The sequence below is a fragment of the Malania oleifera genome, chromosome 4 (genome assembly GCF_029873635.1).
Source record: "Malania oleifera isolate guangnan ecotype guangnan chromosome 4, ASM2987363v1, whole genome shotgun sequence".
Taxonomy (NCBI): domain Eukaryota; kingdom Viridiplantae; phylum Streptophyta; class Magnoliopsida; order Santalales; family Ximeniaceae; genus Malania; species Malania oleifera.
In genome coordinates, this window is record NC_080420.1 from 94582722 (window position 1) to 94726900 (window position 144179).

At 36.8% G+C, this 144179-nt stretch overlaps 1 protein-coding gene across 2 annotated transcripts; it reads right to left on the reverse strand.

Moving 5' to 3' along the window:
* Window positions 1-21902: 21902 nt before the first annotated feature.
* LOC131153454 (phosphoglycolate phosphatase 1A, chloroplastic-like) lies at window positions 21903-85411 on the reverse strand. Of its 2 annotated transcripts, XM_058105771.1 has the most exons (11): window positions 84893-85411; window positions 74542-74609; window positions 74252-74344; window positions 74101-74172; window positions 56242-56313; window positions 43246-43305; window positions 42995-43047; window positions 37219-37316; window positions 35913-36012; window positions 22334-22437; window positions 21903-22236 (listed from the first exon to the last, which is right to left on the reverse strand). In XM_058105771.1, exons 1-11 carry the CDS (start codon window positions 85158-85160, stop codon window positions 22130-22132), a joined length of 1095 nt encoding a protein of 364 aa, XP_057961754.1. In that variant the 5' UTR covers window positions 85161-85411; the 3' UTR covers window positions 21903-22129. The 2 variants fall into 2 exon arrangements, with proteins under 2 accessions (XP_057961754.1, XP_057961755.1); XM_058105772.1 differs by lacking the exon at window positions 56242-56313 and having other exon boundaries at window positions 84893-85378.
* Window positions 85412-144179: the final 58768 nt, after the last annotated feature.

Genomic DNA, 144179 nt, shown 5'->3' on the forward strand with positions numbered 1-144179 from the left:
ATGAATTATACTAAAAATGAATTTAATGGTCTTTTTGATTACTCCATGATAATTTGCTTGTAAATATGAATAATTTTTGTGTACTTGTGAACATTTTACCTGTGTATATAACTCTTATATATATGTTGTGGACGAATGGATAAGTGTATACAAGGTGTGATGATGTGTTGGAATGAAGGGATAAAATTTAAGATTTATGTGAGCACACACACTTTCACAAGTCATATACTTGGGCTTTACCCTTTTTAAGAATTGATAGCGGTGTAGTAGCATTAGCTTTTATGAGACAAAGGGCTTTGCGAGTGCGCAAATCACTTCACTTAGTTTGTACTTTATCCAAGCCTATTGGGTAAGGATATGAGACATTCTTGGAACCTATTGTTGACAAGAATAAAGCTTGAACCACATATATCTGATTCTAGTTTCCTCCCTTAGGATAGAGTCTGGGAGTAAACCTGTAAGCAATAAATCCACCTGGGTTGGCATAGGGGCTTCATCCTTTTTCATATACTTCGTTCATTCTTCTGTTGTGTATTATTTTGAGTCCCTTTTGCTGTAAATTTAGTATTGTTAAATATCTCGCAACATTCTATTGCATTCATTTAGGCATACACACTACTTTGCCAAAATTTTGGATTAATCCCAAATCGCCCCATGGATAGCTTAGTAGTGGTATATAATGAAGAATAAATAAAGGTTCAATAGTATTTTGGAGTCTGAAAAAGTCATCAAAAATGTAATTGGATTGAAAGAATTAATGTGATTAAAGGAGTTGATGGGCAATTAGGTTAGGTTGGTGTGTCAATCGAATTTATCCTCACTGATTTCCAACCATTGTGTCCTCAATTAGTTCCCACTCTTCAGATGTGACCTTTGGTTACTAGGTCTCACCTCAGTTTCAGACAAGAATGGAAGTTCAAAGAAATAGTATGACTATAGGAAAAGGTAGGGCTGTAAGAAAGATTTCTCTTAGCTGAGGAAAGATCCATCCAGAGCTGAATTAAGTGCTCAGTAGATGAAGTATATGGGATAATTCTTAGGTGCTAGTAGAAGAAAGAAATATACCTACAAGTTGAGAAGGACAGTTCGATTATGAAACTATGAAGATTATATATGATGTACATCAAGAGCTGGGTTGGTTTGGGCATTTTCATTAGGGATATGTGTTTGTTTCTTTTTTATTTTTTTTTGTTGTCATACAATTGGTTGGAAAAGATTAAAAAAAAGGAAAAAAAAGTGATCTTTCTTTTTGAATTTGTCTTTGCATTTTCTTTAGACATGATTTAAAAAAATAGAGTGATAGGATTTTTCTAAAGATTTTGGCACAGTGGTTGTTTTAGGTTACATTACATAAGTATTCATGCATTTCATGCATAGTCATTCATACATAAGCATTGTCAATGGGTCCTTGCTCATGTTCAAATTGCCTACAAAATCAGTGTGTCAGAGTAATATAACTGAGTTTGATCAAAATTATGCGGGTTCTAACATTGAGCAGAATAAGGCAATATCCCTACATCCTTATAACACCAAACAAAAGGTCAGATTCATGGGAAAGAATTTGAAAAACCACATGTTGGGACTCAAGCAAAGCCACGAGGAGGTCAGTCAAGATGTTTGTGAGATCAAGGATCAAATGAATAAGTTGATGGGGATGCTTATTACTATGAGTAAAGGGAAAACTGTGCAACCTCTAGAACTTGCAATTGAAGATGATCCTTTAGTTCCACTAGGGTTCACACCAGTTAGTGGACATCCTTCATCACAGCCGATGCATGTGACAGCTCGGGACCAAGCTCACACCCATTCATTCAAATGACATCAAACTCAGGGTTCCAACCAATTGGGTATATACAAGAATCCCTAATAATAATTCCTAAAACTGAAAAAAAGGGAATAGCCAGGGAAATAGCTAACGAACATGCCCCTAGCCTAGAGGTGAACTATAGATATGAGGTGTTAGAGGAGTGAATACGAGCTGTGGGGGGCACAAATGTGTTTGGATCAGTGGATGCTTTTGATTTGTGTTTGGTGCCCAATGTGGTTTTACTACCAAAATTTAAAGTTTCAGATTTTGAAAAGTTTAGTGGGTTCATATGTTCGGTCATTCATTTGAAAATGTACTGCCAAAAGATGACTGCTTATTCTAATAATGACAAGCTGCCTATCCATTATTTCTAGGACAGTTTGATTGGGGCAGCCATGAGATGGTATATCTAGTTAGACTATCTAAGGATTCACACTTGGAAGGAATTAGTTCATGCCTTTATGGCACAGTACATATATGTAATTGAAATGGATTTGGGCAGGTTGACTTTACAAAATATGGAAAAGAGGTTGAGAGAGTCATTTAAAGAATATGCTTATCAATGGAGAGAAATGACAGATGGGTAAATGATAATATAATATTCCAACCTTGTAGTAAATGGTATAGTTTAGCAACCACAAATGTTTTCTTTGAGTTTGCTATTAAGTCCTGGGTAGTAGAATGTTCAAGGCTTAGAAAGAAGATTTCCAAGGTAGACAAAGAGAATAGAAATTCAGCCTATCCTAATGACATATGCATAATTGTTCCCATAATTGATGAAAAGTTAGTTGGTTGCCCTAATACCAGGAGTGCTAGTATAACCCCCTTACCCAAAATGGTACGACCCAAATTCCTTATGTGAATATCATGTTGGGGGTGCTAGGCGCCACAGATTGAATTTTTCACACCTTTGTGAATGGACCGTGCGACGCTAACTAAAACCCTCTTGTTTAAGTAGCCAACCTAGCGTTTACCACAATTCACCAACAAAACACATTCATTGTCATTCAAGCAGATATAAGCGGAAACAATAAGCAAGTTATGAAAGTAGTGGAATTTAAGTAGTAAACATTGAAGCAACGCAATTCATTATCAACACCTCCATTAATAATATGTGTCTAGCGAGGGAGGCGAGTAGGGTAAACACATTGATAATAGCTAGTGAGTGTTATAAGTTGATGAACACTCACCCTCCCCTAAAGTGCTTTTTATGCTATTTTTACTTTGACACTAGGAGACATCAATATGACCAAGGAGTCATACTCCCCTTTTTAGCCCAAGAAAAAACTATCTTTGAAAAATAACCCTACACTAGTTTTTACATGATAAAAATCCATATCAAATGCAAGAGACAAGCAATCATAGGCAAGCATAATGCCCTAAACAAGTTTGGCTTGTGACGCTCCCCCACTTATGCTGTCAATGTCCTTATAGATTTTGTCGCTAGGTACACTTCAACTTTGTCAACGAATAGTTGCATATCTTCCAAAAAAACCCAACTAATTTCTTCATCGCCAAGGTCTTTCCACTTCACTAAGAACTCCCGCTACTTCTTCCTTGAGGATGTGAACTCTCTGTTTGCAAGGATGTCTTCAACTTCTCGTCTGTTGGATTGCGATGTCTTCGATTCTACTCTGCTTGGATTTGGGTAAGTGGGACAGATTCAGGTCAATGGGTCAGATTCGGGTCAATGGGTCGGATTCAGGTCAAAATCTTGATTTAAACTAAATTAGCTCCTTATTCAAACCACAAAATTTTGACTTTCTTAAATTTTGCAATTTGAAAAAAAATTAAAAAAATTGAAAAAAAAAAAAAACAACACGAACCTTTGTCTTCCAACGTAGCTTCAAGCTTGATGCCGAACCTTCAATGCTTCTTTAATTCTTGCTCTCCAAAATCTTCAAACCTCAGGCTTTGTAACTTTCTATGACTCTTGGACTCTAACCTTGTAATGTCTATCCAAATTCTTTGGAATTCTTCCCCTATCTTCACAAATTCTCTTCCAGCCTCACAATTCTTTCAAACTCTCTATTTTCTGTGGCTTATCTCGACTGCTTCTGTTTGTCTCCATGAATATATTTGTCTGTCTGTCTTTGTTTCACCTCCAAAAAACCTCTATTTATAGGCTTGGAATCCAATCAATTTAATACTGATTAGGTCAATTAGCACTAAATTTAATGAATCACTATTTATTTAAATTTTGCCATATTTCTCTCATGTCTAATTGCTAGTTTTTTCTTTTGCAGGTTTGAATTTGAAGCTGAAGATACTGGCCCACTTCTTTTATTTTTTTTCATTTTCTATTTTTTATTTTTAATTTCAATGTAAATTTATTTTTTCGTATATTTTAGAATTCTGTATTTTCTCATTTTATGGAATAAATCTTTTTCCTAATTTTGTTATATCCCTAGACAAAATGGGATGTCTACAATTATATTTAAGCATAACTGTCACATTCAAACACCAAAAACACATGCACAAAGGTAATTTTTATTATAGCCAAGACGATAACAGTGTGGCATTCATTGAAAGTTCTCTAAAAAGAAGCATAACATTATATCTGCTTACCATATTTTGTAGAAAAAATCAAATATTAAGTATATGTCAGTGCCCACAAAATGTATACATACTTCCTACCTTATTTTTAGTTATGTGGTGGAGGTTATGTTTAATTGATAAATACTATATAATCGCATGTATGGGCTTTCTTGACCATTATAGAAACCCTTTGAAATAAAAACATGCTCCACCTAAATTAGTTAATAGAAACAAAATCCCAATCCTAACACTATTATTGAGATTGACTAAGGAGATTAATTACCTAATAATTACACGAATGCATGTCCTGGATGGCACAATTTGAGAGTCTATAAAAACTTCATGTACACAAAAAATGCTTCATTGTATGACTTAATGGTATTATAAAGTGCCTCATATAATCAATGGGTTAATAAGACCAACACTCATTATGAATGGGTAGGGGCAAACAGTTATAAAAATAACATATTGCAAAATAGTATAGATGAATGAAAACAATTATGGATAAGAACACACTAAAAATATGCTAATAATGTGGGAAACTATTATTTCTTTAGTGATCTACTTGCAAAAAAATAATTTTCAAAGAATATCTCAAAGGGAAAAGAAGAGCCCAAAGTTCAAACAAGCCTACATGAAGAAATGTGATAGATAGGCATGTATAAAAGACCAAATAGGCCCATTTAAAGAAACTTTACGCTCCCGCATTCTGATTGATTATGCAATGTTGTAATCTTGTTGTTCCTTTATCCCACCCTCTGCACTTGTTGAGAACTTAGTCATATTTTGAACCTTTTGCGGTACTGATTGATGTTATGCAAAATTACTGCGGTTGGCTGACTCTGTTGATCTGATTAGTCATATCCCATTTTGATAATGACAAATACTTTGGTGCTGATGTTTGCTCTGAGCTTGCATGCAGGTTCACTTTACGCATGAATTTGAAAAGAACGTTATATCATGATGGTGTATGGTGACTCTAAGGAAGATTGAAGAATATTTTGCTTAAATTGTATTTTTATTTTCATATTCTTCATTCTGGATTGTAATTCAATATGGTCTGTAATAAATGCATCATGCATGATAGGACTGTATGCTTAGATGACCTTAGATTGACCTTTAGGTTCCCACACTTTAAGTTCAGAGGACCCCACTACGTTCACATGTCATCAAGGGTAAAATTTAATTAAATTATAGACCTTAGGCTTAAAATCATAAGGGCTTCGAGTGATCAAACTAGGCAAGTCAAATTGCCTCGGTCGACTGAACTGTTGACTGGTCAAAAAGTTGACCTGACTTCGGGCGATCGAACTTAAATGACCTGAGTGTCCACGGTCGACCGAATGCATACCCTTACTTTTTCCAACAACTCGGGTGCTCAAACTTAACATTTAAAATACCCTCGGGCGACCGAATGTACAAGTTCGACAGACCGAACTTGAGACCAGGCGATTGAACCTTGAACATATTGGAAAATTACATTAGTCAGCAAACTGAACCCTTGATCAGGCACCCAAAGTTCAAAATTTACTTTTTCTATTGTGTTTGTTCGAGCGACCGAACCTTTGGCTTAGTCGACCGAAACTTTTGGGTTGGCCAAATTTTTACCTCAGTTAAATAGGGTTAAACAAGGTTAATTTCTTAAACACATTTAAAATAATTTTAATAATTCCCTGAGTGTCCCCAATGGTTATAATTTTGGCCCCCTCTATCTATATGGGTTCATTTGGACAATTAATAGATGATTAGCATTATCATTAAGAGAAAATTTCTCTGAAATTTTGAGAGTTCATTTTTCATGCACAAACCCAAATACACTCTTCCTTTACTATTCCCTTGATAAATCAAGTTTCTAAAGAGTGTTCTTAAGTGATTTCATTTGCTTAAACTCTCTCTGCTTCAGTTGGTTGATTGTTTTTGATTAAGAGTTTTAGCTAAGGTTTTTCCACCGATTTAATAAGTAAATCTTTGTGTGGGAAAAACCTTTGTAGCTAGTGAGTCTTTGCATCATTGTTGCAAGACTCATCAAGCTTGTGTGTTTTTGATTGTGTAAAATCTTTTTCACAAGCTTACTGATTTTTCAAATGTCTCTTAAGCAAATATTTTGAGAAAATCATTTTTAAGATATTTTGAATACTCTAGTTGAAACTCTTTGAAACCTGCTGTGATTGATTAATATTGATTCTTTGTTTCAAAGATTATTTGAAAATACACTCTAGGACTTGATTGTATATTTACACCAGATTGAGTGTTAGAACACTTCATTTGCATTGAGCATAATCACTATCATTTGTGTGTGCATTTTTATCTGGACTATATTGTAGTACATATATGCTTATGTAGTAGCACTTAAATTGTAAGAAAAATTTCATATCTGATTGTATTCTAGGCATGGGCCTGAAGAGGGATACTAGTCCTGTGAAAAGTACGGGATTAGCTTCGACCCGGTTAGAAAAGTTAGGTGCGCTATCCTGGTAAAGTGTTATAAATGGTGCCGCTCCACTCGTGAAGTGAGCCTTAGTGGAATCTGTGTGCTTGTGAGTCAAGGCGGGGACGTAGGCAGTATTGGCCGAACCCCGATATCATATTCGGTGTCACTTTTACATTTCTTACATTATATTCTGCTTTGTACTTGATTTAATTTCCTTGTTGAATATACTGCATACCTGATTGACATAATAGTGTATCTGGTTGAGAAATATTGAAATTGTGGTGCATGTACTGAAAATTATTTAATATATCATATTTGCAATTTCATACATACTTAGACTGCCCCTAGGTTGTGTAATACTGTTGCTAGATTGGTTGACCTAGGAAGAAAAATTTAAATCTCCAATTCACCCCCCTCTTGAGATTGCACCAAAGTCAACAAACTCCTTTTTTTTTTTTTTTTTTCTGTGAAGGCCGCAGGATTGGAATGATGTTTTTGGTGTTATTGGACAAAATTGTTGTCATTTTTGAAAAATTGCCAAGTCTAACATGTGAAAACCATAAAAGATCAAGAAAGCTACCTCGGTTAGAGAATTTGAGATGATAATCTTGGCGAAAGGCTTTGATGAAGAGGTCATTGTCGTCATTAAGGTAGAAGGTGGAGGCCCAATAATATGCTTATTAAAAAGAAGACTGCCTTAGTTAAAGGTGATAACCTTGGGAATATTATTGATGAGCAGGTCCCACCATAGTTAAAACATAAGGGGATAACTTTGTAAAATACCTTTGAAAAAGGCTTAAATACACCCTTGGGGCAAGCATTCAAGATGCATAAAAGTGGCCCAAAGACTATATTTGTCCAAGGATCTAAGGAATTAAAAAAAAAAAAAGGCCTAATGGCTGCCACAACCTAAGCATTTGAGGTACAAAATAGTGGCACAAGATTGAAGAAAAAAATTTGAAGAGCACTTTGGTGCAACTATCCTAGGTGCAAGATTAAAGAATAGAAAGGTCCATGGCCACGCTTTGGTATAAGAATCCATGAACATTTCAATACAATAATATGAAAAGGCTCCATCTCGACCAATAAAGCCAAGGACCCACACCTTTATGAAATTTAGAGGAAGATTTTGGTATAAATATTTATAAAGGATTATCTTGGAAAAATTAATTATAAAAATTGCAAGAAATCAAATTGCAGAAACATACTCTTGAACCAAATGTACCATTCGAGGCTAGGAGAGTGATTAGGAATGGAGGACATTTGATAAGAGCAAGACACATTCTTTCTTAATCCTTATGAATATGGGAGCCTTTAAGTTACCTTAGAAGTAATGGGGGGCATATGTAACCCCAAGGGCATTAAGGAGGTGGAATTGAAGGATTATAACCCTTTAATAAGGGATAGCAATTGCCTACGAAGAGTGGCTTAGGTGGTAAATTCAAGGCTCTCCAAGTTAAAATGTTAGGGTTCAAGTCTTCAGGGCTTTGACTTTCTACTTGAGATAGTACCTTGGTATTTAAGTGGAAGGGTAGAGGGGTGTGTCCATTATGTTAGTGGATTAGTCAAGTGTCCAAAGGATCTTAGAGACCACTATTTCAAAATAAATAAACAAATAAATAAAGGATAGTAGTCAACTTACCATATAAAGAGGGATGTTCAAGCTTGGGGAGAAGGACCAAGCAAAGGGCCACCAAGAAAAGTTAAGGAACACTTCCAAATAGCCTATAAAATAATACTATGATTACAATTATTTCTACTTATATTCTATTTTTACCTTGGGTAACAAAGAAGACCCTTAGAGGCCACCATGGTCTCACAAGCTCTTTCTTTTTGTCTTGATTATAGGCGATTGTCATAATTTATTGATATAGAGATTGGAATTCTATATTTACTGTAAAAAATAACATAAACATTTAGTTAATAAAAATATAAATCAAATGTACATTAATCATTTGAACAATTAAAAAATTATAGCTATACATCCAGGATATTAGTGAAAAAGAGTTTTAATGCGTCATTTTTTGTTTTTTAATATATAACTTCAACAAGTTTAATATGAATAGATAACAAAAGTAGATGATTTCATATAATATTTTAAAGCAAATCTTGTTTGATGGCTAACAATTAGTTACTAGATTTTGTGATTCAGAACAACAATGTTGCATGCTTGCAAGTGGATGAAAGGAAATAAGTTCACTTGTGGATTCTTATCATGTAAAAAGTGGTGATTTCTGGTTAGCAATTTGAATAAATAATAAGAAATTATAAAATGAATTTGGATTTCGACTCCAAATGAAATCCTACCATGCTTAAATCCACCCCTAGGTCTGGATGTTACAAATTCAATTAGATTTCTTTTTAACCATTACCTGCTCCTTCAACCCCCTTCCCCTAACGCCTTGGAAAAATTGTTCATCTCCATTCCTCCACCATTTAAGACACCTCTACACGTCTGCACGGTTAGCCAGACCTCCACACCATCGGTGATAGCAAGAAACACCCAATATATCATTAGATCCTCTAAAGTTTAAGGCATTTAGAAGACCATACGAGGTAGGGCTTTTTGTTTTCTAATTCTTTACTCCTCTCCCCTTCCCAATCCTTCTTCTTATTGCTTGTTTTTTTTATAGTTAGTACTCTCTCTCTCTCTCTCTCTCTCTCTCTCTCTCTCTCTAAGGGCAGGTCTTGGATCAACGGTAAGGTTGCTCCTTTGTGATCGGTCGGTCATGGGTTTGAGTGCAAGGAAACAACCTCTCTACATAAAAGTAGGGGTAAGGTTGCATACACTGTGACGACCATCCCCTTATCCTCGTGAAGCGAGGAGCCTTATGGCTTAGGGACGCCCTTTTAGTACTCTTTCTCTCATATGATTTCATTTTGAACAAGATCCTATTAAAGAACATGATGTTTTTCCTTTTAGCAGTTTCTCGTTAATACCTATAAAACTGACGAATTTCTAGCTATCTTACAAGGATTAATGGAATTTTTGGGATATATAGTTAGTGATTAGCAGAATCGCAAAAGGTTGGGAGGCTTTTTAGGGATTTTTGCTTACACACAACACTGCATTTTTTAACCCCCTTAAATTTTTTAATTCTATTACTTTTAGAGCTGCATTGTTGAATTGTTGATCATTAAGGAAAATAGTACATGTATCATATTGGATTTTACAAAAATTTCTTCGACCATTATGTGTTGTGTTTGCTTCAGTTCCTTCAAGATCCTAGTAGATGAGGTGCATTTTCCACTTTAATTTTCTAGGGCATTTCTTGTTGATATATGATATATAATTACTATGTAAGTCATCTTTAGTTTTTAGTGAATATTCAACATTAACAAAGACATGATAAAATGGATGTAGGTTTTTATTGGGCAGATAGTCAAAAATCGTTTGGTTACTAAGGCTTCTCAATCTAAATTGGACAAATAATCATATGAGATTAGGAAACATAAACTTATTGGACAAATAATCAAAGTCTTTTGACAATCATGTGTTGCCTTGAGAGGCATTGATTAACTTAATTCTTTGTTTTTGTTACACCTAAACATAGTATTATTAACTCAAATTTCTAACTTTGATCATATTTATGTCTTGATTTGATTGAGCAACCTCAATTAGCTGTCAATTTTTGCTTTTGCTTCTTTACATTTTCATACATATTTTATTAATGTTCATTCTCTTTTGTCATGCCCATTTTGCTTAAAACAGAGTTAGAATAATTCAATAAAGTCATAAAATGACATTAATAGTAAAAGTCAATTTCATAGCATAATATTATGGGCAGTAGTTAGAACTAATCATAGGGAAATAATTTGCAATGATTAAATTTAAGGTAGAGCAATTGCTAATTATTATATAGGGTACCCTCCTATGTTGGTTTTTGTACTGGGTCTCCTCTCTTCCCCACTTTTTTATACATGTGAAATTTAAAAAGAACAAACTAAAAACCCTAAATAGTTGATTGGTAGGGCTAGATTGGATAAGAAATGTAAATAACTAGTAAAGGGTGGGTTAGAATAGGTAGAGATATGGTTGGAATTGAGTGGTTGATATGAGAATTCAAGTCTTTCTTTGCTTGTCTGCATAGCTTCTGCGTGATAATGTGGAACATGAAAGTTTGTTAAAGAGTGTTTTCTCTCCTTCAATATGAGTTCCCTATAAATAAAAAAGCCATCATGCTTATTTTTGAAACTTACTAGTTATTGTTTTTAGGATATATAAACTATCTTACATCATAGCGTGTGTGGAACACCCCATAAGATTTGAAACATTTGTAGCTTATCAATTGATGTCAATCATCCATTTGAAAGCATTTTTAGTAACTGGATTAGTTATTAAAAATTACTTTTTCATTTTTTTTTACAGAAGAATGAGTCTAATTGGAGTTGACAATCTAGAGTTATTTAGTTAAGAGAATGAAAGTAGAGCCAAGAGACTAAGGTTATAGTAACATACTATGTTTTCATTTGTACCATAGTAGTTGTGTGGTGGCATGAGAAGTATATTGCTAAATAGTATGCACATGATAATTTGGAAAATTTAAGAGTAGTGAGGGCAACCGAATTCTATTTAAGACATCTTTATGAAGAGAGTGACCATAGGTGCTTTAGCCAGCTATGTTTTAACAATAAGAACTTTGACAAGCTTTGGCAATCTTATAAGAAATTGGAGGGTTGGAAAGGGCAAGCAATGTTTCTATTGAAGATTAAGTTGCTAGGTTCTTATATACATTGGCACATGACTTGAAGCTCTATCAAAATGCAGTGAGGCAACATTTGAATGTTGTGTTATGAATTGTAATTCGTTAAGTAAGGAGTTTCTAGTCCAACCTAAAAGAGAAGATGAAGATTTTGAGGATGAGAAGTGGTTTGGTTCAAGGTAGTTAATAATTTTTAATTGTTAAGGTGTTAATATTTTCATAAATACACACACACACACAATATTAGTTATTAAGGTGTTAATATATTCCTTCTTTAACCTAGGACTATCATGGGACACCAAATGGGACATTTGTTCTCGTAACTATTTCACTTGATGAGATTTGAAGTTTGTCTATTAGGAAGGTTCTATAACTGATGATAGGATCTCGCGTGATGCATTAAAAAAACCTAATCCTTTGATTGTCCCAAGTGGTATGTGTAATTTTTCCTTCAAGAGTTAAATATTTAAAACTCTTAAATAAATATAGAATGTTAACATATCATTGGTGTATTGTAGGGAAGTATTGCCTTGTGGATGCAAGATACACAAATGTTCCATGTTCTTTTGCTTTATGTAAAGGCATTTGATATCATCTCAATAAATGGTAAGAGTAGTAATAGAGTAATAGTAATAACCCAGCAAACTCTTAAGGAATTATTTAATCTTCATCATGCATCAACAAGCAGTGTCATTGAAAGAGTAGTTGGTTTGTTCAAGAAGCATTGGGCCATTCTTAGAATGCCTTCGTTCTTTAAATTGAAAACTCAAGTGAGAATCTTTGTGTTTGTGCTATCCTTTATAATTTTCCATGCATCCACTTGTCTAATGATTCATTTTTAGCCGAAGTTGATCTCGATTTAGAGCATGAAGAATTTGAAGAAAATAATAAAGGTAAGAAGGAGCAAATTATCAGGATGTCCAACTATGAGAAGTTAATGAGTACATTATAACGTTGCAGACGACAAATGAGTAGGCAAGAAAAAGGAATGCTTTGGATCAAGTGATGTTTGCTAATTATCAAGCTAGACAAACATAGCTTTTTCCCTCTTATTTTAGATTGATATTTTCTTTTTGTCTTAAATCTTTTTTAAAAAAGGTAGGATGCCATATCCTCATTTGGTTATGTTTTTTCATGATTATTTTTTTCACTTCATAGAATTTTCAGCCTTTTTTGTTTTTTGTTTTCAATAGTAAGAATATTCATGTGTATGTCGTTAAATGAGGTGATTAGAAATTAAATTACACTTGCAAATCCACATCACACTAAAGTTGATCCAAACAACAAATATGGATTTGATTTTGGAATTCCATTTCACCTTTCAGTTCAGTCAAATCATGAATTTGTAATTCTATGAAATTTCAATACAAATCCATATACTTGTAATTTCAATTCAATTCCAAATCAATTCATCCAAACACTACCTTCAATCATAATAAAAATGGGTGTTTGAAGATCTTCTGTAAAATTTTCATTAATAGAAATTCATTTGAAACACTAATTGGTTAAAAATCCCTTGTTATTGATGTAGTTTTTTTTTTTTTTTTAAATCATAACAAAACTTTTTTTTTTGGTTGCACTTTTAGAGAAAAAAAAAAATGATAAATCAAAGTAATGATGAGTGATTGGTAGAAAAACATGAACTTTTTACTTTAAAAGGAAATCCTTTTAAAATTTAAGCATAATATTTTACTCATTCATTTGATTTAAAAACTTTATTGACTTAAATAGTGATAAATGATTTATAGAATCATGCGGTCATTTACATCTACATTTGGGAGTATGAATTTCGAATCTTAAATTTATATTTGGATGGATTCGAATAAATTTTAATAAAATTTTATATTACATCTTATCAAAATTCAAACACAAGATGTCTCCAAACATAAATTAAAATATTTTTTGAAATAAAAGCAGGGTATATGATTGATTGGCCACTAATTTTCTTTTATGGTGGGGGTACAAAGGGTTGTCATCTGGATACATATTCATAGCACACTAACCTACCCTGAATGATCCATGATAAATATTGATAGTGATTTAGAGACAATGGTGGTAGACATGTGCATACGGATGTGTAAAGGATAATTCTTAACACCCTTGAGAAAAATTATTAGGTTAGGCTGCTAAGAAGACAATTCTTAGCTAATTAACCTCACTAATAACATAATTAATGCAATAAAAATATTATTATAAAAATCAATAACATATTTTAAAAGCATTATTTAAGTTCTTAGATTCACATAGGTTTGAGGTAGCTTTGTTCTGACATGTGTCCGATCTTTATTTATATCCAAGTGAATTTGGGTCGGTTAATTTGAATGAACACAAAATGCGGATATTTTTCTTTTCTTCTAGTTTTCAATTAAGCACGAGCCTCTTGTGCACCTTACAATGATACATTTCAAAGTTCAATCAATTTAAGAGATTAGTTGCAAATTAAAATTCCAAAAAAAAAAATACAAAATAGTCTAGACCTTGACTCAATTAGATAATTTGATTTAATCAATATTGTTACATTTGTGTGTGACTCTTATATTTAGTGGGATCACAAACAAAGGAAGGAAAACATGTGAGAGAAGTCTTCTTGTGCTGGTACCAGAAGATTCATCGACGAGTGCCTTGTGCTTGTCGATGAGTAGATACCGAGAGCCTGAAAATCTCAGAGTTAAAGACTCGTCGACGAGAGGATAGAATCGTCGAAGAGTAGGTTTTTTTGACTAGTTGATGAATCCTCTGTTCTCTTCGACGAGTACGCTTGGGCTGCAAGAAGAAATTCAAATTTTGGATTTGAACGTTGGGGTGATTGGGTAATTGGGGGGAAACCTCTGAAGGAAGTCTATTTATCCCTATCTGAGGGTATTGTGAGATATGAGAGAGATTTTTGTAAAGTGTATTGAGTATTCTCAAATTTCTTAGTGAAATTTTTGTACCAATTGCTTCCGTGGATGTAGGCTTTGCCGAACCATGTACATCCTATTATTGTGCTTGTTATTTCATTTTTTCTGGTTGAGTTTGATTTGCTTGTTGCGTTTTTATTTCGCTGTGCATCCTATTTATCCTATCCATTATTACAACAAATTGGTATCAGAGCGATTGTTGATATGACTTCGGGATCATCTTCTGCAAGATTTGACTTCGTAAAATTTGATGGAACTGAGAACTTTGGTTTATGGTAGAGGAGAGTAAAAGATATACTTATGCAACAAGGAATGACTAAGGCTCTACTTGGGGTTCAACTGGTTGGAATGGATGAGGCAACATGAGGAGAATTGGAAGCAAAAGTCATTTCTACAATACACTTGTGTTTGGCCGATGAAGTTCTCTATCATGTGATGGAGGAAGGTTCTCCAGCGGTTGTGTGGCGAAAGTTAGAAAGCCGGTATATGTCTAAATCCTTGTCGAATAAAATTTTTCTTAAGCAAAAGTTGTATTGGCTTAAGATGGTTGAGGGTTCGAATTTGAACCAACATATCAACACTTTCAATCAAATTGTGAGTGATTTGGCACGTGTTGATGTAAAGTTCGAGAAGGAAGATAGAGCATTGATGCTATTAAATTCCCTACCTACGTCTCAAACTAATGAGAATTTGGTTACAACTCTTACATGGGGCATGGATCGCCTGAATTTAGAAAAGGTGACAAGTGCATTGCTTGGTTTTCATCAAATAAAAATGATTAGCGATGAAGCTTCACATGGTGAAGGACTTGTTGTGAAAAGTAATCAAGAATATAGGAGATGTAAGTCCCAAAGCAAATCTTGGTCGCAGTTCGGGAAGAAGAAGAAGGACGTGAAATGTTTTAAGCACAGTAAAATTGGACACATAAGATCGGAATGTCTGGAGTGGAAGAAAGGGAATTCTAAAATTTAGCAAGGTCTGTCAGAATCTGCAAATGTAGTGGAAGAAGATTCAAAGTGCAGTGATGGGGATATGCTATGTATTTCATCAGGTTCGGAGTGCCTCATGGATGATTCTTGGATCCTAGATATTGGATGCTTTTATTACATGACAGAAAATAGAAAATCGTTTGACACTTAGAGGTCAGTCAATACTGGTTGTGTTTTGATGGGAAATAATATTTCATGCAAAATACTCGGTATTGGAAATGTCAAAATCAAAATACATGATGGTGTTGTAAGAACCATATGTGATGTAAGGCATGTTGAGGGTCTAGAAAAGAATGTTATTTCATTGGCTATTTTAGACTGTAATGGATTTTGTTATAAGTTTGAAAAAGGAGAAATGATAGTATGTGAAGGCAACTCGATAGTGATGAAAGGAGAAAAGATAGTAGGAAATATCTATGTACTGCAGGGTGTTACTGTTGTAGATAGAGTAACAATTGTTTAATCTGAATTAGATACTTTGTGGCATATGCGATAGAAGCATATGGATGACTACATGTATTCAGATGTTTAGGGACTGATGATTATAACATCATAGGATAGACATATGTTTTTCATGAATGTATCACAGAAGGTCTTGGTTTATCTCATGTGGCACAAGCCTAATGTTGAGGTGTTATGGTTGAGGTGGAGTACCTGACCAGGAGAGAAATCCTTATGTCAACCATTGGGACTGAGTACGCTGGTTTTATTCAAGGAGTTTTATGAGCAGGGAAAATCATATGCAGGGCTTGCAAGGTATTTCTTGGTGAAGTCAGTGAGTATGACACATTCCTCGTGTGACTGATCGCCAAAGTTATCGCTAGATGGGAAAGTTGAAATTGAATTGTGGGCAGATTTTGCGGTAGACTACTTGATTGCGAGTGGATGTCCACTGGTGCACTATTCTAGTGATGGAGGATCTAGGCTTGGTGTTATGTCCGGATAGTACATCTTTCTGGGTTATAAGAAAAGTGGGTGCAAGTTAGGTGATCCTGTGGCAAATAAAGGGGTGATCGAAGATATGACTTTTGTTGTTAAAGTCATGTGGGAGCATACTCAGGTAAAGGAAGAGAAACAAATGCCAGAAAATTGTGGCAGCAACAATAATGTTATTTAGGTAGAGTTAGGGACTTAGGCAAAAATGCGGGGAGTTCTATCTTGGGTCAATAGTATCATGGTAAGAATGGGCATGTGATGCAGGTGGAGCAACAAACTTAGGGCAGAGATGACATAGTTCATATTTTAGGGACTTTTCAGTTCGGGAGACCAGCAGGATCACGGTTGGCTCATATGTACTATCAAACCACTACTCATGTTTTTGAGTTGGTGAGGCTTCCAGTTTGGAAGAGGGTAATAGGATGCCATGGAGTGATGTATATGTTATGTGTGAATAACATTTTATTGGCTGGAAAGACTTTGACTGAAGCTGATCAGTTGGGAACTCTGTTGAAATTTTTTGACATGAATGTGTTGAGTACAGCCAAGATGAGTCTTGGTTTGCTGAATTGCATGGACAGAGCCACAAAGAGATTGGTGTTATCTCAGGGTGGCTTTGTGGACGAAACTACAGCGAGACTTTGTTTGCCGTCTCAGGGAAGTTTTTTGGAGAATAGTTATGAAATGTCTATCGTTCGGTACCCAAGGACGGGCTATGATATCCGGGATATGTCAAGGGTCCTCCATGATTGTGTAATGGAGTGTTTCACAAGGCAACAAAGTGGACCGTTAGTTGTTAGTTTTGTTGAAGACTATGCAGGGGGCTTTGGTGATATAAGACTTGCAACAACTTTTGTGTTTACTGTTGTCGGAAGGTCTTATTGGAAGCCTAGGGCAAAGTCTTCGAGTGTTGAATTTACAACTGTATCGAGGTTGATGGTAGAAGTTGAAGCTGCCATCAGGAAGTTCAAGTAGCATTGTTTGGACTTGGTGCATGTCTCTAAGTACTAGAAGGAAGATGGTCCCAATCGAGCGTTTCAAGTTTAAGGTGGAGCAATCAGTCATGTTTTTCGGTTTCCCCTAAGGGGCGTATAATCACAAAAGTGGAGATTGTTATATTTGTGTGTGACTTTTATACTTAGTGGAATCACAAACAAAGGAAGGAAAACATGAGAGAAGTCTTCTTGTGCTGGCAGTAGAAGACTTGTCGACGAGTGCCTTGTGCTCGTCGACAAATAGATACCAAGAGCCTGAAAATCTCAGAGTTAAAGAATCGTAGACGAGAGGATAGAATCGTCTACGAGTGCCTCTTGTCGACGAGTGGTCTTCTTTGATTCGTCGACAAATCCCCTATTCTCGTTGATGAGTATGCCTAGGCTGCAAGAAGAAATTCAAATTTTGAATTTGAACGTTGGGGTGGTTGGGTAATTGGGGGGAAACCTCGGAAGGAAGTGTATTTATCCCTGTCTGATGGTATTGTGAGATATATAGTGAACTTTTTGTACCGAGTGCTTTTGTGGATTTAGGCTTTACTGAACCATGTACATTTTGTTGTTGTGCTTGTTATTTCATGCTTTCTAGTTGAGTTTGATTTGTTTGTTGCGTTTTTATTCCGCTGTGCATCCTATTTATCCTATCCATTATTATAACAAATATCAATAAAAATTTGGGCAATGCTCAATTTCATTACACAAAGTTATTGTTTGGTAATGTGAATTTTGAAACTTAGATTTGGATTTGTTTGAATTTGGGAGTTAAAACAATTTTGTATCATGTTTTACTCAAATTTACACAAATTCCAATCCAAATCCAATCTTCCAATCTCACCCCCCAAACACAGGAAAAGAATACATGGGGCAACTCATTTTTTAATTGGGTGCAATCTCATACCATGCCAAGTTTCACCAACTTCTCATAAATAGGCAGCTCATTCTTTAAATTTTGGTGCAACCTCAAGTGAAAAATAAATAAAATATGCCTTAATTATAAATCACTTGTTTGACAATATGAACTTTAAATTATTTGCAAACCCATATTCTAAAAATTATGTTGAACAAATAATTGAAACCAAACATTTTTACTAAATTGTTCACGTTGTCATGAAGCGATTCCTGCCTCTTAATTACAAACAAGAATTATGTCCAAATTTGATGAGTATTTTGGGTCTTTGGTTTATGGTAAATGCATTGCTAAAAACTAAAGTTTCTTAAGGGTTAGGGTAAATGCATTGTTAATAACTAAAGCCATTTAAGGGTTAAGGGTTTGCCCTTTGTTAGGTCTTATTAATTTGCAAAGTACAATAACAACAACAACAACAAAAAACCAAGTTTTAAGTCTGTGAGGTTGGCTACATGATTCTTTTCTCCCTAATTTATGTAATCAAGGGCAATTTCCTACGACAAATTCAAGGCTATTAAATCCTTACAATCTCATTCCAAGTTATTTTGGGTTCATCCTTACCTCTTTTGTTGCCCCTCACAGTAATTAATTCTCTCTTCCTCACCGACATACTATGTGGCTTATGTTGCAAGCGCTCAAACTATATGAGTTGTCCTTCCCTTATCTTAGCTTCTACAAGAGCTACGCCTAACTTATAGCAAATATGTTTGTTTCTTAATTTATCTTTTAACGTTATAACAGTCATCCATCTAAGCATTCCCATCTCTAACACTTTTTTTTTTTTTTTGGATATGTTGTTTATCAGTCACCTAACATTTTGATCTATATAACATAACTAGTCTTACAACCATCTTATAAAACTTTCCTTATAATTGTAAGGGTATTCTACAATCACGAAGCACACTCGAAACACTTCTCCATTTTACTCAACTTGCTTTAACTTTATGAATTACATCTTCTTCAATTTCTCTTTCAACTTGCATAATAGATCCAACGTATCAAAACCTACTAGTACTATTGATTTCTTCATTATCAAGTTTAACTTTGTCTTCAATATTCCTCTTGTTCTTACTAAAATATTACAATTCATATATTATGTCTTATTTCTACTTATCCTGAAAACTCTAGATTCTGAAACTTCTTTCCGTAGTTCCAACTTAGATTCTCCTCCATCCCTAGTTTCATCAATTAATAAAATATCATTTGCAAATAACATATACCATGGAACCTTATTTCAGATACTCCTGGTAAATTCATCCATCACCAAAGCAAAAAAATAAGGACTCAATATGGATCCTTGATGTAAGCCTATTGTAATGGAAAATTCTTTGGTCTCTCCACCTAATGTCCTAATGCTAGTCATAAATTAGTTTGCATAATGAGTTAATAATTTAGCTTGTAAAATGTTTTTTTCATTGTTTAGGATTGAACTATTGAGAACTACTAATTTCTTGGCTTACAAGCTTTGCCTATTTTTATCCTTGCTATTCCCTACTTTACTCTTTTTTATTTTATTTTATCTTTTATTATGTCGGGTTTCCTTGGTTCACTGGGTGCCAATCCTTGCCAAGACTAGTCCCACACCCGCGCTAGCCAAACCCACAGCCATCACGCAGGAGGTAAATCCGAATATGCAGCACAAGTAGCAAGAATCAAACTCAGTGTTATACCGACAAGTGACCCCCCTCCAAGCCAAGCCCAGGATACCTCTTGGCTTACCATCCATGGAAAATCCACTAGCTCCTCAAGGGCATCAACCAGTTTCGAACTTGGGGTAATACTTGATTGTGTATGACAACCTTTGTTCAATTTTGATGAAATATTATACACTTTGATCCATTGAATCTCATAATTTTGTCTCCATAAAAGGCATGTCACAAAGGTTAAAACCTAAACCATCCTTGGTAAAAATATCCTCATAATATGCCCAATGGAATATCATGACACCATGCATCTATATTCTACGTTGATTTTTTCTACTATATTAATCAATGCTTTAATAATAATATTATTATTATTAGTAATATATTCTTTTTCATTTGTAAACATATTTTTATCAAATAAAATTAATAAGATTGACAATATATATAAAGGAACATTGTATTAGGCGGGTGGTATTAGAAACGAATGAAGGTGAATCAGAGAGAGAACATAGGCTGCAACTACAATAGTGCATCGAGTAATTCGTCTACCCAGAAGCACATGTGAGACTAACTTGTGAATCTATGGAGGTCATATATCAGTACAACTTTGGCGCTGGCAAAGTATCAAATTTGAATAAGATGACTAACTTTGCTCCTCATACGTGCAACTCGGATGCTGCTAGACAGTAGGGTATAGTCGGGGTAACCGTGTTAAATTTTCACGAAACTGTAGAAATTTCCTGGTTCTGGTTCTCGTCACCCTCGAAATCGAAATGGCAGTTGATATCCATCTTGCATAATATCACAAATCATCCGAAATTTATCGAAATCTCAAAATTTTAGCGAAACTTGTCAAAATTTGAACTATGTAATGAAATTTTCCCGAAATGCAAATGAGAGATTTAGAAGTTAAGTGAAATTTCTCTAATTTATTTTATTTATTTTTATCGAAACAAAAAGATTATTATAAGTGCTTTTGAAATTTATGAAAAAGTAAATTTACAACAACATTTTATTTAACCATTCATATCTAAATTATCATTATTTATATAATAAATTATATTCAAATGGTATCACTAAATATATGATTAATGGACATTATCTTACGCACATATTATATTACAACATCTCCACCTCATACACAACATCGATGTATTTACTTGTAATATATTAGTCATAAAACTTACATTGTTGTCTATTAATCATTTATAAAGCTTTATAAAATAATTCCATGCTTATTACTTATTTCCATTATTCTTTCAAATCAAAATCAAAATTTCCGTACTTTTGGAGTTTCGAAATTTGAGTCAAAATCGAAATTTAAGACCTTAGGGGGTAACAGGGCTGCACAATTTGAGCCAAAAAAGAAGAGAAAGAAAGGAAGAAATAAAGAAAGAGAGAAGAAAGGCAATTGCCGGTGAAAAAAGCTCAATAAACACACCAATAACAACCATACAAGAAACTAATAACAAATTAAAATGCAAAGTGGACTATAGTAAACTTAAAAATCGCTTTAACTACATGTTTTGTTTGGTACGTAGGAATTTGATTTTGTATACCTTCCATTCAAATTATCATTCCATTCCTTTCCTACTCCTATTCCATCTGTAAACCAAACACGCTGCAAGTGTTTTCCTTTCCTGCTTGGTAATACAAAATCCCTTCACAACTTGGGATAGGATAGAATATTCATTTTGGGGCAAACAGGCAAGATGAAATTGAATAGCCCCATGTTTCGAAGCTTGGATATGGCCAGTTTAGACTTGAGTGGGTTGGTGCATAAACACAATTTTGCTTTTTTTTTTTTTCCAAATCCACACAAATTTCAAAATTCAAAGTTTGAACTCTACACTCTCAAACACTAGGTTAATGTTTTTCGCCCTTGAATCTGAATTTTGATTCTTCAGCTACGGACACCAGCATAACTTAACACTTGATTTGGATGCCAATAATATGGGTAAAAAGAGAGTTTCAAACACCTTATAGACCATACCGTGTCTTGGTCCTTCAGCACACCTCATATTTTTCTTCTTAATCGTTAATTAGAGATAACAACTGCAAGAAATATGAACTTATATTTGGGATAAATCAAATACAAAAATATATAATCTATGTTGTTGGCACCATGAATATTATGATGGTTCACCTAAACAATACAGCCCTGCAAATTTTATGTGCACTGATAATTTCGAGCAGAAAAAAGCAGAGGCACTTTATCCCTCTGCATTTTTGGCAAGATAATACTGTCGAGCCTGTGCATGATGCCGTGAAATGCTTGCACGATCACACAGTTGCAGTTTTGAGGGAAAGAAAATCAGAAATCTTACTGGTGTAGAAATCTGGCTGTATGGTGTTCTTGGGATTTTGAAGCATCGACAATGTAGTCACACCTTTCAGGAAAAATAAAAGAAAAAAAATCTCCATTATATTACATATAGGAGATATTGAAGTAAGAAAGCAGACAAATATAATACAGCAGTTAATTACCTGAGAGGACAAGAAGGGTTTTGCAACCACCATTTTGTCCAAACAGAATATCGGTATCCAGTCTGTCCCCAACCATGCATATCTGCGACTTGAGAATGTTGAACCTGTTATGACATCAGTTCATAAGACTATCAAGGCTTGCTAATTTCCAGTAGACTTGGTTTCTGGCATTTTAGGATTTCTGATGCTTGTCAGATGTAGAGTGCACAAATAAAATTAACCGTCAAGTTTGCAATAGTCTCTCCCTAGATTGGTCATTAGATAGTACTTTAGTAATGCTTGTGGAGGTTATAGTGGGGATTCGAGACTCTCTTATTGCCTCACCTAAATGAATTCACTGAAATCAGTTGAGATTGTCTCTAGTTTCTCCATAAGCTTGCATGCTCAATTCATCATATTTTTGAAATGCTTGTGGAAGTTATAGTTGGGAACTTGGGATTCTCTTCTTGCCTCACCTCAACGAGTTCTAATCAGTTGAGATTGTCTCTAGTTTCTTTGGAATCAATGTTTAGTTTCCATTATTTAAAAAACTATCTTAATAATCTATTATTTTAATATTGCCAAGGTAACTTCAATGAATGCAACTTTCTTACTAAGTTCCTCTGATTTTTTTTGTTACTTGAAAAAAATGTATGATAACCAATAGGAATGCAAACATAGCATGGCTTGTTATCTACTTCTACTTCAGTATCTGGTTTCAAAGGTCCCATATGGATTTTGGAGGTTGGACTTTTGATCTTCCAAGACTGCTTTGTGTCTTCCAGTGCACTTTTGTACTCTAGCGAAGAAAAATCAGCACCACTCCAAAAAGAGGGTCAGAAGTGTTGGAGAATGTTTTGTTCCTTAAAAAAAAAAAAGAAGACATATTAAGAGAGAAAAAGGAGATTACAATGTAAAAGAGGACGAGCAATCCTAAAAAATAATAATAAACAAAAACAAATAAATAAATAAGATCTAACTAACAAGTCAAATAAGAAAGCTCCTCTTTAAGCCCTTTCCCTCATAGTTTATGGAAAAACTTCGAATTTTCTAATTCATGCAGTCCCTTCTTCAATTTCCTTCTACCTCCATCCAACTGAACTTTGTTACCTCCATGACTGGAAAACAACAAACCCATCTCATCCATCAATCATTGAGCTTCTAAGCCCTTCCGATCAACCTTAAAACTGGAGTGGGCAAAATCCCTTCCTTACACTACTGCTCCTTACCCAAACCATCCTCTTCAATTATAGAAGTACCGTCCAAAGGAAAACTGCCCTCGTCCACTAATTCACTAACATCAGCACTATCATTACCTGAAACATTACCCCATTTCTCCTTAGCCTTGCCCCTGCTACTCCTCACACTTGTGTCCCCCTTCTAAATATTCTGGGAATTCAAAACAGTAAGTGCTTTCATAGTTCATTACATTTTTTCAGTTGTCCCAAAAAGAACAATCTCATCCATCCACCTGACAAAAATAAACATTCTCAAAATTCCTTCCCTTACCAGAAGAATTACTCCCCTCATTAGCAGCAAACCTTTATATATCACATATACCACCTTTGTGAACCTTACTGAAGGCACATCCCTCAGCTAACGCTGAGGACATCTTCTTCATCAAACCTAATCCTGGAAGCAATCCTCTTGAACCAGAATGGCAGAGTGCCAGTTGAATACCCAAGACGAACAGAGTAGCTATTGTCCTTGGTTGGAGGCTGCCCAGCTGGATTCACCCTACCTACCCCCTGTACTGTGCAGTGGTAGTCTTGAAATCCCTTTCTTTAATAAAGCATTAAACCTATTCTGCAAAGGGGGGAGGGCCATCTCCTTTCCTTCTTCTCCATATCAGAGTTGGCTGTACCAGGCTTAGCAGTCTGTTAGATTACAACTTCACCTAAAAGCTCAAGTTACTAGGTTATGGGCCAACAAATGTATATCAAGCCTTAACACTCCCCTGCACATGCAGCTCAACAGCACGTGGGAAAATAAACACATGATAAATAACACCCATTACAGGGAATACAATAATTTTTAAACACCACACAGTAAACATGGGCAATGAGATTAGAACCCAGGACCTCTTGGTAACTAGCTCTGATACCATGTTAGATTACAATCTTAACTAAAAGCGTAATGAATTAGGTTGTGGGCCAACAATGTATATCAAGCCTTAACACCGTCCATTTCTAAAACCTGAAATACGCCCATTGCCTTCTTTGTGATACTTAGAATCTTGGGCTTGGCAAGGAAGCCTGTTAGATCTTAAACTTCTACGAGCTCCAAGAAAATGCTCGCTTTTATTCAAGGTCCATTGGCTGGAAATCAGGCCAAGTCACCACTTAAGACATTTGGACTTTTCAGCCTGTTCACTCAGTTGGCCAAAGTCCTCAATCCGGTCCAAGTCCAAATTGATGGACAGGCACTCTGCCCCCCTGCATCCCATCTTCACCCCACTCCCATCCCACAATGAAACCCTAGCCACCACTGCCATTGGAGCCGAAGTCCCATATGGCGATGCTCTTCTGCAGATGATAGACAAACAGACTATTCCTGCACCTACTGCAGCTGCATCTGCTGCTTTGCCTGTGACTGTTGCTGCATCTGCTGCATTGCCTGTTGCTGCTGCATCTGCATCACACAACCACATATATCAGACTCCATTCTTCTCACTGACACTACCTGGCTCCAAGAACAACTGTCCCCTGCGAACCTTTGCCAACACCACCATTTCCCCTAGGGAAGAACCTAAGAACCACATGAATCCTTGCACAAAACTTTTGTCATCCATCCCCTTTTGGTTCACCAGGAACAAACACTGAATATCTTCCTTTCCATCCCTGCCTATCTCCAAGAACTTCCCAAGTTTTTTTGGTCAAATCACCAACCTATATCTTACACAACCAAATCTAACAGAATCAATCAAAGTATCCCTTTCCCAGTCAATCATTAGAGAAGCTAGCTCAGTCTTTTTCCACTCATTTGAATTTCTCGGAGGACTTCTTCTAATGGATCAGGCAAGCTGTTAAGATAGGCTTGCTTGAGGTTGATATCATCTGGTCTGCAGAGAGTGTAGTATCTTTCTGAGATAAGATTATAATGCTTCTCCAGATCTTTTCTTTTAAGTGAGCAACATTTAATCTTCTTGTGAATCTCTGGAATCAAAAGGGGCATTATGCAAAAAGGTGTCCCTAAAGATGAAAAAGAATTAAACTAATTCAGATGCTACACAAAGTATCAGATTGGGATTCAGATGACGACATCAAATCTGTATTCTCCATTAATGACCAATAAAATGAAGATTCCATCCTTGCTTTCTAGCAATGTGAGCAAATAGATCCTTTAGACTCTTCGGATGAAGAAGATGAAGAGTTCGAGAGTTATCATGCTGATCCAGATCTAGAATATTCTCACATCCAATCCATTAACAACGAATGCTACTCGATAGCATCAACAGAAGAAGAAGTTCACAACCTCTGTTCTATCCAAGAATCATTATCAACACAGTTTAAGAAAGAAGATTATGTTTGCACCCTCTGCTCCAGTCTAGGTACTAGTTGAAAAATACTCAAGGCCAATCAAAGTCATTGCATTTTTTGATACAGGAGCAGCGTGTGGCTTCCTAAAGCCAAGCATTCTCCTAGAAGATAAATGGAAGTCGTGTAATCAAGGTTTCAAAGCGGTAAATGGAGAACATTTTTAGGTCAAATTAAAGAGTGTGCCAATCTATATTAAGTTTCATCCACAATGCTTAATCAAGGCTACATTCTTTAGGTCAAACCTTCCAAACAAGGACTTTCTTATTGGATTCGACATCATTCAGCACCTGAACAAGGTCCAATGGACAAAACAAGGATTAAAGTTCAGGTCATATTTATTACAATGGACCAAGACCCCTAATCTCTTTCAAATCACCCAATCTTTGGAAGAAATTAAGGCTCGTTTAATTCAAGCAAACTGTGCGGACAGGCACAATGAATTTTTAAAGAAGTGTTCAAAACCATTGTGGAAAAATCTAGAGTTATTTGTTAGCCTTCCCATCAAGACGAATGAAGACATCAACCCAACTAAGGCAAGCCACAAGGGGATGAATCCATAACACTATTCCTTGGCTTAGAGTGAGCTAACCCAACTGCAAGAAGAAGGGCTCATCGAGCCAACAAAGTCACAATGGGCTTGCGAGGCCTTCTATGTCAACAAAAGGGCTGAACAATCTCGAGGAAAGCTTAGACTCGTCATCAACTACCAGCCCCTCAACCATTTCCTTGCTGATGATAAATTCCCATTACCAAATCGGGCCATCTTATTCTTGCAATTATTAGAGGCCCAAATCTTCTCAAATATTGACCTGAAAGCGGGATTTTGGCAATTAGGCATCCACCCAAATGATAGGCCCAAGATGGCTTTTTGCATACCCAATTTCAACTTTCAAAGGACTGTTATGCCATTTGGGCTTAAAGTGGCCCCGTCCATCTTCCGAAGGGAAATAATTAAAATCTTCCAGTCCATTCTCCATCATGCCCTGATCTACATTGATGATATTCTACTGTTTTCAAAAGATACAACATCCCACGCAAAGCTTTTGAATCAATTCATGGAAATTGAGGCACACTATGGAATCATGCTGCCAGAAAAGAAAATGGTAAGTGGTATTGAAGCGATTGACTTTCTTGGAATTAGCCAAGGAAAGAAGTATGAGTTGCAGCCACATATTGCTACACAACTCAACGCCTTTTCGGACAGCTAGATGATGATAAAGCACTTGCAACAATTCCTTGGCATAGTCAATTATATGGCAGAATTTGTCCCAAAGCTGGCAATCTACACAACTCCTCTCCATCAACTTTTGGAAGCCCCTTACCAGCCTGCCAAAACTCGAAGCCAGACCATTAGAGAACCATTTTGCTGCTTCCACAGAAAGTATCACCATTGTTTACGCATCAATTTATGCTTAAGAAAAAACAGAAAATCTGCCTTACTTTTTCCCTTCGATCTAAATGTATTGATAGCAATCCCCTCCTTTCATGTTCTATGGCAACCATATTGCCAACTGGAAGCACATTGCATTCTGGAATTGGTGGATCCTCCAAAGGAGGGATATTTGGTTGAGACTTGTAAACTTGAGAAGTTGTCACCAGTAGGCAGCCTAGGCACTTTATAACTATGTAAAAAACACATGTAGTCACATACCATATGCTCAATAAAGAGTGCACTTACATTGAAGCCAGCCAATAGCAAACGAGAAATAAGGCCTAATATTGCATCCAAGGATGGTCTTTACACTTACGCAAATTGACAAATTCCCTATCCTAGTAGAGTGGAAGGAGCATTTTCCCTAGGCTGCTCAAAAGCTACCCTGAAAGCCTGCATTGGACTGTTTGCCCATTGGCCTCAAACCCTAGATGTTGAGGGAGTTAAGATGGGAACCTAAACCTTTTTGTCTAGAGAACACGTGGTAGAGGCAGAAGGATTGGGCGATTTGGGAAAGGGATGGTGGGAGTTTTCTTATTGCAAAGAAAATGAAATTTCATAAACGATTAATCAAAAAATGGAATAGGGAAGCTTTTGGGGATTTGAAGAAAAAAAAGGAGATGATGTTTGGTAGGCAGGCATGCTAGGTGAGAAGGCGACTCAAGGAGGCCTCGTTGGAGAATGAAAGAAAGTACTGCTCAAAGAGGAGCTGTCCATTACTATTGGCTTGGAGGAATCTAGGATGTTGAGGTTAAAAAAGGGAATCGAAACATAAAATATTTTCAAAGTGGCCAATGCTCATAGAAGAAAAAATTTCTTTCACAAGATGGAAATAAATGTGAAGTTTGTGTGGTCAAGAAATGATGGCATTAGTTGAGTAATTGTGTAAAATGTAAGACCTAAACTCAATGATAGGTATCTCCCTCTATTTATAATACATGTACGTACAATAGGAATGACCATAATACCCTTACTACTAAACAACTAAATTTCCTTGCCATTCCCTCTCAAGCTAGAGCATATGTATCATATGCTCCTAGCTTGTTACAAATGAAATTCACACAAGCACTTTCTAAGGATTTAGTGAACAAATTAGCAAGCTGAAACTCAAACTTCACATAAGAGGTCGTAATAAGCTTCTGTACAAGTTTCTCTCAAATAAAATGTCAATCAACTTTAATATGCTTTGTCTGCTCATGGAAGGCAGGGTTGGAGGCAATATGAATAGCAGCTAGATTATCACACATCAACTCCATAGGTTGAGAATGTGGAAAACCTAGTTCTTTTAACATGTTCTTCAGCCAAAAAAGTTTATAGTGTGCACCATAGCCCTATACTTTGACTCAACACTCGACTTGGCAACCACAGTTTGTTTCTTACTTTTCCAAGACACCATATTACCATCGGCAAAGATACAATACCCGATTGTTGATCTTCAATCGGCTGGTAACCCGACCCAATCTGCATCTATATATCCCTAAATATGAGTGTGACCCCGATTCTGATATAAGAGAACTCTCCCTGGTGACATTTGAGATATCTCAAAATGCGAACTACTGCATCCCAATGACTTGTTCTTGGGGAATCGAGAAATTGACTCACAACACTTGTTGTGAAGGATATATCTAGTCGAGTGACTGTGAGATAATTCAACTTTCCAACAACTCTCCGATGCCAACCTGGGATCGACAACAAATCACCTCTTTCTGGCATTAACTTACTATTAGGGTCCATGGGTGTATTAACAGGTTTAGATCCCAATAGCCCTTTTTCTTCTTAAAGATCAATAACATACTTCCTTTGCAACAAGATAGTTCCTGTGTGAGATCTTGATACTTCTATACCCAAAAGGTACTTCAATTGTCCCAAGTCTTTGATCTGAAACTTACTCTGTAGAAAAAGCTTTAGGTCTTGGATGCCATGATCATCATCACCAGTGATCACAATCTCATTCACATATACAATAAGCAAAATACTGCTTGACGAAGTATGACGATAAAATAAAAAGTGATCTACTACACATCAATGAAGGAAAAACTCAAGTACTACAACACTAAAACGGCCAAACCATGCTCTTGGAGATTGTTTTAATCCATACAATGACTTCTTGAGCCAACATACTAAGCTTGACTCCCCCTGAGCAACAAACCCAAAGGGTTGCTCCATATATACCCCCTTATGGAGATCACTCTATATAGGAAAAACATCCTTCACATCTAACTGATGTAGAGGCCAATGACAATGGTGGCTAAAGAAATGAACAAACATACTGAGGCAAGTTTAGCAACCAAGGAAAATGTGTTTGAATAATCCAAATCATACACCTAAGTAAACGCCCTAGCAACAAGGCGGACCTTCAGACGAGCCACAAAACCATTAGGATTGACTTTCACATTGTACACCCACTGACAACCAACCATAGACTTATCAGGAAGAAGAGGCACCAAATCCCAAGTATCATTATCATGTAGTACACGCATCTCTTCAACCATTGCCATCCTCCACCCAAAATGGGATAGGGCTTCAGAATTAGATCTTGGAAGAGCAAAAGAAGACAGAGTACTAACAAAACAGTAATACGCAGATGACATGAAATCAAAACGAACAAAATTAGAGATCAGATGTTGGGTACAAGCATGGTCTTAAAATTCCACGAAATTATCGAAATTTTCGTCGAAATTCTCGGTTTCCATTACCATCAAAATCGAAATGGCAGTCGATTTCCGTCTTGTATAATATCCATCGAAATCTCAACGAATCATCCGAAATTTATCGAAATCTCAAAATTTTAGCAAAACTTGTCAAAATTTGAACTACGCAATGAAATTTCCCGAAATGCAAATGAGAGATTTTCGAGTTAAGTGAAATTTCTCTCTTAATTTGTTTTATTTATTTTTATCGAAACAAAATATTATTACAAGTGCTTTTGAAATTTATGAAAAAGTAAATTTACAACAACATTTTATTTAATTATTCATGTCTAAATTATCATTATTTGTATAATAAATAATATTTAAATGGTTTATGAATTTCATTTGTATAAACTAATCACTAAATATGTTTAATGGACATTATCTTACAAATATGTTTGATGCACATATTATATTACAACTTCTCCACCTCATAGACAGCATAGATGTATTTACTTGTAATGTATTAGTCCTAAAACTTAAATTGTTATGTCTATTAATCATTTCTAAAGCTTTATAAAATAATTCCATGCTTACTACTTATTTCCATTATTTTTTCAAATCGAAATTGAAATTGACATCGAAATTGAAATTTTCGTCGAAATTTCTGTACTTTTGGAGCTTCGAAATTTGAGTCGAAATCGAAATTTAAGACCTTGGGTACAAGTGTGTTTATCTTTTCGAACAACTATTGGAGGATCAACATCACGAGAAATAAGATTATCTGACGAGGGAACTAGAGGCACAGTAGTAAAAGATAAAGGAGACACTTCCCCCTTGAGTCGCTGTGTGTATACCTGCAAATTGGGATGATCTAAGCGACAAGAAGGACTCAAACTGGGTGAAGATGTAGGAAGATCGGCCACAGATACTAGGTTTGGATTTGGAAGGCAAGGCAAAGGAAGGGACTCATCAAGATCAACAGAAATCAAGGAATCAGAGTAGTGTGGTGTAGACTCAAAAAAGTGATATCGGCAGAGACAAAGAATTGATGTTAAGTATGACTATAACATCAATATCCCTTTTGAGTGTAGGAATAACTTAGAAAAATACATTTGATAGCACAAGGATCCAACTTATCCATTCCTAGAGATAAACTAATGGAAAAAAGACAACCAAATATACGACAAGGAAGGGAGAACAAAGGAGCCTTAGGAAATAATTGAATATGGAATTTTACCTCCAAGGATAGAGGATGACATTTTATTGATGAGGGAGCAAACTATGAGCACAACATCACTTCAAAAGACTTTAGGGACATTCATACAATAGGGTACAAGTGACTTCAAGAATATGTCTATTTTTCAGCTTTGCAACTCCGTTTTGTTGTGGACTGTGGGCACAAGAGAACTGATGGATCATACCAGAGTTAGTCATATAAACACTGAATTGGGTACTGAAGTACTCCTTAGCATTATCACTACGAGTATCCTGACTGGCATGTCAAATTGAGTCTTTATTTGGGAAAAAAAAAACACGAAAGATATCAAACAAGTCATAACAATTTTCATTAAATATAACCAAGTCATCCTAGAGTAGTCATCAACAAATGTAACAAAGTACCAAAACCCCAACTTTGATGTCACACAACTAGGACCCCAAATATCATAATAGACAAGGATGAAAGGACTAACCACCCGTTTGTCGACCCAAGGAGCAAAGGGAACACAATGATGCTTTCCCAATTGACAAGACTTGCGCAAGATTAGACATAGAACTTAATGTAGGAACTAGTTGTTTCAACTTGCCCAAGGACAGATGACAACGGATTTAAAGTGGTGTAGCTAAAACTGTGTAGGCAATGGGTGGAGAAGGCGAGTCAAAGTAGTAAAGTCCACTAATCTCATGTCCTGTGCCAATTGTATATCTTGTCTTTTGATCCTGAATAACCACAAAATCAAGAAGGAATGGGATAGAGCAATTTAGTGACTTTGTAAGATTACTAACTGACATAAGATTGAAAGGAGATTTAGGGATGTATAAAGCAAAATAAAGAGAGATAGAAGGAGTAGGATTTACTATTCCTATCCCCTTAAAAGCAATAGTGAACCCATCAACAAGGGAATTTAAGGGAGATTTTTAGGATATTGGGGATCACAAAAGAAGTTGGTTGCATATGTTATATGATCAATGGCAGCGGAATCGATAATCCAAGGACTAGTAGGAAGGATACCAAATGACATGCAGACTATAGGATTACCTTTCTAGGCAAAAGAAGCAACGAGATAAGATACTTGTTGAGACAATTGATACTGTAGAAACCTGGAATATTCCTCCTCTGATATAGTTACAGTATGTGGTTCATTCAAACAAGTGACTAACAGAGGAATCATACTTTTGGGAATTGCAAACGCCATCCCAACATTCACAAACTCAGATCAATGATCATAAGATAAATTGTTGGAACAATTGGAACAACCACGAACAAGGTGACCCACCATGAACAAGCCACAGACAAATTAGTACAAGGCTGCCATAGCACCAAGAAACTCACATGCAACCCCAAGAAAGCAACACTCAGCACTGGAACAATTGGAGAGGTGAATCACCAAAACTACCATGAACAAATCACCAAGAAGCTCAGATGCAGCCCCAAGAAAGCAACACTGCCACAGCCTCACACGCACACACACACACACACAAAACAGCTTATGAGCACTGTCGCTGCCCCAAGGTCACCAAAGACTGTTACTAACACCGAACAACAACTAATGCATTACCATGAGCGCATTGTTTTCACGCTCTGATACCACATTGAGTAATTGGGTAAAATGGAAGACCTAAACTCAGTGATAGGTCTCTCCCTCTATTTATAATACATGTAAGTACAATACAAATGACCATAATACCCTTACTACTATAAGACTAAATAACCTTAACAGCATCCATTTACAATTCTTCAAGGAACTCCACTGTGAACTTGGGGTTAGAAGGCCTCATATAGGGGAATATGGAGTCCAAAAGCTTTTTATTTTTTTCTTTTGGGGGAGGGGGTGTTGTGTTGGATTTTGGTTAGTTGCAAAGACCATTTAGTGAAGTGGGAATGACCAAATAGCTAAGGGAGTGGTATGGAGACAAAGGTCCGAGCTGGGTAGATTTGTTATTTTTTTTTTGATAGAAAAAGAAATTCATTAATATAGATGGGAGAAATTGCAGAGAAAAGAGGATGACATATCCTCCCAAAATATAAATGAAAGTAAAGAAACAAAAAGACAAAGCCCCTATCCTGTCCCGCTGAATATCAGACAACAAAATTCTGAGAAAAAATGAGAAAATCTATAAATGAGGGAACAAAGATTCAACCTCACCCACCCAAACATCTTCCCAAAACCGAATATGATTCCAAGTCTCAACACATTAACAGGTAGGAGCGTGGATGAAACAAGCAACCTAAGAAATAAATTTCCAACTTCCAAGGACTAGCATAAGAAAAATTTTCACTACCCACATATTCAATGTGCTCCTATGCAATCCATAATTGCTTTTAGTAACCATGTGCCATAGGGAATCAACCTTGAATCCAACCATTTACCAACTAGAGAAATCTTTCTAGACACCAAGTTCCAAGGCCCAAACCCCACTTAGACTTAGGTCTTCTAACCTTCTCCCAAATGAGTAGAAAGTCAGTCTTCTCTTCCTCAATATCCAACCATAAAATATTTCTCCATGGAAGCAGTCACCCCCAGTCAAACTCTAAAAAGGTAAAGAAAAAAGATGGGAATGTTGGAAAGACCTGATAAGAGTAATAAGCCCATAAAAATAAATAAGCGCTCTTCCAATACAGTGCTACTCACTCTCGCCACCATTGGCTCCCAAAAAGTTCAAGAATTAGGATTTCCACCAAGAGGTTGACCCAAATAAGTAACAGGCCAGTCTAAAATAGTACAATAACCTAAAGTAGCAAAAGCCTTTAAATCACCCTTGCCCATATTTATACCTGCAACTCCACCCTTAGGCATGTTGATCTTCAATTCTGAAATTTTCTCAAAAATTTTAAGGTTAAAATTTTTCAGAACTTTACAAAATTGTCCTTAAGGAAAAGAAGGGTATCAGCAGCAAAGGGTGAGAAACAACAACCTCCTCCCTACCAACCTTGGGCCCTTGAATCATATCAGGATCTTTAAACCCCGTTTTTTTTTTTTTTTTTTGTGGGCCTGGAATGGAAAAAATTTTAGGAATGGAATCGTATTCCTATGTTTGGTTTGTGGAATCAAGGGTAGAATTGTATTCCAGCCTTTTTAATAGGGTCCGTTTGGTTTGAGGGGGAGTTTCTGTATGTTGGTTTGCAGAAACTCCTCACCCCTATCCATGGTTATTAAAATCGCGATCTGGGTCGTAGGATTGTATGATCCAGATTCACCCAAATAATCCAAGTCACAACAAATATTGGAGTTAAGTAGAATTGTGGTAGAATTGTAGAAGAATCGGTAGAATCGTAGAATCATAAGTAGAATCGAAACTAGAATCGTACAGATCCTATTCTGTTACCCGGATTGGGATTTTTTTCCTTTCTGGGCTTCAATAATGTGGCCTAATACATGTTTTTATTCGCCCAAAGGCCCCAAAAGGTTTATGTTTGGTCCAAAGTCTTCTAAAACTGGGGCAAAATGGCTCCCAGCCTCCCATCAGTGAACAGATTCAGGGGAATCTGCACCTGACTTCCCTGGAGTTCGACACCTCAGTCCTCCACTCTTCATTGAAATTCAGCAACCCAGCACCTGAATTTCTCTCCCGTTCAACAGCCAGAGAGCGCTCCATCTGGTGACTGGTGTTTGATCAGCAGCAGCTAGCAGTCTTGCTGTTTGATCAACAATTCTTTGGTTTCAACAACCAGAGTTCCTGGGGTTCAACAAAAATTCAGTCCTCAGTCCTCTTCTCTCTTTGGTGTTCGACAAGAAAACATCAGTCCTTTTCATCACAGAGTTCTTGTTTAATCAGCAGCAGCCAAGAAAAGAGCCAAACCAGCTGGCCCAGCAAAGCAGCAGAGGTATGCTTTGAAAAAAAATTTTTGCTTCTTGAAAAGACTCAATAGTGGGCACTGTTTTTCTCCTTCTTCTCCTTTTCTTGCTCTTCTTTTTCTTCTTTTATTGTTTAAACTTTTTATTGTATTTTTAACATATTATGCTTACTAACCAAGTTTTTAGTCTAAAGACTTGCCATAAAGTTTCACATATATGATTTTTTAATATTTATTTTACATTGAAAGTAGAACCTTATGATTCTGATTCAATTTTAAGATTCAGTCCTGCGGACCCCTTCAAAGATCCCACTTAGAATCCCAATTCTAACAACCTTGCTCCTATCAAATGTAACCCAAGCTGTATCTCCTCACTCATCTTTTTGATAGGGTCCACTTGGCTTGGTTGGAGTTTCTGTAGTAGAACATTAGCTTTGAATGAGGGCTAACACACTTGGTTTCTTGGCCAGAATTTTGACTTTAGACAAAACTTCAGAAGAAAATTTTGGTAAACAGGTTTTTTTGGGTAAAGAAGAAACTATGACTGTAAACCACATTCTTCTCCAATGTAGGTGGCCTAGGAAGTTGTGGAATGTATCATTCTCAATGATGGGTTTATCCTGGGTCGTGGCAGATTCAGTAGCTAAGGAGCTGTGGGCTTGCTCAGGCATAGAGGCTTCATAAAGAAGAGAAAAATAGTGGTCTCAATCTGTATTTTTTAGTGCATAGAGAGAAAAAAAAAAAAAAAGTTCAGCGGGGAGGAAGTGTCCCCCTCACAGCTACAGGGTGATTAAAGAGTTTACACTTCTGCCGTACTGGGATTTGTGATGTGGATAGGTGGTCCATTTTAGATTTAGTTGATTTGTTGGGTGTATAAACAAGTGTTGCACATATCTTGGCACCCATTTGGTGCCCACTTAGTTATTCATTTTGCTTCTTTACTGATAAAAAAATAATAAGAAAAAGTATTTGGGAACAGTACTTGTCAGCTAAATAATCCATCATAAATGTTGAAGGCTTTCCCACAACCAATGGATCACGTTGCGTAGATCCACAAATGGCACCAACCATAGAACCACCACCTGCCATCAAGCACCCATTAGAGTGGATTGGAGAAAACATGTGAAGAAATTGTTATAGACACTTTAGAACAATCAACATGTCAACACAATGGATTTGCAATTGAATTTTCTTATAATGAATTCTGATCAAGTTGATTGGAGCTAACAAACGGCTTCACCAACTAATTCCATCATATCCCAAAAATGCTAATCAGGATATTCACAAAATCCTTAAAAACAACTACAGACCTAGTTCTCATATTTATGGTACTCAACAATATTTTTTCGTGCTGCTTTGTCTCAAAATGGCTTATAAACATATATAAGAAAAGATAATTTGGGGCTTACATAGGTAAGCAATTGCTTCGACAAATTGTTCCCCCTCCCCCACCCGCACAACAAAACCCAAAGCAGGAGAGAGAGAGAGAGAGAGAACCGAAGTGACATAAAGAAAATGAAAACATGGAATAGCAACATCCACAATTAACATTTTGATCCCTGCATAGAAGTGCCAGGCCAACTCAGTGAAGATGATCCAACAAGCAGCCACGTGAATCAATTTTAAGTATAAATCACTATCAAAAGAGAAGAAAAAGAAACAAGACAAAACAATTAGAGTGGAGGACTTCATACAAATAAAGTGTGCATTACGTACAATAATGGAACGCCACCAAGGTGAAATATGTTCCTCGGAATTCAGAAATACACAAAATGATCAACTGGAAGCTTATGGATACTCTTTGACAAGTTCAAGTTTGGTTCATCTTCTTCAATAGTGACCTAGTCTGGCAGTTCATGAAAATATTAGGCTTTTGAAACCTTCCATTAAACATTTCATTAGATCTCATCTGTATTGAGGTTATCTACTTCAATAATGACTTTGTCTGGCAGTTAATGAAAATATTAAGCTTTTGAAACCTTCCATTAAATGTTTCATTATCTCTCATCTGTATTCAAGACTGCATGATTGTCAATCCTTTGAATAAAACTAGATACCAATATATTATGCCTGTAAACCACAAACTGAATAAGACTATTGTCCAAATCATTACATACCCACATGATGATTAAAGTGGCTTCAGAGTAAACTATGAATGGCAACATCCAGTGAAGAGGCTGCATTTTCTAATTCTTTTCACAAAAGAGGAAGGCAATTACTAATTACTATGACAGGAGTGGACAATAATTTAATGGAACATGTGCAGTAAAGGCAGGAAAGAAGTGAACCTGCCCACTCCTGAGCATCTGTGAGATGAGTGACAGCATCACGATTGGTAGCAATGAAGAGGCACCCAGGATTTTCTCGTATACAGAGTGTTCCATATCTTGCATTATATAAAGAACAATCGGTACACATATCAAGGAAGATAAATGAGTGCATCTACAAAAAGATCATGACTTTACAGGAAATAATAACACTTGCTAGACAACAAGGTTTCATACTCCTTGTTGATAAATATTAAACATATGGGGACCAATCTGCGATTTTAGATGCACAAGTACATGACTAAATGATCCACAGGATGCATGAATGCACAGCTGCATTGGCAGCGAAAAGTAAATTGAAGAAAATAAATATAAAATATAAGAATAATATACTAAATGTTGTAGTAACAAAATTCATTAAGAAAATACAACGAACCAAGCTTCATACATTATTTTTCAAAAAATATTAACACACTTCAACTAAAGTCTCATTATTTTATTTTGCTTTGTTTTGCTAAGGTTTTCTTGTAATTGTTATATTTCATTCATTTTGTTAAATTTTGAGCTTCCAAACAATGTGCATTGTTTTCCAAATTTTGGATTGATAGCATAAATAAGCTATTAGTATTAGGCTTTATTTTTTGTTGGGTTTTAAATCTTAAATTCATAGCTTAATGATATTTAAAATATTTTGACACTGCAAAATGCATATCTACTCTTCTACAAAAGAAAAAAACAAAAAAAAAAACTACTTGAAATGAAAAAAATTGAGTAGAGTTTACTGGCATGAATGTAATTCCTTCTCAACATGCCCATTCTCTCTTAACACCTCCCTCATCAAATGTGAAAGTAGAAAACTAGTCACAAAAGCATAACTATACAATCCAGAATGCATTTGCATTTGCAGCCGCAAGAGAATCACACTTGAAATGCATGCAGGAAAACCGAAGCATCATATTTTCATCGTCTTAACACAAATGCAATTAACACCTTAGTGAACAATGATGAATTTGTGTTAAAATTAAAACTACTATTTCACATTTTATAATTATATACAAGGTTCCACACGATGAAAATAGCTGGAGCTCTCACAATAGATGAAGTATAGTAATAATAATATTCTGTATTTTAATATTTTATGTAGAAATGTACTCACAAGGTGAAAATTCCCATTTTAGGATCTAAACGAGACTAGGAATTATAAGTGTCCTGTAAGTAGAAGTAAATGTCCTTACCAAAAAACAAAAAGGAAAGAAAATGTATCTGCCTTTGCAAAGAGAGTTGCGAGTTGGAAAAAAAACACATAGAAAACATTTAAACCTAAAGAGGCATTTTTGAGAAGCAAAGGTTCAGCCCCTCAGTCATTTGCAGAATCTGAAAGAGACGAGGCTAAGGTGGATTCACATAATTGCCAAGTGTCTTTACTCAATAGCCCCTAACTTAAAAAAATTAATAAATAAATTGAAGTCCCCTAAGGAAAGTGGTTAAAGGTTAGAACTTCCATGTTAGAGGTCTCAGGTTCAAATCTTGGAAAGGGGGTGGAGGGATATGGGATGGGTGATGAGCTACCACCTGTTGTGTAGCCTAGGTCCAATGTGGGCTTTCAAACATTTAAATTAAAAAAAAAAAAAAACACGCATTTAAAATTAGAGGGGTTAATAGGAACGAAATTGGGAGTTTGGGCTGACTAAATGTAAATCAATTTTGTGTGTCACATCATTGTAGCTAGATTTCACATCCAATAGGAGATGTGGAAACCTTAACTCCACAATAGAAGAGTCTGTTCCCATGACTTGTACCGTTTAGGTTTGGACATGACACACTTACCATTAGGTCAAGCTCACCCTCTAATGCATCGATAGAATGAGACTATGATTAATGCAGGAATGGAAATGAACCATCTTCATTATCAGGGAATGCGGATGTCTAGACTGAAATCCTAATTTGGTTCAAATAAAACAAGAATAGTTAGTGCTTAGTGCATGAAAGGAACCATTCCACAAGTGTAAAGAGAGTTCCTATGCCCCGCGCGATTCAATTAGGTTAAGAACTAGGCATATAAATAAAAATAAAAAGTAGTTGTTACCACAATTTTTCGTTCATTAGGTGGCCAAGTAGACCTAGGCTTAGCACAGAGGGAACACCAATATCTCTTCCAGAACCCCTCTCAAAATAAGCACCTTAACACCACAATTGAAGAGGTTGTTCCCATGACTTGAACTTGTATTGTTTAGGTTTGGACGTGACTCACCCATGGTTTTAAATCGCGGTAGCAAGTAGCATAACGTAATGCTAATGGGTGTAATGGGAAGTAGAAGTAGCAGATGTTACATAATGGCCAACGGGAAGCAGGTGTAATGGCCGTGAATTTTTTTCAAGAATGCACAGCCTTGTGCATATTAGTGTATTTGCATATTTTAAGCTTTTAACCCTTCTTAGAAAGAATTTTAGTGTATTTTGGATTCTTTAGTTCAGCTAAGCAAGTTGTTTGGTACGGACAAGAAATTTACATTTGTTTTAAACAACATTGAAAGAAAAATTACACATGTGTGTATATTCATACTTTCTCATTATTCTTATGTGTGATAAATTCTTATGTGAATATATTAATTAATAAAAAAATTACATTATACACTCCATTAATCTATTAAACACACAAGACATACAAATAATATAAATATACAATAACTAAAAAAAAAAAAAAATACAAGGTTCAAGTTGAAAAATATAGAACATAAATATCAAATTTCTAATACTGCCAAAATAAAATATTTTCCTTACAAGTTAGCATTTTCAAATGGTTAATTAATGCATCTCTTGTGAGTATTTAAAAATAATCGTAAATTTTGTATCATTATCATCCTCATTATAATCTTTTCCCCCTCTAGCTTCATAGTATATCGAGAATGACCTATGAAAGGGAGAAAACAAAAGTGAGAAGAAAAGTAAAAAATAAATTATTTTTTTTGGCGTAATAGTCCTGTAGTGGTTACGTAGCGGCCATAGCGGCCTTTACATAACAGTTGCGGTCTGTAATGGCTGCTATGGTCATGATTTTTCTTCCCAGCGATTTCACAGTGTGTAATGGTACATGAATCCAAAAACCGTTACGTAACAGCATTACATAATGGCAGCGGCCATTATTTAAAACCATGAGCTCACCCTCTAATGCATAGATAGAATGAAACTACGACTTAATGCAGGAATGGAAATGAACTGTCTTCATTATCAGGGAATGCAGATGTCTACATTGAATTCCTAATCTAGTTCAAATGACACAAGAATCTATAGTTAGTGCTTAGTGCATGAAAAGAACCTAACCACAAGTGTAAAGAGAGTTCCCATGCCCCACATGATTCAATTAGGTGAAGAACTAGGCTTATAAACAAAAATAAATAGTGGACACCACACATTTTTCGTCCATTAGGTGGGCAAGTAGACCTAGGCTTACCACAGAGGGAACATTTATATCTCTTCTAGAACCCCTCTCAAAATAAACACCTCAAGATAGCTCAAGAGAATGGATTGTTGTTTGGAATGTCAAATTCAGAGGAAACGATCACATGGATAGGAAAACTATTTTAGATTATTGCACTTTTGTTGGGGCTAATCTGATTACAAGGAAAAGTAGATAAGCTGAATGCTGTGGCCAGAGCTAGAGCTGAGCAATGCATTCAGCTGTGGCTCATACAATCAGTAATATGATGTGAGTGTAATATCTATTGCAGGAAAGAGGGAATGAAGCAACAACCTCATGAGCTTGTTTTTCGACAACCAAGCAGCTGTGTGCATTGCAACTAATCCTGTTTTCATTCTCAATGTAAGAACCACGCACATAGAAATAGATTGTTATTTTGTTAGACAAAGGGAAGATAAACTGATTGGTTTGGGTTTCCAGCGTACATCAAGTCTGGAGACCATCAGTTAGGTGAAGTTACTAAAACTTTGAGTCAGGGACATGCTGCATTTGAAACAAGCTAGGCATGATTGATATATATCCTTTAGCTTGAGAGGGAACACAGAATATATTAAGTATGAGGTTAATCTAAATTTCAAATTCTCAGAATTATTAGTACATATAAGAAGAGTAGACCTATTTTAAGGTGTAGACCTAGTTTGGATGCTCTAATCCATTCTATTTAAGAAACCAAAACCTTAAAACATAACAAACTCATGTGAAGGCAGTGATTTTTTGATCAGTTAGTATTATGAGTTTATGCAAGTAACAAATGGCTTCTAGAATGAATTAATGAAAAATGCATGCTACGACAACATACAAGATTAATGAAATGCAACTCTTGCAACATGTTAATGAAGCACCAAATCAAAATAAAGGGTGCCCTTTTCTTTTTCAGAAGATGAATTTTTGGTAGAGATGAATTATGCCAGTAGAGGGATCCAGATGGTCAGACTTAGTGCCCTGACATGAAAGATTAGCAGGCAAGTAGAGACTAGTTCTTTCTCCTTGATTTTGACCGAGGAATCCATCAGGTGAAAATATTGGCTCAAAGCATGGTCCAAAAAATAATTGAAATAAATTTCTATCTATTGCAAGATGTGTATCTGTGTGAATTGCGGTGTCTGGATTGGTTCTTGGGAATTTTTCAGAGAATTGTGGCCACATACCATGGAGGGCTTATTGTTGACTAGTTGTATGGGTTTTGGGAGGAAAAAGCAGAGTACGTACTATGTTTGTGGGAATTTGGTAAGTGGATGGGCAGGAATGCGACAATATTTAAGGCTTTATATTAAGGCTTTAAGCTGGGTGGCTTTTCTTGGCTTCTCTAAGGAAAGGCTACTGCAGTATTCCAGGTATTTTCTTTGAATGATGTCCAGCAGATCTGGAAAACACTTAGGCTCTGATGCATTTTCTGCTCAATTGTCATCTTTTTTATTTCTAAAGGAAGATGCCTTATCTTACTCTACTTGTTTTTCATTCTTTGTTTATATAAGTAATTCATTAACCTAAAATTAATTACACCCACAAAACTTGAATTTTTTAAGTGAATCTTATAAAAAGACACAACCATGTAGTTGTAAATTTAGAGGAAAGGAAGGTTTTCAAGGCTTCAAAATGTGTTAGGTGCATCTATCATGATGAGAAGTCTCTTGATCATCAAAAAGTTTGAAAAAGATGGAAGTAGATATCTCTTGGGTGCAATTCAAAGCTGCTTTGGTTTTACCTACCATTTTCCCCCCTTTTGAATGCTGGCCACTCATCCTACAAAGCCTTCAGTGCAGTCTTATTCCCCATCTGATATTTTAGAGGTGCAGTTAGAGAGGAAAAAATACTTTAATATCTGCACAAGACTTAGAGCTTTGACGATAATGACAAATTACAGAGCAGTAACTATTTTTATTTTCCTTCAATGGTCAAGGCTAGAAGATCATCATACATACGTGGACTTAACCACCATGCAAATGTTTAAGCTTAAAAGAGATGGAGCATGCAGTGATAATCTGGAAACAAGTAGCAATAGAGGTATCACTAACTACCTACTCTGATTATTGATTTCAATGGTTTAATTGGACAATGCACAGTTACCAAGTTAATTTTCAGACGGTTTAAGAAGGGCTAGCTTTCTACACATAATTTATGTTGAGTCCAAAAACAAGTCATTCTCATTGAAAAGATCACAAGAAACTTTTATACAGGAAAACTACATAGAAGGTAACGTAAGTTCCAGATATGCAGCATGTCCTCTGTGTGCGCGTGCTTGTGCCTGTGCGCATATGCACTACATCATCTATTAGTTAGAAGGTAACCACAATCTTTGAAAAACAATTAATAACTTACTGAACTTTATAGTAATTGAAATAACGATCAAATCCAACCACCACAGCCCCAACCTAGACAGCAACAAAAAACTCATTATATGATTAAGAGTTGGAACCATAGTGAAAGAAATTTCTGTATATGCCTTACAATTTGTAGTTAATAGAAACAGATAGAAAATTTAATTCAATTCCTTCGTTTTTTATGAATCAGAATAGGTAGCCAAATCAGGAAAAAAGAAAAGAAATCCAAAGAAAGAAAAAGAAGCATACACTGTTATCATGCTCCATCAGAAACCCAGGTTTTAGCTCAATCTTTTTTTCACCATGTTCCTGTTATAAATAAATAAATAAATAAATAGACGCATGATGTAACAACCGGGAATTCAAAGGTGATTATAACCATGCAAAGCCTTTTAGAATGATTTGTTTCTCAAATTTGGTGGAACAAGTGTCTGATGTGAGAAAGTCATGAACCTACTGAAGTTAGCTAATTCAATTATTTAGTTGAAAAGTCAGCAGACAACTCAGCTTACAGTCAGCAGAACATTCAGCAATAAAATTATTTAGTCAGCAAGTTGCAGCTAGTGTGATTCTTATTCAAAGTTCTGTTCAGTTTTTTCAAAGTGGAATACAGCTGTCATCCATTAATAGCACAGGAGTGAATCATTTAGTCTAGGAACTTGTCATATTCTTTGCCTTGTTTCTAGGTTTATTTAATGAGTTGTTAAGTCCTTAGAATATTAAAATTTCCCATCTATTCCCCATGTACTCTGCCCTATAAATAGTGGCCTTATCCCAGTCATTTTAAGTAGTGAAAAAATAGAAAAGAATCTCAAAAATTCAGCAAAAAGTGCTGCAGCACTGTAGCTTTTTATATATGTAATTTCTTCATCAAGTCAGTAAATTAAAGAGGCATTTTTCTGTCTTTTTCTTCTCTGTTTTTTCTATTCTTCTGTTCCAACAAAATTTGGTATCAAAGCCATGTCGTCCAGCGCCTCTTCCTCTACTGGAACTATGTTCAATTATTCTCAAAACCAAGTATCCATCTTCGAAGGAGATAATTATGGGTACTGGGCTGATCAAATGAAAATTTTCTCCATTGCACGAGACTTACGGGAGATTATTGAAGAAGGGTATGATGATTCAACTTCAGCAAATGATGATTCATCCTCTACAAACACAAGCACAGCAACCTCATTTCAGAGATCTGCCCAGAACAAAGAAAAAATAAAAAATAATGCTCTTGCTTTGAGTTATCTTCATCAAGGGATCAACAAGACCATCTATCCCCGCATCTTTGGCATTCAAAAGGCTAAAGACCACTCTTGATCCAACTACAATCTCTTTGGAAGAACTTTGATTGCTTGGCAATGAAAGATTCTGAAAGCATCAAATATTTTTTCTACAAGGTTGCTGAAATAGTCAACCAAATCAGAGCTTATGGTGATTGGATAAAAGAAAAAAAGATTGTTGAAAAAATTCTCAGAAGTTTACCACCAAAATTTGATCATGTAGCTACAGCAATTGAAGAATCAAAAGACCTTTCAATTATGACCATGTTTGACCTCTGTGGTTCTTTAGAATCACATGAGGAAAGAATTAAAAGATCTTCAGGTCAGCCCTTGGAGCAGGCTTTTCAATCAAAGCTCAATTTGAACCAGAAAGATCAAGAGAGGAAGGGAAATTTTCAGCAACAAGACCAGTCTCAAAGAGGCCAAAATAATTAGTTCGTGGTCGTGCAAGAGGCCGTGGCAGAGGCAGGAATTTTCAGCCTCAAAGGTCCGGCAATCAAGGACAAAATTGCATCATATGCAAGAAGTCAAATCCCACCTCAGCTGAATGTTATTTAATGTGTAAAAGGTGCCGCATTCCAAACCATTTAGACCAGGATTGTTGGCACAAGAAGAATGAAAGTTCAGAAGAAAATTTCAGCAAGGAAAATGATGAAGAGCAAGTGTTTCTCTCTTGTCTCAATGCTCTTGACAATGGCTGCAGCAGTCATATGACAAATAACTGTGAGTTATAAGTTAAAATTGATGAAAATGCTTCAAATTCCGTTATTCTTGGTGATGGGAAATTTGTAAAAGTTAAAGGAAAAGGTGCAATAGCAGTGCAGTCCATATCAGGTGAGCAAAAATTCATCCATGATGTTCTTTATGTCCCAAGTCTTGCTCACAATCTCTTAAGTGTGGGGCAGTTAATTCAAAAAGGATATCAAGTCCATTTCGAAGGAAATTAATGCAAAATCATAGACAAGAAGAAGAACTCACTGATGGCTAAAGTTGAGATGACTCGAAACAAGGTTTTTCCACTCTCCATCAACTACACAAGTCTAGTGTCTTTGAAGAGTGAAAATTTTAAACGAATCTCAACTATGACATCTCAGATATGGGCATTTAAATCATAAGGGATTGTAGATTCTTAAGCAAAAGGATATGGTTCGTGGTCTTCCTCAAATAAATCAAATTGAAGGAGTTTGTGAAGGCTGTATTTACAGGAAGATGCACCACCTTCCTTTCCCCAAAACTTCTTGGAGGGCCAAAGCTCCTTTGGAGCTTGTTCATGCGGATATATTTGGTCCCACAAGAACACTATCTCTTGGAAACAAAACATATTTCATCCTTTTTGTTGATGATTTTACTAGAATGATATGGTTGTATCTTATTTAGCAAAAATTAGATGCCTTCTCAATATTTCTGGAGTTCAAAGCCCTCGTTGAAAGGCAAAGTGGGCCGAAAATGAAGACCTTAAGAACTGATCGTGGAGGTCAATTCATATATCACCCGTTCATGAATTATTGCAAGAGGGAAGGCATTCAAAGGCAACTAATAGTGAGTAGAAGCATTCAGCAGAACGGTGTTGCTGAAAGAAAGAACCGGACCATTGTTGAAAACTTGAAATGGCTCGGAGCATGTTAAAAGGTAAAGGACTTCCTAATTCTCTTTGGGCTGAAGTTGTACATACCATTGTTTATATCTTAAACAGGTCACCAACAAAATCAGTGAAGAATAGAACTCCCTATGAGGCTTGGAGTGGGAGAAAACCAGATGTTGGCCATTTGAAAGTGTTTGGTTGTCTAGCCAACTCACTCAGCAAAGCTCCTAATAAGGACAAGTTTGATCAGAAGGGAGAAAAACTTCTGTTTATTGGGTACAGTGATGAATCAAAGTACTACTGGCTGCTAAATCCTGTTAATCACAAGCTGACAGTGGCAAGAGATGTCATCTTTGACGAAAGGGAAGTATGGCAATAGATTTCCAGCGGCCAGAACTCAACAAATATTCCAGATTTTGTACCAACTGAAGCAACAAGACCTAAATCAGCTACTGAATCTCAGAATCCAGCAATTTCTAAAGCTGAAATTGCACCCGGGAACCTTAGTTCAAAATCAGAAAATTTAGAAAATGAAGGAACTTCATCCTCTTCACCTGTCCTAAGAAGATTTGACAGAGTTAGAAGACCTCCAGAGAGGTATGGTGATTTTAGAAGCTATTTTTCTAATGAAAATTCAGAATTTGCTCTTTTCTCTTGTGAGTCACAAAATTTTGAAGATGCAGGGAAGGATAAAAAATGGAAAAAAGGCCATGGAGGAAGAGCTAAAAGTGAGTGAAAAGAACAACACATGGAAGCTTGTGGATCCTCCTGAAGGAAAAGACATTATTGGTCTTAAGTGGGTTTACAAAACCAAGTACAACGAGGATGGTTCCATTCAAAAGTACAAGGCTAGATTGGTTGCCAAAGGTTATTCTCAACAACCTGGAGTTGATTTCAACAAGTCCTTTGCACCGGTTGCAAGAATTGAAACAATTCGGCTTGTACCTGCAATAGCTGCCAAATTGGAGTTAAATGTGTATCAAATGGATGTTAAATCTGCGTTTCTCAATAGAGAACTGAATGAGGAAGTTTATGTTGAGCAGCCACGTGGATATGCAGTGAAGGGCAAAGAAGAAAAGGTGTACAAACTGAACAAGGCTTTGTATGGCCTCAAACAAGCTCCACGAGCTTGGAATAGTAACATTGATTCTTATTTTTAGAATTCAGGATTTCAAAAAAGCTCTCATGAACTAACTCTTTATTTTTTCTTTAAAAAGGTAACTGATTTCATCATTGTTTGCTTGTACGTTGATGATCAAATTTACTTTGGAAGCAATCTTCATTTACTTGTTGATTTCAAGCACTCAATGATGAAAAATTTTGAGATGACAGACTTAGGGATCATGAAGTACTTCCTCGGGATGCAAGTTAAGCAAGGAAGAAGGGAAATTTCCATTTCCCAAGAAAAGTATGCAGCTGATATCTTGAAGAAATTTCATATGAAAGATTGTAAGGCTGTAAGTACTCTTACGGCTCTAAATGAAAAATTAAATTCTGATGATGAAGCTAAGAAATTCGACAAAAATCAGCATAGCAGTTTAGTTGGATCCCTTATTTACTTGACTCATACAAGGCCTGATATTACACAAGCTGTTAGTATGTTGTCTAGGTTTATGCACAGCCCAAGTGTACTTCACTATGCAGCAGCAAAAAGGGTATTAAGATACCTTAAAGGCACACTAAAACTTGGACTGAAGAACAGCAAAGATTCTGAGTTTGTTTTGACCGGTTTCACTGACAGTGATTGGGCTGGATCAGTTGATGATTGAAAAAGCACATCGGCATATGTTTTCTGCCTTGGAAATGACACCATTTCATGGTGTTCAAAAAGCAAAACACTGTTGCCATGTCATCTGCAGAAGCAGAATATATTTCAGCAACAGAGGTTACTTGTGAAGGAGTTTGGCTAAGGAAATTACTTAGTGATTTAGGACTGAAGCAAGAGGGTCCTACAACCATTTATTGTGATAATATGTCAGCAATAGCTCTAACTAAGAACCCAGTTTTTCATGCCAGGACAAAGCATATTGAGGTCAGACATCACTTTATTCGTGACCTTGTGCAGAAGGAAGAAATTCAGCTAGAATTCATCAGCACTAATGAACAACCAGCAGACATCACTTTATTCGTGACAGTTTTTCATGCCAGGACAAAGCATATTGAGGTCAGACATCACTTTATTCGTGACCTTGTGCAGAAGGAAGAAATTCAGCTAGAATTCATCAGCACTAATGAACAACCAGCAGACATGCTCACAAAACCTATTACTACAGAGAAGTTTTTGAAGTTCAGAGACATGTTAGGACTCACGGCTTTAGAGGGGGATTTGTGAGAAAGCCGTGAACCTACTGAAGTTAGTTAATTCAGTTATTTAGTTGAAAAGTCAGCGGACAACTCAGCTTACAGTTAGCAGAACATTCAGCAATAAAATTATTCAGTCAGCAAGTTGCAGCCAGTGTGATTCTTATTCAAAGTTCTGTTCAGTTTTTTCAAAGTGAACTTATGCTAAGCATATGCATTCTTTTAAGTAACAGTCATATGTATTCTTTTATGTCAATAAAGACTGCTACTAACTTTAGCTGTGGGAGGAGAGGCTTGGATGAAATCAAAGTTATAAGGGTATGTGTTAAAATTTGAATAATATAGAAACTTGGGGTCAAAATATAAACATCAGTGTTGGACACTGGAGAAACCAGGAAGGAGACACTTGGCAGTGTACTTACAGCTGTTGCTTCTCCCTTTTCCAGCAATGCTGACTTGTTCTGTTAATTCCAGTGAACATCCTACTATTGCAGTAAGCCCCAACGCTTGAGAGAGAAGGACGAGAAGAGAGAAAGGGAGGATGAGGAAGAGAGAAAATTCAACAGAAAATTCAAAAAAATCAGCGAAAGCATCAGTACTTGGCGGAGAAGTTAATAATCAAGGTAGATATCTTTAATCTTTTCCTTATACAACTGGGGATTTATGGTAAATTGGGATTGCCTTAGGGAAAGGTGATAACTGTCGAGGCTTGATATACACTGTCACACCACAGCCTAACAACTTAGGTTTTTAGTTTTAAGTGGTAATCTAACATGGTATGAAAGCCATGGTGGCCAAGAAGTCCTGGGTTCAAGTCTCAATGGCCGTTAAAAAATTATCATGTTCCCAATAATGGGTGTTATTCATTTTTATTTTCTCTCTGCATGCAATCAAGCTGCACATTCAGGCGAGTGTTAGGGCTTAACAGGCATTGTTGGACTGCAACCGAATGGTTTAAGCTTTTAGGTAAAGTGGTAATCTAACAAGACCTATATGCGATTATGTCCTTGTCGAATAAGTTGTATTTATTGTTGTTTAATAAACTCTGACCCAAGTTTTTTCCTTATGTTTTCTATCAGACTTGAGAATGACAACATAAGGATGATTAAGCCTGAATATAATGAATTTTAAGGGCAAAAGGCATTGGTTTAAAACCCAGTTTGACAAACAATAATCCAAGACTTGGGGTGTGTGTAACTATTAAATGCTGCTCTGTGAAAAGTCTTAAAATGTGGAAGCTGTGAAGTAATTGAAAATGCTGTTTGTGCTTGAGACATTGAGAATTCAAATAAATAGGGGTTGTGGCTCCTTGGGTGAAAAGCCCTGAAACTCAAGAAGGCATTTCTGTTTTGTGCACAGTAATTGAGCAACCCATTTCAAGCTCACTCCACTCTTGGCTGCACGCGAGATCACTCCCTCCTCCCTCAGAAACCCTAGCTTCCAGAAACCTCCTGAATCACCAGCCACCACCACTCCAACACTCACTAATTGGAAGCATCCACAGTTCTTGCATTGCTATCCACCCTTCACAGCCTTTGAACTACTGGAGATTACCTCCTTCCACCTCTGACAATCACGAGTTCCTGTCCCTGAAGGTTGAGTCACAACTTTTTCCTGCGACTTGCTCATCTTCTCCAAACCCACAATCACCTGCGACACTTGCATAAACTTTCACCAACCCTCTCATTCCAGACCTCCAGGGACGAAAGATTGAATAACCTTTTGGTTATATTATGGAATTTTTGTGTGTTGTTTCTAAATAAACTGCAAGGCTCTCTCTCTTTTGGCCCATTATCCTTATATTTGGCCTCTCTGCATCAATAGAAGAAGCCATAAGTAGGTTTTTAGAAAGGAATTTTTTTTAGGAAAAACAGCTCTAATGTTTGTCATTAAGGATTGTTTTCAATAATAATTTCTTCATAAGTGTAGTGCATCAATCGGATTTGTTCTAGATGGAGTCACAAGCAGTCACGTACAAGAAATTGGGATGTGACAAACTGATAACAGAGCTGCACTCACGTACAAGAAATTGGAATGTATGTTACAACTTACAATGGGTCTTACTTGAAGAAACAGAATAAGTAGAGCATGCTAACTTGATTTTCACATGGATGAATCACTTGTAATGAAAACTATTGAAATTTTTGTTAAGGAGAATGCATTGAAGGGATATTTCTACATCTTCAGCCCAATAAGATGGGGGGTCAATCAGGAACAAAATGTTCCACGAGATCTCAGAATCTAGCTGGAATTTATATAGCTTTATAGACTATTAATCAAGCTATAGATAAAATAGCTTAAAATAATCAACCAATTCAGGAAAATAATCAAGAAAGCCAGCGGAATCAGAAGCAGACAGATGAGCAAGTGCTGGATGAGGAAGTGATTGAAAAATGAATGAATATGCTAACAGACTTTGAGAATTTAAACCCTCCTAGCTTTGAAGGGAGCCCAAAACCTTTGGAGGCAATGGCATCAAAGGTTGAAGAAACTTCTTGATATGCTAAAGAGATATTTGGTAAAATTAAGCGCTAAGCGCTGAACCCTGATCCTGGAATTCAAATCTGATTTTGTGAACCAATTTTGAATTGAACTCGAACTAGACACTAAATCTAAATACTGAATTATTTTAACTCTTCAGTGTCTAAAATCTGAATGTGTTATTTTTAATTTTGACAGCATAATTGATACAATCAATAGGCAATGACAGAAATTAAAGTTTTGAGTTTAAAATAAATAATATTTTCTTGTCATATATTTTATTAATAATTATCAATAAAAATAATATAATTTATTTTTTTTATCAGCAAAGAGTAAATATATTAGCAAGGCATCAAGGGGGTGCCACCTGTGGAACAAAACATTAACCACTCTAAACAGTGTTGCAAACATCAAGGATTACATAATGATCCTTAATAATTTTCCCACTAAGCCAGCTGGAGATGCAGCAATCCATTGGTCTTTGTGAGTCTGAAGCGAAGTAGTTGAATCTTTGAAGGCTCTGTTATTCTTTCTTTCTAAGAACAGCAAAAGATGGCGAGAGGGATGAGGTTAAGCCTTTCACTTCTTCTTTTTGGCTTTGATGCCTTTCCAAGCTCAAATCTCCCCTCTAACTGAATTTTCCCACTGCTGTCCAGCCAAGGTAAGAGCCAAATTCCACAAGTTCCTTGTCCAAGGGCAGTGGAGAAGAATGTTGACTGATTCTACGTCAGCAATATAGAGAAAACACCTAACCGTAAGCCTTTTTTTCTGCAGATTGTCAAGGTTAAAATATTTCCATGTGCGGACTCCTGAGCAAAAAAGTCAACCTTTGAAGAGGCTGCATCCTCCAAATGTGAATCCAAAGGGAGTTATTGCGATTTGTTCGCAACGATGAGAGCTTCTTGTTGAAAGATTTAACAGTGGAAACACCATTTTTGTCCAAAGCCCATTTTGGTTCATTGGGGATGTTTTGATGCAGAATTTGTAGAGAAATCTACAAAAGTTGGAGAGTGTGTGAAGTTCGCAATGTGCCACATTCTTTGTAAAAGGAATGTACCTGAAAATTCCCTAATCAATGATTTGGAGATGATGATAAGGGCATTTTTGTCACAAGCCAAGCTGTAGATGGAAGGGAAGGCAACTCTAAGATTACTGTTCTCACACCACACATCATGCCAAAAGTAAACATTGGCCTCATTCCCCACTTGAAATGTCACAAATAAGAAAAAATCATCGCATCTTTTCCTAATGAATTTCCATACTCCCACTCCATAGGGAACCCTTCTATTTTGAGTTGTCCAATCATTGAGCTCAAGCCCATATTTATAAACAGTAATATCCCACCAAATGTGGTCTTTCTCCTTCATGAACCTTTACAACCACTAACCGAGGACAGCTTTATTAAAAGTGAGGAGAGATTTCAACCCCAAACCTCCCAAACAACTGGGTTGTTTGACCACTCCCCATATAACAAGGTGATATAATATATAAACTCCTCCCCTAATCTTCCCCAAAGAAATCTTCTATGAATTCCCTTTAATCTCCTAGTGACGGAGGCTGGTAAAGGAAGGAGAGACATGAAGTAAATTGGAAGATTCTTCAAAAATAATATAATTTGTTGTACAAAAAAAAAATTTATTGTTTCAAGATGTTCAACTTTTTTTCATTTTCATTTTTGTAAGGGACAGAGTTGGAAAAGAGACCTCCGAATTTTCCACTTACCAAATCAAACCTGTTTTTTGTGTCTTATTCTATTAGATGAATTTTAAGAAAATTCAGAACTGCCACCAAACATTTTAGTGTCTAGCCGATTAACTTATTTAGTGAACTAATTCAAACATAACTTCTATTTAAAATTCATTCAAATCAAACAACCGCCCTTAAGAATGCCAAAGGTGTACAGATTTATCATTATAACTTCCTTATTTGAAGACAAGGCTGATAATCACTTTGCTTAAACTAAATATTCATGCACCTAGTTCAAGATAGATTGTGTTCGGGAATGAAAAGGACTCCTCCCCAAGTTATCCAATCTCAGATCAAAGGTCTTCCTAAATTGAACACTTGCGACCCTCAGATATTTCGGAGGAAATTACTGTAGTACAGGTACTAGATTCTTTTTCACACATGGGCTGAAGAGAGACCTAGAAGAAGTGCAATTAAATAGTTGGAATCTAATGGGGTAGCACTATTAGGGATCCCGCAGATATTTCGGAGGAAATTACTGGGTTCTTAGAAATCTGTGCAAGAAGGAGAATTCTTGTCGGCCTATGATTGAGGTGCTCCATTTCTGACATTGTGTCAGTTTGGTTGGAAGAGTTGAGAGACCTTCTGAGGAAAAGAGGAGATCAAATGGGGAGTGTTTAGCATGGATAGGGAAAAAGCTTCAGATCTGGATGGGTTTAACTTAGCTCTTTTTCAAAATTATAGGGCAGACTTGTCTAAAGAGTTTTAGGAGTTACATGCTAATAGGGTAATCCCCAACAATATGAATTCAACTTTTATTACCCTAATCCCCAAGAAAGATCATTCTGCTAGGGTTAGTCATTTTAGGCCTATTAGCTTGACTTTGTGTTTATAAGATTATTTCCAAGGTTCTCACTCATAGGATTAAAGAGGTGATAAGGGGTACCATTTATAATTATCAAGCGGCCTCTGTGAGAGGCAGGTTTATTTTGGATGCTGTCCTTGTAGCTAATGAGGTTGCGGAGGATGTTATGTTATGTCAGAAGCAAGGTTTAATTTTTAAGCAGGATTTGAGAAGGCCTATAACAGGGTTAGCTGGCAGTTTTTAATGGATGGGATGAATTAGGGGCTGTCTTTCTTCTGCTTCCTTTTCTGTGATTATTAATGGTCAACTTAAAGTCTTGGTTTTTAGCCACTAGGGCTTTGAGGCAAGGGATATTTTGTCTCCTTTTTGTTTATTTTGATTGTTGATGTGTTGAGCAGAATGATTGAGGGGGCCATTCATAGGGATCTTTTCCAGGGGATTGCTGTGGGTGGAGATGGTGTGATAGTGCCTCATTTGCAGTTTGCTGATGATATGATTTGTTTCTCATTGGATGATAGGAGCTCTTTCTGTAATAGTTTCACTCTTCTGAAGGCCTTAATTTAGTTTCAGGTCTCGAGCTTAATTTAGGTAAATGTATCTTGCTTCAATTAATTTGAGGTCTGAAGTGACTTCTAGATTAGCTGTATTAGTAGGGTGCTCGATTTTGCAGTGACCCTCATCTTACCTAGGAGTCCCTATCGGGGGGGAATGCCTGGTCTGCTAGGTTTTAGGATCCAGTGATCGCTAAGGTATCTAAATGTCATGATGGTTGGAATGGTGCTTTCTTTACCCCAGGGGTAGCATTACTTTAATTCAGTGTATCTCTCCTTGATGCCTTTGTATTTTTATTTGTTTGTTTAAGATCCCAGTGGGTGTGGCTTGTAAATATGAGAGGATTCTGTAGGACTTTGTTTGGTCAGGTGTGGGTGAGAAGAAGGATTACCATGTCATCTGGGAGTAAGATGGTAGGCCCAGGGAGGAGGAGGGCTTGGGTCTCAGAAATTTGGTGTCTAAAGACGTAGCTTTGGTGGGCAAATGGTTATGGCAGTTCTCTCTGGAAATTAGTTCTCTTTGGAATAGGGTTATCAGAAGTATTATAGCTAGAAATGTGCATCTAACCCCATGGAAATTCATCTCGCAGGTAACTTCTTTTTTTTCGGATCTCGTTGAATAATTTGCTTATCTTATCCTTACTTGTTTTGAATGGCTGGTTAGTTGGGACTTTCGGATTCATCATAATCTTAGTGATAGGGAGGTTCTCTCTTGGAGTTGAGGGATTCTTTTAGTTATTATCATCATGGGGTGTTAGGGTCTGGTGTTTGGATAACTAAGGTGTTTTCTCTTGTAAATCTTTCTATGCCCATCTGAACAGTCTTTTCCTAGCCAATAAATTGTGGAGAGCTAAAGTTCTTTCAAAAGTAAGGGCTTTTTTTGTGGCTCGCAATTCTCAATAAGGTTAACACCAATGACCTGCTGCAGCTTTAAATATCATATAAGGCCTTATCCCCAGATGTATGTGTTATGTGTTATAATAGCAATGAGGATCATGCTCATTTATTCTTGCATTGCCCTGTAGCTCAGTTTCTAAGGAACTAACCTTGTGGCTTATTGAGAGAGTGTTGGGTGCATCCTTATTCTTTGGAAGCCTTCTTGATTGTTGGGTGCATCCTTATTCTTTGCATTGCCCTGTAGACTACTGGCTGCTCCACTGCCCCTGAACCAGAATTTTATTGAATCCGACCACTGCTCTTACAGAACAGGCCTGGGTCACTGTTGAAACTGTGGGAAAGGAATCTGGGCTTGGAAGGATATTTCTACAAATAGAGAAAGTAAAAAGGCCTTGTCCTTGATACCACTAACCACCTTCAGAATTCTGTGGCGAGAGAGAGATGCTAGTACTTTTGAAGGAACAACTACTTCCCCCACAATCCTCAAGGATAGATTACTCTTTCAAGCTGGTATAGTGGGCAGTTCATGCTAAACACAAATAATTTTTGATCTCTTGGATATTCTGTCATTTTTTTTATCCATTTTCTTTTTTTTGTTTTTTCTCTCTTTTCTTTGTTTGTACATGGGTGGCACTCCCTTGGTGCTCTCTTTACAAAATCTCTTCACTGATCCAAATATATATATATATATGCTGCTATTTGAGTTACTTGGTTGGAGAGAAATACCTCGATTTTTCTAGATCGGGAATCTTCTGTGAACTTGATTTGGGATAGGATCATATTTTTAACATCCTTTTGGGTGTTCAGTACATGTTTTGGCAATACGATTTTTGCTGATATTCATTGCAATTAGATGGTTCTTTTAACCTAGTCTTGGTTTTCATCTTGTACCAGCTTTTTCTGTTTCTTCTATGCTTTTTGAGGATTTCCCATCCTCTTGAATATTTTTCTTTCTTAATAAAATACTCTTTCTATCCAAAAAAAAAAACAAAGAAGGAACATTTGCGACTCTGGATTTTCCAAAATGATACAGGACACTTATTCACACTTCCAAACAGAAGAAGTCAATATTAAAAATTTTACAAAATAAAAGAGAGAGAAAAAGATCCACGCAAGTCTATTAGATGATTTTTAATACAAATAAAGTGCCATATAAATATTCATATTTTTATTATTTGCAAAATGTAATATATTTAAATATAGTTATGCATAATTTTAATTTGCCTGTAGTCCCTATCATGTTGTATCCTATATCTTTTAGGGTTTGTCATGTCTTTGTATTTGTCCCATGTCCATGTCTATTTTAACTTGTCCCATTACATGTCTATTTTATAATTTCAAAATAAATAAAAATTTCTCTATAAGAACTTTAAACATTCATACTTTAACTTACATGTTAAATATTGATAATGAGTTATTAATTTTGTTTAAAATAACATCTAAACTATACAACAAATTATTTAAATAAGAGACAACACACACACACACACACACATTTGGAATTTCATCCCAGTGAAGAGACTATGACTAAAAACTAGCATAAATTTTGCACATTTACAAGTTGTTTCCTGCATTATGGGGGAACTTAAGCATGCCAAAATCTGTACATACTGGCCCACCAAGGTATTGAAATCCAGCAAGCTCAAGCTCCTTCAAGATGCCATCCTCGCCAATCACATAAACCTAAGACACACCCTGCTAAAAGTTCAGTTTCATCATACAGATATGGCTCACTGTATTCAAATTAATTTGCATTAATCAACAAGAAAACAGTTTGTTAAGGGAAAACAGTATTCAGCCATGGTATACAAGTAAAATTCATGGAAATCAATGCGAAAATAGAGCAGTGGTTTACAAGATGTCATAACTGCAATCTCCTTCCTGAGAATTCCAGCTTTGTGTATGTACTTCATAGAAAAGAAAAAAACATTGCTTTTTAGCAAACTGCAATTTCTTTTTCATTTGATCTTATTTAAATTTAAGAACAAATATTATAAAGAATGACAATAAGCGGCTCCTTCTAGAGAAATATTTGACAATCCTTGATTTGGATCTTATAACCATCTTTTTATACATGACAAATATCAAGATAATCAGAGATCATATAAACACTGCTTCAAATTTTGGTGTTCTAATGTGCTTACTTAGGTCAGAAAGAGTAAGAAGAGAGAGGGGAGACAGAGAGAGAGAGAGAGAACTAGGCAAGGCAAGGGGAGAAAACAGAGCGATCGTCAATCTCTACAGGAGAGTTGACCTTCTTATAATATTAAATACTTATTACATTTAGAAAAAATACCTTAATTAAAAATTCTTTGATAAACAACCCCCAGTGCTATTAATAATTAATAAGTAACCCTTTTACTAAGAAAGCACTTCTATTTAACCTCCTAACACTCCCCTCAAGTTGGGGCATATATGCATGGTCTTAAATTTCCACAAAATTGTTGAAATTTCTCCTTTCCACCACCCTTGCAATTGAAATGGCAGTCAATTCTGTTTACAAAATTTCCATCAAAATTTCAAAAAATTACCCAAAATTTATTGAAATCTTGAAATTTCAGCCTAGTTTGTCAAAATTTTAATTATAGAATGAAATTTCTTTGAAATTCAGATTTGAGTACAAAACCCAAATTGAAATTTATCACTTAATTTATTTATTTATTATATTTTTTATAACAAAAGAAAGTATATAGAAACAAGAGAAGGTACAACATACAAGGACAAGGAGTCCACCATATAAAAACACATCAAAGAAAAAAGGAGAAAAACAAGGAAAACAAGGAAACACAAGATCAAAAAATAAAACTAGACAAAATTAGCCAAGGAACCCCCTTTTCAAACCCTTTCCCTCGTAATTTTTACCTAACTCTTCAAATTCACTATTTCCTTTGACCCTTCATCAATCAACTTTTGCGACCATCCAAACGCACTTCCTTTCCTCCAATATCACTCAGCTTTAAATCCATTCTATCCAGAAAGTTTTGAGATTCTAACTTCTCCTTTGGAATCTCCTCCATTGATGTAGGCAGAATTCCATCCCTTTTATCATTTTTTTTTTTTTAGTTCAAACTAAAGATTATTACAAGAAGGATATAAATAGCTTTCAAACTTTTGAAATTGTATGAAAAATTAAACTTAGATAGCCACAACTTTTTTATTTGACGAAATAACAAATAATATTTAACTGATTTATTGAATATGTTTAATACAATCACTATATTACATCTATTGCAACTTATACACCATATACCTTTTCCTGAGGTTTTTTTTTTAATAATATTCTAGTTTTAAATCTTGCATTGTTATGTCTATTAGTAGTTTCTAAACTTTCATGAAAGAATTCCATGCTTTACTAATAATTTCCATCATTTATTAAAATCGAAATTGAGATTGACATTGGAATTTATGTACTTTTGAAGCCTCAGAATTTTAGTCAAAATCAAATATTTAAGACCTTGCATATGTGTTTCCCACACCCAGCTTGCTACAAATGTGAGAATAAGGCCCATTCCCAAGTGATTCAATGAAAAAATCAGCTAGTTGCTCTTTGAACTAAACATTGGGTGAAGAAATCTCGCATTACAGCATCTTCTACAAAATGGCAATCTACTTCAAGATGCCTTGTTCTCTCAAGAAACTCAATTACCTCCCACAAATTGCAATACACAACTGTTGATCTCAGTCAGATGAGCCTGTTCAGTCAATATCTAAATAACCAACAATCTCAGTGCATCCAAGAGATTTATAGACCAATCCCTGCTTAGAGCCTTAAGATGCCTCAATATCCTATTTGTTGCCCCTATTGCAGTAGTTTTGGACTTTCCATTAATTGGCCAACAACATTAACAACAAACATGATGTCACATCTTTTACGATGGGCATACCAACCAACTTCCTGTATCATTTGGGATCCAAATTATGGACCACCATGTCTACAAATTTAGCATCACTTCTCTATCAGGGTTTCTCCTGGTTCAACCCTAGCATGACAGCATCATAGCATCACATGCTTTCCCATGATAGGCAAACTCCTTTACTTCCAACTATTCAATGCCAAGAAAAATGCCATGGCTCTTGCAAATCCTTTTTTCCTTTAGATAGAGCTTTACCTCTTCAATTCCGTCCACGTCATCATTGAAATAATCCAACCAATTTCCAAGTACCAGAAAACAACTGTACCAATTCCCAAGTACAACAACCAAATAAAGCTTTCATTTCATACCCCTTAGCTTTAACCATCTTGATTGACTCAAAGTCTCCTAAGACTTGAGGATGACGATAGAAGAAAAGGCAACAGAGAAGGAAAGATAAGTAGGAGAAGCATTTGCAAAACAAAGAAAATTAGTGAGAGCATATTGTGTGCAACTAAGTTTAGGCTTGTAGGGAGCAAAAGGAAGATCAAGCTTTACGGAATTTCTTTTTCTATTAAAAAATTAAAATTAAAAATTAAAAAAATAAATAGGGACATATTACGCACAACGAAAGGTGGATCTTCAGAAGAAGCAGGTGATTGTTTAGTAAGCAGAGTTAATAGTGGTTGGTACCATCAAACATGTGTTTAGTCTCTATTGATAGACCTGTAAAGGTTTGGAAGGGGAAAAATCAATTAGACAATCAGCGGTGCAAGACATAGGAGAGGAAAGGGATGTACACATCAGCTAAATGTGGCATGAAAAATAGAGAGAAGCAGATAATATATAGGAACAATTTCAGATCTATTTGAAGAATAGTATTAAACGTTCTCAAAGAAAGGTGACATCTACAAAGACAATACACTTATTAATGGTAGGATCATAGCATTTGTACACCTTTTGAGTTTGGGAATATCCCCAAAAAAAACTGCACTTAGGCACCACATGTCAAATATTTTATGAATAGCCGTATGAATTGGCCTTGAATTTTGTATATTATATATAGACTTTACAAGAATGCTATACATGGAAAGTAAATAAGGTCTAGCATGATTCTAGCCATATAAAAGTAAACTATAATCTATCAAGCCCAATAAATGTAAACTAAAAATATGCTAACTGTACAAAATAATGCATTGAAATATAAGGAAATAAATGTGGGCTGAAGTAAGGAAAGAAATCTTTTGCTTTGTTATTTGCTGTTCCGTTGACAGCCCCCCTCAAATTGATGCGGGTTTATAAGTAGCAAGGCAAGTAGAATTGCCTGTAGGGAAGAAGAAACCATGGGTAGAAGTGCCCTAAACATAGCGTATGATCCTATGGACAGCAGCAAAATGAAAATGACGACGAGTCTGAAAAAACCGGCTGACTTGCTGTACAACAAAAGAAATGTCTGGTCTAGTAATGGTGAGATAGACAAGACTACCCACCAACTTCCGGTATAAACTGGGATCAGCAATTAAGTCACCCTCTTGAAGCTTGACATTTAATTCCATGGGAGTATCAATAGAAGTGCCCTTCTTAAGGTCAGCTGTGGCCACCAAGTCACTAGCATACTTATGTTGATTAAGTGAAATACCTGAGGGACTAGGATTCACCTCAAGACCAAGAAAACTTTCATATGAAAGGACTCTGAGAGATGAGTCTTGAGTTGAGCAAGTAAAGCAGAATCGGAACCAGTAATCACAATATCATTAACATAAACCAAAAGAACAACAATACCCATGTCTGATTTCCGAAGAAACAATGAAGTGTCATACTTGCTCTTCTTGAATGAAAATTGTAATAAAGTGGTTTGGAATTTATCAAACCAGGCCCTCGGAGCTTGTTTAAGACCATAAAGAGAATGACGAAGCTTACACACATGTGAAGTCGGAGAGGGAAACACGCCGGGGCGGCTTCATATAAATACACTCTTTAAGATCCCCGTGAAGAAAAGCATTCTTGACATCCATTTGATGCAGTGGCCACTCACTAGAAGCAGCAATAGCCAGAATCATACGAACAGTAGTCATCTTAGCCACAGGAGCAAAGGTCTCTTCATAATTGGCACCATATTCCTGATTATTCCCAAGTGCAACAAGGCGAGTTTTGTAACAATCCAGACTTCCATTAGATTGGACCTTGACCGAGTAAACCTGTTTACAACCTAGAGGAACAGTGGTGGGAGAACAAGGCTCAATGTCCCAGGTGTGATTGGCCTTAAGAGCGGCAATTTCTTCCTGCATAGCTTGTCGCCAACAATCATGCTTGGCAGTGTGTGAGTAGGAAGTGGGAATATCTAAATTGGACAATGCAACAGTAAGAGTTGAAATAGGGTACCTGTCCAGAGGTACGAACACTCGAGAAGAGCAACGCAACAAAGGCTCTAGAGGTGCTACAACTGATTGAATCTGGAGCTTGGTAGGATTAGATATCGGATAAGCTACCAAAAGAGATTGGGGGTAGGGACGCCTCGTATACAAAATACCTGGTTTAAAATGAGAACTGACTAGATGAGGATCCGAGAACTGCTTCTCAAAGGAGGGGAGAATCACAGTAGGAGAGGAGGGTACAGAGGACACAGGAAAGAAATTTTGATTTTCAAAGAAAATAACATTCCTAGAAATGTGTGTACGATGTAATGTAGGATCATAGCAAACAAATCCCCTTTTAACACACATTGTATCCCAAGAATGCACATCGAAAAGATTGAGCAGATAATTTATGTCGCTCATGAGGAGGTAAATGAACGAAACATACACAACCAAAGGTACGAAGATTATCGTAACTAGGTTGCTTAGCAAATAAACGAAAATAGGGAGACTCCATGAGTAGGACTTGAGAAGGTAAACAATTAATCAAGTAGCAGTTTTTAGAGCCTCAACCCAGAACAAGGATGGAACAGAGGATTCTACCAAGAGAGTATGGACCACATCTAGGAGATGACGATTTTTCCATTCGGCTACTCCATTCTGTTAGGGAGCAGCAGGACATGAACGTTGATGAATGATGCCTTTAGAAGCCAAAAATGTCTGAAACTCAGTAGACATATATTCACCACCAGAATCTGTGCACAATGTCTTAATAGAAACATAAATTGATCGTCAACATACGCTAAAAACTCAGTGAAAGTACGAAAAACCACAGATTTAGAGTAAAAAAAGTAGACCCAAGTAAATCTGCTATGATCATCAATGAAAGTCACATAGTATTTAAATTTTTCATGTGAACTAACCGGAGAAGGTCCCCAAACATCACTATGGATAAGCTCAAAACACTGAGAAGCTTTACTAGAATGCAAAGGGAATGGAAGACTTTTGCTTTTACAAAGTTTGCAAGAGGCACAATCAAGAGATAAAGAATAACGTTCTTTATTACCAAGTAAACCAGAGTTCAATACATGAGATAAGATCTGAGTATTAGGATGGCCTAAATGACGATGCCACACCAAACTAAGATTTGAAACATTATTACAAGCAAAAGACTTAATAGAAGAAACATAGAAGTCACTTGAAGAAGAGCCAGGGGCCGCAAAAGTCACTGTGGGGGGTACACTAACAAAAGTCTAGAATGCCTGGGCTTGACGATTCTATGGGCGGATACGACATTCTTTGATAATGTGACCCTTCTTCTTGCAATAAGAGCAGAATTTCTTGGAACAATTAGCAGCGATATGTCCAAATTCTTTGCAGCAAAAACACTGCAAAGCGCTAGAATGCGCAGGCGGTCCTCGTCATAGAGCAGCATAAGCCATAGGGATAGACCCGGAACTACCATGAGATTGTGCTAGAGTAACTTGAGTACTAAGCCGTTGTTCTTCACGAAGCAACTCACCAAAACAAACATGCAGAGAAGGAATAGGAGAGCGATTTAGCATAGACAAGCAAACAGATTCATACTCAGGGCGGAGTTTCATAAGAAACTGATCACGATGACTAGCCTCGTGAAGACATTGAATAATGGGAAGAGACGCCACATGAACATCCGCAGTAACTAAATCAAAATATTCATTCCAAAGAGTTAGAAACCCCGAATAATAGTCTTGGATGGAACGATTGTCATGTTGAAACATGGCAATCGCATGCTCTAACTGAAAATGACGAGCACCGTTATCTTGATGATATACTGTTTTTAAATAACTCCACATGGATTTAGCGATGCCATAAGGTCGCAAGTTGGGGACAATATGTGGCTCAACCGAGCAAAGAAGCCAAGACATACTCCGAGCATCAAGTATAGCCCATGAAGGACAAGCTGCGGACTCCTTGGATTTATCAGGATTGGGTGCATAATTTGTGCCATCAATATGACCCCAAAGATCTTTTCCCTTCAGGAAAAGTTCAAATTGAAAAGCTCACATAAAATAATTGTTCCCCTTAAAGTTGGCACACATAGGTGTGGAGTCCATGCTAAATAATGGAGAAAATCGAGAAGCCCAAAAAAGAAAAACGAAAAAGAAAAAGACTGTGCCAAAAGAAACAGACCACCGGAAAATCTAAAAGCCCGAAATAAACAATGCAGGTACAAAGAAAAACCAAGAACAACCTCCTTGCACTAAAAAAATTAAATCTTGAACCAAAAACCTGCTATGCTGAGAAGATAAGTGTAGACACCATAATTTTTACCAAGTCATCTTAACTATGAATCAAGTTCCCTATTGGTCCTAATTCAAAATCAGTTCAATTCATGAGGTTGTTTAATTATAATTGGCTATGATCATAAGTGCTTACCAAGTTGTTGTTAAATTCTTAATGGGTTATTTCAAGACCACATCATGATGGGTATTAGGGATTTTTGTGAAATCATTTTTGCTTTGTCAAGATTATGGGTTAATTGAACATTTTTTAAGAGAACTCTCAATTTTAACTCCTATTTGTGAATAAGTCTCAAGCATGCATGACCAAATAAATGTTTCATTAAGTGGGCATGTGCCCAAATCATTAAGTACAGGGAAATTTTGGGGAAATACAATACAATACGGGGAGTTGTAGAGAAATATAGTACAATACTGGAGATATTGTGTAAACGGAATTCAACTTTTGTATTCCTTGAATTCTAAATTATGTACATCCCAATCTTACAATATATAATACAATCAAATATTCTAAACAAGGAAACAATCTCCCTACAGAATAATATACAATCTTCTACTGTTACCCACTTTCCAAATTTACTCACTATTCCCACGGATACTCGGGATTTCAACACTCCCCCTCAAGTTGGATCATAGATATTAATCATCTGCAACTTGCTAATGAGACCATCAAAGTTCTGTCGCGCTAACCCTTGAGTAAAGATATCTACGGTTTGTTCCTTGGTAGGTACATAAGTCATACAAATGGTTCCTTCTTCAACCTTCTCTTTGATAAAATGTCAGTCCACTTCCACATGTTTAGTCCTGTCATGTTGAACTGGATCGAGAGAGATAATGATGGCTGTTTTGTTGTCACAATAGAGTTTGACAGGAAATTTCATCGGAATCTATAGCTCTTCCAAGAGTTTCCGTAACCACAGTCCTTCCCATATTCCTTGAGCAACTGCCCTGAATTCAGCTTCAGCACTACTTCAAGCCACTACATTTTGTTTTTTTGCTTCTCCAAGTTACCAAATTTCTCCATACCAAGGTGCAATATCTGGCGGTAGATCTTCTATCTTCCATTGATCCTGCCCAATCTATCAATAAAAATTTCTACTTCATTGCTTTCACATTTCTTGAAGAAGAGTCCTTTGCCCGGAGAGCCCTTGAGATATCTAAGGATCTTGTACACAACATCTAGAAGAGCCTTTTTTGGTGAATGCACGTGTTGGCTTACCACACTTACCACAAATGCAATATCAGGTCTGGTATGTGATAAGTATATTAGCTTACCAATCAATCTCTGATACCTCTCCTTTTCAACTGGTATTTCGCAGTCTTCGACCCTCTTTACTGCTTCAATCGGGGTTTCACTAGGTTTGCATCCAAGCATGCCAGTTTCGGTTAGGGGATCTGAGAAGTATGTGCAACTCGCACAAAGGCTTGCTTGTCGATCAACTGATGGAGGAAAATGTTAATAGAGCAGATGAAGAGTTTGTTAATACTCTCTGTCCAGACAATAGATTTCGAGGAATGTGATATTCAAACAGCACAACATTGGGGTGAATGACCAAATGGGGTGCTATGAAAAAGCTTGGGTTGGTGCTCATCATTTGAAGGACAATGAGAATCACCACAGATGCCTTGACTCTGGAGGGGTCATTGGCTATTGCTCTTTTGTGTAAAAATCATTTTGATATGCAATGTGGTCTCCTGTTCTGATGGTGTTGATGCTTTCCTTGATAAGGAATCAACAAAAGATGTTCAGATGAATTTTGAAACACAAAAGATATGCTTCCCATTCCTGATAATTAGTCTAAATTTATTCAATAACCTTTGTACCCAAGGGATGTAAAAATAAAGAGGAAGGGGTTGTTTCCCTTGACCCTTCGGGTATGAGAGAGACAACCGAGATCCATAGGCTCTCCTTACGGGTGTGGAAATTAGGTTAGCTTGTCTGGTGGGGGCAAGAGATTATTGTGTCAATAGCTCCTAAGTTGCATGGGCCAAAGAAAAAAGTTCAGAAAGAGCTAAATTGATTGGCTTCTACTATCAACTGGGGGAAGGAGGAAAGGCAGAGGTAGCGTAATAGGGTCAAGTTAAAGAATATTTAGGATCATTAATTGGAATATTAGAGGTTTTGGAGACGTCAGAAAGTAGGGAATAGTTAGAGAGGTGTTGTTTAGGAATTCTCTTGGTATTGTCTAGAAATGCCTTTGTCTATTAAATTCCCTCATTTTTTTTTTTTTTCATTTATCAAATCTCCATGATACCTCTATTATGCTTTTCTTCTTTTGCAAGGAGAAAGGCATTCATGGAGTTTCTATTTTGAGAGAAATCTTAATGAGAGAGAGATTAATGAGTTGGCCCTTTAGACTAGGATGCTCAATTCTTTTCATATTCACTTGGGGAGGGACAACAAAGTTTGGAGCTTAAACAATTCTGGGGAATTTTCTTGTAAATCCTTTTTCTCTTACTTGACTTGTGACCCTAATGTGGATAACTTTCCTTTATATCCATTGGTTTGGAAAACCAAAGCTCCCTAAAAAATAAAAGCATTCATTTGGACTGCGGTACTTAATAGAATTAATACCAATGATTTGCTTCAGAAGAGAAGACCCAATAAAGCCCTATCACCAAATATTTGTGTCCTTTTCTTGAGGAGTGGAGAGACTTGTGCATATTTGTTTCTTTTTTCCTTACACAAGGGCTATTTGAAATAGATATTTGGTATATATGGCCGACCCCACCTAGTGGGACTTAAGGCTTGGTTTTGTTGTATGGCTGGAACTGGGTTCCCCCGTCCGCATTGAAGGTGTTTTGTACCATCATGATTAGAGGCTTTGGTAAAGGAAAGGAAAGAAAAGCTTTATGGTGATGCTCTATTATGGCCATTATTTGGTGTGTTTGGATGAAAAGTAATATTAGAATTTTCAAAGGAGTGGCTGTCTAATAACTTGCTTTGGGGTAGAGTGGCTTATCTCTCGTCATCGTGGGTGTCAATGAATGGCTTCTTTCACATCTCTTCTGAAGACATGCAGCAGGACTGGGTGGCTCTCTTGTATTGACTTTGAATTGGACTTAGTTTGAGATTTGTAATTTTTTGCTTCTGATGTCAAGGGAGGATTCTTTTCTCCCTCTTTTCCTTTCTTTTTGCTTTATTCTTCTTGTGCATTCTGCTCTCTCTAAAAAAATTTATTTTTTTATCAAAAAAATAAAGCTTGTTACTGCAGAATTTGTGTGCATACATGTGTGTGTGAATGGAGAGGGGGGGGGGGGGTACATGTTTTCTAAATTTGACTCTTTAGTAAGGTTTTTTTCTCACTTACTGTCTTATTAGAGGTTAATGAATGTAGTGGTTTACCTCATTTTATGGTGTCCTATACCAACTCTTTGCTCTTACATTTGGGAAGGGTTGTACAATGTTTATGATCTTTTTTCTCCTAGGTGCGTTGTATGAAGCGACTCTAATGTAGCTAGGTTTCCTACAACAAAGGCAAGAGGGTCTATGTTTGCTACTTTACTTCCACTATGCAGAAATTTGATAGGTTCACTAAGGATTGTGGTTTTGAGGGATCTCCCCCCCGAATAATCCTTTATTTTCGTGGTTTGTTGGTGGTGATAGGCAAGAGGTTAATTTCAAAATGCTTGGATAGGTTTTAATTTCCTAGCGATTGGGAGGAGGATTTCTAAATCTCCCTCAAGAGGTGTTAGTTAGGGCCAAATTTGATCATTTTCCATTTTGTTAAGTCAAGTAAGATAGTGAGGCCCTCCCCCTTTTCATTGTGAGAATGTGGCTGAATCATCATTCTTTTCATTCACTTGATAAGGGATACATGGAACTCTTGTTCAACAAGGCGTATGGGGATTTTAGGTTCATGAAGAAGTTGAAGCATCTCAAAAGGGCTTCTATAAAAAAATAATTAAAAAAAAAAAAAAACAAGGAATTTAGAGGCATTTGAGGATATTAGAGTTAAGAAAACAAATATCTTTTGAAACAGAGAAACTTTAAATGGAAAAGAGGATTCAGGGGGTCTGACAATGGCAGACAAAGACGCGCATTTCTCTTAAGAATAGGTTTGATAATTTGATTTTTTTAAGGAGGTTAGAAGTTGGCGGTTATACTTTGCATGCTTCAGCCTCCACAAGAATTCAAAGCAGTACTTGACACAATCAATATCTCAAGCCAACTCTTATCCTCAGCTTCATAAAACCTTACCCTTCAAATCTTAGACAAGTGTAGTGATGGACTTCTGCAAAGGCCAGCTCTATATAGTATGTACATGCAGCCTTCTCCCATGTGTTCCATACAGAATCCTACCCTTCCTTCTTCCTTTTAGTCCCTCACAGCAACTGTGCATGCATCAACCCCCCCCCCCCCCCTTTTTACAACAACAGACCCGCTACACTTCTTCTTGACCAAGAAAGGTGTTGATTCTGACTGAACAGGGATCAAGTAACTTAGGTCCCCCAATTCACCATAATCTAAGCTGGAATCAGACCCCTATTAATTTTTTCTATATTTGAGCCCATCAGAAATCCCAACAATCCCTGGTAGCTTCATCCACAATGAAACTTCTTGAAAGGTTTCCCATTTTGCAAAATCCTTCAAATCCCAAAGGTAAATAGCAAACCCAATGTCCCTAACAATGAAATCCAGTTCACATCTGGACAGAAGCTCTCCCTAAAAGTTCTACCACGGGATGCCAATCATGGGTTGTCTCCACTCCTTTAATCCACCACTGTTGAAGAAAAACTCTACGAGCTTCTGCTCTTGACTAGAAAATGGACAAAAAGAGGAACTATTGATATGGAAAACCCGGACCCCAAACAATGACTTATAGATCCAATATTCCTTCATATCACATTGACTTGGCACAAAGATATTGTAACTTCCTGGTCCTTCCTAAATCTGGTGGAGCCTTTTCTGTGGATCCTTGTTCAAAGGTATCTAAGTTTAAAGTTTCCTGCCAGGTTTGTTTTAGTTACTGTTTTTGAAGGCAGTTAGGAACAAGTTTGTCATTTGTGGTTATTTTAAACTTCGCAACATTTTGCAATAAATGACTGATTAGCATGCTTTGTGGGGTTTTTTGATTCAAAACCCACTGCATGAAGTTTTCCAATTACACAACAGTGACCACTAGGACCCCAGTATTGCAACCAAGATCTTAAATTTCGATATCGACTCAAATTTCAAAGCTCCAAAAGTATGGAAATGTCGATGGAAATTTCAATTTTGATGTCAATTTCAATTTCAATTTGAAAAAAATATCAAAAATCAGTAGTAAAGCATCGAATTCTTTGTGAAACTTTAAAAACGGTTAACAGACATAATAATGTAAGTTTTTAGGACTAATATATTATATGTTAATGTTAAAATCCCGAGTATATTTGTGTATAATGGGTAAATTAGGAAAGTGTGTAAATGTAGGAGATTACATATTATTCTGTAGGGATTATTTCCTTATTAGATTAGGTGATTGTATTATAAGATTGGGATGTATACAATGTTAAAGTACGCAGAGTTGAATAGATTATTTGAATTCTGCTAACATGGTATCAGAGCTAGGGTTTCTCAACCTTAGCTAACTATGGCCAGCGTTATCACCAACGGCACCGACAACAGCAGAGGGTCGACCCCTGCTGAAAATATCGATGGCAGAGATCACATCCGTTGGAGGTTTGAATGGGTTAGATAACACAACTTTTTCACTTGCAGTGGAAAAATTAAACGGAAAAAATTTCCGTGAATGGGCTCAATCCATAAAATTGGTAATCGAAGGGAAAGGGAGATTAGGTTATCTTACCGGCGAACGGAGGAAACCCGACTCCACCGAAGTTGTAGCCTTGCAAAAATGGAGGTCCGAAAACTCCATGGTCACCGCTTGGCTCGTCAACTCGATGCAACCTTCAATCATGAAAATCTACTTGTTCTTACCCACGGCGAAGGACGTCTGGGACGTAGATCGTGAGACGTATTCCGACGTCGAAAGTTACTCGCAGATTTTTGAGATCAAGACCCAGTTGTGGCAAATGAAGCAAGGCGAGCGAGGCGTGACTGAGTATTTCATGGAGATGACCCATCTCTGGCAGGAGCTTGACCTGAGCATCGAAGAAGAATGGGAATGCTCCGGCAACAGTGCACGATACAAAAAACGACTCGAAAACGAACGGGTCTTCGAGTTCTTGGCCGGCCTCAACCGAGATCTGGATGATGTGCGAGGACGAATTCTTGGCCGAAGACCTCTGCCATCAACCCGAGAGGTGTTCGCTGAAGTAAGGAGGGAGGAAAGTCGAAGACGCGTGATACTGAAGCCGCAACCGGATCGCATTGGGTCTGAAATACCAGCCCTAAATTCGGGTGGGTTGGACGTCTTGGCTCTAATTTCAGAAGGCCCGGGAGGATACAGACAGAAACCACAAAGAGGCAAATTATGGTGTGAGCACTATCGAAAGCCAGGCCATTCAAAAGAAACTTGCTGGGAAATTCATGGAAAGCCTGCAGATTGGAAACCGAGACATTATCAAAAAAAATCATGGGTATCAGGCTACCACTGATAGTTCAACTGGAAAATTACAAGGTGAAAAAAATAATAATATCAGTCCAAGTAGTGCATTCAGCCTTGAACAATTGGATCAACTATATAAAATGATTACCTCAATTCAAACATTGGGTCAGTCTTCCACTGGTTCTCTAGCTCACCGAGGTAATTATTTATCAGCCTTAAATACTTTATCCTGTCACAAATTACCATGGATAATTGACTCGGGTGCATCTGATCATATGACTGGTTCTTATCAATTGTGTTCATCCTATTCGCCATATGCTGGAAACCTGAGAGTCAAAATTGCAGATGGTTCACTCTCACCGGTTGCCGGTAAAGGAAGTATTCGCATATTTGACTCCGTAACCTTAAAATTTGTCCTACATGTTCCCAAGTTATCTTGCAACTTGTTATCCATTAGCCAGTTAACAAAAGACTCCAATTGCTCTGCTAAATTTGTTTCATCTCATTGTGTTTTTCAGGACCTATCATCGGGGAAGACGATTGGCACTGCTAAAGCGTATAAGGGACTCTACTACTTTAAGGAGGCAAACTTGAGTGAACAATGTAATACTGTAATTTGTGATTCTGCATCTACTTCTAGAGATAATGAACTTTTGTTATGGCATTCTAGGATGGGTCACCCAAATTTTCAATATCTAAAGCGTTTGTTTCCGTCTATCTGTTCAAATAAAATGTCTCCTGAGTTTCAATGTGAAGTGTGCGAACTTGCAAAACATCGGCGTGCTTCTTTCCCAACATCCATATACAAACCATCTAGTCCATTTAATATGATTCACAGTGATTTGTGGGGACCCTCAAGATCCCTCAATCGCACCCATAAAAAATGGTTTGTTACTTTTATTGATGACCATACTCGTCTTTGTTGGGTTTACTTGTTGAAAAATAAAACCGAAGTCCGTTCCATTTTTGTTAGTTTTCATTCCATGATTCAAATACAATTCCAGACTCACATTCAAATTTTACGTACTGATAATGATACGGAATATTTTAATGATGTTCTCGGAACTTATCTTCAAGAAAAGGGATTGTTCATCAGAGTTCTTGTGTGGATACCTCTCAACAAAATGGGGTTGCTGAAAGAAAAAAACAGACATATACTTGAAGTAGCTCGAGCATTGATGTTTACTACAAACATGAGAAACTATTTTTGGGGAGATGTCATCTTAACAGCTACACATCTTATTAATCGAATGCCGAGTCAAGTACTTTCCTTTGCCACTCCTCTCCAGAAATTCCAAGAACATTTTCCTACCTCACGACTCCCCTCCAGTATTACACTGAAAATCTTTGGTTGTACGGCTTTTGTTCATATTCATGCTCACCATCGCGATAAATTGGATCCTTGTGCCGTTAAATGTGTCTTCATTGGTTACTCCCCTACTCAGAAAGGCTACAAATGCTATGAACCTGTCTCAAAGAAAATGTTTGTTAGCCTTGATGTCACATTCTTTGAAACCACTCCTTATTTCCCAAAGCCCTCTCTTCAGGGGGAGCAATGGAGTGAAGATCAGTTCTTTGACTTCTTTACCACAGAATCTATCGAGTCTCCTATTACCACTGACTTTGTGCCATCTACTGAGTCTCCCGTTGCATCATCATTCCCTGACCCATCCACTGAGTCTCCCGTTGCATCACTTCCTGAACTGTCAAACACAAAAGAGCACTTAACCTCAGGGGGAGATGCAGGGAAGCAAAACAACACAGACATACTAGTTTACTCAAGAAAGCCAAACACAAAGAACAAGGAGAATCTCATACCTGAGGCACCAAGCGCGTTGGAACTAGTGATGGCTCCGAACAACCATGAGTCTCATGAGCCACCTTCTGATAATCCTGTACCTGATGATATCAATTTACCTATTGCAATCAGAAAACAAACCAGGTCATGTACCCAATATCCTTGGTCTAAATATATGTCTTATAAAAGTTTGTCTACAGGATATCGTGCCTTTGTCTCTAACCTTGACAGGATGAGAATTCCAAAGAATATTCAGGAAGCTCTGGAAATACCTAAATGGAGGGAGGCTGTCATGGAAGAAATGTGGGCTCTGGAGAAAAATGGGACTTGGGATGTAATGAATTTGCCGAGAGGAAAGAAGCCAGTTGGTTGTAAATGGGTTTTCACAGTGAAATATAAATCTAATGGGACAGTTGAACGATATAAAGCCCAACTCGTTACAAAAGGATTCACACAGACTTATGGCATTGACTATACAGAGACATTTGCACCGGTGGCAAACTTGAATACAGTTCGGGTTCTCCTATCCTTGGCAGCCAACTTAGATTGGCCACTACAACAACTTGACATTAAGAATGCATTTCTAAATGGTGAGTTAGAAGAAGAAGTCTACATGACAATACCACCAGGCTTTAGCAAGAAAGGTGAAGAAAACAAAGTGTGTAAACTTAAGAAGTCCTTGTATGGACTCAAGCAATCTCCCAAGGCATGGTTCGACAGATTTGCAATAGTAATAAAGAACCAAGGATATCTACAAGGGCAATCTGATCACACCCTATTCTTCCAACAGTCTGAAAAAGGTAAGCGAACTATTCTAATAGTGTATGTTGATGACATAATTTTAATCGGGGATGATACAGTAGAGATGGAAAGATTGAAGAAAGTCCTAACTACTGAATTTGAAGTTAAAGACTTGGGACAAATGCGGTACTTCTTAGGCATGGAAGTTGCTAGAACGAAAAAGGGTATTAGTGTCTCTCAACGAAAGCATATCACTGATCTCCTAATTGAAACTGGCATGCTAGGATGCAAACCTAGTGAAACCCCGATCGAAGCAGTAAAGAGGGTTGAAGACTATGGAATTTCTGTTGAAAAGGAGAGGTATCAGAGATTGGTTGGTAAACTAATCTACTTCACATACCAGACCAGATATTGCATTTGCCGTTAGTGTGGTAAGTCAACACATGCATTCACCAAAAGAAGCTCATTTAGATGTTGTATACAAGATTCTTCGATATCTCAAAGGCTCCCCGGGCAAAGGACTCTTCTTCAAGAAATGTGAAAGCAAGGAAGTAGAGATCTTTACAGATGCAGATTGGACAGGATCAGTGGAAGATAGAAGGTCCACCACCGGTTATTGCACATTTGTTTGGGGAAATCTGGTAACCTTGAGAAGCAAAAAACATAATGTAGTAGCTCGTAGTAGTGCCGAAGTTGAATTCAGAGTAGTTGCTCAAGGATTATGTGAAGGACTATGGTTACGAAAACTCTTAGATGAACTACAGGTCCTGGTGAAATTTCCTCTCAAACTCTATTGTGACAACAAAGCAGCCATCAGTATCTCTCTCAATCCAGTTCAACATGATAGGACTAAACATGTAGAAGTGGACCGACATTTTATCAAAGAGAAATTTGAAGAAGGAACTATCTGTATGACCTATGTACCTACCAAGGAACAAACTGCAGATATTTTTACGAAAGGGTTGGCACAGAAGAACTTTAATGATCTCATTAGCAAGTTGGAGATGATTAATATCTATGATCCAACTTGAGGGGGAGTGTTAAAATCCCGAGTATATTTGTGTATAATGGGTAAATTAGGAAAGTGTGTAAATGTAGGAGATTACATATTATTCTGTAGGGATTATTTCCTTATTAGATTAGGTGATTGTATTATAAGATTGGGATGTATACAATGTTAAAGTACGCAGAGTTGAATAGATTATTTGAATTCTGCTAACAATTAAATACATCTATGTTGTGCATAAGGTGAAAAAGTTGTAATATAATATGTGTATCAAACATATTTGTAAGATAATGTAATTAAACATATTCAGTTTATACAAATGAAATTCATAAATCATTTAAATTTTATTTATTATACAATTAATGATGATTTAGACATGAATGGTTAAATAAAATGTTGTTGTAAGTTTAATTTGTCATATAATTTCAAAAGTACTTGCAATAATTTTGCTTCGATAAAAATAAACAAAATAAATTAAAAGAGAGAAATTTCACTTCACTCCTAAATCTCTCTTTTGAGTTTCGAAGAAATTTCATTGTATAGTTAAAATTTCAACAAGTTTCGCTAAAATTTTGAGATTTCGATAAATATCGAATGATTTGTTGAGATTTTGATGGAAATTATGCAAGACGGAAATTGACTGCCATTTCGATTTTGAGGGTGACGGAAACCGGAAATTTTGACAATTTCGTGGAAATTTAAGACCATGAATGCAACAAAAGTCATAAAAGTGTGGTTGTTATCAAGTTTTCCCATGTAATGCCACATATCCTTTTTCATGTACAAACAAGCTGCTTTTGGTCAAGCCTTTACAATGCAAATAGAATTATAACAAACTACTAGCCACTTTTGAAATGCAACTGAGTACTGCACTTTTGCTTGTCACATGGCAAATTCACAGTTTACACACCCCTACCAGTGGAAATACAAATTTCTATGTTGCATACCTTTTTATCTTTTGGGAAATTAATGGACTGCAGATATGCAGCAGCGGCAAAAGATGATGCGAAAATTTCCTCCTGAAACACTTCAACTGTGGTTAGAATTACTGTATGAAATACTTTAGTAAATATATGCAGGAATGAATCATGAACCAACCTCAATAACATTAAGACCAAGTGTTTCGAATTTTTTCCCATACTGTTTCCTAGACTTTGTTGAGTTGTTGGTGACAAAAACTAATCTTTTCCCCTGGAAAATAATGCAATCAATCATCAAATCCTGACCGCAGTATATGTGTGTCTGTTTTTAAGTATTATGCAATCTAGATTTCAAATAAGAGAGAACTGCTGCTGTGATCAGAAGTATAACCATTCTAAAGGATACTAAAACAAACCATATGCTTTAACAAATTTTTATAATATGGGTAGATGGCCAAAATAATATACCTTTGACCGGAGCATGTCAAGGGTTTCAGGGACTCCATCTATCAAACTATCTCCTTTCCATATCACTCCTGAAATGTGTTGAGCATTTAGAGTGAACTTCATACTAAAAGAACCATCAATCATTTAATTACCTAACGCAACCGCCCTGGGAAGCAGCTAAAATGAAACAAGGAAAAAAATGCAAGAATATAATCTTTTTATTGAAAAAGGAAAATCTATTATGTAAACCAAAATATTATGTGAGGGGTACATATCCTAGAGGCCAGAGGATGACTGAAGCATAAAGGAATTTGTAATAAAATGAAGAAGAAAATGAATGTGCAGAGAAGAGAACCCCAGAAAAGAGAGAAAAATTCTCTGTATATGAATTGAATTCTCTGTATACAAAGGACACGTACATATACAATCGCAGAAAAAGAATCTCCTAACAACCTAATGTAGTATAACTACATTTATACCCTTTTGTACAGCACGGCAAAGAATAAAAGTACAGAAAAATATGCTAACTGAATAAACTAACAAATGGATGAAAATCATCCTTCTTCTATGGTTGTGTGTGGATGTCTGTAGTTCATGCTCCAATACCCCCCGCCCCCCAACAAGATGGAGAGTGGAGGTTGAGAACTCCCATCTTGGATAAGTGATGATGAAGGACCGTGGAGGGCAGAGCCTTTGTGAGAAGATCAGCTAACTGAAGAGAACTTGAAACATAACATGTGGAGACACTACCCTCTTGAATTTTGTCACAGATTAAGTGGCAATCAAGTTCAATGTGTTTAGTTCTTTCGTGGAAAACAGGGTTGGCAGCTATGTGGATGGCAACCTGGTTATCACAGTTCCAAAAATCAGCTTGGGGATGAGGCACTTGTTGTTGGCCTAACAAGGCTTAATCTCGTTTTGATAATGACAAACCAAGGCATCTGACCATGCTTTCAAGTGTATTTACAGGTATTTCAATAGAAAAGCACAATGAAAGATGAATAATGGAAAGCCATGAAGAACACAAGCATATCAAAATGGCTATTGAAGTAAAGCTTGGATGAAGATCAAGCTTAAGGAGATGAAGACCTAGTTAGTTTATAATGAGTTTGTAAACTAGGTTTCATGTAAATACTCTTCAATTGGTATTTGTTTATGAAGCTCTTAGGTTAATTACTTGGACCTAGATATCTTTTAAAATACTTGGAAAATATTTTTATAAGGCCAAAAGTTATTTCAAAAAGGTTAAAATTATTTTTGGAATGAAAAGCCCCAAAACAGGATTCTCCAAATTCCCTTGTTTTTTTCTACAGTTGTCTTGAAGTGCGATTTTCTCTATCTATATCTTCTCATCTTTAAAAATGTTCAACATGAAAGTTGTGGGATTTTTTCTTAACTTTCTTTTGATACCAAGATCACCTTATTTGGAGTTCTCTAACGAAAGTTATGCCCTAAATACTGAAGGATGTTCGCAGCAAAAATTTCCCAGGGAGTTCGGGGTACCAAACTGAAAGGTTCAATCAATCGAATGGGTTCGGGCGACCAAAGTCAAGGCTCGGGCGACCGAAGTGCTACTGCCACTTTGGAAATTCACTTTTAATTGGTTTGCGCGACCAAACACATGGTTCAGGCGACCGAAGTGTGCAATAACTCTTGGAAACAGTCTTTGCTATTTTGAAAGATAATGTTACCAAATCATTGCCCAAACTGTCATATTTCAAACCTAACTATAAAAGGCTAACCCTAAACGTGTTAGGGAAACAAAAATAGCATCAAAGCACATTGATTTTATCCTTCACAAGCTGCTGTGCGCCGTTCCCCTTTTTAAAAACTTTTTTCTGGTTTTTACACATCAAGTTCATAGTTTTTCAATCCAGAAAACCTAGAAATTTCTTGAGCTTCATATCAAATTTATTTTGAGAGTATCCTTGTACAAATCCGCTCTTTCAACAGCATTTATCTTGTACGAAAATATGCTGCTACTTGTGTTGTAAATTGCCAATTCAGGGATAGAATCGTTGCCTAGCAAGAGGGGTGTTCTTGCTAGAGAGGGATCTCCACCAACTGAACGGAGAGAGGTGCTCCACCTACTGAAAGGAGAGAGGTAACTCCACCTATTGAACGGAGAGAGTAAAGGAAATCCTTACAATGGATTGCTTGAGGCAAGGACGTAGGCAGGCCGCCAAACCTTGTAAAAAATTGGTGTTCTTCTTTCCCTTATCTCTTTAAATTTCTTGCACATATAAACTGATATTTATTTGTTTGAGTGATTTATTAATTTGGGATTGGTATGAATGCTTAGATAGATTTGTGGATGTTTTGAATGATTGAAATACATATTGAGATCAAACGCTGCTGTAGTTGCAAATTCTGAATTGATTTAATCAGCTGAGACAATTTCATTTTGGTTGATCAATTGATCAAATACAAGAGGAATATTTGCTTGGTTAAATTTGTTGGGATTGTTTGATATTGACAAATTCATTGTTTAAGCACAAGATTAATATTTGTATGGTCAAATATTTATTCACCTATATTAATCTGCTGGAAATAAAATAAGCCTTGTATTTTGATTATATATATTTAGGATTGCTCATTGGTATAGCCGTTCGCTGCTTAGTTTTTCGTGGTGATTGAAATAGTGAGGGCACATGATAATTAAGTTTTAAAATTAATTAAGCTTCCGCGTATTAAAGTTTTTAAAATACCCAATTCACCCCCTCTTGGAACTACACCATTACTTTCACTTGTAGTGTAGATAGAATGAAGCGCAGCCAAGTTAGTTCAGAGCATGTGGCTGCCATTGATTGATGCTCTGCTTCGGCTGAGGATCAAGACACAACGGACTGCTTCTTTGATTTCCAAGAAATCAAAGATGAACCAAGGAAAATGCAATACCCAGTTACAAAACACCTAGTATATGGGCAAGGGGCCCAATCCAAGTCGCAATATGCTGCAAGTCGAAGAGAGGATGAGCCAGAGAGAAGTAACCCTTGACCAAGTGCAGCCTTGAGATATCTGAGAATTTTCTAAGCAGCTAAAAGATGCATATCAGTGGGTTTAGCCATAAATTGGCTCAGTGCTTGAACACTATAGCAGATGTCAAGCCGAATGACTGTGAGGTACAAAAGGCGACCAACTAACCTTCTATTCACACTCGAGTCTGATAAGAAGTTAACTGTAGATTGAGCTAACTTCAGATTTCGTTCCATGGGAACCTTAGTAGGTCTATAGCCCAAAGTTCCATAATATGCCGAAATGTCCAAAGTGTATTTTCTTTGGCACAAATGAATACCTTTCGAAGGTCTTGCAATCTCAATACCAAGAAAATACCCCAAAGAATCGAGATCCTTTATGTTAAATTTGTTGTCCAGGAAAGCTTTTAACTGGGTCACAGAATTGAATCATTGCTGGCCACAAGTATGTCATCAACATACATGAGTAAAGCTGTGAATGAACCATTATTTTCCATGGTGAAGAGGCAGTAATCAGCCTTTGATTGAGAAAAACCAGATTCAAGCAAGGAGTTAGAGAATTTAGAATACCATTGCCTCGAAGCTTGTTTGAGACCATATAAACTCTTAAGTAGTTTACATACTTGGGTGGGAATCCCTTTCATGTAGCTAGGGGGTTTCATTATGTTAATGTCCTCATTTAAGTCCCCATGTAAAAAGGCATTGTTGACATCAAACTGATGTAAATGTCAACCCTTAATTGAAGCAATGGCCAAGAGACATCTCACCATGGTTTTAAATAATGGCCGCAACCGTTACGTAACGGTTTTTTGGGTTACCGATACCATTACACACCGCGAAATCGGTGGGAAGAAAAATCACAGTCGTAGTAACGGCTGTTATGGACCGCGACCGTTACGTAGCCGCTACAGGACTATTACACCAAAAAATTATTTTATTTTTTACTTTTTCTTCTCACTTTTTCCCTCTCTTTCACATATCATTCTCAATATACCAAGTGGAAAGAAGGGGAAAAGATTATAATGAGGATGGCAATGATACAAAATTTACCATTTCTTTAAATACTCACAATAGATGCATTAATTAAAAATTTGAAAATACTAACTTATTAGGAAAATATTTTATTTTGATAATATTAGTAATGTGAAATTTATGTTCTATATTTTTCAACTTCAACCTATTGGCCTAACAAGGCTTAAGAATCTTATTTTGATGATAACAAATAAAGGAAACTAAACATGTTTTGGTTAAGTGATGATGTTTTAGGAAATCAAGCATATGAATTCAAAAACAAAATGCTCACAAACCTTATTGAAAGCAAAAGCTTATACTTAAGGAAAATAAAATGAAAGCTTAAAGGATATTGAAGCTTGGATTCAAAGATAGATAAATTTGATGAAGCTCAAAGTATATTGAAACTTGAAGTCAAAATGGACTCAAGGAAGACAAGCATGAAGACTTAGAGTGCTTAGAATATTTTAAGTTTAAGAAAGTCTCATGTAAGTACTTCATAATTAAATTTCAATATGGATGCGTTGAAGCTCTTAGGATTCAATCATTGACTTAGAGACCAAAGTTTGAAAACCCCAAAAAATATTTTTCAAAGTCTCAAAGTAATATAGGAAGTATAAAAGTTAACAAGAGTTTTTGGAAACAAAAGAATATAAGCATATGAGTTTTAACTGTTCGGGCGACTGACCTTGACTGGTCAGGCGACTAACCTTTTAATGCTAAATAAATTTGGGAAACAGAACAGGTTTAGTCGACTGACCCTGTAAGTTCAGGCGACTGACCCCATTTTGACTTTGAAATTGTGCTGAATTTTAAAAGTTCAGTCCACTAACCCTTCGGGAAATTCAAATTTAAAAAGCAACGGGAAGTTTCCAAAATTAAGTTTTTCAAATCTAAACGTTATGAAAACTTAGGAAACACTCCAAGTCACTTGGGGAACACGAAAATCACTTTTTAAACTCTATATATATCCCCTAAACCTAATGATTTTTACTACTACATACAATCAAGTATTCAAAGTCTCTAATTCTCATACTCTTCAAAAAGTTCTCTTGCTCACACATCCTTGCTGAAGTAATACTGATTTTCTACTCATACAACCACTCAGTTCTTGTGCTTTTACTGAATTTCCTTCAATCAAAAGAAGAACCTGATGATAAATTTCTTGAGCTTCAAATTCATTCTTTATTGATATTTAAATTGAAGTATATTAGTTGTGCTTTAACTTGTACTAATCAACTCAGTTTTGAGAGTATCTTTGTACACAAGAATTGCTCTTGTTTTTGTTATTGTTTTTTATGGTTCAAGTTGTTGAATTGTTGTATCGAGCGTGGGGTGTCGGTTGGAGAGGAGGGCTCTATCCTATTTGAAGGAGTGTAAACGGTTTGCTCCGCTTGGTTAAAGGAGTGGTATAGTGCAATCCTTGGGTGGTGTACCTAAGGCGAGGACGTAGGCAGGTACAGCCAAACCTCATAAAAATCTCGGTGTCACTCTCTTCCCTATTCTCTTTAAATTTCAGCACATATATACTACGTGGATGTTTATTTAAATTTCTGGAAATAACTTTGTAATTGGGAATTGCAGAAACCTCAAAAGGGAAGTACGTTGATCGAATCTTGCGGAAACCTTCTAAGGGAGTACATTTATTAAACAAGTCGTTCATTAGCTACAGCTCAACATCAAAAGATTGAATCTTGGAAACTTGCTGAAATAATTATAGCAATTCACATTGTGAAGCATTATCTTGATTGATTGAATCGTTCTATTGGTTTTTTGTTTAAATTGTGTCTTGGCTGTGTTTGTTGAATTCAAAAATTAGTTGAGAAAAAATTTATAAAAAGAGCTTAAAAGAAATTTTTAAATCCCAATTCACCCCCCTCTTGGGAGTACACCTTACTTTTCACAACCTACTTTCCTTTCTAGCTATTTTATATTTGTATTATTCGTATGTCTTATGTGTCTAATAGATTAATGGAGTATATAATGTCTTTTGTTTTATTAATTAATTTAGCACACATAAGAATTTATCACAAATAAGAACAATGAGAAGTATAAATACACACACACACACACATAATTTTTCTATCAATGGTGGTTGAAAACAAATGTAAACTTGTTGCCCTTATCAAATAACTTAGTTACTCGAACTAAAGGATCCAAAATACACTAAAACTCTTTCTAAGAAGGGCTAAAAGCTTAAAACATGCAAGTATGCTAATATGCACAAGGTTGTGTGTGTTTCAAAAAAATTCACGGCTGTTACACCCACTTCCCATTATGTAAAATCCACTACTCCCACTTCCTGTTACACCCGTTACGTTACGCTACCTACTACCGCGATTTAAAACCATGCATCTCACGCTTACCAATTTGGCAACAGGTGAGAATGTCTCATGATAGTCTACCCCTTCAAGTTGTGTGTAGCCCTTGGCTACTAAGTAGGCCTTCAATCTTTCAATAGACCCATTGGAGTGATATTTCACTTTATAAACATACTTACAGTCAATTGGCACTTTTCCAGGAGGTAAATCTGTAAGTTCCCAAGTATTACTGGCCTCTAAGGCAGCACGTTCATTTTCCATGGATTGACACCAGCCTGGGTGTTTGAGGGCTTGTTGATAGGTTTGTGGTTCAAAGTGTGTGGAAATAGCGGTGGAGAATGCTCGGTAGGTAGGTGAAAAAGCATGATAAGATAAAGTATTAGCAAGTGGAAATGAAATACCTAAGAGAGGTCTGAGCTACTTGTTCAACAATTAGATGGAAGGAGTGAGAGTTGTCTGTTGACAATGAAAATCCTGCAAGTATTTGGGTGCACTCCAAGTTTTGGTTGATCTACAAGGAAGGGGGGGAGGTTGTGGGGTGAAGAGGGAAGGGGAGAATGGTTAGAATGTGAAGAAGGGGAATTAGGAGAAGGAGCAGTATAGGACATCTCGGGACAAGATGGGGCATAACTGGAAGTAGAGGAATCCTGAGATGACGTAGGTGGGGAAGTAGGGGGTTATGTGAAGGAAATGTGAATGGAGTAGGAGGAATAAGAGGGGCAGAAGAAGTATGAGGTGAGTTTATGTTGGGGAGACTTGTATTGAAGGGAAAGGCACTTTCATAAAACACAACATCTCGAGAAAGAAAAATTTGTTCAATTTCCAAGTCTAACAATTGATAACCTTGCACTCCAAAGGGGTAACCCAGAAAAACACACCTTCTCCCTCTTGGATCAAATTTCTTTCTCCCAAGGGATAAAGTGGAGGCAAAACTAAGGCAACAAAAAATTCTCATGTGGTGGTAGCTAGGAGGCTTATGAAAAAGGCTTTCATAAGGGGTTTTGTTATGAAGTAAGGGGAGGGAGTCCTATTAATTATGTAAATAGCAGTCATAACTCAATCATTCCAAAATTTGAGAGGGATATTGGATTGAAACTTTAAGGCCCGAGCCACATTCATGATGCGTTGATGTTTTCTCTCAACTATCCCATTATGTTGGGGTGTTTCAACACAGCTTGTTTGATGGATAATACCCTTGGAATTAAAAAAGTCTTTCATATGAAATTCCTTCCCATTATCACTCCTGAACAGCTTAATTTGGTTCAAAATTGAGTTTCAATTAAGTTGCAAAAACTTTCAATACAAGGCCTTGCATCAGATTTATTTTGGAGCATATAGAGCCAAGTGTCCTTGAAAAATCATCAACAAGTGTAAGGAAAAATTTGGAACCATCGACAGCAATAATGGAGTTTGGTCCCCAAATGTCACAATGCACAATATCAAAAGCGTGCAGAGATTTATTTGTGGAAAATGGGAAAGGAAGACAATGTTGTTTAGCCAAAGGACAAACACAACAAGGTGATTGATTAGTGAGATTGAGATTCTGTTTTACAAGAGGATTAGTAATTAAAAGCAATCTAGAAAATGAAATGCGTCCACGCCACAAATCAGAAACTGAATCCTTGTGACTAACGGAAGCACTAAGAAGCTGGCATTTATGAAGAAAAGCTGGAAAAACATCAACCAAAGCTGAGGATGACACACCAAAACACAGCAGGTGATATAGACCATCTTTCACTTCACCCATCCCAATCATTGTCCAAGATGCTAAGTCATGTACAAAGCATGAATGAGGGAAGAAAATAAGGCAGCAAGAAGAATAAAGAGCAAGCTTTTTAGAAGAAATTAAGTTGAAGTTAAAAGAGGGCACACAAAGCACATTTTGAAGCACCAAGTGTTCTATCAATTGCACAACACCAATGTGGGTAATAGGAACATCAGCGCCATTAGGTAACTTAACCAAAGAAGAAATTGTGGTCATGATAGATGTATAGAAGGAGGCGCAACAGATTATGTGATCTGTTGCTCCTGCATCAATAATCCAAGGAGTGGTGTGTGAGGGAGAAGAGTTGTGTGTTGTGGTGGATAAGCAAGTAACCATACCAAAGACTTTAGATGTATTGATATGATTAGAGGAGGGGGATGGGGAAGATGGTTAAGCAACAGAAATAGTGGCCATGGATGAGTTGGTGTCTTTAGGTTGCAACAGAGCAATTAGATGATGGTACTGACTCTTGGTTAAAGCCAGGGTCTCAGCTAGTTCATCATCGTGGTCATCACTAGAACAAACCCGAGAAGGAGTGACAGCAACAGCAAAACTCTTGGACTTGCCATGAAGCTTATGACCAGGGGGGGTACCTGTGTAGTTTATAACACTTTTTAATAGAGTGGCCAGACATGTTACAATGAGTGCACAGGAGTGGCGAGGCATTCCCTATTTTGAAGCAATTATCAAGTGAGTGCCCTTGAATTTTGCAATGAGTGCAATAAGGACGAGCTGATTTCTGGCCTCCAAAGTTGAAAGGTTTTTGGACAGATTTAGTGAGATGAGGGTTGGTCTTAGCCATCATGGCCATGAGGTCAGAATTGGGCGATAGATTAAGCATGTGGCGTTGGCGTTCTTGCTGTTGAATCATAAAGAAAACTCTATTGAGAGGGGGTAAGGGCTCAATAAGCATAATCTGATCCCTTGAATGAGAATAAGAAGCAGATAAGCCCATAAGAAATTGTATAACATAGTCTGTGTCATAGCAGTCATGAAAAACCTTTAATTTGCCACAAGTACAATCAGGTAGAGGGTCATAAACAGCCAATTCATCCCATAAAACTTTCAAGCGGCCAAAGTAAAGACTAACAGAATCCTGATATTGAGAGAGGCTACCAAGATCCCGTTTAAGTTGAAAAATACGAGGACCATTTTGTTGGGTAAAACGATCCGGAAGTCCTAGCCATAAGACCCTGGAATCATCAACCAAGGCGAGGCTGTTTTTGACATAAGGACTTACTGAATTTTGAAGCCAAGAAACAACTAGATCATTGCAACGTTCCCAAGCTTCAAAAAGTGGATCAGCAGCTTCACGTGGTTTAGGAATAGCCCTGTTGATGAAGCCAATCTTATTCTTGGCTCGAAGGGCATGGCTAACAACGCGAGACCAACTGACATAGTAATCAGCAGTCAAGAAATCCAAAACCAATGCAGCAGCAGGATTGTCACCATTGTCAATGCAAAAAGGATTGAAAGGATCTGAAAATTTGAGAAACCTTTCATTCAGATTTTTATCGTGAGGTGTTTTGGGAGAATCCGCCTCTTCAATAATGGTTGTCATGGCTTGGATTTAGGATCGAGGGGAACTCTGATACCATGTAACAAATTGAAGAAGAAAACGAATGTGCAGAGAAGAGAAACCCAGAAAAGGGAGAAAAGTTCTCTGTATATGAATTGAATTCTCTGTATACAAGGGACCCGCATATATACAATTGCAGAAAAATAATCTCCTAACAACCTACTGTAGTATAACTACATTTATACCCTTTTGTACAGCACAGCAAAGAATAAAAGTACAGAAAAATATGCTAACTGAATAAACTAACAAATGGATGAAAATCATCCTTCTTCAGACCTGTGGTTGTCTGTGGATTGCTGTAGTTCATGCTCCAGTAGAATTAGCTATATGAGGTTGAGAGATAGAATCGCATTCCTGGCTTATTAAAAGTACAAAGGAGCTATTTTGTTGCCTTCCAACTTTTATCATATGCTTCCCCAAGATACTTGTACAGAGATAGAATTTTTCACACAGACAAAAAAACATTCAAATCTTATAAAACAAGCATATAAGGCTAGAACACCAACAGTTAAACCAAATTAAAGAGACGCCAGGAAAGCAATTATCAAATGCACAAATCATCTAAAACTCAATTCCATAATGCCGCAGTCGTCAGTTCGACCAAAAACCAAGCAGTCATACCGAACAATCAATTACAAACTAACAACAGTTCACATTTCAATTCAATCTCAGACCATCAAAATCAAAAACAAGAAAAAGCAACCACGAAGCCAGTTCTCACCGTCACAATCGAAGATGAAGGTCTTGACCGAGTCGATAAGCTCGTCGGCGTTCTTGAGAGGCTGCGCGGAGGCTCGGGTGGTGAAATTCCTCGCCATTCTAGTCGCAGGAGGAGGAGAAGACGAGGAGGCGAACCAGGCCAAGGAAGCGGCGGAGGAAGAAGCAGAAAAGGAGAGCTTCTTGAGCCCTAAGAACCTAGAATGGGAGGATGCATGTGCCAGGAACAGAGAGGGGGAAGCCAGGGAAGCTACTCTGCCGCTGCTGATCATCTCTCTCTCTCTCTCTCCCTGACTCTATGTCGAGTGTCTTCCAGTGGACGTGGGGCGGGGGCGGGGGCGGGGGCGGGGGCGGGAGCGTTGGTTAGGATGCCGCACCTGCGGTGACGTGGCGGATGTCTATTGGTGTGGTTTGTCATCCGGAAGGTGGGGTGGCTCTTTCCCTCCACATACTCTCCAAGTCCAACCGTTGTCGCCAATGCGTTCAAGGAGTCCCAACGACGAGGGTGGGACTTGGATTTCTCATCCTACATTTCCATGTTTCAGAAAAATAGAAATTAGCAACTTATTTTATTCATATTTAGAAAATTAAAATAAATTTTATTTTAAATTTTTATTTTTTAAAAAAAAATTATTTTCATCTTTTAAAATAAAATAATACTTTAAAAATATAATAAAATAATAAATTTATAAATAATATATGTTTGAAATATTATCATAAAAAACAAAAATTATTATCATTATTTTACGTAAATGTTATACTTTCAAATTCTACTTTACAACAAAAAATTTACTCGACCTGATAATTGAAAATTAATAAAAAATATTTCATAATTAGATTATTATTTTTAAAAAATTAATGTATATTTTTATTTTAATTATATTCAAATTCATATGATCATTTTATATTAATTTTAATTTTGAAGTGTATAAAAATGAATGATTTAATTCAAAAGAACTATTTCTGGATATTAAAATATATGATAATAGGTACTCAAAACAACTAAAAACTATAAAATATAATTTTCATTTTTTCGCTAATAGTTAAAAATCGACAATAGATTTAGAAATTTGACATTATAAATAAACACATTGTTATAATTTATTTCTTCACTATGCTGAAGCAGAAGCAACAAAGAAAAGATAGCAACGATATCAAGCAAACTCTCATGTTGTCAGTTTTTTATTTTTATTGTCGATTTTCAACTATTTGCGAAAAAATTAAAAATCATAATTTATGATTTTTAGTTATTTTGACAACCTATTGCAAAAAAAATTTGATATCAAGAAATATTTATTTTGGGTTGAATTATTCAGTTATACACTTTTGAATTAAAATTAAAATAAAATGGTCGTATGAATTTGAATATACTTGAAAAAACAAAAACATACATAAATTTCAAAAAAAAATAATAAAGTCAATTATAAAATATTTTCACTATTTTTCAATTGTCATGGTCAATAATTTTTCATTATAAAGTAAATTTCAAAAGTATAGCAATTAAGTAAAATAATTATAATAATTTTTGTTTTTATACTAATATGTATTATGTTGCAATTTTATTATTCAAATCATATTTTTATAATATTATTTGATTTAAAATAAAATTGTGTAATTTTTAATTTATTTAAATTTTATGAATATTAACAAAGGAGGTTGTTGATTTGGTTTTTGGTTTCTATTCTTGGTTTTTCGTTTTTATTTTTGATTTCTATTTCTATAATTTTTTACAACGATACTAAACGACCCCAAATTTTTTCTTTTTAATACAAGCTCTAAATTGTGCTTTTTTTTTTTTTTTTTGGTTGAAATTGTTTGAAAATAATATTATCTTTTAAGAATATTTTTAATATGATGTGGTTGAAAAATATTCTTTTATTTGATGTATTTAAAAGGAAATCAAGTTATCGTTATTGAATTTATATTGCATTTAAAAAAAATTGAAATTAGGATGTATTTTCAAGAGAGGGGTGAATTGGGTTATTTAACTTTATTTGCTGAATTCCTATTTACTTTAACCCTTGATAATTTTAAATTTCAATGATTTATACAAATAATATATCTACGTAGCGATCGTACTATACCAATTGGGAGTCATAGATATGAATATGAATTTGTATATGAAATTCAAATGTATAGTACAAAATCAAACTTCAAGAGATTCAGTTAATCAATTTTTTTAGAGTTTAATTTTCAACAATTCTCAATGATGTATTCAAGAAAACAAACTTAGTGATTCAACCTTGAATATCTTGTAACTTATGCTTTAATAGTGTAATCAATATCAAGATTAGATTTATAGCAATAGACAATGGTTTCCTTAAAAATAATTTCAGTAAATTAACTTGTTTTTATTTTAGCATTTAAGCTTTATTTAGAAAATCAATTACAACTCTTTTACCTCAGCTTGTTTACTCACAAATTCAGAGCTATATGCTTGTCTGAATTTTTATTTTAGCAATTCAATCATACAAATGATATATTCAATCACAACCAAACTTGTGTTCAGCAAGTTATAATATTCAACAAGTTCACTATAACTCAACAAGATTTCTCTTTTCAACAAGTTCTCAAATATTCAGCACATCATCAAATATTCAGTGAGTACTCAATGAGATTAAAACATACACGTAGGTTATATCTTGCAAAAATTAAAAGAGTAAGGGAAGAAGAGCTGAACACCGTATTTTTTATAAGGTTCAGTCACAGCCTACGTCCTTGCCTCAAGTACCTCACTGTGAGGATTCCTTTACCACTTCGATACCAGGTGAAGTAAACCTCTATTTGTTCAAGGTCGAGTTCGCCTCTCTAACGAGAACACCCCTCATGTTAGGCAACGATTCAAAATCCCTAAATTATCAAAAAAAAAAAAAAAAAAACACGAACAAAGCAAGATTGCTTGTACAAAAGAATACTCCTCAATCGAGTAGATTAAAACACGTTAGAATCACAATACTTCAAATAAATCAATATAGGAGTTGAAGCTCAAAAGTATATCACCAGAAATCTGACTAAAGAGTGTGAGTTTCAAAAGATCGAATCAGAATTTTGTGAGTTTGCAGCAAGAACACAGCAACCTCTTCAGAAAAATATTTCAGCAGCAAATAACTAGAAAGTTTTGAAAGAATGTGCGTCGTGTTGTTCTCTCTTTTTTCCCTAATGTGCAAGAACATTAAGTTTAAATATTGCACTAGGGTTTCAAAAAGTTTCCCTCTAATTTTCTCTTAATTTGGAAACCAATCATGTAAGATTTGGAAACAAGTTCAACATTGTTAATCATTTAAACATACACATTAGTCGACTAGACTCGAAGGATCAGTCGCCTGAGCTCTTTTAAAAAAAGCGCATTCTGAAAATCAGAATGAAGTCAGTCGACTAGTCCCAATAGGTCAATCATTTGTGCCTATTCTGTTTGCATATTTTTGAAGTCAGTAGCACTTCAGTCGTTTGTGTCTATTCTGTTTGCATATTTTTGAAGTCAGTAGCACTTCAGTCGCTTGATGAAATTTCATTAGTCACCTGACCTTTTAGCAACACTTGTTTTTCAATGTTTTGGTTCCAAACTTAAATTCATATTCTAGAAAACTTAATTTGGACTTTGAGAAAATATTTTCGATGTATAAAATAAGGTCTCTAAGTCCATGATATATCCTAGGAGTTTCAATCATCAATATTGAAATTCAAAGTACTTACATAAGACTTTCACATGATAAATATATCTAAGTTCTTAAGTCTTCACGTTGTGAAACTTCCAAGATTCTTTTGAGCATTATACACTACTTCAATTAACTTCATGTCCCACATGACTTGAAGCTTTATATCCTTCATGATTCATAACTTTAAGTATAAATATCATTCAAGCTCTTCAAGTATGTTCACTGGATTTCACAAAAACACTAAGTCCCAAAACTTAAACTTAAATAAATTTTGTTAAGTTACCTTGATTTGTTATCATCAAAATGAGATTAAGTCTCGTTAGACCAACAATCTCTTCATTTTTTATGATGACAAATAAGGAGCAAAAATGAGAAAGCCTTAAAAAGGTTCCCCCCCTATAATAAGCATATCCTTAACAAGTCATAATATGAATAGTAGAATTTTCAACACGCATATCAGAATATTTCAAGCTTTCAGAAATTTCAATGTAAATCATGCTTTTATATCACGTTCTAATGAGTATAATTAGTATAGTTCCCCTTGAATATACTAGTTCAATGTTCAACACTCATATATGAATATTTCAAGCTTTCAGAAGTTTCAATGTCAACAAGATCATATCTCAACCATCATGATGCATACAAATTTCAATATCAACAAGATCATATCTCAACCATCATGATGCATACATGCTTAATATCAAAATGCTATTACTGCTCATGGTCTTCTCATTTTGTTATTATCAAAATGCTATTACTGCTCAGTATTACTACTCATGGTCTTCTCATTTTGCTAATATTTCTTCCCCTTTTGACATCAACAAAAAGGGTAACTGAAGAAAATTAACATGCATTGCAACATAGGACCTAAAATTAGAATTCAGTGCACAAGTATAATCCATAATACAACATGAGATTTCTCAAGTCAAGCATTCATCAAAATGTTCATTCCAACTATACAACATCCATCATGCAAAAGATATGCAATATAAACCAAATTCTAGCATGGAAAGTGTTATATCCGAGATAAGAAAACAGTGTTAAGAGCGGTAACCAGATCAAATATTACAATCAAAAGTTGTTCAATGAGAAAAGAAATTAAATATAGCTAATCTTCATCTCCTTCATTCTGAGCTAGTGTCTTCCTCATCATCATCATCTTCATCATCATTTCCTAAGCTCGTTTCCATAGGAGCTTTTCCACTTGATGAAGAAGATCCTACCTGTCGCGACCTTCCCAAGCGGAACGAAGCGAATGAAAAGTGAATTTTAAATTTTCGAGAAAAATGGTGTAATGGAGTCACCACTAACCTTTTAGTGTGGTTGGAATACTTGATTACTACCTAATTAAGGGTAGAATCAGTCTGCATTACCAGAGACGGGCTCGGGAGTACAGTTACGCAAAGGGGAAGGTCTTCACACCCACTACGCGCCCATTCTTATGAACGGTACCAGATTAATTGAAATTATCCCAAAAATTAATTTAATTAGCCTTTAAAATTACTCCCTTTTTTAAAATTGTAAAACAAATACCCGAAAAAAAAAATAACATATAGGTATTCCCTCATAATCGGGGCATATCATGCTTCGAAAAACTCAACGCCCTTCTTTGCAATCATTGGGATCAGAAAATATAGAAAATAGGTTTTTTACAAAAAAAAGAACTCCCAGGTATTTTGAATTTATAGGATTTTTTTAAGTAAGGAAAATTGACATTTTTGAAACCTTGGGAGGTTTTGGGCTCATTCGGGGTGAAAATGATTTCTTGGACCTTGAAAATGTTTTTGTGATTTTTTCTAAGTGTGAAAACATTTTTGTGAATTTTATGATTTTTCAATATTTTTCCTGAACTTCAAAATAGTACAAATAAAATTAAAACAAAACTCATAGAAGTCTTAGTTTGAAAATATTTTTGGAATTTTTCCTAAAAAACTTTTGTGATTTTTTTGGCATTTTATGATTTTTTTTATGGGTTTTTTGAATCATTAGACATTTAGTGGTAAAAAAAAAAAAACATACTAAATAAACAATAAATCGGTTCCATACCGATTCAAGGGTTCAAACAATTCGCAGAGAGATAAACGTGGTTTAGGTTCGAGTTTGAACCTAACTTTGGGTTTGAGTCTTCGATTCACAACTTCATATCCCATTTATTATACTTCAGAATGTAGCCCAGGAAGGGAAAATCCATTAGTTTTACCTCTCGTCTTCCTCTCCTCTGGTCTTCTTTTCCTGTCGGTGAGTTTACTAGGGCCAGTCTACAACGTCTTCCCGAGGGTTATTCTTGAGCTTTGACTTGAGGCACTACAGAGTGCCTTCTTAAGATGGGGTGACCCGGCACTGGTAGGAAATGGGATTAGTCAACTGCTTGATCTTCTAAGAGAATGAAACGTAACCTTACTCTGTTCAATATTCAAAATCTTCTTCTTACCACTCAGAAAAAGGAGTTTCACAAACTTATAATAGAAAACTTCAATATTCGAAATCTTCTCCTTACCACCACCAAAAACTCCTCCATAAACTTACAATAGAAGACTTCAATATTCAAAATTTTCTCCTTACCACTAACCAAAAAAACCCCTCACCTTTGTGCTTGGAATGAGAAGGCTATTTATAGACTTAGCTTGGGGCAAACATGGAAAAAAAGAGATAGGGGAGTAATTATGGGGGGGAACAAAGCATGGGTGAAGAATGATGAAGGGAATATAGGATGGGATGAATGATAAAGAGAGGAACAAAGCATGTGGTGAGTGATGATGGGGGGAACAAAGTTTGGGGTGAAGAATGATGAAGGGAATATAGCATGAGATGAATGATAAAGAGAGGAACAAAGCATGTGGTGAGTGATGATGGGGGAAACAAAGTATGGGGTGAAGAATGATAAAGGGAATATAACATGGGATGAATGATAAAGAGAGGAAACAAAGCATATGATGAATGATGATGGGGGGAACAAAGCATGAGGTGAAGAATGATGAAGGGAATATAGCATATGATGGATGATAAAGAGAGGAAACAAGACATGTGGTGAGTGATGATTGGGGAACAAAGCATGGGGTGAAGAATGATGAAGGGAATATAGCATGGGATGAATGATAAAGGGAGAAAACAAGACATGTGGTGAGTGATGATGGGGGAACAAAGCATGGGGTGAAGAATGATGAAGGGAATATAGCATGAGATGAATGATAAGGAGAGGAGACAAAGCATATGGTAAGTGATGATGGGGGAAACAAAGCATGCTTACATTTGACAAATTAGATAAATAATAATAATAATAATAATAATAATAATAATAATATGAGGGTCCTAGAAGCTATGCGAAGCCCAACGGAGATGTGTGGGGCCCATGTGCCATATGGGGTCCATGAGCCGTTTGAGGGTTATAGGAACCCGAGCTAGCATGCATTAGATATAGGGATTCGAGCTCGCGTACCAAAGGGGGTAACGTGCACCGGATGTAGGAATCCGAGCTAGCGTACCAGGAGATGTGGGGCCCAATATATGGGGCCCACAAACCATGTGGGGTCCACGAGCCATCTGAGGGTTATAAGAACCCGAGTTAGCAGGCACAAGCATGCTAAAGGACCGGATGTAGGAATCCGAGCTAGCGTATTAGGAGATGTGAGGCCCACAAACCATGTGGGGCCCAATGTAGATATGTGGGGCCCACAAGCCATATGGGGTCCGTGAGCCATTTGAGGGTTATAGGAACCCGAGTTAGCAGGCATAAGCATGCCAAAGGAGGTAATGTGCACCGGATGTAGGAATCCGATCTAGTGTACTAGAGGGAGTAACGTGCACTGGATGTAGGAATCCAAGCTAGCGTACCAGGAGATATGGGGCCCAAAAACCATGTAGGGCCAATGGAGATATGTGGGAGGGTTTGATATGAGGTCTCCTCGGAAAGTTTTGTCAAAATTAGGGTTTCTACTACTGCCCCTCTTTATAGGCCTTGTTGCTTTGGTGTAATAGTAGGAACTCTCCTATGTTATCTATAGCAACAGGCCTATAAAGATAAAAGACACCTATTTTAACCAGGCTAAACAACTGACTACGTGTCATCTTCTGAGTAAGGTTATGTGTCGGCCATCAAAAGGGGAGATAAAGGGTGACTCAAATAGAAGACGTGGCATAATTTTGTCCGTCGTGGGGAAACATAGATCGAACAGCTCACAAGAGACTACATAGCATATGACAATGTGTAGGAGGGTATGCTACGTGTCAATAGCCGAGTGGCTGGTCAAATGTGACTCGGTTGGCGTGGCACAATCCTGATCGTCCCCAGAGAGTACAGATGCAATGGTGGTCAGGGGGGCCACGTAGGACTCTTTGTGCATTGGGGAAAATGAGCCACGTGTCGGTGGCCCGATTGGTGGGTGTATGCGAGTATGGATCGATTACGTGGCTTGATCCAAGTCATCCTTGGAAAAGCGGGATTCAATGGTGGAGGCATGCTCGGATTGCTAACGTGGAGAGATCCTCACCGTCCCTAGAAAAGACACATAAGACGGTGAGCAGCAAGTGTTACTCAGATTGCCAACATGGAGCGATCCAAACTGTCCCTAGAAAACGCAGATCGTATGGTTAAGAAGGGCGTGCCACGTGTCAGTAACTGAGTGGCTGGAAAATGTGACCCGGATCTAGGCATAGCACAATCCTGACCGTCCCAAGAGAACACAGATCCAACAGTGGTCAGAGGGGCCACGTAGGACTCTTCGTGCGTTAGGGAAAATGAGCCACGTGTCGGTGGCCCGATTGGTGGGTGTATGCGGGTGTGGATCGATGACGTGCCTCAATCCAAGTCATTACTAGAAAAGAGGGATTCAACAGTGGTGGTAAGGCACGCTCGGATTGCGAACATGGAGAGATCCTCGCCGTCCTGAGAAAACACACATTGTACGGTGAGCAGCAAGTGGTACTCAGATTGCCAACGTGGAGCGATCGAAGTCATCCCCAGAAAACAGAGATCGTGCGGTTGAGGAGGGGGCGCAGACTCTTGATGCTGACGTGCTGATATGGAGTGATCCAAACCGTTGGTGCAATGTAGGGATCCATAGGGATTTGACCCGCACAGATCTTCTATCGTGGTATGATCTAATCCATCCAATAGAGGGATGATCTAATGGCTTGTGGAGACGGCTCACAAACTTCTATGCGCATTAATGATGAGGGCCACGTACTTGCCATGTGTCACCTAGCGAGTGGAGAATTGTGCCGACACTCATGATGGCTTCTTCTTTGAACGAGGCGATCTTGACCATTGCTAATCTGCGAGGATCGGACGGTTATCCAGAGTACTAACACTGTGAGATCTGGGCCGTTGATGGGGAATAGAAACAGACATAGGCAGGGGAGCCACATGCTTTCTTCGATCGAACGGATGATGGAATGCCACGTGGTCGAATCTTGTGGCTCCAGGGCTTTAGATACTTAAACCCAATTTTTTCATTTTGTTCATTTTTCCATGTCTCATTCTCTTGAATGCCCTCTCTCTCTTTTCTTTCTTCTCTCTTCTCTCACCCTCTCTATTCTTCTCTTGATCTCCTATATTCTTCTCATTCAGTCTCTCTGTTCTTCTCTTTCAGTCTCTCTATCCCTATCTCTCAAACAAACCCCCTTCGAAACTCGACTCTCAAACCACCTATTTTTCCTTCTTGTATTAGTAAAGCTCTCATCCTCCTCATTCCTTGGTGATCAACGGGCTACGGAACACATGAGTATGTTCAAAACTGCATAAGGTTTACTTGGATGATGATGAACATCCGGTTAGCCGAAGGCATTTTAAAGTGTCACCTGAGAAGATCCAGGAAGTCTAAAAGGCTAAGTACCCCTTGTTCTGCCTTTATTTGATTTTTTTGGGGTCAATTTTCTCCTTTTTAGATCTGGTATGTGTGTGATTCGAATGGGGGCGTGAGTAATATCTGTGATGATCTGAAGGGTGTTGATGTCAGGCTCTAGTTTAAGGGATTAGGGTTTCAGGTTGGTTGGTGAGGTTGAAGACGAGTCAACTCATCTTCTACTCGGTGAGTGAGTATCAGGGTTTACTCATGCGAGTCAACCTACTGAGTGTGTGAGTCAATCCAGGGTTGACTCGTGCGAGTCAACGCGGGTGAGTTAAGTGAATTCGAGGGACCCCGAGTGAGCCACATGGACTCTATCACGTGTCTAGGTCATGTGTGGACTTTGGGACTTATGAGAATGGGCTTGAGTGAATCGGGCCTGAGCTTGATTTTGAAAAATGGGCTTGGATTGAGTTTTAAAATGGGCCGGCCCAATTTAGAAAAAATAGGGCCTAGGTCACTTTTAAAACACACCCACCCACTTTCCTTTTAAAAAAATAAGGCCTGAGTTTATTTAAATGGTTGGACTCGGATTGAGTTTTAAAATGGGCTGGCCCAATTTAGAAAAAATAGGGCCTGGGTCACTTTTAAAATGGGCCGGTTTCTTTTAAAATATATTTGGGGTTTTGGTTTTAAAAATGAACAGGCCTGGTTTTTTTTTTTAATAGTTGTTGGGCTTTGTGCAAAACAATTGGCTTCGAGTTATTTTAAAACAGGCCCTAGGAATAAATGTGCCCCTTTCTTTTTCTTTTTCTTTTTTTTTTCCTCGAGTTTAGATATTATGATGGCTCCACGTCTTTCAAAATCTATCTCGACATTTTTTTTGCCGCCTTGTGAACATAATCCTCCACTCACACCTAAACACTAAAGGTAAACTCCCCGTGTAACTGCAACCCATCTTTGGCTACCTTCTGTTACGACAACCGCTCCTTAACCATTTAAAAAAAAACTCTCAATCATTTCTCATGGCAGGGGCTTCATCTTACAAACAGGTTCCTGATTTGAATGTGGCACCAGAGGTGCCAATTTGTCCTAGTGTCCTTGGCTCCTTCCAACTCTCTCCTCAGTTTCAAAATGAAATGTTGAGGAATGAGACAGTACTGATCACGATGTCTGATGCCGGTGTAGCTACCCAGACACTCTATCATAGTGCCCAAGCAATGACCTCGACATCTCACTTAGTCCGTCATTTTCAGAAACAGAACGAAACCGCTACCCTCCTCAGAAATGAAGTCTACCTCTTACGGTAGAAATACCAAGAGGAACAATAGAAGATGAGGGACTTAAGGCAGGAAAATAAGATGCTGAAATGGGAGGTCGAAGATTTGAGAAGAATGGTGGTTGTTTACTCCAACGACCTTGGGTATAAAATAGCTGAGTTAGAAAAAAGTTAGGAGGACATCTAGCGGGAGCATAAATGACTCAAAACCATAGTGCATGGAAAAGGCCAGACTTCTCATCTCTCAACTTGAAAAGGGAAGTGGAGAGGCATGAAGAGTCATGACGTTATGTATTTATGTTGTCATACGTGGCGTGTAAATGTACACCCCCCCCCCCCTATTTTTTTTTTTGGAAGAGTTTTGATTTGGTTTTAGGAGAGTTTTGGTTTAGTTATTGTAATCTTCCAGAATCGTAACTGTAACCACGGTATTCCTCCACCATAAGTGAGGGTAATTAATAAAATTTGGGTGTTTTTTTTTTTTTTAACTGAGGACAAGAGTATTGCTGGTACACTGAACCGGGTTATAATATCCTCCGAATGGCTTGCTGTGGATGTAAAAATTTGGGCCATGGGGGTAAAATGACCCAAACCTCTATGATGGTTGGCTATGGATGTAGGAATCTAGGCCACATGGGTATGATGACCCAAACCTTTGTGTCAGTTTGCTACGGATGTAGGAATCTGAGCCACATGGGTACGATGACCCAAACCTTTGTGTTGGTTTGCTGCGGATGTAGGAGTCCGAGCCGTGGGGGTACGATGACCCAAACCTCTATGTCGATTTGCTGCGGATGTAGGAATTCGAGCCGTGGGGGTACAATGACCCAAACCTTTGTGTCGGTTCACTGCAGACATGGGAGTCCGAGCCATGGGGGGTACGATAACCCAAACCTTTGTGTCGGTTTGCTGCAGATGTAGGAATCCGAGTCATGGGGGTACGATGACCCAAACCTTTGTATCGGTTCGCTGCGAACAAGGGAATCCGAGCCGTGGGGGTACGATGAGCCAAACCTCTGTGTCGGTTTGCTGCGGATGTAGGAATTCGAGCCGTAGGGGTATGATGAACCAAACCTTGGTTTTTCTCGAATGGCTTGCTACGGATGTGATAATCCGAGCCAAAGCGGGTTCGATGACCCGAGCCAAAATTTTTAGGTAGGAAATCTTGTGTTGGAAAAATCACTACTCTGAGATTTTTTGAAAAATGAATCTTTAGGTTTGAAACATAGTTGTTCCACTGTGGATGATCAATCGACAAAGAAATCCAGAATTTTTTTTTTTTTTTTGAAGAATAAGCTCATATGCAAGGTTCTAAGTCCTGAAAAATTGCTTTACTAGGAACGATCAATCGGGTATTAGGTTCTGAAATCTTTTGGAAGGTTAGTATTTTGGAAAATGGTTACCTTACTAAGGGTGATCAATCAGGTGCAAGACCTCGTGATTCTTCTGGAAAATGTCCTCAAGTGTAGAGCTTAGAGTTACTCTACTGGGGTATTATCGATTGGGAACGAAATCCCGAGGTTCTTTGGATGTCTTTATATTACCCGCTTTGAGACTCAACAACTAACGCCTCAATCGATTCCCGGGGACAACTACCATAATTTCAAAGTATGTAAATCTGTGCATAGGGTCAATTGCCCTAGTTTTCAAATATGTCAAGACAAGAATGGCTCAATCAAGGATGCAAAAGGATTATTCAAAAGTTTATTCAATCAGGCAAGTATGAATGAATGGTGCTATATTGCTATATGTACGCATGTTGCTACCTGATACGCTATAATGCAGTGATATGTTACTATAATTATGCATGAATGCAAAGATGTATGCACGTTGTATGAGATGTCCTTTGTATTTTCTTTCTTATGCAATGCATGGAATGTATGCTGATGCATGAACTTTCCTTCCTCCAACGTGCCTGTAATCAACAACCCTATCCTTATCTTTCGCCATTTTCAAATTCTAATCCAATATAAGGGTACTTGACTTGATTCATTAAAAATTCATCTCGTTATTTGTCTAAATTACATTGGTTTGTGCTTGCTCTCGGACATGTTTTCAAATTCCAAGTTGCCAATGATTTTGGCCTTGCTTCAAATTCCAAAAGTACTCAAAATCTGCCCCAGTGTTTACCTGCCACTGATCTTGGCTATGTCTTCATCTTGTGTTTGATATAAAGGCATTTAAACAAAACTCAACCTAAAATCTGCCCCTAATTACCATCATTGCTGGCCTAGCCCCCCTTTCAAATTCGATAGGCACCCAAAATCTACCCCAGTATCGAAAAACTCTTAGTTTTTTTTTTTATTGTCCATTTTTTAGGGTTTTGAAAAACAAAAGGATTTTTGATTATACATTTATGACATTAATCTGCTAACTCAGTGTATCAGACTGTGCAAAATAATTATTTTTCTATGTTTAGAAATTATTTTGGGAAGAGGGTAAACTCGACACCAGTGCCCCTTGTCAAGGTGATGACGTCAATTTATAAAGCCGAAACAACTCTTCCCTTTTCAAGCACTGCCCTTTTTCACCAAAAAGAACTCACTCCTCCTTTTGACACTGTAAAACCGAATGATACTCTTCGTTCATTTGTTTGTCCATGACCCGATTGGACATTGTTCATGTTTTGATCTCTAGATGGTCTTTAAGACTTGGGACGAAATATTGGCTTTAAGGATAAGGGCTTTCAAAAGAATGGGAAAACTAAAGCTCAAAGTCCCACCCCTAGATGAATGTGTTTTCCCCTAGTTTGAGGTTTTTGTTAAGCATTGACCGTGCTTGTTAATTTGAACAAGCTGCCTACGTATCTTTACAGGATCAGGTCATTACGTAGTTCAAACTCAATATTGAGTTTGAAAAATCATTTGAGGCAACAACATATGCCAATCTGGTCAGGCCTTTTCATTCGGGTTGTAATGTAGGCTGTAGGTATTGGTTAAAGAAGAAAGGGTGCATGAGGCTCGAACTTATGAATTTTACCAAAGGGTGAATTGGCCAAAGATCATAAACGACGCATATCTCTTGTCTCCTTTTTGCTTTGATTTTCCCCTTTGTTCTTTTGTCGCATTTTCCTCTTTTTTTTTTTGCGGGGAATCGTGCCTCCATTTATTCATTTAGGCTTCGTTCAGGACCAGTCTTTCCAAAATTGCCCCAGTGTGGGGTGTGATCCTTTGGCGGATTTAAACAAAAGATTAAACATTTTCAGGCTCAACAGGGGGTATCAAGGGGTGTTTTCTTTCTCTAACTTTTGGGTAGTAGAAAAATGGTCTGCCGTCATTTTGGAACTGCGTAATTGCCTCGCATGATTTGCTTGACCTTTGAAAATCCCAACCCGGTTTAAATTTGGGAAATGACTTTTGAAGAAAGTGGCTTGACTTTTAAGTTCAAAAGGGTTTTCCAAGTGATAGACGAATTTTAGATTTTTTAAGGGGTAACTGGTCAGCCAAAAATTACCATCTATCATCTAATCAAAACATGAACAAATAAAGGGATCATGGAATAACAACATGATCAATTTATTGCTTTCTTTCGAGAGTGTACAAGACCTCTAAGCATAATATTTCTTTACAGCATCAGAATTAACAAGGTGTAGGAGCTCAGCTCCATCCATGTCTGCTAGCAACAAGGCGCCTCCTGAGAATGCCCTTTTTACCACGTAAGGCCCTTCGTAGTTAGGCGTCCATTTACTGTGGGGATCCATATGGATTGGCAAATTCTTTCTCAATACTAAATCCCCTTCCTAGAATTGCCAAGGTCGCATCTTCTTGTTGAATGCCCTCATTATCCTTTTCTGGTACAACTGCCCATGACCTATTGTGGACATCCTTTTTTCCTCAAACAAGTTCAACTGATCATACTGAGATTGTATCCATTCTGCTTCAGTCAACTTTGCTTCCTTTAGAACCCGTAGGGACGAGATTTCAACCTCTATCAGGATCACAGCCTCCGTCCCGTACACTAGTGAGAAAGGAGTGGCACTTGTGGAGGTTCGAATTGTGGTTTTGTACGCCATTAGGGCAAAAGGGAGCTTGTCATGCCAATCTTTGTAGGTTTCTATCATCTTTTCTAAGATACTCTTGATGTTCTTGTTGGCTGCTTCCACTGCCCCGTTCATCTGTGGTCTGTAAGGAGCCGAATTATGGTGCCTAACCTTGAATTGATTACACAACTTTGTTATTACTTCGTTATTTAGGTTCTTGGCATTATTCGAGATTATCCTTTCGGGAACTCCATACCAGCAAATTAACCCCTTATTTATGAATCGACTGACCACGTTCTATGTGACACTAGAGTATGACGCCGCCTCTACCTATTTTGTGAAATAATCAATAGCCACAAAGATGAAACGGTGCCCATTGCTGGCTTTTGGAGTAATCAGCCCAATCACGTCCATGCCTCAGGTTGAGAAGGGCCAAGGTATGGATAGGGCATGGAGCGGGGCTGGTGGAACTTGAATATGGTCTCCGTAAATTTGGCATTTATGGAACTTCCAGGCATATTCAATGCAATCTTTTTCCATTGTCATCCAGTAATATCCACTCTTGAGGATTTTTCGCGCCAATGAGTGACCCCCGGCATGAGTACCACAAACTCCCTCATGGACCTTATGCATGATATGTCATGCTTCCCGCGCTTCTACACAACGTAGAAGGGTCATATCGTGGTTCCTTTTGTACAACACCTCACCGTACAAGAAGAATCCCATGGCCAACCTCCTGATCGTCTTTTGGTCATTGCTGGTTGCTCCTTTAGGGTACTCATTTTGCTGGATGTATGTCCGAATGTCATGGAACCAGGGCCTTCCGTCAGCTTCTTCTACCACTACACAGTGAGTGGGCTCTGACTATATTCTGATTTGAATCGGATCAATCTCCACTCTAGGTTCTACTTTGATCAAAGCCGCTATGGTTGCCAAGGCATCAGGAATTAAATTGTTTTCCCTTGGTAGGTGTGAGAAACTGATGCTATCAAATCCTTTGATCATCTCTTGAATGTACTCTTGATATGGCACCAATTTGGAATCCTAGGTTTCCCATTCTCCTGTCACTTGATGAACGACCAAGGCTGAGTCTCCCTTCACGACTAATTCTTTGATATCTCGATCCATGGCAGCCTATGAACCCAGTATACACGCTTCGTATTCTGCTATGTTATTGGTGCACGAAAAAGTCAGCTTGGCTACAACCGGATAATGTCTCCTTTCTGGTGATATGAGTACGGCTCCTATTCCATGTCCCCACACATTGACCGCCCCATCAAATAACATCGTCCATCCTTCGTAATCTTCTTCTTCTTGGCTTATCGAATCGATATCCTTATTTGGGAAGTCAAACTCCATAGGCTGGTAATCTTCCATAGCTCTATCTGCCAGATACTCTGCAATGACGCTTCCTTTAATAGCTTTCCAGGTCACATAGGTGATATCATATTCAGTTAACAACATCTGCCACCGTGCAACCCGTCCTGTTACTGTAGGCTTTTCAAAGACGAACTTGATTGGGTCCATTTTGGAAATTAGCCAGGTCGAGTAATACAATGTGTATTGTCTCAGCCTACTGACTACCCAAACTAGAGCGTAACATGTTTTCTCCAAGTCCGAGTACTTAAATTCATATTCTATGAACTTTTTGCTAAGGTAATAAATGGCCCTTTCTTTTCTTCCTAACTCATCATGCTGACCTAATACACAACCCATGGAATTTTCCGATACTGCCAAGTACAGAATCAGCGGCCTTCCCAGCACCGGGAGTACTAGCACCGGGGGGTTCAGGAGGTATTCCTTTATTTTCTCAAAAGCTTCTTGGCATTCCTCATTCCACCTCTTTGGGTTATTTTTCCTTAACAACTTAAAGATGGGTTCACAGGTAGCAGTTAGTTAGGATATGAATCGAGCTATATAATTGAGCCTACCCAAGAAACTCCGCACCTCCTTTTCAGTCTTGGGACTAGGCATTTCTTGAATGGCTCTGATTTTATCAAGGTCGACTTCGATTCCTTTCTCGCTTACAATAAACCCCAACAATTTTCCTGAAGTAGCGCTAAAGGTGCACCTTTCCGGGTTCAGTTTTAATTGGCATTTTCGAAGCCTTTTGAATAACCTCTCCAAGTTCATCACGTGGTCACCGTCATTCTGTGACTTGACGATCATATCATCCACATACACCTCAATTTCTTTGTGCATTAAGTCATGGAATAGAGTCACCATAGCCCTTTGGCAGGTAGCCCCAGCATTCTTTAGACCAAATGACATGACCTTATAACAAAAAGTCCCCTATAATGTGATAAAAGTGGTTTTTTCCTTATCCTATGGGGTCATCTTGATTTGATTATACCCTGAAAAACCATCCATGAAGGAAAATAAAGCATGCCCCACAGTGTTGTCCACCAACACATCAATGTGCAGAAGCGGGCAATTGTCTTTGGGGCTAGCTTTATTAGGTCCAGTAGTCCACGCAAACTCGTACTTTTCCATTCTTTTTCATTATTGGAATGACGTTGGCCATCCATTTAGGATATTGGGCTACCTCTATAAACCCAGCCTCAAATTGTTTTGCCCCTCTTCTTTTATCATAAGCAACATCTTCGGCCATATTCTCCTTAAATTTTGCTTGACTGGCTTTGAACCTGGGTAGAGGGGAATCTCGTGGGTTACCAAATCCGTGTCTAGACTGGGCATGTTCTGATATGACCAAGCGAACACACCCTAGTATTCTTTTAACAGTTTAGTTATTTTGCTCCTTTCCTCACCCCTCAGTAGTAATCCAATCTCTACTTGTTTAGGCTCCTCTTTAGTTCCCAGGTTGATTATAGTGGTGGGGTCGCTACTGGTCAGTGTTTTCTTTTCATATGAGTTCAACATTCTCTCCATTTTAGGGGATAAATTCACCTCACCTTCTTCAATTTTGGTTTCTTGAATTATATTTTCAAAATTAATATCAATTTCTTTATCAAGGGTAGTGGTGTCATTATCTCTCATATTCCTGCATGAAGTCATAGCAAACAAAATTTGACAGCTGAACGAGGGCTGTAAACAAATGTCAAGAAGTGCATAATAATTTTTTTTTTTCATTAAATGAAAAGAAACTACCCATGACTATAGTGCCTTGGACTTACAAAAAAAAAATTTAAAATAAAAAATTAGAAATAAAAGAAATCATTACATGAAGAAAATAGGACAATCAAAAGAACTCCAATTGTGCAGTTCCTCTCCTGGCTGAAGATGGTGGACCCATTTGTCCGAGGTGGCCGATGAAGCCTTGGAATCCAAAACAGATTTGCTTTGTTGTCTCATTTCAAAATCAAGATCATCATGACTGCTCTTTATGAATGTCTGATTGATATGAGCGATGCCTGACCCCCACCGAGCGCTGGTCTCACTAGTGAGTCTTTCCCTTCTCTGAGCTTCTTTTTCTTGTCTGCAAGCGTAGGCCTATATCCCAGACCGTATCTGTCTTTTATTTTTGGAATCACCAGTGGCCTCGAAATCCCCTGCAAACATCTTCCTAGCCCTTGACTCAGATGATACCCATGTTTGATCAGTTCTGTCGCAATTATGCGAGCTATTGAGGAAACTAGTGGTTGTGGGACTAGGAACCCTTCGACCACAGTTGTTGCATTGATTATTTCAAAGGCTCGAAATGAATCCTCTAGGGCTTCTTTAGCAACTTCCACATAAGGGGTGGAGGTAGGTTTGGTAACCATCAAGTCCATTTCTCCATATACATAAACGAATGTCCCATCCATTACAAATTTGACCCGTTGGTGCAAAGAGGATGGAATTGCCCTAGTGTTATGTATCCACGGCCTCCCCAATAAGCAGCTATAAGATGGGGTTATGGCCATGACTTGGAATGTAATGTCAAAGGTGACTGGTCCAATTTGCATGGGAATTTCAATAGATCCCACTGATTCCCTGCGGGTGCCGTTGAAAGCCCGCATAGTCAGATTGTCTTGCCTTATGTAGGACGGGTCAATGTGCAACTTCTGTAGGGTCGTCATGGGCATGAAATTCAAGGATGACCCATTATCAATCAACACTCGTGCAATCATGTGATCTTGGCATTTAGCGGACATGTGCAACGCTTGATTATGCCCTTGTCCTTCCACGGGGATCTCCTCATCAGCGAATGTAATGTAGTTGGTAGTCGTAAGACCAACAATCACGCGATTAAAATTATCGATGCTGATGTCTTGGGGAATATAGGCTTGATTAAGGGCCTTTAATAGAGCTTCCCAATGGGCTTCCAAGCTTAACAACAGCGATAAGATAGAGATATAGGCTGGCATCTTCTTCAGTTGGTCAATGATGTTGTATTCACTGTGTTTAATTATTTTCAAGAATTTCTCGGCTTCCTAAGATACCGGCTTCTTCAGGTTCCTGTTCTGTTCTTGGCAAGACTGCACTTTCTCCAAGACCTCTAGCGTATAAACCTTTCCACTTCTGGTTATCCCTTTTGCTTCAACCGCACTGCTAGTTTCTCCATCGGTGCATACTTCACAATTGTACCTCCACGGTACTGCTCGCTCACTGCGGTACTCGAAAGGGCGAGGGGCTACGATCACTACCCAAATCGCGGCCTTTGGGACTTGTGGGGGTTTTCCCATGATGGGGATAAATGGTCTGTTGGTGAATTGGGGATGGTCAGATTCCCTTATAACTGAAAATTCATTCGTTTTCTGAATGTGGCTGACTTCCACTCGTTTGCTGTTAATCAAGCTACTCAAAAAAATCTGGAAAGTCCCACATTGTTGTACTGATCCTTTCATAGTATTTTGGCATGCGCATGGGGCACCTTTAGGGAAAATAGCCTTTAGTCCTGCTAGGCCTGCCATTGTCAGTTTTCCATACACCCAATCTAGCGTCATTTGTTCCCATCTTCTTTCTGATTTTTCCTCGGCTTCTTCTTTGATCATTCCAACATTGTCCCTTCCGTGGTTAGGCAAGGGATTCTCTTGAATACCAACTGGCTTCCCATCGAATGACAACCAACCAGCATCCCTCAGATCTTGCACCTTGTGTTTGAAGGCCCAACACTGGTCAATAGGGTGCCCTAGAGAATGGTATGCGCATCAGACCTCGAGATTATACCAATGCGGGGGAGGATTGGTGAGAGGAATCCTGGGGATGGTAGATATCATCCTTTGTTCTAGCAGCTGAGGGAATAAGTTTGTGTACAGCATGGAAATTGGGTCCACTCTCGAAAAACTCTTGGGTGTATTTCTTATGTGTGTCTACTGGCTCGGGCGGGTTGGTATGTTTGGCTGGGCTGGCACAGGTCTGAGGGCCACAAACTGGGGCCTAGTGCTTACATATGCTGCTTGATTCACTGCGGGTTCAACTGCAAAGTTTTGGGACTACGACCCTTTGTATTTTTTCTGTTAGATGGTCCCTGAACCATCTGAGTCTCTTCATCCTTCTTTTTGCCAGTCCATTTCCTACTTGGACCACTTTCCATGCTACTTTCTTTGACACAACCTGCTTTAATGTCGGCCTCGATCCTCCCCCATGCGATTACTATGTCCATAAAGTCATGGGGAGTTACCCCCCTTAAATGCCCTCGGTAAGGTTCCTTTAAAGTGTTAACAAAAAGGAAAATTGCTTCTCGGTCACCCACTGGGGGATCGAATTGGACTGCTAGGTCTCGCCATCTGTAGGCGTATTCTCGAAACGTCTCAACATGCTTTTTCTCCATTTCAAGCAAGGCCATCCAGTCCGGGGCCATTTCCATCACATGTCGATACTGGGCTACAAAGGCAGTACCTAGGTCTCCCTACATTCGGACTCGTGTTTTGTCTTGGTGGATATACCACTTGGCCGCTGTCCCTGTCAAACTGCTCCGGAAACAATGTATCATCAACTTTTCGTCATCGAAGTATGCAACCATCGCTTGGCAGTACAATCGTAGGTGGGTTTGAGGGCATTGAGTTCTATCAAACTTCTCGAATTTAGGCACCTTAAACTTTGGTGGGGGCACCACCTTGGGCACTAAGCATAGATCCGCAGGATTGAGAGAATTTGATGTGCGGGTCCCTTCGATGGCTTTCAATCACTCTTCAAGCTCGTCATAGCGGTATTCAGTTGTGGTATTGCTTGTTCCTATAACTGCCATCATTGCCGGGGGCATCCCATTTCTCAAAATAGGTGCTGAAGGGACGAAGGCGACTCCACTCAGAGGTGGTCCCTCTAAAACAACCGGTGGCAGTCCAGATGACTGCCCATGGATTGGTGTGAATCCTGGAGGGTTGATAGGATCAGTGTCTCCTTCATGGTCCTGCTTTTGAATAGTCTTTCCCTTGCTCAATAGCAAGTCTAGTATTCTTTTCATTTGGTTGCTCAGTTCCTCTTATCCCTGCTCGATGCCCAGGACGCGACTTTCCAACTGTTCTGCCATAGCTTTTGCTTTTCTATGAGTGTTGTAAGGGTGTGTAGGTGCCTTAATTTGGCTAATTCTCAATCACGCCTCTTTTCCATCTGAACATGAAACCTACGTCTTTTAGTACAAATGTATGATATGCCGTGAATGTTTATGCAAATATGTCTTTAGTGCATGAATGAGCAAATACAACTATGCAGCCTATGTGCTTCGACCAAGGTTCTGAAAAAAAATCATCATCATTTCATTACAACTTTTTATGAAATACATGGATCTTTCTAATGTACTACACGGACGGAAGATTCTGATTGCCCTGTTTGCTCTTGTTGATGTAGTGCGATCCTTCTTGGGCTGGCTCTAACCCTTTGGGTGCCGATCTATCCACTCTCCGCTTTAGCGCTTGGTATTTGTCTTCCCAGTACCTGGCCTATTCTATGAATGGTTCGACCTTATCTAGTGCTTGGCTAAAGGTCCTCCTCTACTTATCCCATTGGTCATCTAATTCTTAAATGCAGAGGGTTCTCTTTTCAATTTTAGCCTTTGTGTCTTTCAACATCTTGGATTTTTGATCGAGTGCAACTCGAAGCATCTGTCTCTCTTTTCTCAAGGCCACTACTTCTTTTTCTAACAACACGAGATGAGTTTTCTACCATTTGACTTTATTACGATAAAAGGCCACCAACTTTTCCTTCCTTCGCTTCGTCCGTTGACTTTCTAATACCGTTTCCTTCTTTGAGTGTGGCTCCATCTGTAACTGTGAATCCTTTGATAACTGGCCATGAGTAGCAAGGGTTCCTAAAGTTCCTTCGAATTGGGGGTTCACCTGCTTAACCCGCCATATCTCGTGGCTCTCCTGAATTGTAATTGCTTCCTCACCTGGGTCTACCAAGTGCACGTGTTTCCAGGCCACTGTGAACTTCTTGATCAGATTCTGGGCATCCGTTGCTATATAGGAGAAGTTTGATTTTTCCAACCCATGGGTTGCTGGTACAAATTGAGATGCTCCCATTTGCCTCCTGGCCATCAGAGGAGCATATGCCACTCCTCCCCATGGACCTAGTAACGGGACCCATGGGAGGTTTTCACACCGGTATATCATGTTGGAATGGTTCATCTAGGGTGCTTGCCAAACTAATCCCAACTCACCCAATTTGTGCAATTTTTCATTCCAGTAGGCCTTGCTCCATTGAACACTCTGTTGAGCCTCTTCGAACTCGACTAAAGGGATTCGGAGAGCTAAAAAGGTGTTACGGTACCCCCTTGGTTAGTTGGTAGGTGACTGGCAAACCAAACATAAAGTAATGGTACACAACACTTCATTTGTTCCTGGCCCTTGCTTCTGCATTTGTTGAGAGATCGGAAAGTTTCTGCCAAAATGTCGGGAACCGGATTAGCCCCATTCTTTACTTATGCCACAAAAGAAATAGTGGCTTGATCAATGGTCCCTAGTTCTTTGGGAAATATAATCATACCATATATGGCCAAGGCTAGCAGATGCATCTGAGTCTCCTTACCTTCTTCTTCTTCCAACAATGCCTTCAGGCACTTCCAAGTGATTTTCTCGTCTTCCCTTTGTGGTTTGTTGAATCTTGATTCTAACAACATTATGCAATTCTCTTGCGAGGGAAGCTTGAGAATCGGGCGTATAAATCTAATAAGGTGACCGCTGTTTCATGAAATGTAGGAGTGATGTGTACTCTTCCATTGTAGGAACCATGTCTATCCCATCGACTGTGAAGCATGTGTACGGGGGATTCCAGAAATCGACTAATGCCTTCACTATCTGAAGGTTCACTAATATATGCAACAAAAAAATGATGTGGCCGTATAACTGCGAGAACTCCAAACGGCGCTACGGTGTCCACCCTTTCCAAATGGTCTTTAGTTCATCCAGTGGGTTTGATCGAGTATATATATAGACTTTAGCTGGTAGCTTCACCACTGATTCTTTGTTCAGGCTATCTCCCCACTGTCTTTGTTGATCTTCAGAATATAATCGTACCACAGACTCGGTTTCCTGGTAAGTTATTGCACCCTCCATGAATGCTCCTAATTTTTCTTGGAACCTTGGTAAAGCAAGTGGGATGCCTATATGTATGCAATATGTTAGTAATACTACCATGCAATATGTATAGCCATAAGATCTCTTGGGAAAGGATGGGGCTTCTATCCCAAACCCGAGGTGGATATATACAACACCCTTCGAGACTCTGTCCTAGGTAGGGGATTTTGGATAAGCACATTTGATTAAGCTCTATCCCTATAGACAAAAGGTTCCCAAATTGAAACTCTATCCTCCCTCATAGAGGTCTGGACAAAGCTCGTACTGAGCGGAGTGGTTCGCGGGTCCCATCAAACTTAAGCTACTAAGGGACAAACGCTATTACACCCCTATCTAATCCTAAAAGGGAAAGCCCGAGTACAGAGCTGTGAAGGTGTGTGAGTTCATCCATTTTATCCTACACCCTCTACCCTACATTCATCCATTCGTTATTCACAATCGAATACATGCAACACATCACATGTTAGAAATCTGTACAACTAATCACATTCTTACCAACCAATCATATGCTCAACATGGCAATTATTTACAAGTATCAATTACCTCTTATTTGAACATAAAAGGTAGGTCAAAAACTTATGGTTATTAATATGCATAATTACTCACCTATGCACCATTCGTTTTATCAATTTGCACAAAAACAAAAGGGGGGGGGGTGGTATTCAAAAGGTTTATTATATTTGAAATTAGGATAATCGACGATTAATCACTGGCTCGACTCTCAATGCTCCCTAGCGGAGTCGCCAAGCTGTCGCGACGTTCCCAAGCGGAACGAAGCGAATGAAAAGTGAATTTTAAGTTTTTTTGAAAAATGGTGTAATGGAGTCACCACTAACCTTTTAGTTTGGTTAGAACACTTGATTACTACCTAATTAAGGGTAGAATCTGTCTGCATTACCAGAGATGGGCTCGGGAGTACATTTACACAAAGGGGAAGGTCTTTGCACCCGCTATACGCCCATTCTTACGAACGGTACCAGATTAATTGAAAATTGTCCCAAAAATTAATTTAATTTGCCTTTAAAATTACTCCTTTTTTTAAAATTGTAAAACAAATACCTAAAAAAAAAAAACATATAGGTATTCCCTCATAACCGAGGCATATCATGTTTTGAAAAACTCAACGCCCTTCTTTGCAATCATTGGGATCAGAAAATAGTGAAAATAGGTGTTTTACAAAAAAATAACTCCTAGGTATTTTGAATTTATAGGATTTTTTTTAGTAAGGAAAATTGACATTTTTGAAACCTTGGGAGGTTTTAGGCTCATTCGGGGTGAAAATGATTTCTTGGATCTTGAAAATGTTTTTGTGATTTTTTTTAAGTGTGAAAACATTTTTGTGAATTTTATGATTTTTCAATATTTTTCCCGAACTTCAAAATAGTACAAATAAAATTAAAATAAAATTCATAGAAGTCAAAGTTTGAAAATAGTTTTGGAATTTTTTCTAAAAAACTTTTGTGATTTTTTTGGCATTTTATGATTTTTTTTATGGGTTTTTTGAATCATTAGACATTTAGTGGTAAAAAAAAAAAAACATACTAAATAAAACAATAAATCGGTTCCATACCGATTCAAGGGTTCAAACAATTCGCAGAGAGATAAACGGGGTTTAGGTTCGAGATTGAACCTAACTTTGGGTTTGAGTCTTCGATTCACAACTTCATGCCCCATTTATTATACTTCAGAATTTGGCCCAGGAAGGGAAAATTCATTAGTTTTACCTCTCGTCTTCCTCTCCTTCGGTCTTCTTTTCTCATCGGTGAGTCTACTAGGGCCAGTCTACAGCATCTTCCTGAGGGTTGTTCTTAAGTTCTGACTCGAAGCACTACGGAGTGCCTTCTTTAGATGGGGTGACCTGGCACTAGTAGGAAATGGGATCAGTAGACCGCTTGATCTTCTAAGAGAATGAAACATAACCTCACTCCGTAGAAGACTTCAATATTCAAAATCTTCTCCTTACCACTCAGAAAAATGAGCTTCACAAACTTATACTAGAATACTTCAATATTCGAAATCTTCTCCTTACCACCACCAAAAACTCCTCCACAAATTTACAATAGAAGACTTCAATATTCAAAATTCCACAAATTTACAATAGAAGACTTCAATATTCAAAATTTTCTCCTTACCACTAACCAAAAAAACCCCTCACCTTTGTGTTTGGAATGAGAAGGCTATTTATAGACTTAACTAGGGGCAAGCATGGGAAAGAAGAGATAGGGGAGTAATTATGGGGGGAACAAAGCATGGGATGAAGAATGATGAAGGGAATATAACATGGGATGAATGATAAAGAGAGGAACAAAGCATGTGGTGAGTGATGATGGGGGGAACAAAGTATGGGGTGAAGAATAATGAAGGGAATATAGCATGGGATGAATGATAAAGAGAGGAACAAAACATGTGGTGAGTGATGATGGGGGGAACAAAGTATGGGGTGAAGAATGATGAAGGGAATATAACATGAGATGAATGATGAAGAGAGGAAACAAAGCATGTGGTGAATGATGATGGGGGGAACAAAGCATGGAGTGAACAATGATAAAGGGAATATAGCCTGAGATGAATGATAAAGAGAGGAAACAAGACATGTGGTGAGTGATGATATGGGAACAAAACATGGGGTGAAGAATGATGAAGGGAATATAGCATGGGATGAATAATAAAGGGAGGAAACAAGACATGTGGTGAGTGGTGATGGGGGAACAAAGCATGGGGTGAAGAATGATGAAGGGAATATAGCATGAGATGAATGATAAGGAGAGGAAATAAAGCATGTGGTGAGTGATGATGGGGGAAACAAAGCATAGTTGCATTTGACAAATTAGATTAATAATAATAATAATAATAATAATAATAATAATAATAATAATAATAATAATAATAATATAAGGGTCCTAAAAGCTGTGCGGAGCCCAACAGAGATGTGTAGGGCCCATGAGCCATTTGAGGGTTATAGGAACTTGAGCTAGCATGCATTGGATATAGGGATCCGAACTAGCATACCAAAGGGGGTAATGTGCACTCGATGTAGGAATCCGAGCTGGCGTACCAAAAGATGTGGGACGCACAAACCATGTGGGGCCTAATGGAGATATGTGGGCCCCACGAGCCATATGGAGTCCACAAGCCATTTGAGGGTTATAGGAACTCGAACTAGCAGGCACAAGCATGCCAAAGGAGGTAACGTGCACCAGATGTAGGAATCCGAGCTAGTGTACCAGGAGATATGGGGCGTACAAACCAAGTGGGGCCCAATGGAGATATGTGGGGCCCACAAGCCATGTGGGGTCCATGAGCCATTTTAGGGTTATAGGAACCCGAGCCAGCAGACACAAGTATGCCAAAGGAGGTAACGTGCACCGGATGTAGGGATCCGAGCTAGCGTCCAAAGGGGGTAACGTGCACCGGATGTAGGAATCTGAGCTAGCGTACTAGGAGATGTGAGGCCCACAAACCATGTGGGGCCTAATGGAGATATCTGGGGCCCACAAACCATGTGGGGTCCATGAGCCATTTGAGGGTTATAGGAACTCGAGCTAGCAGGCACAAGCATGCCAAAGGAGGTAACGCGCACTGGATGTAGGAATCCAAACTAGCGTACCAGAAGGGGTAAAGTGCACCGTATGTAGGAATCCGGGCTAGCGTACCAGGAGATGTGGGGCCAACAAACCATGAGGGGCCAATGGAGATATGTGGGAGGGTTTGATATGAGGTCTCCTCGGAAAGGCCTAGTCAAAATTAGGGTGTCTACACTACCATGTAGTTCTTAATATGTCCAAGTTGTTGATCAAGTACCGCGAAGCTTGTCTGAAGTGAGTTGAAACTCGTTCGCACTTCACCACGGAATTCATTTAGCTACAGCTGATAAGATACAAACCAGGATGGAACATCATTTGCAACTTGTTGGGGTTCTTGTGCTTGTTGGGGTTCTCCACGTGGACATTTACCCTTTAGCAACCAACCATGTCTTTCATATTTAACGTAACCTATTTGCTTAATCGTAGTAGATGAGAAAATATCATAATGGTTTCTTTTGATGAAGAAGGTAGATGGTGTGGTCACGCCTAGATAGTTAAAAATGAGGTTTAAAATTCCTCCATATGGAAGAATAACCTGTCTAGTCTCTTTTCTCATGATCATCCATTTTATGATTAGGCTAGGTAAATCAAGCTTCTTCCCCTTTAATAAACATCACATCACAAAACAGTCAAGCTAGGAGATATGGTCATGTGACCCTACCTTAGGCAATATATTTTAAGTGATGAGTTTTTGTAAGATTTGGACTTGGAGATTAAGCTGGCGATATAACAAAGGATTACAAAAATATATGGGAGCTTCTATCATAATTTACAGTAGGAACTCCTCAGGGGTAAAGTCCCGGGTCATTATCCAAGATGAACCAATCTTTGGATATTCAAACTCCCTATGTTGGATTCTAAGTCTAGTGGCTAAAGTTTGTGGGGTTACTGCAAAAGATTTATCCTTAACTTGGGTGGAACACACAGTTTCTCCCTTCACCATATTTGCATAGAAAAATTTAACAAATTTGGATACATGCCTCTAGCTTGATAAGTTATAAATCGTTCCCAACCCAAAGCATTGAACATTGGTAAAATATCTGAAAAATCATCTCTAAAAAATTCAACTTCTAGAATCTTACCAAATATTGGTTTGGTAGCTCAAATGTGTTCTCGTTAAATTTTCTTGGCATGAGGTGTTATCAACCATCTTTTGATGTCGTTGCTATCATCTTTCCCAGAGGTGGAGCCTCGGTTCGCCATATGCTTGGTTCTATGCATGATTTTGGAAAAATAACCAATGAAATCCTTCAAAATGAAGTGGGAATGAAAGATTGAAGGATATTTTGAAGTTTAATCGGTGGGATCGTTGTGAAATAAGACTTAGAGATGAAAAAGAGAGACTTTGGGAGAGTGGAGATATACGGTCAGTTGACTGAGGTGTGAAAAGTTAGGGTTTTTACAAACAGTAAATACATATACCGTTGTAGGTCAGTCAACTATGCTTGAAGAGTTAGTCGCTTGACCTGTGTATTTCAGAAGTCAGTATAGGTTCAGTCGACTAATGATGAATGGTCAGTCGCCTGACCTTCAGTATTTTTGACTTACATATTCTTTTAGCTCAACCACTCATTCGCATTAATGTCTCCTTCTCAAATCACCTCTCTACTATCTAATAAGCCTAATTTACTTATGATTTTCTCTCTTTAGATTTAAGATTATCGTTTTGCTTATGAATGCCCAAATTTCAAATTACTTTCCAAATCAGCTATTGATGCATAAACCTCTTTGAATTCAATGCTTTCTAAGTTAAGCCTTGTACAATCTATCATTTGATTGTGGCCAACAATGTCATTCTTATATTCATTTGATTTTGACACTAATGTCTTAAGAAGACCAATAAATTATTCTTCAAAATTGATATAAATCATTTCAATCTTGTTCAGTTTCTTGTATTAAAGATTAGATTTTGTGAATTCTCTAAATTTCTTAGAAGTAGCTTCTGATGGAGTGAAAGCTTTGAATTGATTATGAACAACTAACTTAATAATTTCATAAAAACTATTTAGATGCACCTTTCTTCTTGAATCAACTTGATTATGCTATATTGTCTCTTAAGCTATAGCCATTGATGTGATTGGTGTATTCCCAAAAGGGGGGGGGGTGATTTGGGTATTTAAAAATTTGTCCCCAGGTTAGGTTCAAATAAGCAATTAGTATTTCACAACCTAGAGTCTGTTTAAGCAAATACCAATTACCCAACAATATTAAACTGAGCAAATATGTAAAACAATATAGCAGTCTCAGTGTTTCTTAACCATTCACAATAACTTAAATATGCAATTATATAAATCATACATAGTAGATTAATTCAAATGAAAAAATTTAAGTGCGGAAATTAAATAGCGTAAGGAAGAGAAAGCACAACACGATATGATATCGAGGTTCAACCAATACTGCCTACGTCCCCTCCTCAAGCTCACAAGCAAAAGGATTCCACTAATGCTCACTTAACAGGTGGAGCAACACCGATTACAACCTCCTCTCCTTACTAGGCGAGGAATACCCCAAGTCACATTACATGGCTGACTCCAACCAATACACCTTGCAACACGGTGCTCCTAGCTCTCCTAATAGGGTCTGAACCAACCCAGGACTTTCTTAACTAGGTCTAAGTCTATTCGGTGCTCTCCTAACTAGGTTTGAGCCAATCCGGTGTATGTTACAGACTAGTGCAATTCTCTTCCGACCACACATTGGGAATACACTAATAATAAAAATTTTGTGTACAAATAACAAGCTTCTAAAATAAGCAAATGATGTACAACAATAAGCACAAATGCACTCTTGTATGATAAGAATTAATGCTCAGTAGAGTATTTCAAATTTGTCTCTCAAAAATGTATTTATCAAGTAATGTGAGAGATGATGATAAAAATAATCTTTGAATTAAATATACGAAAATTAGTAAGTTCTTTTCAAAGATCTAAACCTCATATAATATTATCTTCACAAAAAATGATTTTTAGCAATAAACTATGATAGATAATGAATATTAGCTTGATAAAAAATATATTTGCAATTAGCACAAAAGCAAGCTTCTGAATATTGCAATGAGGATGCAAAGATTCACAAGCTAAAGAGAGTTTTCCTAAGTAATAGTTATGAGTGAAATATTTTGGGAAACACTCAAAGCAAACTCTTAAAATATTTTTTCAAATACAAATGAGTATGAAAGAGTATTAGCCTTTGAAAGAGATGAGACTAAGCCCACAAGAATAAAAATCAATCACTCTTCAAGTTGCAATAAGTTTACAAAAGAAGAGGATAAGCAAATAGAGCTCTCTTACTTAAAATGATTTTGCTAAGGAAAAATGAGAGAGAGTATAAGTGTATGCTTGAATTTAAAAATATATGCAATAAAGGCACAAAGAGTTTTGGAGAGAATTTTTTGGCTAATGTTCTAGCTAATCTGGAGTAATGATGGGGTATTTATAGAATTCCTAAGAATTATGACCGTTGGGGACACAGAGAGAATTTTAGAAAATGTTTAAGTAAAAAATTAACCCTGATTAGCATAGTAAATATTTAGAAACCTGAGAGGGTCGTTCGACTAACCATTCAAAAATTAAACGCCAATACGCTAAGTTCGGTTGACCGAGCATAAAGCCAGTCAGTTGAGCCCTATTTGATTTTCAAAAATAAACAAGGCTCAGTCGTTTGAGATAAGGGCTAGTCGGTTGAGCCAAAGGCGATTTCCAAACTTTCGTAGGTTTGGTCGACTAAGGCTTAACCAGTTCATTTTGACCTATCGACCGAGTACGCTAAAAAAGCAAACCCTAATGGTCGGTCGACTGAGGGCGGTGTGTTCATTTTTGGTTGATTGGCCAAGGCAATATAATTTTGCTCAGATAATGGTCGATTGACTGAGGTGTTTTGAACACCCAAGTTTCGGTCGACTGAGGCTTGTTAGCCTTGGTGGCTACATCATCATTGTTTAAAGTGTTTTAATGATATTAACCTTTATATTGTTCCTAGTGTTTTCCTATCTTTGCATATCATGTTTAGTACAGGTACTCATACATGAAGTACTAGATCGAAGGCAAAGATCGGACCGAGTAGACATCAAGAAGGAAAGATCAAATAGACATGTACTCAAAAGGACCCCAAGCATGACCAAAAGAAGCTTAATGTAGTATTATATGTATTTGGGGGGTGTTTGAGGTAGTCTATATTGTAACTCTTGCGGGTGTGTTTCTTGCATGATTTTTGAGCAAGAGTTGAGCATTGCATATGCATACTAGGACACTTAAGTTTATAGGATTGCATTAAAATCACAAACTCACATTCATGGTTTTCAAAGTTAAATTCAAAGAGATTGTCAACAACAATCCTAAACTCAAAATATATTGTCAAAGGGACAAGTTTTTAACATCCTAGTTTTAAGAGAATTTTTATACTTGGTCTCGGTTTTTTCAAAGCATGGTTAATGTCCTAAAGCTTTAAAAATGTTAAGTATATTTTTGTAAATGGACATTCTAAGTATATAAGATATCAAATGACCTTTCAATCGTGTTTTCATAAATCAAGATATCTTATATTTGAGGAAAAGCTCACTTGGACAATTTTTAATCTTCTTTAGACTTTATATATTTTATATACTTTTGTCCAAGAATGTTTTAAGTGATTAAAAGGTTTTTTGGTTGGGTTTAAAACCTGAGTTATGCATCTATCAAATTTCCTGAACACCTTTTAGTATTTGGGGTATAACTTTTACTAGAAAAATACAAAAAAGGCGATCTTGGTATCTATGGAAAACTAAGAAAAAATCTCACAACTTTTTTGTTAATAACTTGCATCGAGATTTTCGCCCCAATGACTATAAATGACTAGTTTGCATTATTTTTTATTGTTTTAAATGTCCAACGGCCATAAAACGGCTATTAGCTCATTTTATTTTATAAATACAAGTCCAAAGACTTGTTTTATGATTGATCTTAATAGTTATACATCATTCCTAAGCACACTTCATTTTTTTTTTAATATTTCAAGTGCTCAACTTCTCTTCTGCTCTATAATCTTTGTGTTGATTCATTACTTTGACAGAGTTGTGTAAGGTTTTGAATTGTATCAAATATCCGCTCATTCAAGGAGCATTTGCTTTGTATTATTCTCATCCTCTTGTTGTAAAGGGATTGGTTCCCGTGTGAAGGTTCTTGGTAAACCAGATTGCAAGGGTTCTTGATGAACCTTGCGGCTCTTGGTGAGCAAAGTGTAAAGGCTTCTCCGTCGGTGAAGGAGGTTCATAGTGGATTGAGGAATCCTTGAGTTGGTCTCAAGGCGTGGATATAGGTGTTAGTTTTGGTGTATTGCCAAGAGAGGGGGGTGAATTGGAATTTTAAATTTTTCACCTAGGTTAAGTCAAGAGTCAATGTAATTTGGTAACTTATGGTCTTTCTATACAATCCCAAATGTGTAGATAATATAAGATGCAGAAATTGAAATCATGTGCATCATTCACATCATAACATACACGTGTGGTAAATATAAAGTGCGGAAATATAAACAGACACACGATATATTATCGAGGTTTGGCCAATTGTGCCTACGTCCCCGCCTCTAGCTCACAAGCCTGAGGATTCCACTAAAGGTTCACTTAATGGGTGGATCGGCACGTAATACAACCAGGTCAATTAGCACAGATTGACCTTAACCTTTACAAACTCCCCTTACAGGGTGGAGAAGGCCCTAGGTCAAATTCACAGGGCTGACTCAACCTTTACACAATCCTTACCAGGTTGGATTACCACCCCCTCAAGCCACACCTAGAAATACAATAATATGTTCACAATCAAATGAAATTGGCACAGTGATTAAGCTTTCTTATAAAGCAGATATGTACCTAGTTACGTGCAATCACATACACCACCAAATGATATAATGAAGTAAACTCAATGTGGTCTAATATGTCTACTCTCAAATATATTTGCAATCATTGTAATCAGTGCGTGAGAGTGCAAATAATACTATCTTTGTATCACACAATATATTCAATCACAATGCTCAGACAAAGATATTAGCAACACTTCATATCTCTCAACCAGTGGTTTTTCTCAACGTATAGCGCTCAAGAAATATATATATTTGGTTTGCAAAAAGGATTTATTCTTTGTATTCAACAAATGATATTACTCAATGAATATTCCAACAAAGATTTTCGCCACATAAACAAATATCTTTTCAAAGATTTTTCAAGATAAAACACACTAGATATTTGAAAATGATTTGAAAGGATTTTTGCAACCAAAATCAAATAAGAACTTCACAAGATATTGCAATGACGATGCAATACTTAGAAGCTCCAGCGAAGTCTTCTTAGGAAAGACTTATTAATAAAGCCCCCTAAGAACACTTGAGGATGTGCTTTTAAATAAAATAATTTCACACAAACACAATCTTGAGAGAGCAATCCTTACGGAACAACCTTAAATCATACTTACAAAAGGTATTTGAGTAGTAAGATCTAGTAAGAATAAGTGTTGGAGGCACAATAAATCAGTATTATAGATTTTGGAATTTCAAAGAATTTCTCCTAATTAAGATTGCTAATCCTCACTCTAATTACTCCAACTGAACGGGTATTTATAGACATCCCCATAAATATGACCGTTAAGGACACAAAGGGAATAATTATAAAATTTTTTAATATTATTTAAATATATTAACCCCTTTTAAAAATTATTTATTGTGGTAAAAATATGGGACAACCCGAGAGCACTAGTTGACCAAGGCAAGTTCGGTTGATCAAAGTTCTTGAGGTTCGGTCGACCGGACGTTAAATGACCTGTGAGTTTGGTCGACCAGACTTGTAAGTCCGAAGGTGATTTTACCATTTTGCGAGGTTCGATCGACTGGGAAGATTTTGAACTGACTCGGTCTGTTGACCAGACCGTTGAGTTCCCACATGTAGGAACTTGGTCGACTAGGGCGTTGCAATGTAATATGGGCACGATCGACCAGGTGGTCAATAAAGTTGACTTTTGGGGAGTTTGGTCGACTGGGGGTCAAATGAACTGTAAGAGTTTGGTCGATCGGGCTATAGTCAACCTGTTGACCCAGCACCGGTTTGGTCGACCAAGCATTTTTGTACAGGGAAGTTCGGTCGACCGAGTGTGCACATTTAGTGCATTTCACACCTGTTTAAGCCAACAATCACCCTATTCAAATGGCTAAACATGTATATACATGAGTGAGTGTCCTAGGGTCATTTTTAGGTCCTTTTTAGTTTTGAGGATACCGAAAAAATTCGGCGTCGGTCGACAGAAGGGTATTCCCTAAGGTCTATCTATGGTCTTGATTTTTGTGTAGGGACCTAAAGTCGTTTTAAGGTCTTTGAATTTTGTAGTTTCTACATGCATGATATGCATTAAATATTATAGACTTTTTTCTCCTAATTACTATTACAGACCCAAATAGACATTACAACAAATAGATTATAACTAGAGTCATTAGGGTCTTCATTTTCCTTCAAGTCTCCGAGTGCCATCATATGATATTGTCAAGATAAACCTGCACATCAACTTGGCAGACATTAAATACCCAAGTATTTGTCATAATCAAAACAGGGTATGACCCATAGGGTCAACAATAGGCTTGGTGTTGAACCACGTTAAAACGACGGTGTTAAGCTTTTCCTCCCTTCTTTTTTATTTATTGTCTTGTGCATGATTTATATTTTGTATATTGCGATATAATTGCTTGTCATCTTACCAAGACTATTGTTTCGTCAAGAGAAATTTTTAATACACAAAAAGAGTCAATCAATCCCCCTTTGACTCTACATTGTATATCCACTGCGGGGCACACATATATACTCCCGGGCTATGACATTTAATAAGGCTCTTTAAAAATAAGGATTATTTCCCTATTATGTCCTTAATCCTTTTCAATCCTGTGTGAATAAGCTATAGCATTTAAATTGAAGGGTTGTGGATCCTATGGTCAGTCTATGGCCTTTGAGCATTAAACCCTATCATGCATGCATGTATTATTACAGACCCAAAATTAAACTTAAATGCATTACAAATTAAAATCATAAGTCTTCTTCTTCTTCTTCTTCTTCTTCTTCTTCTTTTGCTCTTCAAACTTCATGGAATACGTCAGGTGTATGTGCTTTAAGTCCTTCTGGCTTCCATTTCTCTATCCTTTATGTGTGTGTTGAATCATGTACTTGTTCACAATCTAGGCACACACATTAGTTCCAAGTGCTTTATTATCATCAAAATAGGAATCAGACTAAAAAAGTCAATAATCTCCTCATTTTTTATGATGAAAAATGTATTAGAGCAAAATGTGTTTAGCCTGAAAAGGCTTCCCCTAAGAATATGCATAATTTTAAAAATAAGCAACTCAGACCAAGCATGTTCACGAAAGAAGACATTTCAAATAAATCATGCATTTAACATTGGCAGTAAAGCTCATATGCTCACCCTATTTAAAAAATGCAGGTAGTATATGAAATATGCAACATTCAATATTTTGCTCAAACAATTCTCCCCCTTTTGGCATCAGTAAAAGGGCTAAGCTAAAAAAAAAAAAACCATTTGAGCATTAAAAGCATTATAGTTTGAAAGTGATTCCCCCCTTTTGATTTAAAATAAAGAGATTTAGCCAAAAAAAAAAAAAGCTCCCCCTATTTGATATAAAATTTTTGGGCATAAAAATTTATAACTATTTGAAAGATATATCAATTAAGCACTAAACACAGTGCAACTGGTCACAAAAGATTAAAAACACATGTTAAACATTTGTCAGACCAGAAATATCCACAAACCTTTGTAATTTAAAACACTTCATAAGACTTATGAAATATTTGAGTTCCAAGCACACGGTATATGATAGCAAAGTGTAGGTTTGAGAATAAATTTAGTCTAATCGGTTTAGCATGCATTTCTCATATAATCAATGAACCAGTTATGCAATTTTATATATATATATATATAGATAAAATAAGGCAAGAGATAAGGGTTCTAGTTTTGAGAATATTTCTTGCCATATAGCATTTTAAACAAATAAAAACCACAATAGAAAATTATTCCCCCTTGATGCTTTCAAAAAGATACTAGGGGTGTGCTTGCAAAAGAAAACTTTAGTACAAAGCTTCAAGCAAGCAACATTATTCTAGTTAAGCATTCAAGCACAATTCATAAAATAACCAGAATCACAACCATATAGATTCCAAAGATATATATATATATATATATATATATATATATATATGGCAACACAACTGATTGTGGCTAAACATCATATTTCAACTTAATATTTTTTAATAAAATCATCATATTTTAGGACATGCCACAATTAATTTAAAACATATCTAAACCAAAAATGATTATGAGCCTAACAAGATGGAATTCTAATTTCAAAGACTCCCCCTATAAATTTGAGAACGAGCTTAGATGCTATGGATTTAAGATTTACTGTGGGTGGAAAGAAATTTATTATGCCAAATGTGTGGGCCGCAGTAGGCTAGGACACTAAGCTAAAAATAGGGTGAGCATAGGAAATAGAAATTTAATTTTAGATGCTCCCCCTTTCGATTTGAATCTCGACTTAGCTGAGATGAACTGTTTATATTATTCAAAGATTAATTTTACTAATAGTTCAAAGTCGTATAAGTAGTTATTTTAAATCCCTTAACACAACTATACTAGATATTAATTAATTCATTTCAAACATGCAACTAGTATAGTCTTCCAATAGACTACAAATGCATCGGAAAATAGATATCAAGGCATTGCTCTAGTGCTCGTAACTGAGAACAATCCATATCAAGTAATAAAGGTTTAAGAACAGGATATGATGTTCAAGGTTCTTAGTAGAGCCTCAATATTCAAAAAGCGAAGTGATGCATATGAGTCATTTATGCTCTTTTTCTAGGGAATGGGGCTCAATTCCCTAAATATTCGATGATTATGTAAGGATGAAATTTAATATTCATTTAGTTTTCACTCATCCTTTAAAAAAATATTTTAACATTAATTTTATCATAATCATCTTTAGCACATGGTTTTATTTTAGAAAAAATTTAATGAAATTTCGGCAGCATGACATTTGTAGATTGGACATTTTTCCATAAAAACCATATTCCTAAAACTTAGTTATTTTCATCAAATATTTCATCTCTAAGCATGCAACAACCCAAAATTCACTACTAGTATGCAATTCACATCATTGCATCCGCTATGCAAGAAACATTTAACACAGTCATGCATTTCAGTAGACAATCAACTTAGGATATTCAGTATAGCTCAATTGACTATTCATGCCAAAACAAATATATACTATCCATTAGAGTGATTTAATCATATAGTACATTATGGATAGTAATTGGCGGTGCTGAAGTCATATGAGCATAAGAGAAATAAAATCATGAGAGCATTTAATTTAAAGAATTATGCAGATGATGCTCCCCCTGAGTTATGTACTTATCCAAGTTATGCCTTTTCTTATTTATCAAATTCTTTAGCCAAGTGTTGTAATATTTTTAATGATTTAAACTTGGCTTTACATGTTTTGGCTTAGAGGACCAAAAAGTCACAATCAATATTTCTTTAGGTCATAAGCCTACCTCACCTCTTTTCTTGTAAATCTCAATGCGTAAGAGGCACAATATTGAAGGACTTCCAATTTTAATTATATGTGCATAGGTTTCCTTGAAATATATGCATCATCTAGATTTGAAACCTAGTGCAACCACCTTAGCCTTTTAACATCATTTGAAGCTCTAAAAGATTTGACTTAAAGTTTGAGAGCTTGTGAAGGGAATATGAATAAATACTCTTAGAGATGAAAAAAATTTCATTATGTTCATAAGAGTATTCAGTAGAAGCAGGACATTGTTCAGTATAAGCAATTTGGAAGGTACGTCCTGACAAATTAGCAAAATAGCATTTAGGAGTATTTCTTAAACACTGCTCTTTGGACATTTTTAGCTGGCCATTACTGGAGGGTATCCTTTAAATATGATTACGATTTAGAGCAATGAAATTAGGATAGCTTCCCAAGAAGGGGGGGGGGGTGAATTGGGTTTTTAAAATTAGTTCCTTTTTAATACTTAGTTTTATATCAACAATCACAACAAGCAATCACAGAATCAAGTCAACCACAACCAATCAACAAAGTAATCAATATCTTGATCTTTATATCAATAGCTCTGTATCAAAGTGTAAAGCACACTGAATTTATATATGCCTTGCGTTATTTCACAATCACACTTCTTCTATGTGTTTAGTTATTAAACAAACTTTCAGGTTAATAAGTTTAGGATGATCAACCAACGTAGTCCCTTTCGGTTTCCACAATCAATGCTGATCAAGCCAAAACGAATTATCTTCCGGTCTATTTAACAACCATACACTCAGAATTTAACAATTTAAAGCATACACGCAGGTTGTAAATTTTGCTGAAAAAATAAAGAGTAAGGAAGAAGAGAGAGACACAAGGTTTTATAAGGCTCGACTTATACCCAGCCTACGACCTCGCCTTTGGCAAACCACCAAAGGATTCACTAGTTTAGTTCCGTTGACGGGTGGAACAATACCGATTACAACCACTCTTCCTTTAGGCTAGAGCCCGCCTCTCCAAACGATATTCCCTCATTCGGTCCAACGATTCTACAACCTTGAATTGTCTATAAACAAGAAACAAGATAGAGAAAGATTTGTATACAAGAGACACTCTCACAGCAAAGTTGATTAGTACAAGATTCAGCACAAATATACTTCAAAAATCAAATATAAAAAGATTGAAGCTTAAACTGAATTTAGATCACCAAATATCTTCCAAGTATTGAAAGATTCAGACTTTGAAAGCTCTACTTCGAAGTTTGTATTAGCAGCAATTTAGTAGTTGACGTAGGATGAACACAAAAAAGTTTGAGAGTATTTAAAGAACTTTGATTGCTGGAAAATTTCTTGGTATATAAATACTTTGATGTTTGGGGCTATTTATAGATGTTTTAAAAGTAATTCCTCACCCTCCAAGTTTACTTGGAGTAATTCCCAAGTTTTTCAAAAGAGTAGTGCCCAAGAAATCCATTTAAAAAATCTTCCCGTTGGATATTTAAAAAAAAAACTGTTCGAGTGGCAGTCGCTTGCCATAGAAGAAACTCAAAACTCAAAATACTGGTAGTCACTTGCTAGAACCCAGGCAATCGCCTAGCTTGACCACCCAGGCGCCTAGTTGTGCTCAGGCAGTCGCCTGGCACCCTACTACCTTTTTCAAAAAAAACTTTTCTCATTTAGGCAGTTGCCTGCCACAAGGAGGCAGTCACTTGGCCCATTAGTTTTCACAAAATTTTTTCTTCTTTTAAACCCTCATTCACTTTGATTTTAAAACATTCTTTAGGGTTTTTCTAACATCACATTTCTAAGTTTCTTTTGTTTTATAAGAGCTTTAATTCAATTTATATTTGAAGTTTACTTGAAGTACTTACATTCAACCATTCTTAAAACTATACTCTTTTGATCTTCAATTGACTCTTTGTTCTTCTATCATCTTTGAGCTTCTGATCATCTTTCTTTCTTGATCTTTTTGAATAGTACTTTCATCATAAGCTTTAGTATCCTTTTGAGCTTTGAACTATCTCTAAGCTTTGACTTTTTCTTGAAAAACTTTCACTTGAAACAAACCATATTAAACATATCATGATTTGTTATCATCAAATAAGAATTGTAAGCCTTGTTAGGCCAACAATCTCGCCCTTTTTGATGATGACAAATCTAGAGAAAATATATATATATAGGAAATAATGCTCATGGCTCCCCCTTTCAACAAGCATAGGATTTTTATACATAATGATTAGATTATGAAGCATATACCAAATATATATTTCAAAATGCATTCATACAAGCAATCCATTCATATGCATTCATACAAGCCAAATATTTCTTACAAGCCATAGCATATTTCTTTTTGCACTTCTTTCTCTCAAACACTCTCCCCTTTTGGACATCAATCAAAAAGGAAAAGGGAGTGAAACAAAAAAAAATAGTGAAGAACTGTAATACATAGTACTTGTAGATCTTACAAACACAAAGGAAATGCTATCTGGTGAAGTACACAAAAATACTAATACATAAGCAAAAGATTTAAATATCGCATAGATGAAGCAAATCAATCGGAGGCTTCCATAGACCCACTTTCATCTTCCTCTTCTTCTTGTTCATCAGATTTTTCAGAAGATTTAGCATCACTAGATGGAGCAGAGCTGATATCCATTTGAGTTTTTCCTTTGGAAGAACTAGCCAAATGTTTCTCAATCTTGTCAACACCCTAAACAAGGCTTGAACAATGAGTTTCCACAATGGAAACCTTCTCCCGAAGTGTACCAAGTCTAGTTTGCATTCCATCACTGAAGGTCATATAGTGATTGTAAAATGGAATGAACCAAGAGGGAGTTTCTGGGTCAAGCTATACTGAAGGGGCTGGCATGGAAGGCTAAGGAGGTGGTGCAGATGAGATGTGATGATTTCCCTTGTGAAACCATCCTTGGGAAGTTTGCTTATATCCCATACGCTTAAGAATTGTATCAGAAAAGATATCGTAATGAGTTTTTCTAGTGAAGTTGAATGATAGTGCGAGAACATTAAAATGTGCAAATACCATATTTAAGACCCCAGCAAATGGTAGAATGACATGAGGGGCATCAACTTTCATATTGATCCATTTGAGAAGTGAACTTAGAAGATCCATCTTTTTTCCTTTGAGAATACACTAAATAATAAAACAATCTAAGAAGGGAACATGATCATGGGAACCGGAATGTGGTTGGATATTATATGTAACAAGTTTGTGCAGGATTAAAGCTTGGAGATTGAGCTATTTGTGAAGAGGTGGATGCCCAAAGGAGATAGGTGTATCAGTTATGACTAGTGGTAAAAATTCCTCTAGAGTGAATCCTTGGGCCATTATCCATTGTTTATCAGCAATTTGAACCTCAAAATCTCCTGGCTTGACTCGAAGAATTTTTCCCAAAGATATGAGAGTAAGATGAATACTTTGTCCTAAAATATTTGTTTTTATCCCATTTTCAAATTTCTCCATGTTAGCATAGAAAATCCAAACCATGTTTGGATAGTACCCTTTTGCTTGATACGTGATAAACCGTTCCCACCCAATTTCCTTAAAAAGTTCCATGATTTCAGGAAAATCAGAATTGAAGAATGTAACATCAAGTATTTTACCTAGGATTAGTTCAGCTGAAGCGATTTGATTTCTATAGAGAGTTTTGGCGTGAGTTACTAACCACTTCTTTACTTCATCGTTGTTGATCCTTGTGGAAGAAGAGGTACCCTTGTTTCTAATTGATTTGATTCGTGGCATGTTTGTTTTGAAGAGAGAAACTGATAAACCCTAGGTTTTTATGTGAAATGATGCAGAGGTTAGGTTTGATTCAAGGTTTTAAGCTGATTTGGAAAAGGAATCGGTTTGAAAAGGAGTAGGAATGAGGAATTTTGGAGAGAGAGGAGAAGTGGCAGGCACTTGAGGGAAGTTAAAAAGACACATAACAGGGTTTTAAACACTACCCGCCATGAGGCAGTCACCTGCTAGGAGAAGGCAGGCGCCTATCAATCAAGAAAATACAAAGTCAGTAGCATGGCAGTCGCCTGACACCTAGGTGGCAGTCGCCTGCCAAGCAGTACTCTTGTTTAAGTCGCTTCTTGTATATGCATCATTCCTAATTCTCGTCTAATGAATATGAACCGCTCCTCAGAGAGTGGTTTTATGAATATGTTTGCTAATTGATTATTTGTATTTAAAAATTTTAGCATTATGTCCTCGTTTTGCACATGATCTCTCAAGAAGTGATGTCTTATGCCAATATGTTTTGTTCTTGAGTGAGATACCGGATTTTTTGAAATATTTATGGCACTTGTGTTGTCACATTTTATTGGAATATTTTGATATTGAATTTTGAAATCTTTTAGTTGTTGTTTCATATACAATGTTTGGGCAAAGCAACTCCCAGCTGCTATGTATTCTGCTTCTACAATGGATAATGACATAGAGTTTTGTTTCTTTGAAGAACAGGAGACTAAAGAGTGTCCTAGAAAATGACAAGTTCCACTAGTGCTTTTTCTATCTATTTTGCATCCAGCAAAAGTTGCATCCGAATAGCTTATCATTTCAAACTCAATTTCCTTTGGATACCATAAGCCTAGTTCGAGTGTGCCTAGTAGATATCCAAGAATTTGTTTTACTACTATTTGATGTGATTCCTTAGGAGCCAATTGGAACCTAGCACACATACATACACTAAACATGATATCTGGTCTACTTGTTGTTAAGTAAAGTAAGCTTCCTATCATGCCTTGGTAATGCTTGGTATCTACTTGTTTCCCTTTTTCATCCTTGTCAAGACTAGTTGAGGTGCTCATAGGAGTTCCTATAGGTTTACTTTCTTCCATATCAAACTTCTTTAACATGTCTTTAATATACTTAGTTTGATTTATGAAAGTTCCATTTTTAGCTTGTTTGATTTGTAACCCTAGGAAGTAATTTAACTCTCCCATCATGTTCATCTCAAATTCTTTTTGCATAGACTTAGCAAATTCATTACACAAATCCTCATGAGTTGCTCCAAAAATAATATCATTAACATAAATTTGTACTATAAGCATGTCTTTATTTTTTGTTTTTATAAATAAAGTGTTATCTATCTTTCCTCTTGAAAAATTGTTTTGAATTAGGAACTTGCTTAGTCTTTCATACCAAGCTCTAGGGGCTTGTTTCAATCCATATAAAGCTTTTGTTAACTTAAATACATGATTTGGATTTTTTGAATTTTCAAAACCTGGAGGTTGTTTGACATACACTTCTTCATTTATATATCCATTTAAGAATGCACTCTTTACGTCCATTTGGTATAATTTAAAATCCTTATGGGTTGCAAAAGCTAAGAGCATCCTAATTGCTTCCATTCTTGCTGCAGGAGCAAAGGTTTCATCGTAATCAATACCTTCTTCTTGATTATAACCTTGTGCTACTAGCCTAACTTTATTTCTTATAACTATCTCATTTTCATTTTTTTATTTCTAAACACCCATTTAGCTCCTATGATTGATTTGTCTTTGGGTTTAGGTATAAGTTCCCACACTCGACTTTTTTCAAATTGATTTAGTTCTTCTTGCATAGCTATAATCCAAAAATCATCTTTTAAGGCCTTTTCAATATTCTTGGGTTCATCTTGAGACAAAAAGGCATAATGGTTGCAAATATTTTTCAATGAGGCTTGAGTGGTATTCCTTTTGACGTTTCACTAAGAATTTGTTCTTTTGGGTGACTTTTAGCATATCTCCATTCTTTAGGTAGTTCTGGATTTTCTACAATGTTTTCATTTGAAGTTTCATTATTGTTTTCTTCTTTTATTTCAAGATCTTCTTCTTTTTATGGAATATCTTCTTTTTCATCAATCTTAATTTTATTGTCATAATTGTTTGATTCATCAAATGTTATGTGTCTTGATTCAAAAATAGTAAGAGTTCTTCTATTATAAACCCTATAGGCTTTGCTGTTTGTAGAGTAACCTAAGAAGATACCTTCATCAAATTTTGCATCAAACTTTCGTAAATTATCTTTAGTGTTAAGGATAAAACATTTGCATTCGAATACATGGAAGTAGGAAAAATTAGGTTTTCTACCTTTCCATAGTTCATACGAGGTTTTGTCTATACTAAATCTTATAGATACCCTATTTACAATATAACATGTTGTATTCACAGCTTCTACCCTAAAGTATTTAGGTAGGTTATGTTCATTTATCATTGTTCTTGCCATTTGTTGTAAGGTTCTAATTTTTCTTTCTACAACTCCATTTTGTTGTGGAGTTCTAGGTGCTGAGAAATTATGATATATTCCATATTTATTACAGAATTTATCAAAGTCTTTGTTTCTAAACTCCCTACCTTGATCACTTCTAAAGCTTGTTACATTATAGCCCTTTTCTTTTTGTAATTTCTTACATAAGGTGATTAGCATGTCACAGGCTTCATTTTGTTTGCTAGGAATAATACCTAAGTGAATCTTAAATAATCATCCACTATTACAAAAGCATATTGTTTTCCTCCTAGGCTTAAGGTTATAGTTGAACCAAATAAGTTTAGGTGTAATAGTTATAGGGGTCTTTTAGTAGATATATATTTTTTATTTTTGAAACTTGTTTTAACTTGCTTTCCCTTTTGGTATGCATCACACATCTTGTCTTTTATGAATTTGGTATTTGGTAATCCTTTTACAAGATTTTTCTTTGATAATTTGGATAATAGGTCCATGCTAGCATGTCCTAATTTCCTATGCCATAGACAAATTATTTCATTCATTGCTGCCAAACAAGTTACGTTTTGATTAACTAGATTCTCAAGGTTTATACAATAAACAGTATTTATCCTATGAGCTATAAACAAGGTTTTATTTTCCTTAGGATTTTGGATAACACATTTTTCTTTCTTAAAGGTTATTTCAAGCCCTTTGTCACTTAATTGGCTAATGCTTAAAAGGTTGTGTTTTAATCCTTCTACTAATAACACATTATCGATGGTAATAAAAGGTTATTTACCTATTTTTCTGATGCCAATAATTTTACCTTTGACATTGTCACTGAAGGTGACATATCCTTCATCCTTTTGTCTTAGAGAGGTAAACTTGGTCTTATCGCCAGTCATGTGTCTTGAACACCCGCTGTCCAAGTACCACTTATCCATTGACGGTGTTGTCCTAAAACATACCTACAATGGAGGATTCATGATGTTAATCTTTGGAACCCAAATTCTTTTAAGTTTCTTTGTTTTGTTGTTAGTTCCGTTATTAACTTTCCATTCTCCTTGTACTTTAACATACTTTCTTTTTAGTGGGCAATCGAACATTACGTGACCTTTAGTCTTGCACGTATAGCAAATGGTGTGTTGATGTTTGTTATTTGAGGAGGTGCTAGCATAGTGTTTGGCTTCCTTGACAAAGTATCCCATGTATAATTTTTTATTCTTTTTATTTGTTTTCCCATTATAGCCTATACCTCTTTATTTCCATGTAGCCTTTGCTGTCCAATCATTTTTTTCAAAATTTTCTTTACCTTTGGTAAAGGTATATATAATTTTCTCCTTATCCTCTAATGATTTCTTAAGTTCATTTACTTCTAAATCCTTTTTATTCAAGTCATTTCATGAGTTTTGCCTAGTTTTTGAGTTACTTTATTTACTTCCTCTTCTAACTTCTTAATACAAGAGTCATTTTCTATTTCAATGGTTTTGAATGATTCAAGTTTTTTTCAATAGTTCTTTATTTTGATCTTTTAAAGTTATAATTCTTTTGGAAATTTTTATAAATCTTTTATGTAGAGAAAAAAATTCAGATTGTAATTCCTTGTATGACAGCATACTATCACACGACTCATCACAAGACTTATTATATGACTCTGTTGAAGAGTAGCAGGAATTTACCTCATCGTCATTCGCCATGAAGCATATGTTTGCCATCTCTTGTTCACTTGATTCATTTTCCGTTTCGCTGGAGCTTGAGTCATCCCAAGTGGCCTTCATAGCTTCCTTCTTTTTCTTCTTGTCTTTCTTGAGCAATGGGCAGTCCAGTTTGATATGCCCTGGTTTCTTGCAGTGATAGCATATTAGAGGTTCATTCTTACTTTTATTTTCTTTTCTGCTTGACTCTCCTTTTTCAGTTTTTCTTCTATAGAATTTTCTAGGAAATCTTTTATTCCTTCTATAAAACTTACCTAATCTCTTGGGGATGAATGCTAATTCATCTTGATCTAACTCACTTGTTTCGCTTTCCTCTTCACTTGAGCTTTGGCTAGATGCTTTTAGTGCAATAGATTTCTTATGCTTTGGTTCATGATTTCTTTCTTTTAAAGTCATTTCATAGGTAAGGAGTGAACCTATGAGTTCATCCAAGGAAGTGGTCTTAAGGTTTCTACCTTCGGTAATTGTTGTGGCCTTTGGTTCCCATATGGAGGGAAAGCCTCTTAAAATTTTTCTAATCATTTCGTAGGTGGTATAAGTTTTTCCTAAGGCACTTAAGGAATTGATTATGTGGGTGAATCTTGTGTACATACTTGATATGGTTTCATCTAGATTCATCTTGAATGCTTCATACTCGCTTGTTAACATGTCTATCCTATTGTCCCTAACATCAGTAGTTCATTCATATGTAACTTCTAATTTGTCCCATATTTCTTTAGCCGTCTTGTAGGCCATGACCCTATTAAATTCGTTAGCGTCTAAAGCACATTATTAAGCATTTATAGCACTCGAATTGATTTGAAGCATTTTATAATATGAATCGATCATATCTTTTTTCTCTTTTGAAATCTATTTTCCATCTACTATTTTAGTGGGAATAAGGTCTCCATCCATAACTACTTCCCATGCTTTCCAATCCATGTGTTGGAGATAGATTTGCATTCTCTTTTTCCAAAAGGTGTAGTTGTGTCCACAAAAGATTGGTGGACGAGTTGAGGATTGACCCTCTCCAAAAGGAGCTACTCCTATGTTTGCCATTTATATCTTTTTATAACTACTTGTTAGGAATTTGCTATAACTAGGCTCTGATACCAATGAAATTAGGATAGCTTCCCAAGAGGGGGGTGAATTGGGTTTTTGAAATTATTTCCTTTTTAATACTTAGTTTTATATCAACAATCACAACAAACAATCATAGAATCAAGTCAATCACAACCAATCAACAAAGTAATCAATATTTTGATCTTTATATCAATAGCCCTGTATCAAAGTGTAAAGCATGCTAAATTTATATATGCCTTGTGTTATTTCACAATCACTTGTGTTTAGTTATTAAACAAACTTTCAGGTTAATAAGTTTAGGATGATCAACCAACGTAGTCCCTTTCGGTTTCCACAATCAATGCTGATCAAGCCAAAACGAATTATCTTTCGGTCTATTTAACAACCATACACTCAGAATTTAACAATTTAAAGCATATTGCAAGACTGTAAATTTTGCTAAAAAATAAAGAGTAAGGAAGAAGAGAGACACACAAGGTTTTACGAGGTTTGGCTCATACCCAGCCTACGTCCTCGCCTTTGGCAAACCACCAAAGGATTCACTAGTTTAGTTCCGTTGACGGGTGGAACAATATCGATTACAACCACTCCTTCCTTTAGGCTAAAGCCCTCCTTTCCAAATGATATTCCCTCGTTCGGTCCAACGATTCTACAATATTGAATCATCTATAAACAAGAAACAAGATAGAGAAAGATTTGTGTACAAGAGACACTCTCACAGCAGAGTTGATTAGTACAAGATTCAGCACAAATATACTTCAAAGTAAATCAAATATAAAAAGATTGAAGCTCAAACTGAATTTAGATCACGAAATATTTTCCAAGTATTGAAAGATTCAGACTTTGAAAGCTCTACTTCGAAGTTTGTATCAGCAGCAATTCAGTAGTTGAAGTAGAATGAACACAAAAGAGTTTGAAAGTATTTAAAGAACTTTGATTGTTGGAAAATTTCTTGGTATATAAAAACTTTGATGTTTGGGGCTATTTATAGATGTTTTAAAAGTAATTCCTCGCCCTCCAAGTTTACTTGGAGTAATCCCCAAGTTTTTCAAAAGAGTAGCGCCCAAGAAATCTTTTTAAAAAATCTTCCCGTTGGATATTTTAAAAAAAACTATTCAAGTGGCAGTCGCCTGCCATAGAATAAACTCAAAACTCAGAATACTGGCAGTCGCCTGTCAGAACCCAGGCAGTCTCCTGACTTGACCACCTAGGCGCCTGGCTATGCTCAGGAAGTCGTTTAACACCCTAATACCTCTTTTAAAAAAACTTTTCTCATTTAGGCAGTCGCCTGCCACAAGGAGGCAGTCGCTTGGCCCATTAGTTTTCATAAAAAAATTTCTTCTTTTGAACCTTCATTCACTTTGATTTTAAAACATTCTTTAAGGTTTTTCTAACATCACATTTCTAAGTTTCTTTTGTTTTATAAGAGTTTTAATTCAGTTTATATTTGAAGTTTACTTGAAGTACTTACATTCAACCATTCTTAAAACTATATTTTTTTGATCTTCAATTGACTCTTTGTTCTTCTATCATCTTTGAGCTTTTGATCATCTTTCTTTCTTGATCTTTTTGAATAGTACTTTCATCATAAGCTTTATCATCCTTTTGAGCTTTGAACTATCTCTAAGCTTTGCCTCCTTCTTGAAAAACTTTCACTTGAAACAAACCATATTAAACAAATCATGATTTGTTATCATCAAAATAAGAATTGTAAGCCTTGTTAGGCCAACAAGCAAGGATACAATCCAATAAATATGTAAAATCTTTACCGAATGTGATCGTGGTATGGTAAAGATTTCTTATGAAGGATATGAACCAAAATAGAGACTTTTTATATTTAAAGTTCAAAGAGAATATTTTGATTTAACAATAAAACTTGAATCCCTTAGTGAATGACTCTAGTTTTGATTATGAGAAGGATGTCTTTTAGTAAGCACAAAAAGAATAAGGAATTTATGATTAATAGTGCTTAAGCCTAGAGTGATGACTATGATTTTGATCAAGGCTTTTATGTTCAGAGCCCTGAACATAAGGCACAATATAGTACATTCATTGCACTAGAGTTAATTTGAAGTTGTTTCATGTCTGTGTCATTTAGATCACTTTCTTGTTTAGGGACTTCTTTATTATCTATAGTTTTAGTGGGAATAAAGTCACCATGTGTGACTACTTTCCACACCTTTCAGTTCATGGTCTGTAAGAAGATCCTTATTCGTTGTTCCAGAAGGTGTAATTTACATTGCAGAAAATGGGAGGTCTCGATGAAGATTGACCTTCGCCAAAAGGGGATACACCTAAGTGTGCCATTGAGATCTTTATGTAACTACTTGTTAAGATTTACTACAACCTACACTCTGATACCAATTGAAATCAGGATGTATTCCCTAGAGGGGGGTGAATTGGGTTATTTAAATTTATTTTCCGAATTCCTATTTACTTTGACCCTTGATAATTTTAAACCTTAATGATTTACACAAATAATATATCTATGCAGTGACCATACTATACCAATTGGGAGTCCTAGATATGAATGTGAATTTATATATGAAATTCAAATGTATAATACAAAATCAAACTTCAAAAGATTCAGTTAATTAATTTTTCAGAGTTTAATTTTCAGCAATTCTCAATGATGTATTCAAGAAAACAAATTCAGTGATTCAACCTTGAATATCTTGCAACTTATTCTTTAATAGAATAATCAATATCAAGATCAAATTTACAACAATAGACAATGTTTTTGTAATAACCCGAAAAAAAAAATAATAATTAAAAAAAATTAATTAATTAATTGGTTACACAATATTAAATTAATGTATTAAATAAACAAATAAAAATAAATTGTATGAAAAAAAAATTATTAATTAATTAATGAATTAATTAAATGTTATTAAATTAAATAAATAAATAGTAAAAAAAAATGGAATAAAGATATATATGTAATATTTATGTAAACTATATATATATATATATATATATATAAAAGTTAAAGTATAAGTTATATATATATATATATATATATATATAAGTAATGTTAAGTTAAAGTAAAGTTCAAAAAAAAAAAAAAAAAAAGAAACAAAACAAAAGCAGGAAGCCAGAGAGACTTCCTGCGTGCTTCTTCTTCTCCCAGTTCCCTTCTCTCACCCTCTCTCACTCCTCTGTCTCTGCCTCTCTTCTTTTATTTCTCGATGGGTTTATGGTCGATCGGAAAACGGAAGGTGCCGTTGGATTCATAACTCCGCCACCGACATTTCTATTGGAGCAGATTTGTTGTGGGAACGGCTTAGGCACTGCTCTTGGGGAAAGATAATTTTTTCCTAATTTCTCAATTTCTGGTTAAATCTGCTGTTGAATCGACGATTAGGCACCACCACGAGGTCCTAATCGTTGTTGTCGTCATTTTGACGTAGATAATTTTTTAATTGGGGTTTTCTAGGCCCTACTCCAAAGCGAGAGTAGGATTTGAGAAATTTGGTAATTTGGCTAAATTTAAGGGTATATTTATTTATTTAGGAATTATGACCCTAGGAAATATTTAAATAATATTTTATTCAAGAATAATTTATTGGAACTAGGAATTTGATTTCAGGGTCCGGGTGAGCGCCGCAGGTATTTTTCGGAGTCCCTGTTGGCGCAGTTCAAGAAATCAGGTAAGGGAAAAAAATATATATTAAATCAGAATTTTTATAAATTTAATGGAAAAATAAATTGTGTTATATGTACGTGTATATGTTTCGGTATGGGTAAAATGCCAGCCATTTAAATTATATTTCTTTCGAGTTTAGGGTTGTTTATTAGATATGTATATGCGAAAATGAACTGATGAAAGTGGGAAATATTTTTAGGATAATTAAGTAAGAAATGAAAGGTATTTTCAGCATATAAATATTAAATGTTGGTTGGCTTATTTTATAGGCATTGTATGAATTTTATTGTTAAATTGTGTGGCATGAGTAAAATAGAATTTTGTGTGGAATTATGATATATATATACGAGATGCAAGATATACAGAAAATGAAATGAGCATGAAAATGATATATGAAATTGCTGCATGTGAGTGTTAATGCAATTATGGAACCAATCACGGCTAAAAAGATGCCAACCACGGCTGAAAGGATGCCGAAGCTAACAAACCACGGTGGAAAAGATGCCGACCACGGCTGAAAGGATGCCGAAGCTAAACAATCAAGGCTGAAAAGATGCCGACCACGGCTGAAAGGCTGCCGAAGCTAACCAATCACGGCTGAAAAGATGCCGACCACAGTTGAAAGGATGCCGAAGCTAACCAATCACGACTGAAAAGATGCCGACCACGGCTGGAAAGATGCCGAGTATTTATGAATTAAAATAAAAATGAGTATGAAATGAAATGAAATGAAAAAGGAAATGAATGGAATAGAAATGAAATGTGAAATGTGAACAATGTAAAATGGGAAAGAGTCACTTAAAGTGAAATGCAATGCAATGTTAAGCCATGAATATGAACTTATGTGTATGCTTGAATAATGATAAAAATAATGATGTATTATGATAATAGAATTATGTATGTATGTAGAACATGTTACGATTGGGCGAGGCATACCTTTCGCCTGAGGGCTTGCTGAGTAAGGCGAGTGCACTAGTAGCTTCAGATGTGGCAGTAGCTGCATAACGCACTAGGGCAGAGGGAATCTACTTGTATGGGCGGGTAGAATTCCCTATCCTTGGGGCCTTTGCCGGTAAACTATTGTTGAATGCGTGAGTATGGGATTAATTTAACACTTGAGGGCTTACTGAGTAAGGTGAGTGCCCTGGTATGCTTTAACTGCGCCCTTTGGGTTGCCTAGGTATCAGAGCAGAGAGGTGCTACTTGTATGGGTGGGTAATCACCCCTATCCTCGGGTAATCTCGTGGGTTAAACATTTGCATGTGTTTGATTAGGTTCAGGGAATGATTTCAGAAATTATGTTAACGATTTTCAAATGTTAAATAATATGTCATATATAAACTCATGTTTGCCACACACTGTTTTAATATATGGTTTCTTCCCTTACTGAGATGTGTCTCACCCGAATATGAATTTATTTTTTTTAGGATTTCTCAGGATCGAGCTTGAGAGCTCGAGATTTTATAACATTTTTGGAAGATATAAGAAAAATGGTATATCTTTATGTTAATTTTAATATGTATATTTTATGTTTTATAATTTATGTTTTAACTCAGTTATGAAAGGATAGTTGTGAAACATACTGGTACTAGTGAATAATGGTTTGGAGACATGCATATATTTAAATAATGGTGGATGATTAATTTATTATGGTTGGTACTTAGAATTAGTAAAGTCTGGTATTATGTTATATGGAGATTATGATCATGTTTTCCGCTGCGTATGTTATGGAATATAATTTATGAGGATATGATCAGGTATAACGCACCAGACCCGGGTTTAAGGGTTCGGGGCGTTACAGTTTCCTTAAAAATAATTTCAATAAATCAACTTGATTTTATTTTAGCACTTAAGCTTTAATTAGAAAATCAATCTTACCTATTTTATCTCAGCTTATTTACTCACGAATTCAGAGTTATATTCTTATATGAATTTTTAGTTTAACAATTCAATCATATAATTAATATATTTAATCACAACCAAAACTTATGTTTAACAAGTTCCAATATTTCACTATACTCAGCAGATTTCTCTTTTCAGCAAGCTCTAAAATATTCAGCACGTCATCAAATATTCAACGAGTACTCAATGAGATTAAAACATACACGTAGGTTATATCTTGCAAAAATTAAAAGAGTAATGGAAGAAGAGCCGAACACCGTATTTTTTATAAGGTTCGGCCGCAGCCTACGTCCTTGCCTTAAGCACCCCGTTGTGAGGATTCCTTTACCACTTTGATACTAGGTGAAGTAAACCTCTCTATGTTCAAGGTGGAGTTTGCCTCTCTAACGAGAACACCCCTCTCGCAAGGCAATGATTCAAAATCCCTTAATCGTCAAAAACAATACAAACAAAGCAAGATTGCCTGTATAAAAGAATACTCCTTAATCGAACAAATTAGTACACGTTAGAATCACAATACTTCAAATAAATCAATATAGAAGTTAAACCTCGAAAGTATATCACCAGAAATCTGATTAAAGAGTGTGAGTTTTGAAAGATCTAATCAAAATTTCGTGAGTTTGCAGTAAGAACACATCAGCCTCTTTAGAAAAATATTTCAGCAACAAATAACTTGAAAGTTTTGAAAGAATGTGTATCGTGCTGTTCTCTATTTTTAGCCTAATGTGCAAGAATATTAATTTTTAATAGTGCACTAGGGTTTTGACTCACTTGAAAAATGAGTAGCTCGGAAGCAATCCCAAGTATAGGAGTTCCGTCGTGTAATATTAAGCCCAAGGGCTAGATCGTCTCCTCAGGGAATGTGTTTTAATCTCAGATTTAACGTTCTTCCAATCAAAATTAAATTGCACTGAACTTGGTTCAGATTCGGGATTTCAAGGGTGGTTAATTCTACTTTTAACAAATTAAAATAATACGTAATTTAAAACTCTAAACTAACATGCACTAAATAAAAGAAACAAGAATAGAAACCCTACGTCTACGTAAGGAAACATCGAAACACATGTAAATTAAAGATGGTAACTTTGGACACGGAATTAAAAACACACTATAGAAACTCAATCAAATTCAAACACACACGAAAACACAAACAAAATCCTAACAATCAGCGGTAATGAACACAATAAAAATATGAACTTTGATAATTAAAAATGCAATGAAACTAAATTAATTTAACAATCCTCAAAACTCAATTCTTTTCAATACTCTCCTATAGTAAGAATCATTGTTTATGACTAAGGCAATAACATGAAAAAGAAGAAAGGGAAAGCATAACCTTTAACAAAAAAAATAAAAAATAAAATATCCAATTGTAATTTAAAAATAAAGAGAAATAAAAGAGAAGAAAAGAAAAAATAAAAGAAGAGAAAGCAGAGAGAGAGAGAGAGAGAGAGAGAGAGAGAGAGAGAGAGAGAAAGGCCATGGGAGGCTCTGTTTGTTGCTGTGGTGGACCAAGGGGCTGCTGGTTGGAACAGGGGGCTGCTGGCTGGAACAGGGGGCTGCCACGGTTGCTGTGCTTCGGGAGAGAGGGTCAAGGGGCTGCTGGAGATAAGGGTTGGAGCTGGCATGGCCTACTGGTATGGGATTGCAGTGATCTTTGAGGTTGTAGCTGAAAAAGAGCCTCGGCTGCACAGCAGGATGGTTGGAGGTCTGGCCGAGGAGTTGTGGAGGTCTTTGGGCTGGTTGCAGAACAAAAGAATAGAGAGGGGAAGAGAGGAGAGCTAAACAGAGGGCTGAGAAAAGAGAAGAACAGAGTGAGAAGAGAAGAAAAGAGAATTGGGAAAGGAAGATAGGGAAGAGGATGAAAGAAAACAAGAGAGAGAGCAAGGAAGAAAAACAAAGTAACAGAGAAAGAGAAGGGAAGAGGGAGAGTTTGAGGGAGAGAGAAGGGTGCCGGAGGCACACCCTACGCAGGAGAAGAGGGGAGCTTAAATAGGAGGGCTGCCCTAGACCCGGATGGAGAGGATTGACCCAGATGGAGACCCGACCAGAATTGTTATATTTTTTCATTTTTTTCATTCTTTGTTCATCACAAATCTGGCTCTTCTAGAGCCCGTTTCTCACAAAACTCAAAACATGAAAGTTGTAGGATTATTCTTTCATTAGAAATTTGAATTGTCTCGATCGGAGCTCGGATGGAAAAGTTATGTATGAAATACGAAGAGGTGTCGGTTTTGGTTTCCGAGATTTTTCCTGCAACAAAAAATTACCAAAACTTCATAAATAGTGCAATAAAGCTCAAGAATGATAATTTTGGCACTTTATTAAAATATTGGACAATTTTAGACATTTAATTAAAAATATAAACCGTAAAGTCCGGGTTAAACGTCCAATTACGCAGTTTTGACGCGTAATCAGGTTTCAAAAAGTTTCTCTTAAATTTTTTCTTAATTTTAAAACTAATCATGTAAGATTTGGAAACAAAATCAGCATTGTTAGTAATTTAAACATACACATCAGTCGACTGGATTCAAAGGGTTAGTTGCCTGAGCTTTTTTAAAAATAGCGCATTCTGAAAGTCAGAATAAGGTCAGTCGACTGGTCCCGATAGGTTAACTGCTTGTGCCTATTCTGTTCGCATATATTTGAAGTCAGTAGCACTTTAGTCATCTAATGAAATATCATCAGTCGCCTAACCTTTCAGCAACACTTGTTTTTTAATGTTTTGGTTCCAAACTTAAATTCATATTTTGGAAAACTTAATTTGAACTTTGAGAAAATATTTTCCATGTATAAAATCAGGTCTCTAAGTCCATGATATATCCTAGGAGCTTCAATCATCAATATTCAAAACATGAGTATCAATTAACCGAATACCAATCTATTATAATCAAACTCCAATACAACATAATTGTAAGGCAATAAATAAATCAAACAAAAAAAAAAAATGTAAATGAATACTAGCATATATCTATTTGGTTTAGTCTTGAAGTTTACATCTACAAGTGAGGGAAAATTTTGAGACACCTAAAATTGGTACACCCAAAATTGACAGGTATGCCCATAGGGGCAAATAGTTATGAGGCCAACATTGGACAACATTTGATGTCTTGCATAACCGCCTTCAGGTTATCCATAACCCCCTGTAACGCCCTGTACCCGCCAAGTAGGGCCCGGAGGTCACGTGTGACATTCACCTGCTTATGATACCATACACCACAATTAAACAGTGGAATAAAAACATATAACCTCAAATTCAAATACTAGACTCAACCTATATACATATATATACCCCATAAACATTCGCTACCATTCATTTATATTACATATCGGGATTTTAAAAGAAAACATAAACTTACATAAATTGTTTTTATAGACTTCCCAGATTTACCAAAAATACTATCCTGCCAGAGCCCTAAGCCCAATCTCCTGATGGACCTGAAAACATAATCATACACTAGGGTGAGACACATCTCAGTAAGGAAGAACAAATCATAGTAGTGTGTGGCAGAGTGTTTAAATATTACAAAATATACTATCATTTGTCAATCATCACCAACTCCTGCTGAGAAATCACATCATTAATATCAACATAAATCTCTGAATTCATACTCACATTTAATATGCATAAGTTCTGATCTCTAATTCCACACTCACATTCATAATTATTTTTAATAATAAAACCCGAGAATAGAGAAGATTACCCGCCCATACAAGTAGCTTCCCTATGCTCTAATACCAGTATCAGGGCACTCACCTTACTCAGTAAGTCCTCGGGCTATGTGTATAGGCAAAGTCTCCAAGAATTGGGAAGATTGCCCACCTATACAAGTAGCTTCCCTCTGTTCTGGCATCAAACTGAAAATACTAGGACTCTCGCCTTTCTCAGCAAGCTCTTGGCAGAAAGTTTTACCTTGCCATATAAATATATACATACATATAATTTAATTATTAAATCCTTCATCTTATTAGATCATATTTTACATAAACATTTCACATAAATAACACCGTCCACACAAGACTAATATCTTCATAACATATATGGTCCACATAGGATTGGTCCACATAGGACAAGCATTCTCACATGGTCCACACAGGACTGGTCGACACAGGACAAACATCATCACATATCACATCATGGCCCACAGAGGCACCACTAACTGCTAGTACAAATCCCTATGACCTACCCGTAGTATATCAGTAGAACAACCTCTTCAAGCCTGCCAATGCTCTACCCCAATATATAATGACAATATACGAACTCCTCAGGCCTGCCAATGTATATCGTGATTACATCTAGACAATATAACGAACTCCTAGGCATGCCAACATTATATTGTGATACACACAAATAACCACACAAAAATCCATACACACAAATCACATTATTTATCACGCAGCAATCTCAAGTAGCCAGTATTCACAACAATCAATATTTACCATAAACTGTACTCACAGCTAACCAGTAGTTCACAAATCAACAGTAATTTCATCATTTTGTACTCATATCAATCAGTTAAAATTATGAAAATTGTATTCCTACCACACAATTTCTTTTCCATATATATATATATATATATATATATATATATTATATTCTCTAATTAACCAGTTCAAACTTTAATAAAAATCTTTCTATAATTATTTCCTTTTACCTGTTCTTCTAAATTATGCTTGTGAAAACCACGCAACGATGCTGATGGTACTCACCCGGTCCTTAATTCAAAAACCCAAATTTATCAACTCAAACTTCAACAAAATGTTATTTTATCACTCCCTAGGCCCTATACATTCCATATTAACAATATAACTTAAAATATCTTACTTACCATGATTTTGGGATGGTTCCCAAACTCCTCAAACTGAAATTCTATTTCAGTTAAGTTGTAGAGTATCTTCCCAAGATCAACGTAGTAGCTTCTGATCATCGAATTGGGGAAAAACGAAGCCAAAATCTTAGAGAGAAGGTGGGAGGCCGTTTTCTAGAGAGAGAAATAGGAAAGGGACCGAATTCTTCGCTGAAATCCCGATTTTCACCTATATATAGGTGACTTGCCATGTGGCCTCATCAACGAGACACGTGGATTCGTCAACGAGCCCAAAAATATAGTTCGTCGACGAGGCTGAGAGTTTGTCGATAAAATTCAGAATATTTGAATCCTCTCTCGGCATCTCTTCGTCGATGAGACATGCATATCCATCGATGAGACTATGCAGGTCGTTCATCGATGAGTATTACTACCTCGTCGATGAATCCTTGCTTAATGCTCTTTTTAAATTTTTCCTTCCCATTTCTTTTATTCTCCCTTTTCCCTTTATTGATTTTTTTTTTCTGGGTTCGAGTTACTACACCCCCAATGTTGTTACGAAAGCTACTATTGATGTCCTCTATTACCACCTTGAGTCACCCATAACCCCCTTAAGTATAATGGCAAGTCACCCATAAGCCCCTAAATATAATGGTGAGTCACCCATAACCCTTCTAAGCACAATGACATGCTCATAAATGTCAACTAGAAGGGGAGTCTACCTTTACCACTATAAAAAGGGGATCTCAGGAGGAGGTAAGCATCTCATTCTAACTCATTCTTTATTTATTGTTGCAATACGAACCTCTCATTCCCCAACTTAGGCATTAGAGTGATCCCCTGAAGTACACCATGGGTCCTCTAAGCCATTATTATTTGATTCATTTCAAGTGGTTACGACGGAAGAATGATTTAACAAAAGTTGTACGATTCTTGGAAGAAACAATTGGTGCCGTCTTTGGGAACCCTTAGGAGGTTATTCTATCCTTGACCATGACCACATCGCATAACTCCAAGTCAGAATCCACTAGGGGAAACCAATCACCTCGGTCAATTCATTCCATTCCAATAGATAACCTAAGTGTGCCACTAAGTGACTTTCTAGCTTTTCATGAAAGGATAGAAGAAATGTTCACTATAATCTTGCATAAAAAAAAGGATCATAGGGAGCATGGTGTTGAGGGTAACCAGATAGAAGTAGTGTCTGGCAAGAAAGTAGCTACCCCACAAGAAGTTACTGTGAAAGCCTTAGATCCAGTAAAGAAGGTAAAAGATGCAAATGGTATGGGAAATTATAGATAACGGTCTCGCAAGCTGGAGGGAAAAATTAACCAATTGGAAAATTTGGTGAAGCAAGTATGCAACTACCCTTCGGCGAGGGAATCATAAACTAAATCTTTAGACCCTCCTTTTATGAAAGAAGCCAGGGGAAAGAGATATTTAAGGAGTTCATGCGCCATTTTATCAATGCCACTTCAAAGATTCGAAACCTGGATCGTGGTGTAGTGGTAGCAGTTCTGACAACAACTCTTCAATCGAGGGACTTCTTAAACTCTCTAGAAAAAAAAACCCCCAACCCATATGGGGGGAGCTAGTCACATGCGCTTAGAAATACATCAATATAGAAGAAGTTAAGACCACAAGAAGGAGTGATCTAAAAAGGAAGAGCCTGAAGGACCTGAATGAAACGACTAAAGAGGGGAAGGAAGTAACTTATAAACTCATGGCACACAAACCCCACTAGCTTGAATCCCAATACGCGAATTCCAATGATGTGAATCCCAACAACGCGAATTCGAACAAGCCGAATCAATATGCCTAGACCTATAATGGCCCATTTGATGAGCACAACTCATGAGGCCTTGAAGATGCACCCAATTGATGAGCATAACTCATTAATTAAGCAAGGAATGAGTAAGTACGACTCACCCGCAATGACCCATCTGACGTGCACTGCTCATAAGGCCCTGAGTATACGCTCAATTGATAAGCACAACTTATGAGGCAAGGAAGGAGTGAGTACGAATCACCCACAATGGCCCATCTAATAAGAACGACTTATAAGGCCCCGAAAATATGGCCAATTGATAAGCACAATTCATAAAGCAACAAAGGAGTGAGCACGGCTCACCAGTAATGACCGATGATGACACCACTCATGAGGCCCTAAAGGTTTGCCCACTTGATGAGCACGACTCATGAGACACAAAGGAGTGAGCACAACTCACTTGTAATGGTCCATTTGATGATCACAGCTCACGAGGCAACAAAGGAGTGAGCACGAGTCTTTACATGGCTCTTTCCCATTTTATTGTGTTCACATTTCACATTTCATTTCTATTTCATTCATTTCCATTTTCATTTCATTTCATTTCATACCCAGCATCTTTCAACTTTTTTACCCAACATCTTTTAACTATTTTACCCAACATTTTTCAGCTATCATACATTTACTCAACATTTTTCAACTATTTTACCCAGCATTTTGAGCTATTTTACCTAACATTTTTTAGCTGTCATACATTTACCCAACATCTTTCAGCTGTTTTACCCAACATATTTAAGTTGTTTACATTATTGCATTAACACACACAAGCAGCATAATTCATATCATATTTCATTCTCAATGTATTACTTTCTTAACCTGTATCTCATATGTT

What these genes read in the sequence shown, in the direction of transcription:
- LOC131153454 (XM_058105771.1), bottom strand. Translation starts at nt 85,160, where the DNA reads ATGATCAGCAGCGGCAGAGTAGCTTCCCTGGCTTCCCCCTCTCTGTTC. An exon ending in TTCAATACCTTGGTGGGCCA is followed by an intron (nt 43,306 to 56,241) that starts GTATGTACAGAT and finishes TATTTATAACAG; the next exon opens with GAACATGGTGAAAAAAAGAT. An exon ending in AGATGCTCAGGAGTGGGCAG is followed by an intron (nt 36,013 to 37,218) that starts GTTCACTTCTTT and finishes GCTTGATGGCAG; the next exon opens with GTGGTGGTTCTATGGTTGGT.